At 43.1% G+C, this 119,014-nt stretch overlaps 1 protein-coding gene across 1 annotated transcript; it reads left to right on the top strand.

Annotated features, from left to right (window-relative positions):
• Positions 1-52,163: 52,163 nt before the first annotated feature.
• LOC106612463 (dopamine receptor D2a) lies at positions 52,164-113,185 on the top strand. The gene is made up of 8 exons (XM_014213610.3): positions 52,164-52,586; positions 84,199-84,509; positions 101,532-101,641; positions 104,469-104,605; positions 108,320-108,522; positions 111,013-111,099; positions 111,322-111,703; positions 112,114-113,185. The coding sequence occupies exons 2-8, from the start codon at positions 84,231-84,233 to the stop codon at positions 112,308-112,310; spliced, it is 1,395 nt and encodes a 464-aa protein (XP_014069085.1). The 5' UTR covers positions 52,164-52,586; positions 84,199-84,230; the 3' UTR covers positions 112,311-113,185.
• Positions 113,186-119,014: the final 5,829 nt, after the last annotated feature.

Below are 119,014 nucleotides of genomic sequence, written 5' to 3'. Positions count from 1 at the left end.
CTACGTCAGAAGCTTCTCTTTAAGTTCAATTCTCTTCCACCGAATGAACCTGGCATGAGAAGATGTTGTGCATTTCGATCTTAGAGAGTGACTAGGCTATTTTACAAAAGAAGAAGAAGAAGAAAAAAATGGTACAAAGTCACAGCAATTGGTACCAGAGATTCCTATATCTTTTACTCACATCAACAATATGGCTTTTTAACTCAGTGTTTTGTGAGATATAAAGTTTATTCAGTGGCATCTTAAGACATTCAAAACAATGATGCTGCATAATACAACTACTGTACGCACCAATAGCCAAATACTTGATCATTCTAAACCATGCTAAACCACCACAGAGCGTTGGACTAGTAATCGAAAGGTTGCAAGTTCAAATCCCCGAGCTGACAAGGTACAAATCTGTCGTTCTGCCCCTGAACAAGACAGTTAACCCACTTCCTAGGCTGTCATTGAAAATAAGAATTTGTTCTTAACTGACCTGCCTAATTAAATAAAGATAAAATAAATATACTGGCTGGTGAGATTGTTGTTTTTTAATATACAGTAGAATTGCTTTTGAGACTCAAATATGTGCCTACTTCTATAGTGTATGAATTGTGTACAATCATACTATATACAGTGCATTCGGAAAGTATTCAGAATCCTTCACTTTTTCCACATTTTGTTACTTTACAGCCTTATTCTAAAATTGATTAAATAGTTTTTTTCCCTCATCAATCTACACGCAATACCCCATAATGACAAAGCAAAAACAGGTTTTTAGAAATTTTTGCAAATGTATTACAAATCACATTTACATAAGTTTTCAAACCCTTTACTCAGTACTTTGTTGAAGCACCTTTGGCAGCGATTACATTCTTGAGTCTTCTTGGGTATGATGCTACAAGCTTGGCACACCTGTATTTGGGGAGTTTCTCACATTCTTCTCTGCAGATCCTCTCAAGCTCTGTCAGGTTGGATGGGGAGCGAAGCTGAACAGCTATTTTCAGGTCTCTCCAGAGATGTTCGATCGGGTTCAAGTCCAGGCTCTGGCTGGGCCACTCAAGGACATTCAGAGACTTGTCCCGAAGCCACACCTGCGTTGTCTAGGCTGTTTGCTTAGGGTCGTTGTCCTGTTGTATGGTGAACCTTCCCCCAGTCTGAGGTCTGGAGCAGGTTTTCATCAAGGATCTCTCTGTACTTTGCTCCATTCATCTTTCCCTCAAAACATCACCACAGCATGATGTTGCCACCACCATGCTTCACTCTAGGAATGGTATTGGCCAGGTGGTAAGCAGTGCCTGGTTTCCTCCAGATGTGACACTTGGCATTCAGGCCAAAGAGTTCAGTCTTGGTTTCATCAGACCAGAGAATCTTGTTTCGCATGGTCTGAGAGTCCTTTAGGTGCCTTTTGGCCAACTCCAAGCGGGCTTCCATATACCTTTTACTGAGGAGTGGCTTCAGTCTGGCCAGGTGGACTCCAATCAAGTTGTAGAAACATTTCAAGGACGATCAATGGAAACAGGATGCACCTGAGCTCAATTTGAAGTCTCATAGTAAAGTGTCTGAATACTTATGTAAATATTTCAGATTTTTTATTTATACATTTGCAATAATTACTAAATACCTGTTTTCGCTTTGTCATTATGGGGCACTGTGTGTAGATTGATGAGGGAGAAAATAAATTTAATGAATTTTAGAATAAGGCTGTGAAGTAACAAAATGTGGAAAAGGTGAAGGGGTCTGAATACTTTCCGAATGCTCTGTATGTCATTGTATCTCCATATTGAGCTATTAAAGGACTATGCATTACAAATGCATCTGAACCCTTCTCCATACTTATCTAATTTGTAAAGTCCTTCTACATTGATCTTGAAAATCTATTTGATTACAGAGTTGGCACAGAGACGAGACAAGCAGGTCGCGTTTCATTGAAATGCTAAAACACTCAATAAGTGTTTGTGCAAATCTGTCTGTCAATCTCCTCACTGATTGTGTGACTAATAACAGAGGAAGGTATTGTAAAGTTTTTTTTAGATACAGATAAAATATAACTATTTAGTTATTGCCTGATTAGCGAATACCACAGGGAAAAGGAGCATCAATCCCATTTACATTTACATTACATTTACATTTAAGTCATTTAGCAGACGCTCTTATCCAGAGCGACTTACAAAATGGTGCATTCACCTTATGATATCCAGTGGAACAACCACTTTACAATAGTGCATCTAAATCTTTTAAGGGGGGGGGGGGGGGTTAGAAGGATTACTTTATCCTATCCTAGGTATTCCTTAAAGAGGTGGGGTTTCAGGTGTCTCCGGAAGGTGGTGATTGACTCCGCTGTCCTGGCGTCGTGAGGGAGCTTGTTCCACCATTGGGGTGCCAGAGCAGCGAACAGTTTTGACTGGGCTGAGCGGGAACTGTGCTTCCTCAGAGGTAGGGGGGCCAGCAGGCCAGTGGTGGATGAACGCAGTGCCCTTGTTTGGGTGTAGGGCCTGATCAGAGCCTGAAGGTATGGAGGTGCCGTTCCCTTCACAGCTCCGTAGGCAATCACCATGGTCTTGTAGCGGATGCGAGCTTCAACTGGAAGCCAGTGGAGAGAGCGGAGGAGCGGGGTGACGTGAGAGAACTTGGGAAGGTTGAACACCAGACGGGCTGCGGCGTTCTGGATGAGTTGTAGGGGTTTAATGGCACAGGCAGGGAGCCCAGCCAACAGCGAGTTGCAGTAATCCAGACGGGAGATGACAAGTGCCTGGATTAGGACCTGCGCCGCTTCCTGTGTGAGGCAGGGTCGTACTCTGCGAATGTTGTAGAGCATGAACCTACAGGATCGGGTCACCGCCTTGATGTTAGTGGAGAACGACAGGGTGTTGTCCAGGATCACGCCAAGGTTCTTAGCACTCTGGGAGGAAGACACAAGGGAGTTGTCAACCGTGATGGCGAGATCATGGAAGGGGCAGTCCTTCCCCGGGAGGAAGAGCAGCTCCGTCTTGCCGAGGTTCAGCTTGAGCTGGTGATCCGTCATCCACACTGATATGTCTGACAGACATGCAGAGATGCGATTCGCCGCCTGGTTATCAGAAGGGGGAAAGGAGAAGATTAATTGTGTGTCGTCTGCATAGCAATGATAGGAGAGACCATGTGAGGATATGACAGAGCCAAGTGACTTGGTGTATAGCGAGAATAGGAGAGGGCCTAGAACAGAGCCCTGGGGGACACCAGTGGTGAGAGCGCATGGTGCGGAGACAGATTCTCGCCACGCCACCTGGTAGGAGCGACCTGTCAGGTAGGATGCAATCCAAGCGTGGGCCGCGCCGGAGATGCCCAACTCGGAGAGGGTGGAGAGGAGGATCTGATGGTTCACAGTATCAAAGGCAGCAGATAGGTCTAGAAGGATGAGAGCAGAGGAGAGAGAGTTAGCTTTAGCAGTGCGGAGAGCCTCCGTGACACAGAGAAGAGCAGTCTCAGTTGAATGCCCAGTCTTGAAACCTGACTGATTAGGATCAAGAAGGTCATTCTGAGAGAGATAGCAGGAGAGCTGGCCAAGGACGGCACGTTCAAGAGTTTTGGAGAGAAAAGAAAGAAGGGATACTGGTCTGTAGTTGTTGACATCGGAGGGATCGAGTGTAGGTTTTTTCAGAAGGGGTGCAACTCTCGCTCTCTTGAAGACGGAAGGGACGTAGCCAGCGGTCAAGGATGAGTTGATGAGCGAGGTGAGGAAGGGGAGAAGGTCTCCGGAAATGGTCTGGAGAAGAGAGGAGGGGATAGGGTCAAGTGGGCAGGTTGTTGGGCGGCCGGCCGTCACAAGACGCGAGATTTCATCTGGAGAGAGAGGGGAGAAAGAGGTCAAAGCACAGGGTAGGGCAGTGTGAGCAGGACCAGCGGTGTCGTTTGACTTAGCAAACGAGGATCGGATATCGTCAACCTTCTTTTCAAAATGGTTGACGAAGTCATCCGCAGAGAGGGAGGAGGGGGGGGGGGAGGGGGAGGAGGATTCAGGAGGGAGGAGAAGGTAGCAAAGAGCTTCCTAGGGTTAGAGGCAGATGCTTGGAATTTAGAGTGGTAGAAAGTGGCTTTAGCAGCAGAGACAGAAGAGGAGAATGTAGAGAGGAGTGAGTGAAAGGATGCCAGGTCCGCAGGGAGGCGAGTTTTCCTCCATTTCCGCTCGGCTGCCCGGAGCCTTGTTCTGTGAGCTCGTAGTGAGTCGTCGAGCCACGGAGCAGGAGGGGAGGACCGAGCCGGCCTGGAGGATAGGGGACAGAGAAAATCAAAGGATGCAGAAAGGGAGGAGAGGAGGGTTGAGGAGGCAGAATCAGGAGATAGGTTGGAGAAGGTTTGAGCAGAGGGAAGAGATGATAGGATGGAAGAGGAGAGAGTAGCGGGAGAGAGAGAGCGAAGGTTGGGACGGCGCAATACCATCCGAGTAGGGGCAGAGTGAGAAGTGTTGGATGAGAGCAAGAGGGAAAAGGATACAAGGTAGTGGTCGGAGATTTGGAGGGGAGTTGCAATGAGATTAGTGGAAGAACAGCATCTAGTAAAGATGAGGTCAAGCGTATTGCCTGCCTTGTGAGTAGGGGGGGAAGGTGAGAGGGTGAGGTCAAAAGAGGAGAGGAGTGGAAAGAAGGAGGCAGAGAGGAATGAGTCAAAGGTAGACGTGGGGAGGTTAAAGTCACCCAGAACTGTGAGAGGTGAGCCATCCTCAGGAAAGGAACTTATCAAGGCGTCAAGCTCATTGATGAACTCTCCAAGGGAACCTGGAGGGCGATAAATGATAAGGATGTTAAGCTTGAAAGGGCTGGTAACTGTGACAGCATGGAATTCAAATGAGGAGATAGACAGATGGGTCAGGGGAGAAAGCGAGAATGTCCACTTGGGAGAGATGAGGATTCCAGTGCCACCACCCCGCTGGCTCGATGCTCTAGGGGTATGCGAGAACACGTGGGCAGACGAAGAGAGAGCAGTAGGAGTAGCAGTGTTATCTGTGGTAATCCATGTTTCCGTCAGCGCCAGGAAGTCTAGGGACTGGAGGGTAGCATAGGCTGAGATGAACTCAGCCTTGTTGGCTGCAGACCGGCAGTTCCAGAGGCTGCCGGAGACCTGGAACTCCACGTGGGTCGTGCGCGCTGGGACCACCAGGTTAGAGTGGCAACGGCCACGCGGTGTGAAGCGTTTGTATGGCCTGTGCAGAGAGGAGAGAACAGGGATAGACAGACACATAGTTGACAAGCTACAGAAGTGTTGTTTCTTGTATTATTGTCTCCTGTGTCTTTAGAGAACTGTTTCACTTTGATATCCTTTTTCTTCTGTCCTGATTTTCTCTTTCTTTTCTTCTGTTAACTAGATATTCTTTGTTGTTCTTCGTTAGCTAGCTAGCTTCTTCCAAAAGAGTCCCTAGCAACTGCTTAGCAACTGGTAAACAATTCAGCTTGCTAAGATAACTACAATTTTATGAAAAATAGTTATTTTCAAAAGCCTATCTTCTTTGTTTGTTGCTTGTTTTTTCTCCTATTCAGTCTTGCAGTTTTCTTTTGCTTTTTTCCGATGTACTTCACTCTAAAAACCATGTAAATTTCAATATTTGTAGGAGCTCATTTTTCAGCTGCTGCTGCTCAAATTGCATTCCATTTCATTTCAATTCCATTTGCTATAGATACAATGTGACTAGTCTACCCACAAGGTTTTGATGACATATCTTGACTGGGGACTAGGGGTTGTGACAGACTGTGGGTGGTGGCACCAAGCCATTGAGACTGAGAAGGTAGGGTGTGAATGAATTAGGCCAAATCTAGGTGGGTTTAGCCATCCATCTGTACCATCCATCCTCCTCCAACGTGCACAGCTGGTGTTAAGCACCTTAGGATGGGGGGCAGTCCTCGGAGAGCAATCTCACCACCACCATGTTCTTGTTCTGGGGCAACCGGTGACAGATATAGCATCTGTCGGTATAACAACCCAGGCAAGCCCCGAGCAGAGAGCAGATTGGTTGTCTTCAACTTAACCATGCTATGATGACAGAGTTGTGTGGGTCATGCACTAACCAGACATGAAGATAATGACTACACAGTACAGGGCATAAGGGTTATCACAACCCTTGCTAGTAATGCACCCTAAAGCATAGGCCTACATCATTGATATGAAAGTTCAACATTTCATTATCTGTGTGCTGCACCTCATTCAGCCAGTAATGCTTTTCCCTCCTCTTCTGTTTAACAAGCGTATCATTGGAGTACAGTATAATTTCCTATCTCCCAAAGGGTACAACCCACTATTGTGACCCACATACAATACTTTATAATTATACCAGGCTGTTACTGCTCTGAAATAAATTCATATTTCTCAGAAATGTATTCAACAATGCTAGATGTTCTATTGGACCTGGAATATTGCCAATATTGCCAACAATTCATTTACATTTTACACAACAACAACGACTGTCACACCCTGATCTGTTTCACCTGTCTTTGTGCTTGTCTCCACTCCCTTCCAGGTGTTGCCCATCTTCAACCATTATCCCCAGTGTATTTATACCTGTGTTCTCTGTTTGTCTGTTGCTAGTTCATTTTGTCCGTCAAGCCTACCAGCGTTATTCCCCTTGCTCCTGTGTTTTTCTATAGTTCCCGTTTTCTAGTTTTCCCGGTTTTGACCATTCTACCTGCCCTGAGACTGCCTGCCGTTCTGTACCTTTTGACTCTGATCTGGATTACTGACCTCTGCCTGCCCTTGACCTGTTGTTTTGCCTGCCCCTGTTCTAGTAATAAACTTTTGTTACTTCGACACTGTCTGCATCTGGGTCTTCCCTAAAATGTGATAACGACATATTCAATCTCTCTCTATACCAGTCTGTTGTCCCCACTTGCTTCAAGATGTCCACCATTGTTCCTGTACCCAAGAAAGCGAAGATATCTGAACTAAATGACTATCGCTCCATAGCACTCACTTCTGTCATCATGAAGTGCTTTGAGAGGCTAGTTAAGGATCAAATCACCTTCACCTTACCCGTCACCCTAAGCCCACTACAATTTGCATACCGCCCCAACAGATCCACGGATGATGCAATCTCCATCGCACTCCACACTGCCCTTTCCCACCAGGATAAAAGGAACACCCACGTGAGAATGCTGTTCATTGACTACAATTCAGCAATCAACACAATAGTGCCATCCAAGCTCATCACTAAGCTAAGGACCCTGGGACTGAACACCTTCCTCTGCAACTGGATCCTGGACTTCCTGACGGGCTGCCCCAGGGGTGCGTGCTCAGGGGCCCCTCAGGGGTGCGTGCTCAGTCCCCTCCTGTACTCCCTGTTCACTCATGACTGCATGGCCAAGCACGACTCCAACACCATCATTAAGTTTGCCGATGACACAACAGTGGTAGGCCTGATCACCGACAACGATGAGACAGCCTATAGGGAGGAGGTCAGAGACCTGGCCGTGTGGTGCCAGGACAACAACCTTTCAACGTGATCAAAACAAAGGAGATGATTGTGGACTACAGGAAAAGGAGGACTGAGCACGCCCCCATTCTCATCGACAGGGCTGTAGTGGAGCAGGTTGAGAGCTTCAAGTTCCTTGGTGTCCACATCACCAACAAACTATCATGGTCCAAACACACAAAGACAGTTGTGAAGAGGGCACGACAATGCCTATTCCCTCTCAAGAGACTGAAAATAATTGGCATGGGTCCTCAGATCCTCAAAAAGTTCTACAGCTGCACCATCGACAGCATCCTAACTGGTTGCATCATTGCCTGGTATGGCAACTGCTCGGCCTCCGACCGCAAGGCACTACAGAAGGTAGTGCGTACTGCCCAGTACATCACTGGGGCCAAGCTTCCTGCCATCTTGGACCTCTATACCAGGCGGTGTATACATACTGGGGGTACCTCAATTACCTCAACTTACCGGTGCCCCCGCACATTGACTCTGTACCCGTACCCCCTGTATATAGCCTCACTAATGTTATTTTACTGCTGCTCTTTAATTATTTGTTACTTTTATTTTACATTTTTTAATTATCTATTTTTTACTTAACACATATTTTTCTTAATTGCATTGTTGGTTAAGGGCTTGTAAGTAAGCATTTCACTGTAAGGTCTACACCTGTTGTATTCGCCAACATGTGACAAATAAAATTAGATTTGATTTGATCTTGACTGACTGCATCCCTGCTTGGTATTGCAACTGCTCTGCGTCCGACCGCAAGTACACCCTCTGGACAGGACGTTAGTACAGTAAGTGCAGTACTGGTGCATCAAAGCTGGGACAGAGAGACTGAAAAACAGCTTCTATCTCCAGGCCATCAGACTGTTAAATAGTTACTTCTAGCCGGCATCGCCCAGTACCCTGCCCTGAACTTTATAGACTGCTGCCATATGTACTATATAACTACTGCTGTACACACCATTTCCATTCATATACTGTCTATAATGTCTATACACACCGTCATGTACATATATATTTATATTCCAGACTCTGACATTGCTCCTTTATTTCAATGTTTTGGGATTTGCATGTATTGTTTTGTATTGTTAGGTATTATTGTACTGTTGGAGCTAGGAACATAAGAATTTCGCTATACCCACAGTAACATTAGCCAAATATGTGTAAGCGGCCAATAGAATTTGATTTGATTTGATAACAGCAACAACAGAACTTAGCAATAACATAGCAAATGTGTCATTGTGTGCTCTGCCAATGTTACTTCCTATCACTTTTACTCTCAATTTAGTTACAGAAGAACAAGATAACATGTCAATTATAACATCTACGAATGGTCTTTGTCTCCCTCTAGTGTAATACAAAAAAAAGGCTTAAGGCCCACCCTAACTGCATTATATTAGGTTTCATAACTTATTATAATATACTATTGTCATTGAATCACTTTATGGACAATGAAGTAATTAACAATGGTAAGTAGAGCTATTGTTATAGTTCGTCTTATCACTGTTGCAAAGTAGCCTACTTGAATAAAACAGTTTATTTAGTCAAATTTTACGAGAATATAAAGCAGACTATTTCATGCTGCGTTAAGTTGTTAAGTCCCATAATGAGCCAAACTTGACTCCTCACATCTGACTCAGCTCAGAGACTGCAGTGACAATCCCTTAATCCCTCTCCCCAAAAAATGCATTTATTTATCTCTATTCAATAAGTATCTCTAGGGCTCTGAAAGATCCCATTTTGGAGAAAAATAATCCTGATACATCACTGACAAAAACTGGGAAGACAAAATAATATATTTTGCTATGGTCTCCATTTATGCCTAGAATATTTGAGCGCGTTAGTTCTGTCTGAGTTGATGTTAGTTATGGGATGAGATAGTGCAATATGGTTCTAGGGCCATAGGAGGGCAGTGTACCTGTTTACTGAAGGAATTGTGATTTTGTATGGATGGGACGTTGAGAGAAAACAATTGGTTTAAACCTTTACTCTACCGTATGATCTCATCGTGTTTGCTGATTTTCTGTTATTGTTTGGAGTATACACCCCAGCCTGTGTGTGTGTATGTACCCCTAAACAACTGGCTAAACAATGATACTCTTCTTAAAGTTTTGATAAAATGTACCTTTTGGAAATATACTATATGCGAAGGGAATTTTAAGCCTACTAAGAATTAGGATTACATCTGAGTGTAAGAGATCCACAAGCAGTGATCCATTCACATTTTACCATTGCACATCTGAATGCTGAAATGTTAATTGAAGATAAATAATGTATGCAACTGCAACAAAAAACATATAATCTAAAGTTAATTAACTGCCTGAAGTTGGGAGGGAACTTTTGTCAAATATGAAAGCAGAAGGACTTTTTTTGCCTAGAGAGAATTTGCAGCCTCTCATGTATTGGTGACATTCGTTTTTAAGTCTCTCTTTTACATGTTTCTTCAGTAACTAAGAAATCACTTTCCTCCCTCAAATTATCTCAGCAGATGTGGGCTTTCAACTTGGAATGTTTTCAACTCCATTTTGATACTTGAAAATGTTTTCATGAATCTCCTTGACTCTCCCAGACTGCCAGCACTCCATAAAATAGACAACAGAAGCGTTGATGTTCTGCCTCGTCACATCTCCCCTGGCCTGGACATCTTCAAAGTGTCAGGATATGCAAGATGGCGCCGACAGATAGGGCAGCTCTGCTTCTTGCTCCTACAAGCATTTTGCTACACCTGCAATAACATCTGCTTAACATTTTTTTACATTTTTTTTATTTCACCTTTATTTAACCAGGTAGGCAAGTTGAGAGCAAGCTCTCATTTACAATTGCGACCTGGCCAAGATAAAGCAAAGCAGTTCGACACATACAACAACACAGAGTTACACATGGAGTAAAACAAACATACAGTCAATAATACAGTAGAAGAATAAGTCTATATACAATGTGAACAAATGAGGTGAGATAAGGGAGGTAAAGGCAAAAAAAAGGGCCATGGTGGCAAAGTAAATACAATATAGCAAGTAAAACACCGGAATGGTAGATTTGTAGTGGAAGAAAATGCAAAGTAGAAATATAAATAATGGGGTGCAAAGGAGCAAAATAAATAAATACAGTAGGGGAAGAGGTAGTTGTTTGGGCTAAATTATAGATGGGCTATGTACAGGTGCAGTGATCTGTGAGCTGCTCTGACAGCTGGTGCTTAAAGCTAGTGAGGGAGATATGTGTTTCCAGTTTCAGAGATTTTTGTAGTTCGTTCCAGTCATTGGCAGCAGAGAACTGGAAGAAGAGATGGCCAAAGGAGGAATTGGCTTTGGGGGTGACCAGAGAGATATACCTGCTGGAGCGCGTGCTACAGGTGGGTGATGCTATGGAGACCAGTGAGCGGAGATAAGGGGGGACTTTACCTAGCAGGGTCTTGTAGATGACCTGGAGCCAGTGGGTTTGGCGACGAGTATGAAGCGAGGGTCAGCCAACGAGAGCGTACAGGTCGCAGTGGTGGGTAGTATATGGGGCTTTGGTGACAAAACGGATGGCACTGTGATAGACTTCATCCAGTTTATTGAGTAGGGTATTGGAGGCTATTTTGTAAATGACATCGCTGAGGTCGAGGATCGGTAGGATGGTCAGTTTTACGAGGGTATGTTTGGCAGCATGAGTGAAGGATGCTTTGTTGCGAAATAGGAAACCAATTCTAGATTTAACTTTGGAATGGAGATGTTTGATGTGAGTCTGGAAGGAGAGCTTACAGTCTAACCAGACACCTAGGTATTTGTAGTTGTCCACATATTCTAAGTCAGAACCATCCAGAGTATTGATGCTGGACGGGCGGGCAGGTGCAGGCAGCGATCGGTTGAAGAGCATGCATTTAGTTTTACTTGTATTTAAGAGCAGTTGGAGGCCACGGAAGGAGAGTTGTATGGCACTGAAGCTCGTCTGGAGGGTTGTTAACACAGTGTCCAAAGAAGGGCCAGAAGTGTACAGAATGGTGTCGTCTGCATAGAGGTGGATCAGAGACTCACCAGAAGCAAGAGCGACATCATTGATGTATACAGAGAAAAGAGTTGGCCCAAGAATTGAACCCTGTGGCACCCCCATAGAGACTGCCAGAGGCCCGGACAACAGGCCATCCGATTTGACACATTGAACTCTATCAGAGATGTAGTTGGTGAACCAGGCGAGGCAATCATTTGGGAAACCAAGGCTATTGAGTTTTCCAATGAGGATGTGGTGATTGACAGAGTCGAAAGCCTTGGCCAGGTCAATGAATACGGCAGCACAGTATTGTTTCTTATCGATGGCAGTTACGATATCGTTTAGGACCTTGAGCGTGGCTGAGGTGCACCCATGACCAGCTCTAAAACCAGATTGCATAGCGGAGAAGGTGCGGTGGGATTCGAAATGGTCGGTAATCTGTTTGTTGACTTGGCTTTCGAAGTCCTTAGAAAGGCAGGGTAGGATAGATATAGGTCTGTAGCAGTTTGGGTCAAGAGTGTCCCCTCCTTTGAAGAGGGGGGTGACAGCAGCTGCTTTCCAATCTTTGGGAATCTCAGATGACACGAAAGAGAGGTTGAACAGGCTAGTAATAGGGGTTGCAACAATTTCGGCAGATCATTTTTAGAAAGAAAGGGTCCAGATTGTCTAGCCCGGCTGATTTGTAGGGGTCCAGATTTTCCAGCTCTTTCAGAACATCAGCTGACTGGATTTGGGAGAAGGAGAAATGGGGAAGGCTTGGGCGAGTAGCTGTGGGGGGTGCAGTGCTGTTGTCCACGGTAGGGGTAGCCAGGTGGAAAGCATGGCCAACTGTAGAAAAATGCTTATTGAAATTCTCAATTATAGTGGATTTATCGGAGGTGACAGAGTTTCCTATCCTCAGTGCAGTGGGCAGCTGGGAGGAGGTGTTCTTATTCTCCCTGGACTTTACAGTGTCCCAGAACTTTTTTGAGTTTGTGTTGCAGGAAGCAAATTTCTGCTTGAAAAAGGTAGCCTTGGCTTTTCTAATTGACTGTGTATATTGGTTTCTAACTTCCCTGAAAAGTTGCATATCACGGAGGCTGTTCGATGCTAATGCAGAACGCCACAGGATGTTTTTGTGTTGGTTAAGGGCAGTCAGGTCTGTGTCTGTGACAAATACAACTTGAATTGATTTGAGAAACTCACAGGCATAAATGCCAGCATGTTTAAGTAAGCACTGCCTGTCTGCAGCACAACACTGATGCTTAAGTAGTCAACAGAGCCCCCACAGAAGCTCTTCTCAAATCCACACAAAGTCAATCTGATTTGAAAGAATGCAAATTACTGCATATTCAGAGGTGAGTCAGGTGAGGGCTTAAGTTAATTTGATCAAACTTGTTATTGCTGTAATTTGATCAAACTTAGAATTGCCGTGTATTGGCTAATAAGTCACAAGGGCATCTTAAACAGTTCTGAGTGTGATGGGGTCCATGGTTTTGACAGGTATGAAGTAAATTAATTAAGTCTGGGACACCTTTGGAATATCCAGTACTTATTATGAGTTCATATGAGTCAAAGACACTGTGTACTACACTCTACAAGTACTGTATAAGCAAAAGTGAGTGAAAATGAGCAAAACCCCAAATGAAGACTAAGGGCTAAAATCAATGTTTTACTTTTATAGGCCCAGTGCAGTCAACTTGATTTTCCTGTGTTTTATATATATATATTTCCACAGTATGAGTTTGGAATAATACTGTGAAATTGTGAACATTATGATAATGCCCTTTTAGTGTAAGAGCTGGTTAAAAAGACATTTGAAATTTCAGCCTGTTTTGGTGGAATGTAGTTTTGGCCTGCCTGGTGACATCACCAGGTGGCAAATTATTTAATAGACAGCTAGTTTTCAGTTTTTCCTCCCCACTCAGACAACTCAGTCCTAGCAAAATTCTATCTTGAGAATTGCTCCTTGCAAAGAAGCATTATTTTAATATTTTTTTACCATTTTAATTGAAAAAAAATAGCAGTAAGGTACTTAATTGTTACCCAGAAATGATTTGATATTGAGATAAAAATGGCTGCATTGGACCTTAATTAACAAAAATGAAGCTGTTTTAGCAACTTCCATTGTCCTCCAAGAGTTGCTGAATTTTCTCTTCACTTCAGCTTGTTCCTCAATTCATGCAACTTGGTTGGAAAGCACTGAAAATGAGCAAAAGTAATTACCTTAGTTTTTCACCACCTGGCTGTTTGACACTTCCACAGCTTCCACAACATTCTTACAAACATGCTGAGGCCATAACATTTCATTTTGTAAGACTGCCACAAGCCCACAACCCATTTGGAAGGAATTTGCCATTTGTCATGGTCCTATCATGGTCCCGAGGTTGCATTGCATCATGTTTCTCAAATACAGACATCTTGACACTATTGTACTTCCCTATAAGTCTTGTAAATACACAATATTGTGGCAGGTTTTTCTCTACACCTACACAGAATTCTGTTATATGGTGAAAAACACAGAAATACTGTAGGTGTTCCCTTATCCTTTGTGTTCCCTTATCCTTTGTGAAATACCACAGACACATGTCCTTGTGTTCTTTCTGTTTCCTACAAAGACAGGAGATATAGAGATTCCTGTTCAAAGAACAAGAATGAGCATGAAATGAAAGTTGAAACATTTTATTTGGTCTATTCTGATATTTTGACAGATTCATTCCAACAAGATATAATCAAAAGAGGGATATCTGTCTATCATTTCAAAATCTGGTTTGCCCCTTAGGGCCACCATACTATGTTGACTCTCTATCATCTCTCCCCATAAAAAAAATTGGTGATATGAATTAACCAAAAGGCTGTCCACACATATTTACTTTCTACTAGCCCCCTCTCCCTCACCACCATTTTACTCACCTGCACTTCAAACACAAGACATCTTTGATTATTTGCACAAAGGGATGCCTTAAATAAAAAGAGCATTAACAAGTCAAGATCCACAGTGAATCAATGGCTGGGGCTGCTTTATCATGCGTGATTAGAGAACCAAGCTGGCGTCGGCTCTGATTGACATCGTAGCTCCATTGTTAGTGAAATGAACACCTGGCTGTTAGTGACGTGCTAAATCACTGGGATATGTTTAGCCCCACCTGAGACCTGGGATGGACCACATTCTTAACTTACACTAACTGTAATTGTGCTCAATCTGCTGGTGCTTTCCTGTTGGGCCTTCTGATGATTTATTTATTGATACAGTACCAGTCAAAACTTTGGACACACCTACTCATTCAAGGGTTTTTCTTTATTTTTTACTATTTTCTACATTGTAGAACAATAGTGAAGACATAAAAACTATCAAATAACACATGGAATCATGTAGTAACCAAAAAAGTGTTAAACAAATCAAAATATATTTTAGAGTTGACATTCTTCAAAGTAGCCACCCTTTGCCTTGATGACAGCTTTGCACACTCTTGGCATTCTCTCAACCAGCTCCGTGAGGTAGAAACCTGGAATGCATTTTAATTACCAGGTGTGCCTTGTTAAAAGTTCATTTGTGGAATTTCTTACATTCTTAATGCATTTGAGCCAATCCGTTGTGTTGTGACAAGGTAGTTGTGGTATACAGAAGATAGCCCTATTTGTTAAAAGACCAAGTCCATATTATGTCAAGAACAGCTCAAATAAGCAAAGAGAAACGACAGCCCAAACGACTTGAAGACATGAAGGCAAGTCAATACATAACATTTCAAGAACTTTGAAAGTTTCTTCAAGTGCAGTCACAAAAACCATCAAGCGCTATGATGAAACTGCCTCTCATGAGGACCGCCACAGGAAAGGAAGACCCAGAGTTACCTCTGCTGCAGAGGATAAATTAATTAGACTTACCAGCCTCAGAGTTCAAGTAACAGACACATCTCAACATCAACTGCTCAGAGGAGACTGCGTGAAAACACCAGTCTCAACGTCAACAGTGAATAGGCGACTTTGGGATGATGGCCTTCTAGGCAGAGTTCCTCTGTCCAGTGTCTGTGTTCTTTTGCCCATCTTAATCTTTTATTTTTATTGGCCAGTCTGAGATATGGCTTTTTCTTTGCAACTCTGCCTAGAAGGCCAGCATCCTGGAGTTGCCTCTTCACTGTTGACGTTGAGACTGGTGTTTTGCAGGTACTATTTAATGAAGCTGCCAGTTGAGGACTTGTGAGGCTTCTGTTTCACAAACTAGACACACTAATGTACTTGTCCTCTTGCTCAGTTGTGCACCAGGGCCTCCCACTCCTCTTTCTGTTCTGGTTAGAGCCAGTTTGCACTATTCTGTGAAGGGAGTAGTATACACCGTTGTACGAGATCTTCAGTTTCTTGGCAATTTCTCGCATGGAATAGCCTTAATTTCTCAGAACAAGAATAGACTGACAAGTTTCAGAAGAAAGGTCTTTGTTTCTGGATATTTTGAGCCTGTAATCAAACCCACAAATGCTGATGCTCCAGAAACTCAACTCGTCTAAAGAAGGACAGTTTTATTGCTTCTTTAATCATCACAACAGTTTTCAGCTGTGCTAACATAATTGCAAAAGGGTTTTCTAATGATCAATTAGCCTTCTAAAATGATCAACTTGAATTAGCTAACACAACGTGCCATTGGAACACAGGAGTGATGGTTGCTGATAATGGGCCTCTGTACGCCTATGTAGATATCCATTAAAAATCAGCCATTTCCAGCTACAATAGTCATTTACAACATTAACAATGTCTACACTGTATTTCTGATCAATTGGATTTTATTTTAATGGACCAAAAAAAATGCTTTTCTTTCAAAAACAAGGACATTTCTAAGTGACCCCAAACTTTTGAACGGTAGTGTACATTCATGTATAGGCTATGACCATATTAACATACAACATATTAATACAAAGTTTGGAAACTTTCTTTGAGTACGAATTCATTCTTTTATTTTGTATAAAGCAGACATGAGGACAGTTGCCCAAGGTGAGGCTAGATGCAATCAATGATATATGATTTTACCTTTGGGTAACCACATTTAAAAAGGTTGCCTATCTCTGATTCTTCTTGAATATAACTTCAATAATTCCTAAATCCAGAATTTAATTAGGGCCCACGACGAGAAATAAAAAGTCATGCTTCAACATTAAAGACACGCTGCCTGTAGGCCTATCCCCAGTTCTCATCACTGAAGATCAAAGTTCAATTAATTAAAACCCAAGGACCATATGCGTGTTCAACGTGATGAGAATAATGTTAATAATAATTACAATAAGATAATGACCACACAATTATTGTCTTCTACTTGACCTCAACCTTGTTTGTTAAATGTACATTGTTAGGCGATTGCTTAAACAGTGTTAAAACAAATTTCTTCAACTCTTAAGGGACTAATTAGTTTGGGAAATGCATAAAGCTAAATAACTACAGCCTTCCCCATGTCTAGCGTTGCATGGCCAATTCTTCTACATGTTTGCATTACTAAAATATTTTCATAGCTGTATTTTTCAGTTTTGTTCTACTCCTCAAGCTTATCCCGCAAAGATAAATGCAAACATTTTCCTTTGTTTTAACTGATCATTTGGAAAAGCCTGCTAATGAACACATTGGATCATTTACTTGGCCTCTATTGCTTTCAGATTCCAGAAGCAATACCAGCGGAAAAAGATGATCTTATCTGTCTTGGCTTAGGGCAAGTGACAGGAGAAGCTAAGAGAACATTTTGGTGCAAAGAAGTTGCATCTACCACTATACGAACAACCTGCCTTTGCTCTTGAATTAGAAGATTAAGTTAAATATGGAGCAATAAATAGTTAAAGTTAAATATTGATTTAAATATGGAGCAAAGCAGCCAACCCAAGAGTGCAGAAGTTTGTTTGTTTGACATTCTTCTTGCTTTGATATTGTTTACTTCGATAGCCTGCCTAAATGATAGATGGATAGACTAATTGGATTATGGCCTCTATTGACCTGAAATAATTCAAGTTTAATCTGAAAATATCTTGGCTTTGGATGCAAAGCCCAAATGTCTGTTATTTAGTCATTGAATTAAATAGTCACAGTTTTTTAATCCCTCAAACAAATGAAAGCTTATGAGAACCCAACTGATTATGTCTCTCTGTGTGTGTTTGTGTGTCTGTGCCTGCGTGCGTGCCTATGTGTGTGTGTGTGTGTGTGTGTGTGTGTGTGTGTGTGTGTGTGTGTGTGTGTGTGTGTGTGTGTGTGTGTGTGTGTGTGTGTGTGTGTGTGTGTGTGTGTGTCCAGTCCATGGAGACAGATAATGTGATTCTATAGACCTTTACCGTTCTGAAATGATGGGAGGAAAAAACTAATTCCGTCGCAAATTGTTCTTGAATACTGGCTTGATGAAAGACAAAGTGTTTCCTTGTTTGGAATTAATTTTGTATTGAGGGTAGAAGTCAAGAGTCATAGAGCATTTGTTATTTTCTATCTCCGCTTGGCAGGCACTAAACACATTACTCTTTCCAGTCACATAATGAATTATACTGTCCTTTTACTTCTGCACAGAAAGCCCAAGGATAAACTAACATGTTCAAAGCTATAATGGAGTACCAGAAGGATGTGTCTCACTTGAGCTGAATACCGAATGTATACTTCTCGGCACCATCCTGTTATGACCTAAAGGTACACAGCCAAACTCCACTTAACGCGAGTACTGCAAATAAGGATAAGAATTAAGTAAGAATTTGAACTAAATCAAAATAATGGAATATGTAAATATATGGGAGTCGGTTTTTCATTAAATATTCCCAAATGCCCTTGATAGCAATTGTGTAGTAGAGAATGCTTTGTGGTTAACAGTGAATTTAAGTTGTGTCTAAGAGAATGCTGCTTATCTCCCTCAAATGGATATCAAAGGTCCTGCTCTGGGTGTAAATTACCCAAGAGTCTCTTTGCATTTTTCTGCTTTGTATTCATACAGCCGTAAATACTTTCACAATAGATAGCTCTTCTTCACATTATACTTTGGGTTGATATCCATGCTCTGCAAGCCTGTTCTGACTTCAGTTTTTTGTAGGACAAATTTTAATGCATACATGTATGGTTTGAATATGTGAGGTATGCTTACAGTTCATGCTATTTCACCTGTGTGATACTTCCTGAATCCCCTTCCCTCACCTCAATGTATTATTAATGAGCCCTCCTTAACTGGTCCTAAAGTGCAAACTGTGTTGCACCAGGTGAGGTAAAATGAATGCACCCCTTGTTTTCAGGTGTATGTAGGGTTGCCATCCTAAGACTGATGTTGAAGAGATGGAGAGCAAGTGGCAAGTGCAGTATAGTAAGTAAATAGCCTTGTCAATGCCAGAATGGCCCATAAGCCTATTTCCTGTTTTCTTAGCGTGAGGCAGCTTGATGTACAAGTACACCCTCTGGACAGGGCGTTAGCGCAGTAAGTGCAGTATGGTGCAACAAAATGGTGTTGATTTCTTTACCCTGTGTAGCATGGTCGGTTGGTCTCTGATAACATATTCCATGTGGTCTGAACTAGAACGATAACAATTATTAATATGAAGGAAGGAATCAATATTTAACATAAATTCATGCTTCAAGTTGCAGGTAGCTCCTTATAGATGTGTCATTAGCCTGCCTCTCAGAGTCTATACAAATGTTTGAGGAAGAATAAGGTTAAAAATAGAGAGAATAGGATAGTTGATATGTGAATCTGAGAGCCAGGCTACTCTCATCCAATAGCCTTAAAATAATCTCTTCGATAGCGTTTCCTCTTTATGAAAAGCATACTGATGTTTGAATCCAGGCTAACTCTTAGGATAGAGGATAGAAAACCTGTTTGTCAAGATGGCGCCGATAGACATGGTCACCCTGTTCATGGCTTTTTAGCAACTTTGCAATATTTTTTTTGTTGTGTGTTATTTCTCACATTATTAGCTCAGAACATCCTTTGCGCTATTACATACACCCACAATAACATCTGCTAAAAATGTGAATGTGACCAATAACATTTGATTTGAATAAAATTTGACATCTTGACATCTATGCTGCCTACATCTTAGTGTCTAGGTTGGTCGGTCAATCTACAAAACCCTACATCAGAGACTCTGCCCTTGAAACAAACTGTCCTGTAGTAGCAGCATGTTGAAAGAGACAGTAATGAATTGGGAAGACTGTGAGGAATCAGCTAAGTGACAGTCCATCATATCAGCTAAGTAATAATGATTTATGTCAATTCTGTTCCTTAGCACCTTTAAATAAAGTAGGATTACAGTATAATACAGACCTGTCAATAAATTATATTTGACAGGGAGAACATACACTGAGTGTACAAAACATTAAGGACACCTTCCTAATATTGAGTTGCACCCCCCCTTTTGCCCTCAGAACAACCTCAATTTGTCGGGGCATGGACTCTATAAGGTGTCGAAATCGTTCCACAGGGATGTTGGCCTATATTGACTCCAATGTTTCCCAAAGTTGTGTCAAGATGGCTGGATGACCATTGGACTGTGGACCATTATTGATACACATGGGAAACTGTTGAGCTTGAAAAACCCAGTATCATTGCAGTTCCTGACACACTCAAAACAGTGTGCCTGCCACCTACTATCATACCCCGTTCAAAGGCACTTAAATATTTTGTCTTGCCCATTCACCCTCTGAATGGCACACTTACACAATCCATGTCTCAATTCTCTCAAGACTTAAAAAGCCTTATTTAACCTGTCTCCTCCCCCTTCATCTACACTGATTGAAGTGAATTTAACAGGTGATATCAATAAGGGATCATAGCTTTCATCTGGGTTCACCTGGTCAGTCTATGCCATGGAAAGAGGAGGTGTCCTTAATTTTTTGTACACTCAGTGTATATGAAGCTTACTGTTGCAGTCAGATACAATGCCACGGGCAATGCTGCAGAGCATTGTACATTAAAGGGGAATTTCACCCTGGGGGAATCTGGACTGGTTTTCATCATGTCGGAGCCATTTCTAGAAAAGTAAGATGTGTTTCACACATAATTGCCCAGGAGGAAGGCAGGTTAGGGCTTTTCGCGCTGAATGATACACCCTACGATGGCTTCCGGTGTATTGATTGGGAGGCGAGACCTAAAAGTACATGTAGTTCTGCTTTGTGGCATTTCGCGAAGGCTCTATGCTGTACTAATCACACTACATTTTTGTGGGTGTAGATATGGTTGTCCTTGTTCGCTAAAGCTATTGGACGTCTTTCAGCGATGTTCCTATTGATTCATTGCTAAATATACAAGCAGACACTGTTTTCCCAGTCTCTGAAAGACTACAATTTGTGTTGGGCGGTACATCGTGCTCTGGCCCCCGCTTTTCAAAAAAAGAGGCGGACTCTAACAACAATCCTTTGGGCAAAACTGAAAGAACTGACTCGTGATTCTTCTCATCTACACGAATTTGACGATAGAGCATCTATTAGCTAAATGGTGTCATTCAACCATACACGTTTCAACCAGAATACCGTGAAGAGGATTCGAAACAAAGAGTTGGATCTAGCTAAAATTCGAAGCTCAGCTATAGCCGATGCCAGCACCAACAGGGCAGGTGACAGATACGGTGCCTAGCTAAGCAAGTTATTTTTCCTGCAAGCCACCTAGCTAGCTAGCTAACTTTAGTTTATCTACTGGCTAACATACTACTGTGGTACACTGGGGGAAATCAAATACTTTTTCTGTTTATTTACTTAGCTAGCTATGTAGATAGCTAACTAGCTAAGTTAGCTAGCGAAACAACTACCAGTAGCCATATTTATGATTAAAAATAAAAGAGGTTTTACAATCAGAGCTCTTTTGTATCTCGATTGTAAAACCTCTTCTCTTTTTAGTCATAAATATGGCTAGCTACTAAACAGCAAGCTGCAACATTACAACCAGCCACCAAAAGCTAGGTTTACCAGCAAATGTTAGCACATGACTGGAGATGGCCAGCTAGTTAGCCTGGTGCCTGCTAACTGCCTCGCATTTGTAACTTGTGAGGAATGATGTGTAACATCAGCAACTGTAAATATTTGTAATAACTAGCTATGTAACATAATTGATGAGGTTTGACATTGGTTATGAGTATGACCTTGGATTAATTTCAATCTAACAAAATTATAAGCACGACGCAAGATAGGATTCTAAACAGAGGTAAATAACAAGTATTGAATGTCCAGCAAGCTAGCTAGCTAAGTTTACTAGCATACAGTGACAAGAAACAATAATACAATTGAATGTTGTAAATCTAAAATTGAAAGGTTGAGGGTTCTGCCATATTTCTTTCTATTAGGCTAGACATTGTTGTAAATGTAATCTCTGTGCCTGTGCATATGTATGCATGTTCAACTAGTCTACCCTAATTTTGATGTTATGCTGGCATGGTTCAATGGTTGCTCAAACTGTACAATAAAGTATAATTTTTTGTATTTTGTCTTACAGATAATACCATGGGCTTCTTCTTGGAGTGGATTCTAGATATGGAAACAGAATTATTTTGCCTGCGCGTGTCATTGCAGCAGAAGTGTATCCCTTGAACTGTATTGCTCTCAAAGGAATTCGAAATTATGCTGGATTTCAAGCAGCGAACTCATGAGGACCTGAATGGTAGTTTGATCATGACACCCCTCCCACAGCTTTACAAGTATTCCCTGAACTTACTGTATGTTTCTTTAGAATGGAAATCTCATCACGATCGCCTCTCCCATCAACTGCTGATCATCAATTCTCTTAGCTACAGATTATTACACCATATAATGTGATCTAACCAAAGATGTTTGGTATCCATTACCGGGAGTTACAGGATAGGTACTGTTTGTTGCTCCACAAAGAATTTCCGACAAACCTTAGCGATGCTGTCTCCTCGATTTGGGGAAACAGGAATCTCATAAAATGTCAGTGTCCAGTTGCAGTGTCAGTTTGAATTTAGAAAATGCACCGTTATAATTTTTTTGCTCCATAAAGTAATCCAACAATATGTGTGCCACCATCATGTCTATTTCAAGTCTTCTCACTCATTGATTGAGACAGGTCTCTCATCATGACATGCAGCACTTTAGGGTGGACACCCACCTGTCTCGATCAATGAGAGAAGACTTGAAATAGACAAGATGTGGGCAAAAATCTTTGGGTAAATCACATTATCTTTTGTAACAATCTGTAACTACTGTTCTCTACACTTGTACAATGTATAATGGTGCCGGAGGGGATGGCTAACGCTTTATGTGCACCTAACCAACTGCTCTATTTTGTTCATTTTTTGCGTTGTTTGTAACTTATTTGTTAACTTATTTTGTACATAATGTTGCTGCCACCGTCTTTTATGACCGAAAAAAACTTCTGGACATCAGAACAGCGATTACTCACCTCGAACTGGAAGAATCATTTTTGTTTAATGAGTTTGACGGGAAGGATATACAGCTTTCCCGGGAAGAGGCCCAAATCCCCATCATTTGTGTGAAGAAAAGATGGAAAAAAAGGGGGGCGGAGTTCGGGCTGCCTTCAGAGAATTCGTAGGCATGCGAGTAAACTCCTACTGTCATCCGTGCAATCATTAGGAAATAAAATTGATAATATAAAGCTGGCGGGATTTTCCATGCACCGGCAGAACAGAGAAGCTACGTCTGGTAAGACAAAGGGTGGGGGTGTGTGTCTATTTGTCAATAACAGCTGGTGCGCGATGTCTAATATTAAAGAAGTTTTGAGGTATTGCTCGCCTGAAGTAGAGTACCTTATGATAAGCTGTACACTATCTACCAAGAGAGTTCTCATCTATAATATTCGTAGTTGTCTATTTACCATCACAGACCAATGTTGGCACTAAGACCGCACTCAACCAACTCTATAAGGCCATAAGCAAACAAGAAAATGCTCATCCAGAAGCGACGCTCCTAGTGGCCGGGGACTTTAATGTAGGCAAACTTAAATCTGTTTTACCTCATTTCTACCAGCATGTCACATGTGCAACCAGAGGGAAAAAAACCTCTATACCACCTTTATTCTAACACGGAGACGCATACAAAGCTCTCCCCCGCCATCCATTTGGCAAATCTCACCATAATTCTATCCTCCTGATTCAAAGCAGAAAGTACAAGTGACTCGTTCAATACGGAAGTGGTCAGATGACGCAAATGCTATGATACAGGACTGTTTTGCTGGCACAGACTGGAATATGTTCCGGGATTCATCCAATGGCATTGAGGAGTATACCACTTCAGTCATTGGCTTCATCGATAAGTGCATCGACGACGTCATCCCCACAGTGACCGTATGTACATATCCCAACCAGAAGCCATGGATTACAGGCAACATCCGCATCGAGCTAAAGGCTACAGCTGTCGCTTTCAAGGAGCAGGACACTAATCCGTACGCTTATAAGAAATCCAGCTATGCCCTCAGATGAATCATCAAACAAGCAAAGCGTCAATACAGGATTAAGATTTAATCATACTACACCAGCTCTAATGCTTGTCGGATGTGGCAGGGCTTGAAAACTATTACTGACTACAAAGGGAAACCCAGATGCGAGCTGCCCAGTGATGTGAGCCTACCAGACGAGCTACAGTGGTTCTTCCTGTAAAAGTTGCGTCATACTGGAGCACACCTAGCGGGGTGCCACAGAATTCTATGGCATGTTGTTTAATTGTCAGCCATTGTTACCATTAATGCTATTTAGTGATAGTTTGACCACCAGAGGGCATCTTTGAGAAGCATTTGATAGCCTTCAAAATTTGGTAAGAACATAGTATATGGGATTGATTTTAAGAAATTAATTTGATTAATATTATAGTGTTTCTATTCCAAGAAAAACTAAACCCTCAGGGTTTCTGTTAGGAAAATATGGCGCTGTACAACGTGACGGCCGGGAGTAGACTACAGTACTAAGAGCATAACATTTCCACACCCTAATTGTATATCTAAGGGGCTTTTATATAATTCTAAATGAATTAATAATAATAATAATTGCTTTGTTTAAAAAAATAACAATATTTTGTAGATATTTTGTTTTCAAATAACCTAAAGTGAGCGAGAAAAAGGCCATTCTTGACCATGGGGTGAGATATTCTTACTAATTTGTAAATAAAGCCAGTTTGTTATTTAGAATGATTTATTTCTGTTTTTAGAGGGAGAGAAACCAAAAGCCCACTGGGTCGCCCGGCCTCATGGGTCTCCCGGTCACGGCTGGCACAGGTATCGAACCAGCATCTTTAGCAACGCAGTTTGCACTGCGATGCAGTGTCTTAGACCGCTGCGCCATTCGGGCAGGCCCCATCCACAAAGTTTTTAATGCTGATCAATTGCATTGCACAAAGTATCTATTGTCCTGCTAATAGCCCATATTGACACTGTATAACGTGACCGGACGGGAGTAGGCTACAGTACGACAGTAAGCGCAAAATAATCCTAACATTTCCACACCCTAATTTTAGTCTAACCATTACCCAAACGGAGATTCAGGGAAAATAAATGTATCAAGACCAGTCCCCATGCTTGTCTCAGAGCAGCGCGAAACGGTGCTGAAATAGTTGACCACATGCGGGTAGGCTATTGCTTCAAATCCTAGGACTTCTAACTTCAATATGCGTTTTATATAAATAAGACCTACACCACTTTTAACAGCACAATACTCAACACTAGTGAGACTCATGTCGCCTACCGTAGGCCTACAGTATATCTAAAAATATTTTTTTCAATGATGTGACTCTCCGCCAATAATTACATTTAGAGGATTGGGGATTTTAAATTAATATCTAAGGGGCATTTTTCGTTAGGGCAAATCTGATATGTGAGAATATCTAAGGGGCTTTTATATAATTCTAAATGAATTAATATTAATAATAATCGCTTTGTTTAAAAATAATTATATTTTGGAGATTATTTTGTTTTGAAATAACCTAAAGTGAGCGTTTGTAATCTAAATAAAGGCCAAAATAATATTTATAAAGGCCAAAATATTTATTTCTGTTTTTAGAAGGAGGGAAAGCATAAGCCCACCGTGCCTATTTTTTGGACAAGGACATCTTGGCCGGCCAAAACCTCCTCTAACCTGGATGACGCTAGGCTAATTGTGCACCGCCCTATGGGACTCCCAATCACGGCCAACCTAACTAAGAAATACATTTCACGAATTTGTTAACCTTCATTAGCCTACTTTGTTCCAATATTTCTGCCATTCAGTGATATTTATTGCCATAGTAATTCGTTATGGATCCATAACGAAATACACATCTGCATTTTGAAAGAGTATTTTCATCAATATTTTATTAACTAAAGCATAAAGATGCCGATGAAGAAATAAGTACTGTACAGTATTTAAGCTTTATCCGACATGTTGCGGTTGCATGAGGTCGCCAACACGCACTTTAAACATTTGGATAATAAAGCATTTAAAGCATTTTGAAGATAGAAGCCACCTGCATTTATTTATTAGGCTACTGTGCAGTCTGACAAGTAAACATAGTCTACAGTACATACTGTAGTAAACATGGTAAAGTGCCTAATTCCTTACATAAGGGAGAGCAAACCATGTCCTGACTTTCTCATCATTAATACTCTGTCTTTAATGCTTATTCGGGTTGCATCAGTCATGGACAGAAAATTCTGAGACACAGTATTAATGATGAACACCCAGAGGTTCACTGGTAAGCCACATTTGCCTCGGTATCCATCCCAGTTGGTATTCTGTGTCCACTTGTGGTATCTTTCTTCGGTTACACATCCTTGGAATAGCAGAACAGCATAACGGTCCGGACGGCCCTTGCTGTGCCTGGTGAGCAGTTGGTCAAGTACTGTTGTCAGAAGAGGAATGGAAATGCCAGGGTGAACCGACGACCTGATGAATCCGCCACGTATGTTGACTCTTCCTGTTGGAGGTGGAGTTCCAGAGCTCACAGGTGTGCCTGGCATGGATTGTGACTCCATCTCGTTCCTTGCCCTCTTCAACGCGTCATTCTCCGCCTGACTCTCCGCCAATGCCACCTGACTCTCTGCCAATGACAAGTGACTCTCTGCCAATACCACCTGGCTATGGACCAATGCATAAGCTGTCGTCCGTATCGCTGCCCTCAGATAATGTTTCTCTTTCTGCTGTTCTGCCTTCAATGACTCGATCTCGGTCTTCAAAGTTTGAATGTGATCCATGTGCATCTTCATCAGATGAGCAGAATGGTACCGCCCTGAGCCCCCATCTATTACAGTGGCCTATGATAGAAACAGTAGATCAATTAAAATTTAAAGTGACTCTAACACACAGATGCCGCCTACACATTTTAAGGCCAGGCACCACAGGCTAATAGGGATTTTTTTCTCTTTACTCTGTTCAGACTGAAACTTTACCAGTTGAAAGTATACATAAATACAATATATTATTGTATTACAAGTTTTAGCTATTTTTTTAATAAAATGACAATTTTATAAATATGCACTAATTTGCATATTACGAGAATCTGTTTTTCAACACATTGCTTCAAGGCAGAATGTTTTTTGTTGTTGTTGTTTTAATGTGATAAGACACTCAATGGTCAGACTTTTACAGATCAGTTAATCAAAATATTGTCATTTCATGGAATTATTTAAAAAACACTACTCACATGTATGACGGATGCATATTTTGCATATATTTACACATAAAATGACACTTAAAATCAAAACGACACAAGATATTTAAAAAAAAGCATCTGTAAAAGTCTGACTATAAGACTTAAGAACCTGTGTGTGGAATAATGGGAATGTACATCCTTTGAAGACTGAGAAAAATGAATTGGCGCACTGGTTCCCAGTTTTCTCAAAATTGTCATTTTGAGAAAATGGCCGATAAAGATAGGCTAATGCAATTAAAATGTACTTTCCATAAATATGACCATTTATGTCACATTAATTAAACTCTTATTCATATATCACTTCTAAACCGACAAATAAACATAAAATATACATTTTACAAATACATTAGCACGTTTAATACATTTGTTTCAAGCAATAGAGCATATGCTTTGAATACTGGAACTGTTGGGCAAATATGCAGATTTGGGCAAATTTTCATATCACTTTGCTCAATTTGTCACATACAAGGATTTTGTATGGCTGTTGAAATGTGCAGAACATTAATCAGCTATGCCTGACCCATATGTAAGGCCCTCTTTGAGTTGTTGCTAGTAACGCTTTACTTTCTTGACTGTGCCTACGCTTGGCACACTCCATTGAAGCAGCTTCAGCTCTCACAACTCCTCTCTGATTGCTCCAGTGTCACAAAGTGCTGTCAAGCCACAATTTGTTCATCACATTTGATATAGCAGTGGCTCCCTCATTGAACGTGGCTACTGCCATACTGGCTGCTCCGTCAATGCGGCTTTTGCCCACGAAGACAGTGTCAGGGCATCGCAACCATATTACAGAGTTCAGATATTCATTTGCATTCTGGGTCCCTCCGTGCTTCATGCTTTTGAGGACGTTATCATTTGACATCCTATGGTATACAGGTACCATTTTCTGTGTAAGCTCTCTATATTTTTTGGGGGGGGGGTTGTGATAGGGTGGATCTTTACCATTTTCTATGGCTCAGCACCAATGCACAGACCTATCCCGTAGTTGGAAGTGAATACTCTCTTGTGCCACGTGCCATCCAAAGATACATTAATGTCTATGATGGCATCCTCATCTTCCTTCAGCAACTCTGCTATGTCTGTGTCTATATCTGTGTATGCTCTTCTAATTATCTTTGCAGCACTCTCCAATGACTGTAGCCCTCTCTGAATCTCTGCAACTAAAGTGGGGGGGAGTACTTATTATGTCTGTCGACATTAGACATAACTGCAGGACTAAATATCAGCATGTTACCCTATGTAAATATTAGCATACCAGCATGTATTTACTTTATGTAAAGCTAATTTCTCACTAATCACATTAGGCTACAGCCCTGTGACACTGTAGGCCTATGTGACAGTCTCATTGTATAGTTATGTTTTCCTATCACTCTGTTTTGTTAACTTTGAATACATTTGCTGGCGCAAGGAAATACATATTATTTATACACAGCAAGTCACCTGACAATAATGGGCTACTCTCCCTTTTAATTTACCTTTCATTCTCCTGTCATGTCTCTGATATGAGCTGAGACGCAACGAATGAATCCCTTGGACTTTGCTTATTTTCTTTAGAGCTGCATAACCAAGTCCAAGTTTGTGGGCAAGAAGAACCATCCTCACATTTATATCAAATGCTACATCTCTCTGGAGCAGTCCTGCAGACTGGAGGAAGTGTAAACACTCCCCCCTCAATGCATCACGATCTCCTTCACAGTCTGCACATTCTATCATGACAGAATTACAGAATCACTGGTTGGTGAAGTCTATGGTGATTTTCAGGCCAGACACTTAGGGCAAATCAAATCATGTACAAGTTGGTTTATTTGAGACATGTGGAATAAAAGCCACTGTTGGCTGGCTGATGTCTGGTTGATCGCTGCTACAGAAGTTGTCATCTTCATCTTAACTAATTTGCGTCTCAACGCGCTGCTGCAGGCTACCTCCTTTTCCTCCTCTACCTGTACTGCCACTGCCTCGATCGGCGGATCAGGCACGTTTTTTGTTCCTTTAACTGCTTTTCTCGCATTGGCTAACTGAGATCATCTATTTTTATTCACATACTGTAGGTATATTCTTTGAGATTTTCTCATTTTGTCTCTCTTTACATTCATTCTTCGCGGGAGATATTTTCAAACAAGGAAGTAATGTGCGGCACGTGAGGCCTTTTAACCAATCAGGTTGCCGGAAAGGGCCTTTAAATGCCAGTAACCAATCGGATGTCAGGAAATTACTAATTTTTCAGCACAAAACGCTCCGTCTACAAAGGATATAGCCATGTATGGACAAGCTAAGGATATGCTCCGGAAAACAAGCTTTTGAATGATATATGATTCAACATGGAAAGTTTTAAAAATAGCTGTTGAATGACATTTATGGTAGGTGTTGTTGACGGATTTGGGATAAAATGATACAAATAAAGTATTTCTATACTGTAATGACGCGGCTGGGTCATAAAGGAAAAAGAGACGGACTCTAGGTGTGCAGGTCAGAACACAGGTTTATTCCTAAACTGGGCTATTGTTCAGGCCACAGCCCACGCCGCTAAATGCCGAACGTACACAATTATACCAAGTCTAATTAATGTTTACTCCCATAGGAACAGATCAAGGCCCCGAACAGAAAAGAGAGAGAAGATGAGACAGTAATCCCTATTTATGCTTCCTGCTCCGTGGGGGGACCTCCACCCGGTACGTCACCTCCCCCACTCTCTCTATCACCAGACACGGCCCCACCCATGCACTGTCCAGCTTTGGGCACCGCCCCTTCTTGCGCGTGGGGTTGTGAAGCCACACACATTCTCCCGCTCCAAAGTGCCTCCCCCTAGCGCGCGAGTCGTAGTGGCGCTTTTGGCGCACCCCTGCGTTCTCGAGTTGCTCTCTTGCGAAGGTGTGAGCCGCATAGTTCGGGCCAGGCAAAACCCCGTCGTCATTATCAGGAGGGTGGCCAAATATCAGTTCGGCTGGGGTGCGCAACTCACGACCTAACATTAGTAGCGCTGGGGAGCACGCAGTGGATTCTTGAACAGCCGACCTACATGCCATAAGAATAAACGGTAAGTGGGTGTCCCAATCTCTCTGGTGTTTTGAGGTAACGATGGCCAGCTGCTGTGCTAACGTTCTGTTAAATCTTTCCACCAGCCCATCACTCTGGGGGTGAAGCGGAGTAGTGCGCATCTTCTCCGCGCCTAACCGTCTACACAACTCTGAGAACATCCGTGACTCGAAGTTTCTCCCCTGGTCGCTGTGAATAGACTGTGGCACCCCAAACCGACTGATTATTCCCCCCACCAACGCATCAGCTACTGTCTCTGCCTCCTGGTCTGGGAGAGCGTAAGCCTCCGGCCACTTGGTGAAGTAGTCCATAGCGGTTAGAATCCACCTGTTACCTCTGTCTGTGGTTGGAAACGGCCCCACTATGTCTACCCCCAGTCTCTCCATGGGCTCCCCTACTGGGAATTGTTGTAGGAGGGCGTGTGACTGACCTGGAGGTCCTTTTTTAGCAGCACACTCGTCGCACTGCCTACAAAAGTCCTCAACATCCCTCCTGTGCCTGGCCCAATAGAAGCCTTTACGCATGCGCTTTAACGTTTTGGAGACCCCAAAATGCCCTGCGCCAACTCCCCCATGATGGCTGCTGTAACACGCTCCCCTGCAGCCTTTTGGGCACCACTACCTGCCACGTAATTTCTCCAGTCGCTGGCTTTTTCCACCCCCTCTGGAGCACTCCCTCAGCCACTCTAAGGACTGTGAATTTAGCCCACGGTCCCTTGGTGACTGGTGATAGAGGGGCTACTTCCCCCCACGGCGGTCGTCTTCTCTCTTCCACCCACCGCAGCACAGGACGCAGCTCTGCGTCCTCCTCCTGGCGAAGCCTCCACTCCCCAACGTCCACAGCCTCAAGCTCCCGGCACTCTGTCACACTCAGCTGACTCACCGTGGCGGTGACTCCCTCCTCCCTGCACAGTTCTCTCTCTCGCTCCACCCGTTTGGCGCAGTACCCACAGCCATCCTCAGCACACGGGCGGCGGGACAAGGCATCTGCATTGCTGTGGCGAAGGCCGGCTCTGTGTTCCACCTGGAAGTCGTAGGGTTGCAGCTCCTCCAGCCAGCGGGCAATCTGACCCTCTGGCTCCTTGAAGGAGAGAAGCCGCTGCAGGGCGGAGTGATCCGTCCGGACCACAAACGGCAGGCCCCCCAGGTAGTACTTGAAATGGCGTACTGCTGCCACGACAGCCAAAAGCTCTCTCCTTGTCACGCAGTAGCGTTTTTCAGCCTTATCAAAAGTCCTGCTGTAATAAGCTACTACGTGTTCCCCATCAGGACCACGCTGAGCCAGCACAGCCCCCAAACCCTCATTGCTTGCGTCGGTGTCCAGGATGAACGGACGGTTCGGGTCTGGTGAGGCCAGGACAGGGGCCTCCATCAGGGCACGTTTGAGAGCCTCAAACGCCCGCTGGTGCTCTTCGGTCCACTGAAAAACAGTGTCCTCCTTGAGAAGGTGGTTCAAAGGAGCCGCTACCCCCGCAAACCCCTTCACAAACCTACGATAGTAGGATGCCAGCCCCAGGAAGCTCTTAACCTCTTTTTTTCCCCCTGGAACTGGCCACCCCCTCACAGCCTCTACTTTGTCTGGCATCGTGCTGATGCCCTCACCACCCAGCTGATGCCCCAGGAACGCCACCTCCCTTTGCATGAAATGGCACTTTCCCGGATGTAATTTTAGCCCCGCCCCCGAGATCCTCTCCAACACTCGCCTAAGTGCCCCCAGTGCCCCCTCAAACGATGTGCTGTGCACCAATATGTCGTCTAGGTACACAACACACTCGTCTCTCGGAACCCCCGCCAGCACTCTGTCCATGAGCCTCTCAAAGGTGGCAGGAGCATTACAGAGCCCGAAGCACAGCACCTAGAACTGCCAATGGCCCCTATCTGTGGAGAAGGCCGTTTTTTCACGTGCCCCTGGCGAGAGGGGCACCTGCCAGTAGCCACTGCGCAGATCAAGGGAGGAGAACCACGAGGACCCTCTCACGTGGTCTAGCGACTCATCAATCCTCGGTAGGGGATAAGAGTCTTTAGTGGTGACAGAATTTAGGCCCCTGTAGTCAACACAAAACCTAAGTTTACCCCCTTTCTTAGGCACCATGACGACCGGCGCGGACCATGGGCTATCTGATGGATCAATGAAATCAGCCCGCAACATGTCAACAATAGCTGTGTCTGCTGCTTCCCTCCTGGCAAGGGGAATACGACGGGGCCGAATTTTAATGGGTCGGGCGTCCCCAGTGTCTATTTCGTGCTGAACTAGGTGCGTTTGTCCTACCTCATCTTCCCCCCAAGCGAAGCTATCTTTAAAGTCCAACAGCAGCTGCTTTAACTGTCTCTGTTGTCTCTCATCCAGACCCTGACAGTTCTTCAGCCACACAGCCTCGACGGCGTCGATAGCTTCCTCCTTCCCCCCGTCGGGCTGATGGGGTGAAGGAGCCAGTGTGTTTTGGGCTACTGAGCTGCCTGTGCTTGCACCATGATGGGGAGTGAAGGCCGTCGCCGCCGGAGAATGGCACAACGACCAAGGGAGCAGCCGGGATGACCGGTGGAGTTTCTGCAAGCTTGGAGGAAGACGGAGGGACAGCCCTGCCCCCAGCTGGCTCTCCCGAAGGCGACATTCCCACTGTGGGCCCCCCCGACAGCCTCAAAGTGCCCGACGCTAAGTCCAACTGAGCCCCACAGTTTTTCAAAAAGTCCATTCCCAGTATACAGGGGTCCTGCACCGCTGCTACCCACGTCAGACACCCCACAGTTCTCCCCCCCACAGTCACAGATAGCTGACACTTCCCTAACATGGGGGCTAGCTCCCCCGTGACAGTCCGTAGCTGGACAAGGGTCGGCTCCACCCACACCCCAACAGGTAGTATGTCTAGTCTCACCAGGGTTACTGTAGAGCCCGTGTCGACCAGGGCCATACATTCCACCCCCTCTACCTTGACGATGACATTGCAGAAGTCCCCAACGGTGGTACGTCCCACCACAACTACCGGACTAGGAAACACGGCGGCAGCTACACCCTGGGGGAGCAGGTCCCCACCCTCTTGTCTGCGCTGCTGGGTACCTCTTTTGCTTACAGTGGGTTCGGGGGCGGGGGGGTGGGTCCGCGCTGCCCCCTGCGCGAGAACCCGCCGTCGTTTCCCTGGTGACGGGGGAATCTGCCACACTCCTGCTGAATGTGGCCAGGCTGGCCACAACCCCAGCAGACAATAGGAGTTGAGCTGACACTGCGACGCTGCCTGGAGCCCCTCTCCATGACAAGCGAAGCAGTCTTGACTAGCCCGCCCAACTCGTTGACCCACTCTGGTTTCGTGACCCCTGGCACCCCAGCCACCACTGCTCTCACCTCTGGTTGACTGGCGACTTCCACTCTCACTCCCTCACCCCAGATCAGCTCCCTCTTCCTGGCTATCTCCACTGCAGCCCGCAGAGATGGTTGGTCCGCCATCTGAACATGCTTACCCAGTTCGGTGGAAGAGAGCGCTCTAATAAAACTGTCCCGTGCCAGCTCGTCTTGCACCCCAATCGGCATAGTTGCATAAGCCTGCCTGGTCAGGCTCAGAATACCACTTGCCAAGGCCTTTAATGATTCCCCCTGAAGTCTCTTTTTGTTACTCAGTTCAATCCGCAGCATGTTGGCATTCCGACGCCTCCTCTGTCAGGCTCAGGGCAAGCTGCAACGCTTTCGTCTCGTCAGACCACCTCCCGGCTCTAGCCAACAACTCGAATTGAGTGAAAAAAACTTCCCATTTACCTTGTCCATTGAACTTTGGTAGTTTAGCCGCTACCGTGGCTAATGGCAATAGGCCGCTGCCATCTCTGTTTACATAAGCAGGCCCCGCCATTTCCGCACCCGGTGACGTCGATATCCCCGTCGCCGTGACGTCTGCTCTCGAGCGGTGTGAAGGAAAACCCGCCAGTTCTGCCATCTTGCTGACTGACAATTTAACTCCTGCCATGTGGCCCTCCAGCTCTTCTACGGCAGTCGCCGCCCGACCCTCCCGACCGGGTACCCCCGAGCCCACAACGGACACATTGTCCGACTCTTCCTTAATTTTCCGCCTCATGACCGTAGATGCGAGTCACGCTAAAGCTAACCCGGCCTATACTGAACAGCTAACTCGCCTAGTCTTGATCCCGTAGTTCGAAAGCACTTCTGACGCCAATGTAATGACCCGGCTGGGTCATAAAGGAAAAAGAGACGGACTCTAGGTGTGCAGGTCAGAACACAGGTTTATTCCTAAACTGGGCTATTGTTCAGGCCACAGCCCACGCCGCTAAATGCCGAACGTACACAATTATACCAAGTCTAATTAAGGGTTACTCCCATAGGAACAGATCAAGGCCCCGAAGAGAGAAGATGAGACAGTAATCCCTATTTATGCATTTCCAAATCCCGTGGGATTACCCATCATACCCCCCCAACCTTTCCCTCTGTCCTGACATATTTAACCCCTGCTAGTAGCCATGAGAACCATAACACACCCACAAACACAGAACACAATACCGGGTCGTTACAATACCTTATTGTCAATTTATTTGTACATTTTATGAAAGTATGGAAGTTATAGTTGCAAAATATTCCAAAATCTGAAAATTGACAGATGGAAGCAAATTCACAATTTTTGCCTGTTGTGCCTGGCCTTAAGAATCTAGCAAAACTAACCTTGGCAACCATGCGGTTTTTTCGGGTGGAGTTTGGGGCGGGTTGAGGAGAACTGGAAAGGTGTGACTTTCAGCTTACAATAGGCCATAAGTATACAGCAGATCGCCAATTGTCCTCACTTTGATTATGCTGTAACAACATACTGTAGCACCATGACCAGGATCTCTATTCATTTAAGTGAGCAGATTAGGGCTTACAGGAGGAATGGAAAATCTAGTACAGCCAATAAAGTTTTTTTGATCAATTAGTATACTTGAGTTTAACCACAATATTTCTTGTATTATTTGTTTTGTCTTTTCTGGTGGATTAAACTGAAATTGCAAACAACTTTCTATGGCTTGTTTAAAAAATAACAATATTTTGGACATGATTTTGTTTTCAAATAACCTAAAGTGAGCTAGAAAAAGGCAATTTTTGAACATGGGATGAGACATTCTTACTAATTTGTAAATAGACAGTTTGTTATTTAGAATGATTTATTTCAGTTTTTAGAGGGAGAGAAACCAAAAGCCCACTGTCGCTTCATGGGTCTCCCGGTCGAAGCAAGCATGGGTATCGAACCGGCATCTGTAGCAATGCAGTTTGCACTGCGATGCAGTGTATTAGACCACTGTGCCGCTCGGGAGGACCCATCCACAAAGTTTTTTTATGCTGATCAATTGCCTTGCACAAAGTATCAAAATACAGAGAGGTGTTGGCAAGAGTCTACTAATTTTCACACTTGTTTGTAATTAGCACAGGCCGGCACAGAACACCCCAAAAATTGGGCTTAGAGAAATTCTGAGATTACTGTGTGTTGGTTATTCGAAGTTAACAATGCCATTATTCATGTTTGTGGGAGCCCCCCCTCTACCTATCAGGTAGTATCAGCATTCGCTATGAATGCCAGACTTTGTGGTTCACTATGAGCAGATTAATACACAGAGAGTCAAAACTTTCCAATTCTACCAGTGAAATGAAAATGTGCTAGTTGTAGCTTGTGGCTTGGAAATTGTGATGTTTATGATAAAAATGTAATGTTGTTAATATAGTAATGACTATATGCCATAGCAGAGCCAAGGTGAAATTCCCCTTTAATTTAAAGATTTCACTTTAAAGAACACATCACTGAGAAGTTCAAAAGAGCACAGAATCTACGGTATGTATTGATCCTGCCTCGCCGACATGCACTCTAATACACACAGTTTCAGGGAAGCAAAGCTAATTCATTTCCAATTTCCAACCACCAACTCCATTCATGTTTACTTGGTTGATTTGAAATCCCAAAGAGCCCCACTATTTGATTAATGTTGAGTAAACGCTATGAATAAATGAATTATGTTAGATAGTGTTTTTTCCCTCCTGGCCCATGGTGAGTGGTGGTAGCAGGGTACTTCAGATCTTTTGTCAGTGGTGTCGATTCACAGTATTCATGGTCTCTCCCCCCCGCCCTCCGACTGAGTTTGCCCCCCAGCTCTGTAGGCAGCTGTGTGGTATGCCAGCCTGAGCAAAGCCTGGGCCCTTTAAGGCTTGAGAGAGCTATAGGGTCTGAGATAGCCCTCAGCGCTACAGTACAGTAGGGTCAACTAGATCCTACAGTGGCTTCCTGGCTTTTCATCTATTGGCACTTGAAGATGACAGCTTGACAACAACCTGCCAACTTCGCCCTAATGGGAGGTGATAGTGAAAGTTCCCCTCCGCTGTCAGCGCCGGTGACATCCGGTGACATCTCTTCACACTGAGCTACCGATGTGTGAAGAGACATGGGACACAATACTCAACACAAAGAGTAACATACAAACAGTACTGAGTCAAGGAGAAAGTGGTGGTTCGTCATGCCATGCTTTGATCTAAACCATAAGGTGACAGGTTACACAAGCACTGTGCACTACATTAGCTGCCTGCCAGCATGTATTCTACAGATCTGTGGAGTTATAAGGAAAAATTGTGTGAAGATACCAACCGCCAGGCCTTGGGCAAGGAGAGCCCGTGCCTGAACCAGACGTATTATGCAAATGTTCATCACAACTCCCTCCCTGCGTTTTGGGGTCAAGCGAATGACCTCAAAAATATATTTTTGGTCTGAAGTCTGACAAAACACCATCCATGAGTCATTGAGGAATGGAATACAAGAGAAATAAAATGGAAAGGATCAAAGTTGTGCTCTAAGCGTGAGAAACTGAGAGTCAATACAGGAGAGTGCTGCTGCTATACTGTCAGGAAAAATCTATGCATACCCCCTTGACTTGAGAGGTGCATGTTTCAGTATCTTTTCACTCCCAGGGACAGAGATAAAGTGTATGTGGTGTATGTATATGAAAGGGTCTCTGTGGGATCAGGCTGTTTAGACATGGATCTTTTTGGAGTCACTGTGTTTTCTACGTTTAATGTCGAGGCTAGCTCCTGCTATGTCAGCAAAGGAATCCGTTACATTGGGAGAGTCTCAATTGCATACTCCTCATGTCCTCTGTCCTCGTATGTCAGCTGAGGAATCCATTACATTAGGAGAGTCTCAATTGCATACTCCTCATGTCCTCTGTCCTCGCCTCCTTCTCAAAACCCATTGGAGGAGAAGGTCAGAGGGGAGGGACCTCTGGCTTTCTCATCTAATAGGTTTTCAGAAGGAGACAAGGACAGAGGATGCGAGGTGTTTACAATTCAGACCTTCCCAGTGGCTGCGTTCCACTCTGCTGTTTTCACCAATGTGTTTTTGTTCCCCTTGCACATTTAAATTCCTGATGGGATCTGGATCCCATTGCAAAGAATGGAGACAACAACAACAAACAATCTAATTTCTCAGAAAATACCTATCACAATAACCTGGTTATTTGCAGTAATGGAATATGGAGTGCAGTCTATTATCAGTGATATTCACGCCCTGTTAGACAGCATCCATTGCCCCTGAAAGGCACTTCTGAATTCTGAGACTTACGGCCTACAGTAGTTCTGATTCATGCAATGATGAATGTGTCACAGGGTCCATTCTTCACATAAGCTTGGTTCCGTGGCTCGTTTAGGACATCAAATGTTGTCCGCCTACTCTTTCTGTGGAAAAGTCTGTTTTTGTCACAGTCCCAGACTCCAGTACTTGCAGGAGCAAAGCATTACGCATCACCATCCTGAGAGAAGCTGTGACTTTCACTTCCCAATGAAATATTTAGAGGTAGGCAGAGTTCATATGTAACTAGTTAGCGTGAAGCATGCACACTTATCCTCATATGGGGTGCAGGTCTGTCAGGGTCTGTGGCCCCGCTCATCTGTTATGATAGTCATGATAGCTTGCTCATTAAAGTAGCACCACTTTCTCCCGGAACCAAGAGATAGAAGTCAAATAAGAGCATTTTAAGGCTACAAATACAGTAAGTTATTTCTTGATTATGTCTTAAAGTGTTTCATGCAATGTCCTGTTTTCTGAGGAAAACCGAAGAGTGCATATGATACAGAACAGATAAAACACTGTCAGTAATAAAGCTACTAAAATGTAACCAAGAAAAGGATAGCACATGTTGGCGAGACAGTAGTAGCCAATCGTTATCTCCACACCGTGCTAGATTAGTAGCTTTTCACCCAATCCCTTCACCTGGCCATTACTAGATTCTCTGAATGCCACGCTTTGTCTGGATCTCAGGGAACCAATCCCTTGGGTACTAATATCCATCTTTAAGTTTAACCCTCACAAACCTACAGAGAACAGATGCCCTCTGTACCCTCTTTGGATCTCTGACACCAATGAATTATTACAGGACTTTACCCCATCGCTCTCCGTTGACTGGAGTGTCAGCAGGAGTCGTGAATAAATCACACTTTTCCCTCTGTGAAGTGAATTCCAACTCCTCGCCAGCTTAATGAACACATCCTCCACTCACTGTACTGGTCCTCACTAGCTCCCAATTAGGCCAGGAGTTGGCTTGTTGAGAATAAAGAACCCTGGCCCTGCTAATTCTCAGGGCACACTCCAACCTCATCCCCTTCATTAATTCAGAAGTGCTCAGTCAGGTCCTCTCCTTAGTCTCTGCACTCTCCGCACTCCAAGTGCACACATCTTCCGGTGCAGACACGAGGTTAAACTTTTAGAAAAAAAGGTGCTATCTAAAACCTGAAAGGGTTCTTCGGCTGTCCCCTTAGGAGAACCCTTTGGAGAACCCTTTTTGATTCCAGGTAGAACCCTTTTTGTTCAGGTAGAACCCTTTTGAGTTCCATGTAGAACCCTTTCCACAGAAGGTTCTACATGGAACTCAAAAGAGTTATCCAATGGGGATAACCGAAGAGAGTACAGCATGAAGTCTTCTGCCAACTTGAGAGAGAAAATCGTGATGAAAATGTTGTCGAAGAGATCGATTCAAAGAGACCGATTCATGTTTTTGTGTCAGAATAGTGCCAGTTCATATCAGCAACTTGCACATGCACAAGCTGGCAAATCCCCACTGCTGTCTGAGACTGTCCATGTACCAAGACTCAGGCAGACAGGGTAGTCACTATTTTCAATCACAGCACCAGTTCTTTCAATCATCTCAAAAGTTACAGTTAAGTTGTCACTGCTGTGACTGCTTCATTAGTTGTTTGTTTAATGGGGACCACAACCCTGATATATATGTTTTTTTTTGTGTTTGTCAGTGGGGGACCAACTATGTGTCCCAACTGGAACGCCAGGGGCCACAGTAGTTAGAATTCTGGCAGCAGAACTGTCATTATATATTAAGGACAACAAAGTCAAGGTATTGGAGTGGCCATCACAAAGCCCTGACCTCAAACCTGTAGTGAATTTGTGGGCAGAACTGAAAAAGTGTGTGCGAGCAAGGGGTCCTACAAACCTGATTCAGTTACACCAGCTCTGTCAGGAGGAGTGGCCCAAAATTCACCCAACTTATCGGTCTGTCCTATATTGGAGAGATATTCAGGATTATTCTTAATTTGAACATTTATTTAACCCCTTATTTTTGGCACCATATATACTTCCATTCATTTTTTCAACTGGCACTGGGGTTCCTTCAGGCGAGTCTTGTGAGGCCTGTGGGCGTCCTATAGCAAAACAACTGACATGTACATGATCGTGAGACTCTCACCTTTCCAGATGGGTCATTTTAGTATGTAGCTCAAACTGTTTGGATGCTACAGACAGAAGTTGGCAGATTGGCTGTACCGACTTCAGACGAGTCCCAAGACGCTTGTGGGGTCTTAGAGCAAAACGGAGAACTCCATCATGTTCGTGAGAGTCTCATCTATCCGTAGATGCTTCATAATAGTTTGCAGGCCATTCAGATGCTACGGACGATTTTGTCAGAATACCGATTATTGGGATGTCCCATTGTCTAACAAACATCGCTCTAGCTCTGTCACCTGTCTGTCACCTGTCACCACAGATGCGGAAGTGAGACATACTGTATGCAGATGCAGTGGATTGAGAACAGAGTACGTGAGCAGGTTGGAAATCCCACTCATTGCTCATGGAGCGGTGCCGCTTCATGTCTTTTCCTACCACCACTAGAAACCAATCCACGCTCACAGGAAAAAAAACTTCAGGTCCAAATTAGTTCCATTCATTAAAATCATAATTCATAACACCCATCATAAAATCATAACACCCATCAGTATTTTTTCTACCTTGACCTACCAATTGGTTTTTAAGTATTGAAACCAAACCATATGGATTTGAATGAAAAGTATTTGAATAAACATGAAAAGGTGAACATAATTTCAAATAGACTACATGACATATTGAACAGCATATAAACACTCAGACAGGGGAGCCTTATTTAGGCTATATTATTTACATTATTTCAAGGCTATAGCCTACAAAGAAATACATTGTGAAGCATTTGCGAGTGGGACACGATAGGCGGGTAGGGACATAAAGCTCGCAACATTTCATTGTATTAAATCATTATAGTCTATACATTTTCCATATAGGCTGTGACTTACTCAGAATGAAATACAAATTAAACGAAAAATGACTTATTAGTGCCTTTGAATTCATTTTTAGATTATTTTTTTAGAAACACGAGTTTGGCTAGTCTGTGGCTTCAGGCTCATGGGATGGTGCCTGGAGAGCAGACCAGCAGTAGAGAATATCTTTTCCACACTTGCACAGCCACTGGGGATGCTAAACACCCCTTTGGCCACTCTTGCCAGGCTGGGCAGAGATGCAGAGTTGCTTTATATATATATATATAGGTAGGCCTAAAGGTTTTTAGGCAAAATAACCCAATCAAAATGGAAATCTCCTTGAATGTGGGAATATGCCAGGCCTATTGGACCAAAATCAATTATGGCCCATTGTATACATAATAGAACAAAAATGTATGAAACGTTTAAGAGATTTGATATTTAGTTTATAAATAGTTTGCTAAAATGGCACACTTAGTTATCTACCCATTTCATTCCTTTCTTTTAGCATTTGTACGTAGTAAGTACACCATCATACTTTTGGGATAAGTGTCTTTTCAGATTCCACAATGATTCTTTAGTTGTGGACATTACATCACTGCACTCCCTCTCTTGCTCTTGGTCCTCATCTTTGTATGTCACCTTGATTTAGCACCTGTGTGTTTTTATCAGTTTCTATATAAAAATATTTAGCAAATTCTATGACAGTAGTTAAAGCAAGGGGCTATGAAGAATGGCGCCAGAGGGGAAGGCTCCCGTTTTACGGGCTCCTAACCAATTGTGCTATTTCGTATGTTTTTTTCACATTGTTTCTTACTTATTTTGTACATAATGTTGATGCTACAGTCTCTTATGACCGTAAAGAGCTTCTGGATTTCAAAACAGCGATTACTCATCTCGAACTGGACCAAGATTATTTCTTTAATGAGTCGGACACGAAGGATATAAACTTGCTCCCATACATGCCCAAATCCCGTCATTCGCATGAAGAAAAGAAGGAAATACAGGGGATGGAGATCAGGGTGCCTTGTGAGAATTCGTCGGCGATTGGGTAACCCGCCTATACCATCCGTTCTATTAGCCAACGTGCAATCACTGGAGAATAAAATGGATGAGCTCCATTTGAGACTATCCTACCAACGAGACATTAAAAACTATAATATCTTATGTTTCACGAATCACGGCTGAACGACGACACAGATAATATACAGTTGGCTGGGTTTTCCTGTCTCTCTGTGCCAGTTCATAAAAAAAATACAACTTTTACATTACCGTGTTAAATGGTCTGACGGGGATGTGGACATACTTGGTATACATATCCCAAAAGAAAGAAATTATCATGACACAAGGCTGCAGACACAGGAGGCAGATGGTTGGAATTTAAGATGTTTAATAATCCAAAAAGGAGTATGGAAGAGAATGGTCGTGGACAGGCAAAAGGTCAAAACCAGTTCAGAGTCCTGGAGGTACAGAGTGGCAGACAGGCTCGAGGTCAAGGCAGGCAGAATGGTCAAGGAGGTGTGTACAGAGTCCAGAACAGGCAAGGGTCAAAACCGGGAGGACTAGAAAAAGGAGTATAGCAAAGGCAGGAGTAAGGGAAAAACCGCTGGTTGACTTGGAACATACAAGATGAACTGGCACAGAGAGACAGGAAACACAGGGATAAATACACTGGGGAAAGCAAGCAACACTGGAGCGGGTGGAGACAATAACAAGGACAGGTGAAACAGATATGATCTCAATCCAATACATTTGAATAGAAAGTTAGAAAAAATAGATAAGATCTCGCTACCATGGAAAGGAAAATAGCTGTCTATTTGTGGAAAAAATCAACCTGGTTAACTCTTTAGTCATATCACAGTTTACCTATTTGCTTATGGTTTTGCCTACACCTAGCGACCAGTTTTTAAAAATTATATGAGCAAAACATATTCTATTTTATTTGGAATGGCAAGCCAGACAAAATTAAAAGGACCTATTTATATAATGAATATGAATTCGGAGGGCAGAAATGATTAAATACTAAAGCAATAGACCTCTCACTAAAGGTATCAGTCATACAAAAGTTATACTTAAATCCGAACTGGTTCTCCAGCAAATTAGTAAGAATGTCTCACCCCATGTTCAAGAATGGCCTTTTCCCCTTTATTCAGATTACAACCGCTCACCTTTGGTGATTAGAAAACGAAATAATCTCCAAAATATCATTATTTTTTAAACAAGCCATAGACAGTTGGTTGCAATTTCAGTTTAATCGAGCCGAAAATACAGAACAAATAATACAACAAATATTGTGGTTAAACTCAAATATACTAATTGATTCAAACAATGTTTTTATAAAATGTTTAAAAAAGGTATAATCTTTGATATCATAAATAGGACTGGTGAATTGACACGCAACACGACGCCAGATTCAAAGCTTGAAATGTTTCCATTTAAATTATTATACAAAATTCTTGCAACCAATAGAATGTTATATACAGTTGAAGTCGGAAGTTTACATACACCTTAGCCAAATACATTTAAACTCAGTTTTTCACAATTCCTGACATTTAATCCTAGTAAATATTCCTTGTCTTAGGTCAGTTAGGATCACCACTTTATTTTAAGAATGTGAAATGTCAGAATAATAATAGAGAGAATTATTTACTTCAGCTTTTATTTCTTTCATCACATTCCCAGTGGGTCAGAAGCGTACATACACTCAATTAGTATTTGGTAGCATTGCCTTTAAATTGTTTGACTTGGGTCAAACGTTTTGGGTACCCTTCCACAAGCTTCCCACGATAAGTTGGGTGAATTTTGGGCCACTCCTCCTGACAGAGCTGGTGTAACTGAATCAGGTTTGTAGGACCCCTTGCTCGCACACACTTTTTCAGTTCTGCCCACAAATTCACTACAGGTTTGAGGTCAGGGCTTTGTGATGGCCACTCCAATACCTTGACTTTGTTGTCCTTAAGCCATTTTGCCACAATTTTGGAAGTATGCTTGGGGTCATTGTCCATTTGGAAGACCCATTTGCGACCAAGCTTTAACTTCCTGACTGATGTCTTGAGATATTGCTTCAATATATCCACATCATTTTCCTGCCTCATGATGCCATCTATTTTGTAAAGTGCACCAGTCCCTCCTGCAGCAAAGCACCCCCACAACATGATGTTGCCACCCCCATGCTTCACGGTTGGGATGGTGTCTTCGGCTTGCAAGCCTCCCCCTTTTCCTCCAAACATAATGATGGTCATTATGTCCAAACAGTTCTATTTTTGTTTCTTCAGACCAGAGGACATTTCTCCAAAAAGTATGATCTTTGTCCCCATGTGCAGTTGCAAACCGTAGTCAGGCTTTTTATGGTGGTTTTGTTGCAGTGGCTTCTTCCTTGCTGATCAGTCTTTCAGGTTATGTCGATATAGGACTCGTTTTAGTGTGGATACAGATACTTTTGTACCTGTTTCCTCCAGCATCTTCACAAGGTCCTTTGCTGTTGTTCTGGGATTGTTTTCCACTTTTCGCACCAAAGTACGTTTAGCTCTAGGAGACAGAAAGCCTCTTCTTCCTGAGCGTTATGACGGCTGCATGTTCCCATGGTGTTTATTCTTGCATACTATTGTTTGTACAGATGACCGTGGTACCTTCAGGCATTTGGAAATTGCTCCCAAGGATGATCCAGACTTGTGGAGGTCTACCATTTTCTTCTGAGGTCTTGGCTGATATCTTTTGATTTTCCCATGATGTCAAGCAAAGAGGCACTGAGTTTGAAGGTAGGCCTTGAAATACATCCACAGGTACACCTCCAATTGACTCAAATTATGTCAATTAGCCTATCAGAAGCTTCTAAAGCCATGACATTATTTTCTGGAATTTTCCAAGCTGTTTAAAGGCACAGTCAACTTAGTGTATGTAAACCTCTGACCCTCTGGAATTGTGATACAGTGAATTATAAATGAAATAATCTGTCTGTAAACAATTGTTGGAAAAATGACTTGTGTCATGCACAAAGTAGATGTCCTAACCGACTTGCCAAAACTGTAGTTTGTTAACAAGACATTTTTGGAGTGGTTGAAAAACGAGTTTTAATGACTCGAAGTGTATGTAAACTTTTTAACAAAGTATATGTAAACTTCCTACTTCAACTGTATATTTACCCCAAAAATATATGGGGGATTGGAAATGATGCAGAAAATTACATTGATGGAAGCTACAATCTATTTGCGATATTAAAGCTGATCTACCCAAATAATATTTTAAAAAACAAACAAAAAAATGTAAAGGATTCTGAAAAAAAGCACTAGGCAATTTTATTCAGAATAAATCGTAAAAAGGTGGTTCTATTTTACCAAAATGGCCTACGTTTTATAATTGTGTGAGATTATTCATAACCCAAGGAAATGTAAAACAATGATGAGCATAATGGTCTGAAAATGCTGAGCTCACATAAAGTTCTATACCCCAAGTCAATTCTGCCTTCTTTTACTCTCTCTGGGCGTTATATAAGAAGATGCTGACGACTCATAGAATGTTTAATTTACCAAAGAGAATATGAGAGGAAAAATTCAATAGATCTGCCTGAGATTTAAAAAAATGACTCCAACTTTGACATTAGCTTGGAAATGGAGTGTCACTTTGGTCGAGAGGGGCTGTTCAAATTACTGTTAGGATTAAGAACTTACTTTATGAAGTTATTTCAGTGCAGTGTGACTCAGTTGGTAGAGCATGGTGCTTTCAACAACAGGGTTAAGGGTTCAATTCCCATGGGGGACCAGTACAAATATGTATGCAATCACTACTGTTAGTTACTCTGGATAAGTGTGTCTGCTAAAATGTAAATATTAAAGAGAAATAGCTTGTAGATGAGCACAATTCATGCATTTGCAAAATGTTGAAACTTATTAAAACCAAAAAGTAGGTTAGTGATGATGTTACACAAGCCACAATTTACATAAACACTAACCTTCGACCTTCGTAGTCATGAGTGAGATGCCCTTGTGAGTTATAGAGGCCTAGTCGGAACAAGCACGTTAAAGCTTTAAAAAATGATGTGTTGCAGCCTTTGTATGTCTCTCTGGAATACTAAACTAGCCTTCACTTGACATTTTTAGCTGAGTGCAGTTGCCATGCTCTGGAACACAGTGCAATGGTCTTGAACAAAGAAAAGCTGGAATGTTGCCAGCTTACAGAGATTCTAGGTTAAAGAGCAATGTGTGGGCCTCCCGGGTGGCGCAGTGGTCTAAGGCTGTGCCACCAGAGACTCTGGGTTCGAGCCCAGGCTCTGTCAAAGCCGGCCGCGACCGGAAGGCCTATGGGGCTGCGCACAATTGGCCTAGCGTCGTGGGGAGGGTTTGGCCGGCAGGGATATCCTTGTCTCATTGCGCGACTCCTGTGGTGGGCCGGGCGCAGTGCACGCTGACCAGGTCGTTAGGTGTACAGTGTTTCCTCCGATACATTGGTGTGGCTGGCTTCCGGGTTGGATGCACGCTGTGTTAGGAAGCAGTGCGGCTTGGCTTGGTTGGGTTGTGTTTCGGAGGACGCATGGCTCTCGACCTTCGCTTCTCCCGAGTTCATGCGGGAGTTGTAGTGATGAGACAAGACAGTAACTACAAAAAATTGGATACCACGAAATTGGGGAGAAAAAGGGGGTAAAAATAAAAAAGAGAGATGTGTGTCTGCATGACACTCAGTACCTGGGGAAACTAGTGCTGGTAGATGTACACATGAAGAACAGCAGAGTTAACCCTAGACATTCTGTCCTGTTGATGTGTTTCATGTGACTGTAGCAGTTAAAGGATTTCCAAGGATCTCTAAAAGGCCTTGTGAGAAAAGGGAAAGACAACAGAAAACAAGAGAACTTTCACTATGATTGAATCAAAGCTGCATTTATGATTCATGTAGCTCAACTCGGCAGTACCAAAGGAGGCATAACTGAAGTCTTCAAAGATAACATGACCTGTGTCTCCCTAAAAAGTTTTAAATTCAAATGAAGCTGTTACACTTGTGCATCTACAGTTGAATAAAAATGTCTCCATCAGTTTCAGGCTTCACCTCTATTACAGAACAATAAGTTACAGAAGAGTATTATAGCCTCCTCTCGATCACCCCCCACAAACCGCTCAAATTATGCAATGACTTATAGGACCTTGAAGGGTTAACCTGCTGTTCACCATTAGCCAATTCAATAGCAAAGACTTTGAGCATTATGATTAGTAATCCTTACTTCCTCGATCTTTCCTGTGTGTTGACATCCATATATCACAACTCCTTCCCTATTAATGGACTGTATTTCTGCATTCCTTCACCACACATTGAGAGATACAGCTGAAAATATACGATTTTAAGATATGCTCTATCAATTATTTAGTGTTTTTCCCCTCCTTCTACAGTTTGCAGCATTATATTTCATTTAGCCCTCCCCTTCAAAACCACCCATACTTCCGTATGACTTTTAACATAGAGCAATGGTGCAGAAAATGGTGTCATAAACACAATCTGCAGAGGTGACAGACGGACTAAATAGAACAACCATCGTTAAATTACCATGCTTGGCATTTGCTTTCACCTGCTGCTTGTTTCTCTTTTGATATATGGCAGGCAAATAAATTGTTTTGTCAGAGTGAGCAAGTACTTTGAAATTGTGAAGGGCTCAAGGGCTAACATGTTTGTAGTACGCCTCTTTCCTTTACGTGGTTCATTTCCCCTCTAACTAATTGGAGTATTTTCTAATCTGAATTCCCTTAGCCAGCACCAGTTTTAATGCCTTCCTCTGCCTTATTAAGAAAGTCCTTATCTCTGCCTCTTTATTAATGTGGACTAAACTTCTCTATATGAAGACAGATAGAGGCAGTGTATCAGCCTACAACGACGCATCTAATGACTATGCAGAAGGGGACTTCATATGGCTGTAAACCACAGTGGTTGGTTGCCCCCCTCTTACAGTACATAGCAGCTCATGTTATTATTGATCATGTTCTAGTCCCAAGAGGAAGCAGCCACTCAAATATTTCCCTTGTTGTCTTCGGGGCCCAGATCTCTCTCTCTCTTTCTCTTTCTGTCTCTCTTTCTCTGTAGTCTGTTTCTCTCTATCACTCTCTCCCTCTCTTTCTCTCTTTCTCTCGCTCTCTTTCTTTCTCTCTCTCTTTCTCTGTAGTCTGTTTCCTCCCTCTTTCTTTCTCTCACTGCATCTCTCTGTATTTTTCTATATCTCTCTCTGTCTCTCTTTTTCTCTACCTATGTGTAGCACAACACAAATGGCTGTTTGCTAAAAACATATGCCAAACAATACATGAAGCTTAAATATTGTGGTATCTACCAGTTGTGACACGTTTATTTAGCACTGATTAATCTATTATACTTGCTTTATGAGAGAGTTCAAGCAAAGTGTACATCCATGAAATATGGGCAGGCCAATAACATTTCCTGACAGTGTAGCTATTTGCAGCAGATGGACAGAGTACTGGACTAATGATGTAGAGATGAGTCCTTTCATGGGACTGCATTCTTTTTTGTCACATCGTAGCAACTGCCTACAGTCTCTACGGCCCCTTGTGTCTAGACAGGCAGGCTTTGAGCCAAAAGATATAATGAGAATCAGTGCATCAAAATTGCCTGGAGTTAGACTTTGTAGCTGTGTCCGTTATTAAATAAGGAGATGCATGTCAGTCGGACTGGCAGATTGATCTGTTCAATAGAAAAATAGAATGATCAATAATGATGATCCTTACATTCTATATCAGGCATGATTTTGCTGGTTCGTACTAAAGAATATACCCAAGTAGAGGCTTGAGGTGGTGTAGTGGTCTAAGCCTCTGGAGCACATGTACAAAGTACAGCTGCCAGCATGGCATCAAATCCATCCACTACTCTCTCAGCACTGTTTCATCTACCTTTCAGCTCTTGTATTGCTCTATCCAATAAGCGTACAACATCCTTAAATATATATATAAAAACCAAAATTATATAAATAAATAAGGAGCTGATGCTTGAAATTAGAAGTTACCGTGAATTATTTTTTGCAATCTACAGTTGTCATCTCATCAGCCCAAGTTAATAGAGGTTGTTGGTGGCAGTGCCTAGCTTTAATGGTAGCCCCGTGGCACTATGGCGGGTGTGAGCTGTTAGTGCCCATGGCCAGGGATGTGACTGGAGAAGACAGGCGGATTGATAGGAACACTGTTCTTGTCATGACAAGGACATTCAAACCCATGAGGTGTTTCTGATCATGTGTGCATCCCAAATGGCACCCTATTCCCTATATAGTACACTACTTAAGTTCTGACCAGAGCCCTATGGAACCTGGTCAAAAGTAGAACATTACATAATGAACAGGGTGCAATTAGGGGCGCAGCCCACCTCTGTTCTCTCTGTCCTTTACACCCCATGGGAGATGGATGGATGTCGTATATAGGCAATGGTTTCTTTCTCTCTTTTCTTCTTTATATTGTATTGGGTGATTGTGATTGATTTGACACACTCTGTTTGATAATGTGCTTGTTCTGTCATGAACATTTTAATATGTGATTGTTCTATAGTGCAGTGCTGCATACATAATGGTCCTAAAAAATGGCACAAATTATCTCAACTGCCTCCTTGGTAATATGTTTGCCTATTTGATTTCAGTTCAGTGGCTGTAAGTATTTGGGCCTTTTGATTTACTGTCATCAGTATAGTATCTGATGTGATGTCTGCAAAGCACACTTACTGCAACTGTGGAGGAGCACATTTCTGCCACTGGGAGGAAAACATTGCAAATTCATCAAACTTACTATACTGTTTAATGAAGTGAAGACTCACACCTCATTCAAGTCTACGTGTTCTAATATTATATGCCAGTCATTGTATTTGTAAGCAAAGGCAATGCTGTATGTGTTGTCTTCACATAAAATCCCATGTTCAAGAAACATTGGGAAACTGCGGCAGCTCCAAAACGTTTCTTTAAAAAAATGGACAAAAAGACATCACTTCAATTCACCTTTCTATTGTTTGTCCGGGCAGGCTAACGCGTTTCGTCAGTTATCCCTTCATCAGAGATGTGCGGAAGCCATTGTTTTTTTTTTATATGCGGGTGAATATCGATCCCTCCGATGTCAACAACTACAGACCAGTATCCCTTCTTTCTTTTCTCTCCAAAACTCTTGAACGTGCCGTCCTTGGCCAGCTCTCCTGCTATCTCTCTCAGAATGACCTTCTTGATCCTAATCAGTCAGGTTTCAAGACTGGGCATTCAACTGAGACTGCTCTTCTCTGTGTCACGGAGGCTCTCCGCACTGCTAAAGCTAACTCTCTCTCCTCTGCTCTCATCCTTCTAGACCTATCTGCTGCCTTTGATACTGTGAACCATCAGATCCTCCTCTCCACCCTCTCCGAGTTGGGCATCTCCGGCGCGGCCCACGCTTGGATTGCGTCCTACCTGACAGGTCGCTCCTACCAGGTGACGTGGCGAGAATCTGTCTCCGCACCATGCGCTCTCACCACTGGTGTCCCCCAGGGCTCTGTTCTAGGCCCTCTCCTATTCTCGCTATACACCAAGTCACTTGGCTCTGTCATATCCTCACATGGTCTCTCCTATCATTGCTATGCAGACGACACACAATTAATCTTCTCCTTTCCCCCTTCTGATAACCAGGCGGCGAATCGCATCTCTGCATGTCTGTCAGACATATCAGTGTGGATGACGGATCACCAGCTCAAGCTGAACCTCGGCAAGACGGAGCTGCTCTTCCTCCCGGGGAAGGACTGCCCGTTCCATGATCTCGCCATCACGGTTGACAACTCCCTTGTGTCCTCCTCCCAGAGTGCTAAGAACCTTGGCGTGATCCTGGACAACACCCTGTCCTTCTCCACTAACATCAAGGCGGTGACCCGATCCTGTAGGTTCATGCTCTACAACATTCGCAGAGTACGACCCTGCCTCACACAGGAAGCGGCGCAGGTCCTAATCCAGGCACTTGTCATCTCCCGTCTGGATTACTGCAACTCGCTGTTGGCTGGGCTCCCTGCCTGTGCCATTAAACCCCTACAACTCATCCAGAACGCCGCAGCCCGTCTGGTGTTCAACCTTCCCAAGTTCTCTCACGTCACCCCGCTCCTCCGCTCTCTCCACTGGCTTCCAGTTGAAGCTCGCATCCGCTACAAGACCATGGTGATTGCCTACGGAGCTGTGAAGGGAACGGCACCTCCATACCTTCAGGCTCTGATCAGGCCCTACACCCAAACAAGGGCACTGCGTTCATCCACCACTGGCCTGCTGGCCCCCCTACCTCTGAGGAAGCACAGTTCCCGCTCAGCCCAGTCAAAACTGTTCGCTGCTCTGGCACCCCAATGGTGGAACAAGCTCCCTCACGACGCCAGGACAGCGGAGTCAATCACCACCTTCCGGAGACACCTGAAACCCCACCTCTTTAAGGAATACCTAGGATAGGATAAAGTAATCCTTCTAACCCCCCCCCCCCCCCCCCCCTTAAAATATTTAGATGCACTATTGTAAAGTGGTTGTTCCACTGGATATCATAAGGTGAATGCACCATTTTGTAAGTCGCTCTGGATAAGAGCGTCTGCTAAATGACTTAAATGTAAATGTAAATGTAAATGAATAGGTGATAATTACAAATGCCCACACCTGTGGAAGGGCGGTACATAGTGGTAATAAAAACATTAGTGAACCAACAATTATTACAATATACATATAAATACATATACAAACACAGATCAGCAGAATAAACTTGATAAATAGCATTTAGGTATCATGATGACGTATTGGAAATTTGAGACATTTTTGGTGGATTTAGTTACTTCATACCGCACAGTAAAGGCTACAAAAATAGATGCTTGGGGGTATCTGGATAGAAAAACTGTAATTGAATGTATGTAGGAAAATATACATAAGCATTCAAATACAGCGCATCCATGTCATCTACATGTTAGCATCTCTGTAATCCTATGGGTTGGTAAAACATATTTTACTCTAAGAGTGGCATATTAGAAAGCAATTGAAACCTTTAGAAAAAGTTTTGATTCTATTCTTTAGAGAATACTTCCAGTTGCCTTACTAGTGTGTGTGTGTGTGTGTGTGTGTGTGTGTGTGTGTGGCGTGTGTGCGTGCATGCGAAAGTACAGTATGTGACTGGAGCATGGTTCTCTAAAGGGGTTTTAGGAATGCACTGAACTTTGTGGAAACACTCACCTGTTCCCTTTTATGAATGTAATGTTTAAATACCTGGCATAGTTTGGTAAACGTGCACTTTTATTTTCACATGAAATATGAATGCTAACCTTGTGATCCAAGACACCCACTACCTGTAAATGTTTGGCATTGTCTCTCAATTCAGGTGTGAACAGATCATTGGTCATGTTAAACTTGTTTCACAGCTTTACATGAACATCTTCAATTGCTTAACTTATGAATAACGATAAAGAACTTGCAGGAATCTCTATCATTGTCTAACATAATGCCTTTTGGGACTCCTTAACATATATTTAATGAGGCATCTCCTTAAAATATTTTATATCGAATTTTCCCCACCAGTAGGCGGGCCAACAATTCCACTGTCATTCATATTGAAATAATACAGACATGTCCGGCAGACTACATCAACTCAAGATAACTGTCTTTTAAAGAGAAAAATGCGGTTATGCTTTTTTTCCAAAGGTTTAAGAACTAGCCCCGCCTTAATTTTACACAGTCTGTTCTTCTCGTTATAGTTGGAGCGACTGTTCCACCGTCAGCGTTGAAGGTTACCTCGTGCGTAAACGGTGCAGGGAGGAGACGGATATTCCGCTGCTCTCACACACTCTATCAACGGCGCCGTATGATGCTAGCCTGAATCTTACCTAAGGTTTTCAACAAACCAAAAATAATATGAACTTGAGTAGGATATTGTAAAACAATGTTTTTGTGAAGAGCGTCCATCGGACCATATGGCAGTGCCTTTGGTGGAGCAACTTATCCTTTGCTTCTGAACAACCAGACTCGATGAACAATTTGAGAACTTTGAGCAAAATGTTCAAGACAAACAGAGGACTTCAAACGCGGTGAATTTGGATATCTTTGGATTTAAAAGACGGATCCCTGTAAGAGCAGTGATTCAATCAAACTTATGGCGTGAAGGTAAGAGCATATCTTGCTCTGACATCTTAACACAGGTCTAACGCTCTAGAGGTGAAATTGAGTGTCCACGTTTATGATAGACTACCCGATACCTGCACTATAAAGGAAAGTGTATACTAGATCCAGTTGCTTAAAGTGATATTTCAAGATCATAATATCGTTTTTTTTTTCGTGTAATTAATGCTTCTCCCTTTTAAGTTTTCATTTGGTAACAATTTGCGCACGGCTGAATTTGAGAAATTGATGAGGTACTGAGTAATTTTATTAAATTAGAGCATATGCTGTAGGGCAATGATCATTTCATGATAAACTAAACGATCTGCTCTAGGCTATGACATTTGCGTGCGTGAGTGCCTGCGTGCGTTAATATGTGTGTTTATGCGTGCGTGTCTGTGTGCGCATAAATATGTATTTACCTGCTTGCTTAAGTTTGTGTGTGTGTTTGTTTGCAAGCATGCTCTCGGCATCAAAGTGAATTTTTGTGGATTTAAGGATCATTTCTGTGTAATATGTCAATGATGGAACATGAAAAGGCTGCATATTGGTCTTCTTCAAAGGCCTTGATGATGGGGCAAAGCAAACGTGATTATGTACACACTCACCACTAGTAAGTAATTTAAAGACTTATTGAATGTTTATGGTCTGCTGTGTCCCATTGATGGTGTGTTCTGTGTTTTTGTGAACTGCCTGTTTTTCTCATGCAGCTTCTGGTTCCTATCAACAAACTCGGAGAATAGCAACACCGTCTTTAATGTCTTAAATGTGTTGCCTTAGAATATAAACTACTGGTACATACAGTAGGCTATACCTAAATCAACGAGGGTTATACATGTAAGGGGTTGTGTTTTGACTATACTCCACTTTATTGTTGTATTTATTATGGATCCCCATTAGTTGCTATCAAGGCAGCAGATACTCTTTATGGGGTCAGGCAAAAATTAAGGCAATTATACAACAACATACACTTCACAACAGATTTCACAACACATTAAGTGTATGCCCTCAGGCCACTACTCTACTACCACCACATATCTACAACAGAAAATCCATCCGTGTGTGTGTATTTTATTGTGTGTGTGTGCATGTCTGTGCCTGTGTGTGTTTGTCTCTTCACAGTCCCTGCTGTTTAAGGTGTATTTTTTTTTAATCTTAAAAAAAAAATCTGATTTAGCTAAAACAACATTTGATCCCGCACAAGTAAATTATTATATGAGCAATGATAAGTTGGAATCCGCAGCCGACAGTCTGTGTACTCATGACAAAAGATGATGATAATTGCTATTTTCATCATTGCTCATATAATAATTTACTTGTGAGGGGCCAAACACTGTTTTAGCAAAAAAATGCAGCAGGCTTTTGGAACATATTTAAAACAATTACACAATTACTGAGAAATACCAATTAGCCAGAATGATGACAAATTAAAATGACTCAATACTCTCCAACTGCAGAGAAATATCTTTAAATGCAAACTGCGGAGAGACAGGAATAAATGTACAAATGGACACACTTGTGCTATAATTATTTAAGCCACAGAAAAGAACTGTTATTATAACTGAATTGCAGGGATTTTGGGTCTGATCAAGCTGTGTTATGCTACTTTAATGATTATTTCTGTTTGTGCTGTCCATTGTCTTGCTTACTGGCAGGTCGGAACCCGATAGCTCCATACCATCTCAATGCGATCCCCTCAGCTCTCTGGTTACTCTGTACTGTATCTCAGTCTTAAGCTGCTGCAATTACCCTATAGATCAGGGTTTCCCAAACTCAGTCCTCGGGCCCCCACCCTGGGTGCACATTTTGGTTTTTGCCCTAAACAGCTGATTCACATAATCAAATCTTGACGATGAGTTGGTTATTTGAATCCACTGTGTAGTACTAGGGCAAAACCCAGGAGGGTGCACGTTGCCTACCCTAGTTTCTAAACGAGAAGGATTCGAACAAGTAGAACAATCTAGCTTTGTTTACATGCTTGAGTCATGTTTGGTTTGTTTGGAGGTAGACTGTAGGCTTCAGCAGATTTCCCCCTTGCAGATAGCTAGCTGTCTCCCATGATTTATGAAGACCTCCGTTTGAATAGTTCAGACACCACCACACTAGTACTGTAGTCTGCCAATACATCATGGCTTATGTTTCTGTACCTTCAGTTTCAATAACAACAACCTTAAAATAATAACACATTAAAGACAGTTTTCTGGTGTGGGTAGGCGTTATCTGACATTGGGGTTTTTCACATATCAATCATTTAATTGTATTGGTCTATTGGAATTTGTCAACAACTGAACTGATATTCCTACTTCGAGTACCTTTTTCTGAGTGTGTCAACTGCCGGACATCTCTTGTGAGCAATGCTCACTGAATAGAGAGGAGATGGAGGAGGCAGTTAAGTCCAAAAACAAATAAAAGATATGGTCTGCTTATGATGGTGCAGGTTACAGTCACACACTGACACAGTGCATCTGTCTGGTCATTAAGGGGCTATAGGGGTCAACATAATGAAGAGGGTGTAAAGTGTCTGACCAGGAATGAGAATGTTATGCATTTTAAATGGTATTTTACGGCATGTGTGATATGTTCAGGCAAACCTGGGTTCAAATAGCATTTGTTTTCTTACAAATTCAAATACCGAGTGTTTGATTGTCTGCCAGTTGGGCGGGTATACACTTCTAAGACTTATTCCATTGGTTGCATTGTGCCGTGCAAGCTCAATCAAGCACAGCTCAATTATTTTATAGAAAATGAATACTATTTGAACCCAGGTCTGATGTACAGTATCCCTAGTATTTGTTGCATCCAAAATACCATCTACTGTATACTGTCTGGATAACACCTCTTCTTACTGAAACACAGAGGAATACATTTTTACATAACATAGGGAAGATTTCAATTCCATACTCCTCACGTCCTCTCTCATTTCTCCTCAAAACCCATTGGAGGAGAAGGTCAGAGGGGAGGGACTGTATAAACCTTTAGTTGGCACTTAGTCCCTTTGAACTCTTATCCTAAGCTGATCAAAATGTCATACATCTGGCGTCACACTTGATTGAAATGTTTCCTGACAAACCTTATCTAAACAAATGGTCCACTGTGAAATCCTCGCCTTATCATAAGTAAGCAGTCTTGGTTATTTTGGGTGCTTAGAAGCAGAGATCCTTTCTCCCCCTCTATCTCTCTCTCATCCACTGCAGGATTATAAAGAGACAATGCTCCCCTGGGAGACGTTTAACTCCTTTAGTCACAGTCAGGCTAAATTGTCAAAGCTCTCTCCACAGACATAAGAACACATGCACACGCATGCACACAACAATACACACGGGCATACACACACACATTCATATGGGTGTCCTCTATGGTTTCTTCTGCATGGCATGATAAAGTATCACAGGTACAGTAGCGGTGCGTGGGTAAAATCACCGGTGAAGCCAAGCCAGGAAAAAAATCTGTATTACAACCTATATGTTGTGATAATTGCGTTGTTTGCCTGTTTAGTTCATATGCCTTGACACTGTGATATATAGGCCTAAGGCCTCCAGAAAATATATTGCATGTAACAAACAGTTACATGACCTACAGTATGGTCAAGCAAGTTCATGTTTCTGACATTTTGGACAACTAAACAACTATTGATTTAAAACCACAGAGTTAATGCAAATCACAAAGAATACACTATTGCAGCACCATTTCAACATCATCAATTAATCATCAATCAAATGTGTTTAGAAAGCCCTTCTTAAATCAGCCTATGTTACAAAGTGTGCAGGTGTAGAAACACGGTGGCTTGGAAAAACTCCCTAGAAAGGCCGGAACCTAGAGATGAACCAGGCTATGAGGGGTGGCCAGTCCTCTTCTGGCTGTGCCGGGTGGAGATTATAACAGAACATGGCCAAGATGTTCAAATGTTCATAGATGACCAGCAGGATCAAATAATAAATCACAGTGGTTGTAGACTGTGCAACTGGTCAGCACCTTAGGAGTAAATGTCAGTTGGCTTTTCAAAGCCAATCATTCAGAGTATCTCTACTGCTCCTGCTGTCTCTAGAGAGTTGAGAACAGCGGGTCTTGGACAAGGTAGCACGTCCGGTGAACAGGTCAGGGTTCCATAGCCGCAGGCAGAACAATTGAAACTAGAGCAGCAGCACGACCAGGTGGACTGGGGACAGGAAGGAGTCATCAGGCCAGATAGTTCTGAGGCATGGTCCTAGGGCTGAGAGAGAGAGCTACTTAAATTCGCACAGGACACTGGATAAGACAGGAGAAATACTCCAGATATAACAGACTGAAACCTTGAAATCAACCCTTGCCTTAACAGGAAGCCAGTGTAGAGAGACTAGCACTGGAGTAATATGATAAAATCTTTTGGTTCTAGTCAAGATTCTAGCAGCCATGTTTTTAGCACTAACTGAAGTTGATTTAGTGCTTTTTCCAGCTATCCGGAAAGTATAGCATTGCAGTAGTCTAACCTTAGAAGTGACAAAAGCATGGATTCATTTTGCTGTATCATTTTTGGACAAAGTATCTAATTTTGCAATGTTACATAGATTAAAAAAAAAGCTGTCCTTGAAACAGTCTTGATATGTTCGTCAAAAGAGAGATCAGGGTTCAGAGTAACGCTGAGGTCCTTCAGTTTTATTTGAGACGACTGTATAACTAGTACGGGCTATGTGGGACGCTAGCATCCCACCCACGGTACAACCAGTGAAATAGCAGGGCGGCAAATTCAAAACAACAAAAATCTCATAATTCTAATTTCTCAAACATACAACTATTTTACACAATTTTAAAGATACACTTCTCCTTAACCTGTTATGGCTAGGGGGCAGTATTTTCACAGCCGGATAAAAAACGTACCCAATTTAATCTGATTATTACTCCTGCCCAGAAATGAGAATATGCATATAATTATTAGCTTTGGATAGAAAACACTCCAAAGTTTCTAAAACTGTTTGAATGGTGTCTGTGAGTATAACAGAACTCATTTGGCAGGCCAAAACCTGAAGATTCTGTACAGGAAGTACCCTGTCTGACCATTTCTTGGCCTTCTTGATTATCTCTATCCAATACAGGGGATCTCTGCTGTTACGTGACACTTCCTACGGCTCCCATGGGCTCTCAGAAGGCGGCAAAAAGCTGAATGATATCGAGGCAGCCCCTGGCTGAAAAACATTAGCGCGTTTGGATAGTGACCAGTCACAGTACTATGAGACTCAGGCTCGTGCACGAGGGGATCCCATGCTTTTATTTTCTCTCTCTTTTGTACGTAAACACGCTTTCCCGGTCGGAATATTATCGCTTTTTTACGAGAAAAATGGCATAAAAATAGATTGTGAACAGCGGTTGACATGCTTCGAAGTACGGTAATGGAATATTTAGATTTTTATTTGTCACGAAATGCGTCGTGCTCATCACCCTTCTTTACCATTCGGATAGTGTCATGAACGCACGAACAAAACGCCGCTATTTGGATATAACTATGGATTATTTTGAACCAAACCAACATTTGTTATTGAAGTAGCAGTCCTGGGAGTGCATTCTGACGAAGAACACCAAAGGTAATCCAACTTTTCTAATAGTAAATCGGAGTTTGGTCAGGGCTAAACTTGGTGGGTGTCTAAATAGCTAGCCGTGATGGCTGGGCTATCTACTCAGAATATTGCAAAATGTGCTTTCACCGAAAAGCTATTTTAAAATCGGACACCTCGATTGCACAAAGGAGTTCTGTATCTATAATTCTTAAAATAATTGTTATGCTTTTTGTGAACGTTTATCGTGAGTAATTTAGTAAATTCACCGGAGGTTTGCGGGGGGTATGCTAGTTCTGAACGTCACATGCTAATGTAAAAAGCTGTTTTTTGATATAAATATGAACTTGATTGAACAAAACATGCATGTATTGTATAACATAATGTCCTAGGTGTGTCATCTGATGAAGATCATCAAAGGTTAGTGCTGCATTTAGCTGTGGTTTTGTTCTTTGTGACATTATATGCTAGCTTGAAAAATGGGTGTCTGATTATTTCTGGCTGGGTACTCTGCTGACATAATCTGTTTTGCTTTCGCTGTTAAGCCTTTTTGAAATCGGACAGTGTGGTTAGATAAAGGAGAGTCTTGTCTTTAAAATGCTGTAAAATAGTCATATGTTTGAAAAATTGAAGTTTTTGTATTTTTGAGGAATTTGTAATTCGCGCCACGCCTATCATTGGATATTGGAGCAGGTGTTCCGCTAGCGGAACGTCTAGATGTAAGAGGTTTTAACCCAACCACGTTGTCCGATTTCAAAAAGGCTTTACGGCGAAAGAAAAACATTAGATTATATGTTAGGACAGTGCCTAAAAAATAAAAGCCACAGCCATTTTCCAAGCAAGGACAGGCATCACAAAAACCAGAAATACAGCTAAGATGAAGCACTAAACTTTGATGATCTTCATCAGATGACACTCCCAGGACTCAATGTTACAAAATACATGTATGTTTTGTTCGATAAAGTTCATATTTATATCCATAAACCCCATTTTACATTGGCGCATGATGTTCAGAAAATGTTTTCCCACCAAAACCTACGGTGAATGAGCACATCAATTTACAAAAATACTCATCATAAACGTTGATAAACTTTACAACAGTTATTGAAAGAATTATAGATATCCTACACTTTACAACAGTTATTGAAAGAATTATAGATATCCTACTCCTTAATGCAACCGCTGTGTCAGATTTTAAAATAGCTTTTCGGCGATAGCACATTTTTCAATATTCTGAGTACAGAGCTAAACCATCAAAGCAAGCTATACAGTTACCCGCCAAGTTCTGGAGTCAACTAAACTCAGAATTAGTATTATAAATCTTCCCTTACCTTTGCTGATCTTCATCGGAATGCACTCCCAGGACTCCTACTTCCACAAGAAATGTTATTTTTGTTCAAAATACTCCATATTTATGTCCAAATACCTCCGTTTTGTTAGCGCGTTCAGGTCACTAATCCAAAGGCATAATGCGAGAGCGCAGAACCAGAGACGAAAAGTCAAATAGTTCCATTACCGTTCATAGAAATATGTCAAACGATGTTTACAATCAATCCTTAGGGTCTTTTTTAACATAAAACGTTGATAATATTCCAACCGTACAATAGCGTATTCATTACAAGGGAAAAAGGAGAGGCGCGCCAACATGCCCGCGCAGTAAACAACTCACTGGTCCCAGGCAGTCCACTGATTGACTGAGCTCCTATTCTCTGCCCAGTAACAGGAGAAGGATGAAACAAGTTTCTAAAGGCTGTTGACAGCCAATGGAAGCCTTAGGAAGTGCAAAATGACCCCAAAGACACTGTAGTTTGAAAAGGGATTAGATAGAACTACAGCTCACTTCCTGGTTGGATTTCTTCTCAGGTTTTTGCCTGCCATATGAGTTCTGTTATACTCACAGACATCATTCAAACAGTTTTACAAACTTCAGAGTGTTTTCTATCCAAATCGACTACTAATATGCATATCCTACATTCTGAGCCCAAGTGTTACGTTCCCCAGTTTCTGTGTTGTAGTTTGTATATTTGTTAGTGTGTTTCAGGTAATGGCTTAGTATAATGGGGGCTCATCCGGGATTCCATTAAACCCACTGAACCCTGCTGCACTGAGCTCTCTGTGATTTGTGATTGAGGTGTGATGGTGGTTTGTGAGAAAAGGGTGACTAGTTTAGTTTGTGGTTAGTTCAGTGTTGAGCGTCATAGCATTAGCTATTTGTTGGCTCTTGTGTTTGGTGTAGTAGTTTGCAATGGCTACTTTTGATGTACAATCCTTTTTGGATAACCCGTCGTGGGAGGTGTTTAATAAGTGTCGTAAAAGTGATTTAATGACCTTGGCTGACCATTATTCATTGTCTATTTCGCACAATTTAGTTAAGGCGGAGGTTAAGAAACTAGTGTTAAATGTATTGTTAGAAGAGGAGGTGCTTGTGTTACCGCTGCCTGAACCTACTACCCCTGTAGGGGATGTTGCTGCTCCTGTAAGCCCGTCGGTTTCTAAGACCGAAGGCGAGGCTAAAGCTCCAGCCACATTGCCCCGTTTTGATCCGCTCTCCCCACTGTCAACTGGTGATGCCAGAAGGGATGTCCGTTCTATACAGTTTCAACTGGAAGCGGAAGAGAGAGCCCAAATTAGGCGAGAAAATCTCCAGTTAGAAATCTGTAAAATAGAGGCTGAAAAAGAAAGAGAACAGCGGCAGTTGGAAATCTGTAAAATAGAGGCTGAAAAAGAAAGAGAACAGCGGCAGATGGATTTCAAAATGCGCCAAATGGAATTGGAGGCAGAGACAGCGAGGCTAGCCTTTGTTCCTACTGTGCCTGTTAGTGAGTCGTCCTCACCAGCTGGAGCTTCCAACACGTTTGACATTAGTAGGCAGATTGCCTTAGTACCTTTGTTTAGAGAATCAGAGGTTGACTCCTATTTTTGTGTGTTTGAACGTATAGCCGTAGCCTTGAAATGGCCTGAAGAAGTATGGTGCTTATTACTTCAGTGTAAATTAACTGGAAAAGCCCAAGAGGTTTTATCAGCGCTACCTTTGGAAGATAGTTTGAACTATGAAGTGGTCAAAGCTACCGTTCTTCGTGCTTATGAGCTTGTGCCTGAGGCATACCGACAGAGATTTAGGTCTCATAGAAAGTCTCCTAGTAAGACTTATGTGGAATTTGCTAGAGACAAGGGAAATCTGTTTGATAAATGGCATGCTGCTAGTAAGGTAACTGATTTCAACTCTCTCCGGGAGTTAATTTTGTTGGAAGAGTTTAAAAATTGCTTACCCGAACGCATTGTAGTATACCTAAATGAACAGAAAGTATCCTCCCTGTCAGAAGCGTCTGTGTTGGCAGACGAGTTTGTGTTGACGCACAAGAGTGTGTTTTCGGCTCATACTGAGAGTAGAGCTACTGAGTTGCCTACTTTTAGTCCCAGTCGGCCCACAGTATATCAAGCACGCCAGAAAAATGAGCGTCCCTGTTTCTATTGTCATAAAGTGGGACATGTGATTAATGATTGCTTCCTACTAAAACGCAAACAAGGGATGCCTTTTCGTGCTAAGCCGCCAACAGGTGTTGGGCTAATTCGTACTGTTGTGAGGTCTGAAACAAAACAGGTGCCTCAGAGTAAATGTAGTTTGAAAGTCTCAGTACCCGACCGCAGTTACGAACCGTTCATTTTTGAGGGGTTTGTGTCCATAGCGAATGACGAAGCATCTCAGCGTCCTGTTAAAATCCTTAGAGATACAGGGGCGGCGCAGTCATTTATATTGTTTGATGTGTTGCCCTTATCCGACAATACATACTGTGGTTCCAGTGTGTTAGTTCAGGGTATTGAAATGGGTTTTGTCCCAGTGCCGTTGCACTTTGTGAATGTACACTCTGAGTTAATCAGTGGAATATTCAGAGTAGGGGTACGTCCTAAGTTGCCAGTAAAAGGTGTGACCTTTATAATGGGTAACGATATTGCTGGAGGAAAGGTAGTACCCATATTGGAAGTGTTGGATAAAAGTGACCACTCTCTCTCCAATGAGTTGGCACAGAGTTATCCCCATGTGTTCCCCGCTTGTGCTGTCACTCGTGCTCAGGCAAGACAAATGGGTGACGTGATAGATTTGTCAAAAACTGTTTTGTTTAAAGAAGTTGATCAAGAGGATGGGTTGTGTACTACCTCTAAGAAGCTGATCACCTCTGACAAACAGCCCGGGGGAAGTGAAATCGCGCCCCAATTACATGACATTCGTTTGACTGTCACCCCCGAGAAGGTGATTGAATGTCAAAAGGGAGACATCAGTCTTCGCAAGTGTTTTGCTTCGGTAACTTCCATTGAGGAAGCTAAAACTAAAGAGACTGCCTACTTTATGGAAGCAGGAGTTTTGATGCGTAAATGGGCAGCTCATGACACCGTTAGTGACTGGAGTGAAGTGTGTCAAGTGGTTGTTCCTACACCATTCCGACAGCAGGTGCTGTCACTCGCCCATGACCAGGCGTGGTCCGGACACTTAGGGATCACGAAGACTTATAACCGAGTCCTTCGACATTTTTTTTGGCCAGGTTTGAAGTCTGACGTTGTCCAATTCTGTAAGACATGCCACGTATGTCAACTCACTGGGAAAGCGAATCAAACAGTTCCACGTGCGCCGCTCTGCCCGATTCCTGTGGTGGGGGAACCGTTTGAAAAAGTGATAATTGATTGTGTAGGTCCATTGCCGAAAACCAGGTCAGGTAACCAGTTCTTACTAACAATAATGTGCAGTGCTACTCGATACCCAGAGGCTATTCCTCTACGGACAATAACGGCTAAGACTGTGGTGAAGGCATTAGTCAAGTTCTTCTCTACGTTTGGACTCCCTAAAGTAATCCAAACTGACCAGGGATCCAACTTTATGTCAAAGCTGTTCTCTAGTGTGTTAAAGACGCTGTGTATTTCCCATCAGGTCTCCAGTCCGTATCATCCAGAGAGTCAAGGGGCTCTCGAACGCTGGCATCAGACGCTGAAGGCAATGCTATGCAAGTATTGCATGGATACCAGTACTGATTGGGATGAGGGGGTGCCCTTTGTCTTATTTGCTATTAGGGAAACAATACAAGAGTCCTTAGGGTTCAGCCCTGCTGACCTTGTGTTTGGACACACCCCACGGGGTCCGCTAAAGGTTTTGAAGGAGCATATCTTATCTCCTACACCCAGTAGCGCCCCTAAAAATGTGTTGGATTATGTCAGTAAGATGCGGGAGAGACTGCACGCTGCAGGTGCATTAGCCCAAAAGTCTCTCTCCTCTACTCAAAAACGCATGAAGTTGCATTATGACAAAAAGGCTGTTGGCCGTTCTTTTGCACCAGGTGATCAAGTTTTAGTTTTGTTGCCAATCCCTGGCTCATCTCTGTCAGCACGTTTTTCTGGACCATATCTTGTGGAAAAGAAACTAAGTGACACCAATTATGTGATAAAGACCCCAGATCGGAGGCGTTCTTCCCGAATGTGTCATGTTAACATGCTGAAAGCATATTATATGCGTGATTCTCCCAACAGCTCCTCAAGAAAGCCTGTCCAGCCCGCCGTTTCCAGTGTGGCTGCGGTGGTGCTGAAGCCTGGCTGGTATCTAGAGGAGGATAAGGAGGATGGGTTGGAGTTACGCCATACGTTACAGCAGTGTGAACGCTTATGTAATTCAGAGATGCTGAAAAAGTTACCGTCTCAAATGGAACATTTGGATAAAGACCAAACTAAGGATCTTATCTTATTGATAAACAGTTTTCTCACTGTGTTTCAGGATGTTCCAAGTCGCACGTCCATCTTGGAACATGACGTGGATGTGGGGGACGCTGTTCCTATAAGTCAGCATCCGTACCGGGTTAATGCAAAGAAAAGGGAGGTAATGAAAAGTGAGGTAGCTTATTTATTACAGAATGACATGGCAAAACCCAGTAACAGCTCCTGGAGTTCCCCGTGTATTCTTGTTCCTAAGCCTGACGGTACGTCTCGCTTATGTACGGACTATCGTCGAGTAAATGCCGTTACAAAGTCTGATTCTTTTCCTCTACCTCGCTTAGATGACTGCATTGATAGAATTGGCTCTGCTGCTTACGTTAGTAAATTAGATTTGCTAAAAGGTTATTGGCAGGTGCCTTTGACCTCTCGAGCTTCTGACATCTCGGCTTTCGTTACGCCAGATAACTTCGTACAATATTCTGTGATGCCCTTTGGAATGTGTAATGCACCTGCTACTTTTCAGCGGTTAGTTAACATTGTTTTTGCCGATGTACCAAATTGTACTGCTTATCTTGACGATGTGGTAATACATTCGTCTACTTGGTCTGATCATTTCGCCACCTTGAAAAGTGTGTTTCAGCGGTTGGCGAATGCTTCTTTAACCCTCAATTTGGCCAAGTGTGAGTTTGGGAAGGCTACAGTGACTTACTTGGGGAAACAAGTGGGACGAGGTCAAGTGCGCCCAGTAACTGGCAAAGTGGAAGCAATTGTTGCTTTTCCTGCTCCCACGACTCGCCGCCAGTTGCGCAGATTCCTGGGGATGGTAGGTTACTATCGTACTTTCTGTAAGAATTTCTCGACGGTAGTAGCTCCCCTTTCATCTCTGCTTAGTCCGAAGGTACCATTTAAGTGGTCCCAGGACTGTAACTATGCTTTTGAGTCCGCTAAAGCGCTACTTTGTAGTGCCCCAGTGCTTGCCGCCCCCAACTTTGACAAACCTTTTAAGTTGGAGGTAGACGCTAGTATAGTGGGGGTGGGTGCGGTTCTCTTGCAGGAAGATGAAGATGGAGTGGATCGACCCGTCAGTTTCTTCTCCCGTAAGTTCAACTCGTGTCAGTCAAGGTACTCCACAATTGAACAGGAAACGCTGGCTTTATTGCTAGCATTACAGTTCTTTGAGGTATATGTGGGTTCCAGTGCCTTGCCTGTAATGGTCTTCACGGACCATAATCCTTTGGTGTTCTTAAAGCAAATGTACAATCAGAACCGCCGCCTTATGCGGTGGGCTCTGATTGTACAAGGATATAATGTACAGATAGCCTATGTGAAGGGCTCGGCAAATGTGGTTGCCGACGCTCTATCACGGGTTTAGTAACTGGGGAAGCGTTGATTTTTGTTATTGCAAACTGTATGTTTGCATTTTTTGTGGTGGGCGTGTTACGTTCCCCAGTTTCTGTGTTGTAGTTTGTATATTTGTTAGTGTGTTTCAGGTAATGGCTTCCTGAAGTTCTCCAAGCAGCTGATTGGTCGGCCCCATTGCTGATTGGAGAGCTGACCCCGCCCCCTCGTCAGGACGCAGCTGTCTCAATTAACAACCCCAATATAAGCCAGTGTGCTGTTGCTCAGGGAGAGGGGAGACAGAGATGATTGCTGAGAGACAAGGCTAATGGCTGAGGGTTATAGCATGTTGGTTGTTTCCAAGAATTTTGGTATGTACTGTGTCCGTTGTTGCTGAGGGAGCTGATTGGTTGTGTGTGTCAATAGGATGCAGTGTTTTGATTATTGACTTACATTTGTGTAATTCTGTTTCATTTGTTCCCAGGGGGGAAGGGGAAGGCACCTAGGGAGTGTTTAGGCAAGAGGCCCGCGGGCATACATATACCCGTAGTAGTTTGCTGTCTATGCACACTAGGAAAGACCTGGGCGGACCATCCCCTGTATTTTGGTTAGTGCACCAGGTGGTGCTAGATAGGTGAGTAGTGGGTAGTCAGGTAAGGTAGGAGAGGGGGCTTTGATATTTACTTTCTTTGCTTTGGTTCCGTCCAGCCCCTTTTTCCCAAACCTTACCACGTGAAGGAATAAATTCCCTGTTAACGGTATTCTCTGCCTATTCGTCATACTTGTTCACACCTACACTTCCCTACCTTATTCACAACAAGGAGAGTTGAGTTGTAGCAGGGTGTTGCGTTCCCTCTTTCTAGAGGCGTGCGTAACACCAAGTAGTAGGCAGTTTAATTTGGGCACGTCATTCATCCGAATTTCCGAATACTGCCCCCTGTCACTGAAAAGATAACCATCAAGATTAATTGTCAGATTCAAAAGAAGATCTCTTTGTTTCTTAGGACCTAGAACTAGCATCTCTGTTTTGTCCGAGTTTAAAAGTAGAACATTTACCACCATTCTCCTGAAACACAGGCTTCCAGGTAGGGCAATTTTAGGGCTTCACCATGTTTCATCGAAATGTACAGCTGTGTGTCGCCCGAATAGCAGTGAAAGTTAACATTATGTTTCTGAATGACATCTCACCAAGTGGTTTATTTATATATATATATATATATATATATATTACTGCTCAAAAAAATAAAGGGAACACATCCTAGATCTGAATGAAAAAAATAATCTTATTAAATACTTTTTTCTTTACATAGTTGAATGTGCTGACAACAAAATCACACAAAAATAATCAATGGAAATCCAATTTATCAACCCATGAAGGTCTGGATTTGGAGTCACACTCAAAATTAAAGTGGAAAACCACACTACAGGCTGATCCAACTTTGATGTAATGTCCTTAAAACAAGTCAAAATGAGGCTTAGTAGTGTGTGTGGCCTCCATGTGCCTGTATAACCTCCCTACAATACCTGGGCATGCTCCTGATGAGGTGGCGGATGGTCTCCTGAGGGATCTCCTCCCAGACCTGGACTAAAGCATCCGCCAACTCCTGGACAGTCTGTGGTGCAACGTGGCGTTGGTGGATGGAGCGAGACATGATGTCCCAGATGTGCTCAATTGGATTCAGGTCTGGGGAACGGGCGGGCCAGTCCATAGCATCAATGCCGTCCCCTTGCAGGAACTGCTGACACACTCCAGCCACATGAGGTCTAGCATTGACTTGCATTAGGAGAAACCCAGGGCCAACCGCACCAGCATATGGTCTCACAAGGGGTCTGAGGATCTCATCTCGGTACCTAATGGCAGTCAGGCTACCTCTGGCGAGCACATGGAGGGCTGTGCGGCCCCCCAAAGAAATGCCACCCCACACCATGACTGACCCACCGCCAAACCGGTCATGCTGGAGGATGTTGCAGGCAGCAGAACGTTCTCCACAGCGTCTCCAGACTCTGTCACGTCTGTCACGTGCTCAGTGTGAACCTGCTTTCATCTGTGAAGAGCACAGGGCGCCAGTGGCGAATTTGCCAATCTTGGTGTTCTCTGGCAAATGCCAAACGTCCTGCACGGTGTTGGGCTGTAAGCACAACCCCCACCTGTGGACGTCGGGCCCTCATACCACCCTCATGGAGTCTGTTTCTGACCGTTTGTGCAGACACATGCACATTTGTGGCCTGCTGCAGGTCATTTTGCAGGGCTCTGGCAGTGCTCCTCCTGCTCCTCCTTGCACAAAGGCGGAGGTAGCGGTCCTGTTGCTGAGTTGTTGCCCTCCTACGACCTCCTCCACTTCTCCTGATGTACTGGCCTGTCTCCTGGTAGCGCCTCCATGCTCTGGACACTACGCTGACAGACACAGCAAACCTTCTTGCCACAGCTCGCATTGATGTGCCATCCTGGATGAGCTGCACTACCTGAGCCACTTGTGTGGGTTGTAGACTCCGTCTCATGCTACCACTAGAGTGAAAGCACCGCCAGCATTCAAAAGTGACGAAAACATCAGCCAGGAAGCATAGGAACTGAGAAGTTGTCTGGGGTCCCCACCTGCAGAACCACTCCTTTATTGGGGGTGTCTTGCTAATTGCCTATAATTTCCACCTGTTGTCTATTCCATTTGCACAACAGCATGTGAAATGTATTGTCAATCATTGTTGCTTCCTAAGTGGACAGTTTGATTTCACAAAAGTGTGATTGACTTGGAGTTACATTGTGTTGTTTAAGTATTCCCTTTATTTTTTGAGCAGTGTATATAGTGAAAACAGTAGTGGTCCTAAAATGGAGCCTTGAAGAACACCGACATTTACAGTTGATTTCTAAGAGAACAAACCATCCACAGAGACAAACTGATATCTTTCTGACAGATAAGATCTAAACCAGGCCAGAACTTGTCTGTGTAAACCAATTGGTGTTTCCAATCTCTCCAAAAGAATGTGGTGATCGATGGTATCAAAAGCAGCACGAAGGTCTAGGAGCATGATGGCTCCGAAAGCCTTTTGGAGTGGGTCTGTGGACTTTTCCATGTGAATATTAAAGTCACCAAAAATGTGAATATTATCTGCCATGACTACAAGGTCCAATAGGAATTCAGGGAACTCGGTGAGGAACGCTGTATATGGCACAGGAGGCCTGTAAACAGTAGCTATAAAAAGTTATTGTGTAGGCTGCATAGATTTCATGACAAGAAGCTAAAAAGATGAAAACGCAGTGGGGTTTTTTTTGGGGGGGGGGAATTGAAATTAGCATTCGTAAATGTTGGCAACACCTCCGCCTTTGCGAGATGCGTAGGGGATATGGTCACTAGTGTAACCAGGAGGTGAGGCCTCATTTAACACAGTAAATTCATCAGGCTTAAGCCATGTTTCAGTCAGGCCAATCGCATCAAGATTATGATCAGTGATTAGTTCATTGACTATAACTGCCTTGGAAGTGAGGGATCGAACATTAAGTAGCCCTATTTTGAGATGAGATATCACAATCTCTTTCAATAATGACAGGAATGGAGGAGGTCTTTAGTCCAGTGAGATTGCTAAGGCGAACACCGCCATGTTTTGTTTTGCCCAACCTAGATCAAGGCACAGACACAGTCTCAATGGGGATAGCTGAGCTGACTACACTGACTGTGCTAGTGGCAGACTCCACTAAACTGGCAGGCTGGCTATCTCATTTTGGAGCTAGGGTAGTTAGACAGGGCTCTATGTTCGTAGATGAGAGCACCCCTCCAGCTAGGATGGAGTCTGTCACTCCTCAGCAGGCCAGGCTTGGTCCTGTTTGTGGGTGAGCCCAGAAAGAGGGACAATTATCTACAAATTCTATCTTTTGGGAGGGGCAGAAAAGTTTTCAACCAGCGATTTGAGTTGTGAGACTGCTGTAGAGCTCATCACTCCCCCTAACTGGGAGGGGGCCAGAGACAATTACGCAATCTTTCAAGCTGATTTACACGCTGAAGCTACGTTGCACTTGGTGACCTCTGACTGTTTCATCCTAACATCGTTGGTGCCGACGTGGATAACATATCCCTATACTCTCTACACTCACCAGTTTTAGCCTTAGCCAGCACAATCGTCAGATTAGCCTTAACGTCGGTAGCCCTGCCCCCTGGTAAACAGCGTGTGATCGCTGGATGATTCGTTTTAAGTCTAATACTGCGGGTAATGGAGTCGCCAATGACTAGGGTTTTCAATTTGTCAGAGCTAGTGGTGGGAGGCTTCGGCGTCTCAGATCACGTAACGGGAGGAGGAGAGACCAGAAAACGCTCGCCCTCTGACTCCGACTCGCTGCTTAATGGGGAGAACCGGTTGAAGTTTCTGTCGGCTGAATGAGCGACACCAGTTGAGCATTCCTACAGCATTTCCCTCCAGAAGCCATGAGAAAATTGTCCGACTGCGGGGACTGTGCGAGGGGATTTATACTACTATCTGTACTTACTGGTGGCACAGACGCCGTTTCATCCTTTCCTACACTTAAATTACCCTTGCCTAATGATTACGTCTGAAGCTGGGCTTTTTAAGCACTAACTAATTAATTACCCTATAACTAATTACCCTATAGATCAGGGTTTCCCAAACTCAGATCGTTCTCCTGTATATTATGAGTACAGTGACTGCAATTGGAATGCATAATGTTAATGATACTACTTAGCTTCGGCTGGTGGAGGTCCTGACGAACCACATCCAGATAAAGCGTCTGGGGTGAAAAAGTTGAATGAAAACAGTCGAGCGAGGGGGGGTAAAAAATAAAATGTATAAAACGGTAATTAAAAAGCAAAAACCGTAAAGTTGGCAGCTAGCTAAGTAAGGTTAGCAAAAAAACACACAGCAGCACGTAAACAAGTCTAATAGATGCTTAGTCTAGTAGAGTGACAACTAAAACGTACCAAAAACAATTTAGTCCAATCAACGTAAGCTAAATATGATATGGCTGTTCATGGTACTGATTTTCTGTGTGTGTTTGTGCGTGTGTGTTTTGCATGTGCATGCAAGTTGAAAAAAAAACATGTCGACTCACCCTACTTTTAGAGAAACGCCAATGCCATCCTCCTCTTTCATGTTGCCTAAATGGTCTATGACTCTCATACAGTACACACTTTTAGTTTTGTTGTCTTAGGCTACCTGGCTAAAATGCTTGCTCGATCAGCCTAACGTTCATTCCTTGGCAATGATGCGTCAGGCCAGCTAGTTAACATTAGCCTACATCTAGCTACATATTGAACTTCCATCCTCTCAGGCCAGGGGAACAATGTATGAATTAATGGTTGGATCAGAATCTGCGTTATAATCATTGGACAGTATGGAGAATTAAGTAAAACCATAAGTCCAAATCCTTATATCCATCCATCCAAATCCTTATCTCCATAGCAAAGAGACAATCTTAGCTAGCTAGCTAGCCACCGGAGGACTACGACACAACGTGATGCAAGTGTTTTCTGTCAAGGACATTTAGCTTCTGGTGTGATGTGATTGGTACGAAGCCAAATCCAAACTGGCTTCCCTTGACACTTTTGTTTTGGTGCGCCAGGAACATTCAAAGATGAGCTCGCTCAGATTAGCTCAACTCTGATTGGCTATTATTTTATGAATGTTTTATCTAAGGGGGCCAAATGCTCGCTGGCTTGCCGTGCATTCAATGCTATGAATGGCAACAATGTCATATTATTTTTGACCAGACAGCATCAGATGGATGGGCTACACATACTGAGACAGAGGGGTACTATTTTGTTCGCTCGGATGCTTTCTCTGGTGAGATACATTCCGCTTCTTGCGAATTGAAGGAAATTCATGAAACACAGAAACGATTTGTAAATGTTTTGGGGAAGCCTGGCTTCTCTTGGCAGCCATGAATACACACCACTGCACAGGTAAAGGATGTACAAAAATATGCATATTAAGCTCCCTACAAGTTTGAAACAACGATTGTCCAAATGACTGACTATTGTGCAAAAAAAAGAGAGCGAAGAAAAGTGCTTGAGTGACATGAAATCTCTCAACAACTATCTCAATGTGCCAACATGTTCAGTCAAAGGACCATTAACTGTGAATGTGGCACTAGATCTGGACTGGTCCCCTTAGACATTTTGTTCAGAATGACTAGCTTTAGATTAAGCCTTGGTGCTATATTGTAATTACTTCGCCACCATGGCCTATTTATTGGCTTAACTCCCTTATCTTACCTTATTTGCACTCACTGTACAGTGGGGGAAAAAAGTATTTGATCCCCTGCTGATTTTGTACGTTTGCCCACTTACAAAGAAATGATCAGTCTATAAATTTAATAGTAGGTTTATTTGAACAGTGAGAGACAAAATAACAACAAAGATATCCAGAAAAACGCATGTCAAAAATGTTATAAAGTGATTTTGTATTTTAAGGAGGGAAATAAGTATTTGACCCCTCTGCAAAACATGACAGTACTTGGTGGCAAAACTCTTGTTGGCAATCACAGAGGTCAGACGTTTCTTGTAGTTGGCCACCAGGTTTGCACACATCCCAGGAGGGATTTTGTCCCACTCCTCTTTGCAGATCTTCTCCAAGTCATTAAGGTTTCCAGGCTGACGTTTGGCAACTCGAACCTTCAGCTCCCTCCACAGATTTTCTATGGTATTAAGGTCTGGAGACTGGCTAGGCCACTCCAGGACCTTAATGTGCTTCTTCTTGAGCCAATCCTTTGTTGCCTTGGCCGTGTGTTTTGGGTCATTGTCATGCTGGAATACCCATCCACGACCCATTTTCAATGCCCTGGCTGAGGGAAGGAGGTTCTCACCCAAGATTTGACAGTACATGGCCCCGTCCATCGTCCCTTTGATGCTGTGAAGTTGTCATGTCCCCTTAGCAGAAAAACACCCCCAAAGCATAATGTTTCCACCTCCGTGTTTGACGGTGGGGATGGTGTTCTTGGGGTCATAGGCAGCATTCCTCCTCCTCCAAACACGGCGAGTTCCATTTTGGTCTCATCTGACCACAACACTTTCACCAGTTGTCCTCTGAGTCATTCAGATGTTCATTGGCAAACTTCAGACGGGCATGTATATGTATTCTTGAGCAGGGGAACCTTGCAGGCGCTGCAGGATTTCAGTCCTTCACGGCGTAGTGTGTTACCAATTGTTTTCTTGGTGACTATGGTCCCAGCTGCCTTGAGATCATTGACAAGATCCTCCCGTGTAGTTCTGGGCTGATTCCTCACCGTTCTCATGATCATTGCAACTCCACGAGGTGAGATCTTGCATGGAGCCCCAGGCCGAGGGATATTGACAGTTCTTTTGTGTTTCTTCCATTTGCGAATAATCGCACCAAATGTTGTCACCTTCTCACCAAGCTGCTTGGCGATGGTCTTGTAGCCCATTCCAGCTTTGTGTAGGTCTTCAATCTTGTCCCTGACATCCTTGGAGAGCTCTTTGGTCTTGGCCATGGTGGAGAGTTTGGAATCTGATTGCTTCTGTGGACAGGTGTCTTTTTTACAGGTAACAAGCTGCGGTTAGGAGCACTCCCTTTAAGAGTGTGCTCCTAATCTCAGCTCGTTCCCTGTATAAAAGACACCTGGGAGCCAGAAATCTTTCTGATTTGAGAGGGGGTCAAATACTTATTTCCCTCATTAAAATGCAAATCAATTTATAACATTTTTGACATGCGTTTTTCTGGATATTTTTGTTGTTATTCTGTTTCTCACTGTTCAAATAAACCTACCATTAAAATTATAGACTGATCCTTTCTTTGTCAGTGGGCAAACGTACAAAATCAGCAGGGGATCAAATACTTTTCCCCCCCACTGTATATATATTTACTTTTTGTTTTCTTTTGTTCTACGGTATTATTGACTGTATGTTTTGTTTATTCCATATGTAACTCTGTGTTGTTGTATGTGTCGAATTGCTATGCTTTATCTTGGCCAGGTCGCAGTTGCAAATGAGAACTTGTTCTCAACTAGCCTACCTGGTTAAATAAAGGTGAAATACAAAAAACAGATGGTTGGTGACATTGACAGACCCCGAGGTGTGTCGGGAACAACATTTACCCAGCTTTGAAGTGCAGAACCTCTCTTTTGTGATGTTAGTTGAGAAACGTTTCAGGAAGATCTAAATGTTAGACTACACAGTGTGGCTTAGTGTGTGTATAGTTTAAATAGCTTTTTAACTGCAGTTTAGAAATGTTCCCCCAACTGGTACAAAATGGCCGTTCCTGTGGGCTTTCATACATACAGTAATGGTCCAATCAAATATGTTCTTATTAAAGATTTACATCTGGAAATAGCATGTATCCATTTAGACCTTGGCCCTTAACCTCAACATCACAGGCATTCATTAAAAGCTTTTAGTGTTGTTAAATGAATAATATCTCTGTAATTGCTTCTGTGTGGGATTCATACTCTCCATAGGCTCCCCTTTATAATTTAGTCCTTGATCTCTCTGATTGAACTGTCCTACACACAGTTAGATTTTCAAGTTTACATTTTCAAGTTTTAATGTCACATGTACAAGTATAGTGAAATGCCTTTCTTACAAACTCAAAACCCAACAACGCAATAATCAATAACAACGTAATACTAGAAAAAAACCATGAGAAATAATAAGAAATATGAAGAACACAATAAGTAAGTAAGCATACTATATACAGGGTAGGGCTGACTCCATTTAGTTGACTGGTCGATTGTTTGGTCGATAGGCTGTTGGTCGACTGAGATTTCTTTTAGTCGAGCAGTCACAATTATTTTTTTCATGGTGCACAAGACACCCATCTGATTCGCGTCTGTCTCAGTGGACTAATCCATTGTGGAGGCCACGGGGATGGCACAGTCCATCACTCTAAGACCTGATACCGAAACTGTGTATGCTTATATTATGTAAAAATAATGGTGCAACACTAATAAATGTTATTTAAGGACAAAAATGGTTTCTCCCGCGTTGGATATGGTCGCTGTTTCAGAACCGCGGACAATCTTCAGTGTGCAGTAGAATTTGCTTATTTCCCTATGTTGCTATGTGCATAATAGCAAAGTTAACCAACATATTGGGATGAAAACAATGTGGCGGAAGCAGCAGCAGCAGAGACAAGGAAACGGCCCTTGCTTTAGCCTGTCTCAAAATTGAGGCTATTGATTATAGACCTAACTTTTAAATGTGCCTGGCTTTATAAATCAATCATATATATCAACATAAATAAAACAGATCTTGCTTCTGTTGCCTGTTTGAGTGTTTGTTTAATAGCCTACTGATTCCGTGAGCACCAAGCCTTATGCAACTGCAAAATGTTGGATAAAGCAATATCACTGATTTGTCCGTCTTTTTTATCTTTGTTATACTGCAATAAAGGCTTTACATTTTTTTTGTTAGAACAAACTGGTAGTACGTTTTGATTTAGTGTTGTTTACACTGTTCCAAACATGCAGAAAAACTATATTGTAATCTAACAGCACCTGTTTGTCACACATAATATGCACGCAGCTCTCGCCCCTATAGCCCCCTTTTCTTGATCTCCTTCTTATTGTTATTATTATGATCATCATTATTATAACAATAATAATGTCGTAATCATTAGTAAGATTTGTATAGTAGCTTTGTATAACCACCATCGAGCTGTAGGCCTAAGAGCGTGTCCTGTTTAGTCTTAATGCCGTAACTTACTTAGGCCTATATTTCAATATATAGGCTACTGTATCATTTATTCAATCAATCATTAATTTGTTCATGCCATCACACAACATACGAGACATTCATGCTTTGAAATGCAATCAAGCATTTTAGTTTTAAAATTAAATTACAAGGGGAGCTTTGTATAATTAGCCTGAACATGAAATAAACAGCAATTCATGAATGTGTGATGTAATAAAGTGTAAGGGCTGTCGTCGCAAGAAAACCAAGATGCAGCGGAGTTAGTGTTCATCTTCAGGAATTTATTAAACAACGTGAACACTATACAAAAACAAGAAAACCGACAGCCACACAGTACTGTCAGGTGACAACACGAAACAGAAACAATCACCCACAAAACCAAAAGGAAAAATAGGCTGCTTATAAGTGACTCCCAATCAGCAACAACGAACTTCAGCTGTGCCTGATTGGGAGCCACACACGGACCAAAACAAGGAAATACAAAACATAGAAAAATGAACATAGAATGTAACACCCTGGCCTAACCAAAATAAAAAACAAAAACCCTCTCTATGGCCAGGGCGTTACATAAAGGCTTTATATATAATTTATTTCCTGTTAGAACAGACTCTCTGGTACACTTATTTGGTGTTGTTTACACTGTTCCAAACGGTCAGAAAAAGTAATAATATTGTAACCTAACAGCAACTGTTTGGCACACATAATACTCACTCAACTCTTGCTCCCTATACCCTCCTTTCTCTGGATCTCCAATAGTTTCCACAACTAAGTCAAATGTCTTCCACAGATCGGACTTCCCCTTTCCCTCCTGAGCAACCAGTAAACCAGTTTCGAGTTTCTTTTTCATGTCCTCTGCATCCATTTTGCTGTTACGTGTTTCTGTGTTTTATTGATGTGATTATGATAGGCTATAGGTCAGGCCCTATTGGTTACATGCATGCGTACATGTTTCACATAAAGACAGCAAGGGTTGAGAGAATAGGGAATGTTTTTCCTACACAAATTAGGGATTTCGATAACAGAACTTTTCAATCAGAAACAAGTAAGAAACGAAATGGCTGAAATGATGTTGCAGCTTCAGTACAGACCGCGCAATAAACACTTGCTGTGTTCAGTTTTTTTGTCTTTGGTGCAACTTCTGGAGAACAATTGTGCTTGATGCCACAGTGTAAGTGTTTTCATCAAATATTGCAAGACCGTTGAGTGAGATTTGATGTCAAAGTCACAAGATGCAATGAATTTACCATAGAATGTTGAGTATTTATTGAATTTGCATCGGGGACAATAGAAAAAACACATGGCAAAGGGACACAACTGAGATGACACAACATCTCAGAAAAGCAAAAAGGGCAATTTTATTGTAGCAGTGTGACTACATACACAAATTGAATTCTTTAGTAACAAAAAACGACCTACGTTATTCGCAAACATCTCAAACAAGTTCAAGGCAGAATTAAATGGATTTTTCTGTCATTCTCTGTTGCTAGCTGCTTCAGGTAGGGCTTTACCTACAAGCATGAGCTTCACCTGGGCCTCCTATGCAGACAGCTGAGTAGGAAAGTAGGCAGAGAAGCGCACCAGAGACGTGGCTAGGTGTTAGGAAAGAGCTTCCCCACAACCTAATGAGGCTTGTTAACGTCCCCCTTCTCTGATTCCTCCGACAGGCAGATGCTCCACAGCTTCCCAGATTACTTTATTTGAGTAGCTAGTAGCTAAAATCAGTAGAACTAGTACCTGGTTTCTGTTATATTCTGATTGCATGTCTAAAGTTAAGTGTTTATTAAAAGGCTATTGGTTTCTAATGCTTACATTGCAGTTTATGGAATCTATGAGTCAGTTCAGCTGGTGTGAACTTTGATTGTTGTCTTCTTGAACCCATCAGGAGGTTCGTAAATATTTCATTAGTCGGATACTATCAAAAGTGAACGCCTTTTATACCTATGTTGTCCTCTCACGATATGGCCACAATTAAATCTTAGCTCTCAGTGTATTGCAATGAATAAGCCTTCACCGAACACATTTTGTATCAACCGTAAGGAGTGTAAATCGTAAACATCTGAGCATTTTTCTTCATCAGTGTTTGCAGCATTCATCAAAGTGTAAACAAACAATTTCCCGTGTTGTTGTAAAATATGTGACCTGCAAATCTCCTCCGTAAACATTTATAGAGTGATGAAGTGCTACTCGTGTTCAAACATCCCCTCGAAGGCTTAAAGAGTTACTCACCCATTTCTGATCAGCTGTATTTGATTCACTAACCCAACACAGGAATACCTCTTGGATACGAATCAATTTGATACGAATCAGAGCCATATTCTTTTGGACCTTGAAAGAGCCTCGTTGCAGGTTGTACTTTTAGTTGGAGCCTGAGAAATGTTAAATTATTATTACTGTGGAAACACTCCCCTGTCTTTGTTCAGATCGAGGCCCCAATATTTTAGAAGATGATACAGTGAATTCATTTTGTATCTGGAACAGCTTCTGTTATTTTATTAATGCAATCAATTCTCACTTTTTCCAATTTTCTCTTGTTTACAATTTTTTTTATCTGGGAAAAGTTCCAAACCGGAATAGATGCACATTTAGAGGGCAAGGATGGTAATTATTCTTAGTGATGTAACCATTTTGAAGGAAATAATTGCACTAAGAAGATAAAGAAGAAGATAAAGGGAAGAGATGGTAATTGCTACTGTATGCAGGCCAGGGAGGGCTTTTTCTTCTCTGTACAGTAGCGGTACAATGACCCTGCTTCGTAAATGACTAAATGATGACTACCTACCGAAAGCATGTCAGTAGGTAGCCAGACAGAGGTAAAATGGGTATACAGTATAATGACTATCTAGGACAAGGGCGGACTGGGACCAGAAATCTGTCAGGTATGCATAAATGGCTGCAAGGGAGTCAGGTGCAGGAGAGCAGGTATTTGGTAGCACACGGAGCCTTTTATTCAGGCAAACCAAAAGCACACGGCACAATGAAAATGAAATACAAAACGGGTATACATAACCCAGCGCAACCAGACTAACGTGCGCATACATCAGCACAGATAAACAATACCACACAAAGACATGGGGGAAACAGAGGGTTAAATACACAACACATAATGAGGGACAATGAGAACCAGGTGTGTGGAAAAATGAGCCAAAACAAATGGAAAATTAAAAATGGATCGGCGATGGCTAGAAGGCCGGTGACGTCGACCGCCGAACACCTCCCAAACAAGGAGAGGCATCGACTTCGGCAGAAGTCGTAACAGTACCCTCCCGACGCACGGCTCCAGCAGTGCGTCGACACCGGCCTCGGGGACGACCCAGAGGAGGAGGCGCAGGGCGATCCGGATGGAGACGGTGGAACTCTTGCAGCAGAGAAGGATCTAACACGTCCTCCACCAGAACCCAGCATCTCTCCTCCGGACCGTACCCCTCCCAGTCCACAAGGTACTGAAGGCCCCTCGCCCAACGTCTCAAATCCAGTATGGAACGAACGGAGTACGCCGGGGCCCCCTCGATGTCCAGAGGGGGCGGAGGAACCTCCCGCACCTCAGCCTCCTGGAGCAGACCAGCCACCACCGGCCTGAGGAGACACATGGAACGAGGGGTTAATGCGGTAATCGGGGGGAAGCTGTAACTTATAACATACCTCGTTCACTCTCCTCAGGACTTTAAATGGCCCCACAAACCGCGGACCCAGCTTCCGGCAGGGCAGGCAGAGGGGCAGGTTTCGGGTCGAGAGCCAGACCCGGTGCGAACACCGGGGCCTCACTGCGGTGACGGTCTGTGCCCACTTTCTGGCGCAGCACGGCACGCTGAAGGTGGACATGAGCGGCGTCCCATGTCTCCTCCGTGCGCCAGAACCAATCATCCACCACAGGAGCTTCGGTCTGACTCTGATGCCAAGGAGCCAGAACCGGCTGATACCCCAATACATACTGGAGGGGGGTGAGGTTAGTGGATGAGTGGCGGAGCGAGTTCTGGGCCATCTCGGCCCAGGGCACGAACGCTGCCCACTCCCCCGGCCGGTCCTGGTAATAGGACCTCAGAAACCTACTCACACCCTGGTTTACTCTCTCCACCTGCCCATTACTCTCGGGGTGAAAACCTGAGGTAAGGTTGACCGAGACCCCTAGACGTTCCATGAACGCCTTCCAAACCCTTGAGGGGAACTGGGGACCTCGATCAGACACTATATCCTCAGGCACCCCGTAGTGCTGGAAGACGTGTGTAAACAAGGCCTCCGCAGTCTGTAGGGCCGTAGGGAGACCGGGCAGAGGGAGGAGACGGCAGGACTTAGAAAAATGATCCACAACGACCAGGATCGTGGTGTTACCCTGTGAAGGAGGAAGATCAGTTAGGAAATCCACCGACAGGTGTGACCATGGCCGTTGTGGAACGGGTAAGGGTTGTAACTTACCCCTTGACAGGTGTCAAGGAGCCTTACACTGGGCGCACATTGAGCAGGAGGAAACATAATCCCTCACGTCCTTAGCCAAGGTGGGCCACCAGTACTTCCCGCTCAGACAGCGCACTGTCCGACCGATGCCTGGATGACCAGAGGAGGGTGACGTGTGGGCCCAATAGATCAGCCGGTCACAGACAGCAGACGGAACGTACAGACACCCAGCGGGACACTGGAGGGGAGCGGCCTCTGTACTCAACGCCCGCTCAATGTCCGCATTCAGCTCCCACACCACCGGCACCACCAGGCAGGAGGCCGGGAGTATGGGAGTGGGATCCATGGGCCGCTACTCTGTGTCATACAGCCGGGACAGTGCGTCTGCCTTCACGTTCTGTGAACCTGGTCTGTAAGAAAGGGTGAAAACAAAACGAGTGAAAAACATGGCCCACCTTGCCTGGCGCGGGTTCAGTCTCCTCGCCGCCCGGATGTACTCCAGATTACGGTGGTCAGTGCAGATGAGAAAAGGGTGTTTAGCCTCCTCAAGCCAATGTCTCCACGCTTTCAAAGCCTTGACAACGGCCAATAACTCCCAGTCCCCCACATCATAGTTTCGCTGGGCTGAGCTTCTTTGAGAAGAAGGCACAGGGGCGGAGCTTCGGTGGCGAACCCGAGCGCTGAGAAAGCACAGCTCCTATCCCAGCCTTGGACGCGTCCACCTCAACTATGAACGCCAAAGAGGGATCCAGATGAGCCAGCACGGGAGCCGAAGTAAACAGAGCTCTTAGCTTCCCAAAAGCCCTGTCCGCCTCAGCTGACCACTGCAACCGTACAGGACCCCCCCTTCAGCAGTGAGGTAATGGGAGCAGCTACCTGGCCAAAACCCTGGATAAATCTCCGGTAGTAATTGGCAAACCTTAAAAATCGCTGCACCTCCTTTACCGTGGTGGGAGTCGGCCAATTACGCACTGCTGCAATGCGGTCACTCTCCATCTCCACCCCTGATGTGGAAATGTGATACCCTAGGAAGGAGACTGCCTGCTGAAAGAACAGGCATTTCTCAGCCTTGACGTACAGGTCATGCTCCAACAGTCGTCCAAGTACCCTGCGCACCAAGGACACATGCTTGGCGCGTGTAGCGGAGTATATCAGAATGTCATTGATATACACCACTACTCCCTGCCCGTGCAGGTCCCTGAAAATCTCGGCTACAAAGGATTGGAAGACTGATGGAGCATTCATCAACCCGTACGGCATGACGAGTTACTCATAATGCCCTGTGATGGTACTAAACTCTGTCTTCCACTCATCTCCCTCCCGAATACGCACCAGGTTATACGCACTCCTGAGATCCAGTTTCGTGAAGAAGCGCGCCCCATGCATTGACTCAATCGCCATGGCAATAAGAGGTAGATGGTAACTGTACCTCACTGTGATTTGATTGAGACCTTTATAGTCAATGCATGGGCATAAACCTCCATCCTTCTTCACAAAAAAGAAACTCGAGGAGGGGTTGGGTGAAGTGGAGGACCGAATGTACCCCTGACGCAGGGATTCAGAGACATATGTTTCCATAGCCTCCGTCTCCGCCTGTGAGAGGGGATACACGTGACTCCTGGGAAGTGCAATGCCTACCAGGAGATCTATCGCACAATCGCCATGTCGATGAGGTAGTAATTGAGTCGCCTTCTTTTTACAGAAGGCGAAAGCCAAATCGGCATATTCAGGGGGAATGCGCACGGTGGAAACCTGGTCTGGACTCTCCACCGTAGTAGCCCCAATGGAAACCCCTAAACGCTTACCTGAGCACTCTTGCGACCACCCTGTGAGAGCCCTCTGTGGCCAAGAAACAGTGGGGTTGTGACAGACTAACCAGGGTAGGCCCAGCCCCACTGGAAACGCAGGAGAGTCAATATTGAAGAGATGAATTCTCTCCATATGACCCCCCTGCATCACCATGCCCAAAGGAGTGGTGACCTCCCTAATCAACCCTGACCCTAATGGTCGACTATCTAAGGCGTGAACGGGGAAAGGTACATCCACGGGAACGATGGGGATCCCTAAACTATGTGCAAATGATCTGTCAATAAAATTCCCAGCCGCGCCTGAATCGACGAGCACCTTATGCTGGGAATGCGGGGAAAACTCAGGAAAAGTGACAAACAAAAACATGTGTGCAACAGAGGGCTCTGGGTGAGAATGGTGCCTTCTTACCTGGGGTGACGCCAAAGTGCCCTGCCTGCTGCCTCGAACCCTAGAGGAACCAAAACCGCACCGACCAGCAGTGTGACCTCTGCGACCACAAATGGTACATGTGAGAGCCCCTCCGGTCTCACTGTGCTCAGTACCTCCTAAATCCATAGGCACCGGAGCGGTGGTGCTGGGAAAAGGAATCGACAGATCCCTCTCTGGATGTCTGCCGGTGACCAGCGGGTCATCCAGCCGAATGGACATGTCCACCAGCTGGTCGAAGGTAAGCGTGGTATCCCTGCAGGCCAACTCCCGACGGACATCCTTGCGCAGGCTGCAATGGTAGTGGTCGATGAGAGCCCTGTCGTTCCATCCCGCTCCAGCGGCCAATGTCCGAAATTCCAGTGAGAACTCCTGGGCACTCCTCGTCGCCTGCCTTAGGTGGAACAAACGTTCACCCGTCCGTGAAGTCATCCAACGCCGCATCTCCCCATACGGTGTGGGCCCACTCGAGCTTTCCCTGAGAGGCACGAGAGGAGGGCGGCCACTCTCTCCCTTCCCGAGGGAGCTGGATAGACGGTGCTCAGGTAGAGGTCCAGCTGTAGCAGGAAGCCCTGGCACCGTGCCGCCGTTCCATCATACTCTCCGGGAAGGGCGAGACGCATCCCACTGGAACCGGATACAGGAGGGATGGTTAGTGAGGACTCCTGTTGTACTGGAGGACCTCCTTGTCTCTCCCAGTGATCCATCATCTGAACTATGCTGTCCATAGCGATGCCGAGATGGTGAATCAAAGCCGTGTGCTCCTGGACACGCTCCTCAACTCCGCTACTATAGGTACCTGCCCCTGCTGACTCCATAACGGGTGTGATATTCTGTCAGGTATGCGTAAGTGGCTGCAAGGGAGTCAGGCGCAGGAGAGCAGGTATTTGGTAGCACACGGAGCCTTTTATTCAGGCGAACCAAAAGCACACGGCACAATGAAAATGAAATACAAAACGGGTATACATAACCCAGCGCAACCAGACTAACGTGCGCATACATCAACACAGATAAACAATACCACACAAAGACATGGGGGAAACAGAGGGTTAAATACACAACACATAATGAGGGACAATGAGAACCAGGTGTGTGGAAAAACGAGACAAAACAAATGAAAAATGGATCGGCGATGGCTAGAAGGCCGGTGACGTCGACCGCCGAACACCGCCCGAACAAGGAGAGGCATCGACTTCGGTAGAAGTCGTGACAAAATCAGCCTAAGCATTTCTAACACACCAGACCATTTTATTACTTGAGGCCCCCACACTGTCAATTTTTTTTTCCCTCAAGGCCCCCATTATTGGCCAAATAATGATAATTCGGCAAAAACAAAAAAAATATACATTTTGCCTCGCCACATTAACTACAGTACTTATGTGTCAGTAGGTAGTTAGACAGTAACAACAGATGCCAACCGAGGATTCACAGCCTGCAATTGGCTAGTTGCCATCAGTGATTTCAACCTGACATCTAAGAGGCTTATGGCAGATAGCAGCTATTTAAATGAGTTTTTTCTATCACCGAATAAGATCAAACACTTTTACTCCTTATTGACAGAGGTGGTATCTACTGGAGGTTTTTCCCACTCTGACAATTGTATTCCATATAGACACACACACACACACACACACACACACACACACACACACACACATTCCAATCATCATCTTCTATCTAGGCTCCAGTCATCTGTGCTGCTATGGGAGTATGACATAGCAGGCTATGCAGGGCGTATGGATGCTTGTGGCTAGACGGGGGTCGTTGAGTGTTCATCCAGGTCAGCACTTCATGGCAGGTCACCTGCTCATGTATGATGTAGGTCAAGGTTATGCGGTCAGCTTATGATTGGATATGGAGTCATTTGATGTCGGAGAGAAGACACTAAAAGCCCCTCCGTGAACTGGCAGACAGGGAGATAATAGGATATTGTGTAATGTGTGTTTCTTATAAAGCTTATCAGCAATAGAATTCATCTATGGTTTTCAGACAGTTTTTAAAAAAAATAATTCTGTAAATCCATGGATTGTCAATCAATGGTCATATCTGGATTGGCTTGTTCATTTTAACTCCTAGTGGACCATAGGGCCTGAATATCTGGTCATATCTTGACACAATCCACTAGTTTTATCGGTACGACCTTCAGGAGTAGCCCCCTGACTTCAACTTCATAGCACACCCTGAGCTCCACGTGTATCTGAAACTGTGTATGCGATTGGGAGATAGTAGCAACGGCTAGCTATCGCTCATCTTGGAATAAGCGTACATGATGCGCTGCAGGGATAAGGCTGGATGCTGTTACAGCCCCAGTGAGCACTGCAAGGACAACCAGTTCAAACACAAGCTTTCAGGACAGCAGTGAGAACAATCTCTCATAAATAAAGAATTGGAGCGGGCAAATAAATGAAATCAGACAGCACAGGGCATCTGCAGGGTAAAGGCACAGGCCTGGGTCCCCGGTGCAATGCTTTCAGGTAGGCAGGAGCACGTAAGGAAGTGGGAGAGAGCGAGAGGGGGATAGAATCCCAGAGCCAAACTCTCGGCTGCTGAGTCGAAAGAAAGTTCCTCATGTACGGCGCACACCATCGTACACACAGATGCGTGCATTCACACAGACACGAATGCACGCACACGTACTCACAAAAAATGCACACGCGTAGAGAGGGAGATGAAGACAATCAAGTAAATGCACAATCACCAATTATGTATTTTAGCACACACGCACACAGAGCTCTTGTAATTAAAGCTAAATATGCAAATTATCTCTCTTTTTCTTTGTGTCCATTTCAGGGCCCGTTCTCGGCCTTCGTCACTCACAGCTAATGGATGTCCTCACACAGTATGCCTACAATGAGAGTTTCTGGGACAATGGGAATGGGAGCTTCAATGACACGGAGAGTGGGCAGAAGCACCCGTACAATTACTATGCCATGCTCCTGACGCTGCTCATCCTCGTCATCGTCTTTGGCAATGTGTTGGTGTGCATGGCCGTGTCCAGGGAGAAGGCCCTCCAGTCCACCACCAATTACCTAATAGTCAGCCTGGCCGTGGCTGACCTGCTGGTGGCCACCCTGGTTATGCCCTGGGTGGTCTACCTGGAGGTAGGTTACCTAAACACCCATGCATGCTCTTTCATTGGCAGAAAGGCTTGAAGCTAAAGATACAGTTTCGTTTTTTTACCCTGTGGTTGCTGGAGGTAGGCTACCCGTACACTCATGCACATTTGTCATTGGCTAAAAGGCTTAAAGGTGCAGTGTAGTATTCTTTCCAATGAGGTTGCACAGCAAATTGCATACATAGCTGAAGCAAAACAAACACACACAAACAAGAGGTTGTTTGATTACGCTTATGCCAATCAGGGTTCTTTTTACCCTTCCTCTTTGATTTTGCCCTTGCATTGACCCTCCTCCTCAGTCCAAAATGAAAACAAACCATTAGGGCCACATTGTTGATCTGAAAAGAATACATTCACAGTGCTCCTTTATTAAAGGTCTGGTAAAGCAACAGCTTTCCCAAGGTGTCTGTCATTGAAGCAATGAGCATTACACAAACAGAAAGGATAAAGGCAACAACTACCATTGTTGGAACAATGTGAATGCAATGTGTGTCTGTTTTCATTGTATTTTCTCCACATTTACTGGTTAAAGATATTCATTTTAACTAAATGAGTAATAAATACATTTAAATATTACAAATAAAATGTTCTGCGCAGCATAAAAGTGCATGAGAAATAACAGCTCTGCCCTTGTCAAAAAATACATAAATGTTATCGCGTTTTATGATGCCAATTTACCACGCAATAAAATATAAAAGTTTAAATCCATCCAAAAATGTTTCCCTGTCAACAAGAAAATATTTAAGTAATTATGGTTCCATACAATGTAATTATGGAATTTAATAGATAAGAATTAAGATGGCATCAGCATTAAATTGTGGGAAATAGCATTGCATATTATATCTGACAGTTTAATCAGTCACTTAATAAAAAAGTTATCACTGTAGCAAATAGTGATTCAAATGTCTACTGTATACAGGAGGTCAGATGATTAAAGTTTGAGCAAAGTGAGGAAATGAATAAATTCACATCATGAAAATAAATGGCACTGTACCTACAAAGCTATCTAAACTCAGCAAAAAAAGAAACGTCCCTTTTTCAGGACCCTGTCTTTCAAAGATAATTCGTAAATGTGTACTTGTCCTCTTGCTCCGTTGTGCACCGGGGCCTCCCACTCCTCTTTTCTATTCTGGTTAGAACCAGTTTGCGCTGTTCTGTGAAGGGGGTATTAAACAGCGTTGTACGAGTTCCTTGGCAATTTCTTGCATGGAATAGCCTTCATTTCTTAGAACAAGAATAGACTGACGAGTTTCAGAAGAAAGGTCTTTGTTTCTGGACATTTTGAGCCTGTAATCGAACCCACAAATGCTGATGCTCCAGATACTCACCTAGTCTTAAAGAAGCCCAGTTTTGTTGCTTCTTTAATCAGGACAACATTTTTCAGCTCTGCTAACATAATTGAAAAAGGGTTTTCTAATGATCAATTAGCTAATCCAAGTTTATCATTTTAAAATGCTAACACAACGTGCCATTGGAACACAGGAGTGATGGTTGCTGATAATGGGCCTATGTAGATATTCCATTAAAAAATCTGTCGTTTCCAGCTACAATAGTCATTTACAACATTAACAATGTCTACGTTGTATTTCTGATCAATTTGATGTTATTTTAATGGACAAAAAATGTGCTTTTCTTTCAAAACAAGGACATTTCTAAGTGACCCCAAACTTTTGAACGGTAGTGTATGTACTCATTTCCTAGCTATAGCTAGGTTAGACAACATTGGTGAATTATTATGTATTATTTTGTGATGTGACTTTTAAAACTGTCTTGTGTGATCTAGGTGTGTGCTGTGTAAACCACGTAAGGTTGAATCAATGCCCAGTGACATTTGCAACGTAAAACAGCAGAACGGTAGCCTTGGGCAGCAATACAATCAACCTCATTCCAGCAAATCAATTGAGAGCAGGAAGTAGTACAGGTTTCGGAGGAAAAACTCCTTTGCTTACCTCGCTGTGTTTGGATGTTATTTTTTACTGTGGTCTTTGGCCAGTGACATGAGAGGCCATCCAAGACTGCAGCGAAATACTCCTCCTATGTGTGTATCAATGAGCCTTCCTCCTGATTTCCAGGGCTATCAAGTTACATCTAACATCTAAATTATAGTCTGCTCTGGAGAAAAACTGTGACTTGATCTCTTGCTCTAGCATCCAAGAAAACCCCAATAATTCTCCTGTGTTTATATGGTCTACTTACATTTAAAAATCTTGTCATTTTGCAGATGCTCTTATCCAGAGCAATTTACAGGAGCAATCAGGGTTAAGTGCCTTGCTCAAGGGCACATTGACAGATTTTTCACGTAGTTGGCTCGGGGATTCAGGCCAGCGACCTTTTGGTTACTGGCCCAACGCTCTAAACCGCTAGGCGACATCTGACTAAAGGTTGAGAAATGCCACATACAGTAGGCTAACTCGTTACACAACCTTTCCACAGTGACCCTCAGCTCCCTTCAAACGGGCCTCTCAATTGTATTACAAAGGATACCAAGTTTAAGGTCGTGTGGATTAGTACACGCTTAACAAGAAGTTAAGGATATACCGAATGAGATTTGATGGTTTGTTGTGCACAAATCCCTTTATTTGTCTTACCGACTAATAGTAGCATAACCAGCCTTTACAATGCTATGGAAATGGCACAAATTATAATCTGTGCCTCTTATGCAGTAGGCTGCAGCTTGGCAACATTACAAGGGCTTATTGTTAGCAAGAGAAAAAGCACTGCCCTTAAGTGAAACGGGTGGATTTTTTGGGATGATTCACACTCATGAAACGTTCAATGTCTAGCAGAGAAAAGAGATGTCATGTAGGATTATGCTTCGACACAACAAAAATAAACTCGTTGATCTTTTGTTATTACAATGTCGTGTTTTGGATTATCGCCCCTCTCCCAGGAGAACATTGTAATTTGCTGCGTGACCATTGTCTATTTGTTTTCATCTTGCTGAGATCTTGTTCAGGTTAATTTATCTTCCTAGTCTAACAACAAGCTGTGGTAATGTGTTGGTCACAGTCTGCTGCAGGAGCACTGTTGCCCTTTCTTGCTAAATGCTACATTTGCATTAATTATGAATGTGTTACACCTTAGTTCGACCATGCCAAATGTGGTATATTGAGAGCCTCTTCTTGACATATGCTAGATGACCTTAGGTCTTCAGATGTTTATTGGCTTTGATGAGCAGCTGGGAAAGAGCGTAGCCTCTCTCCTCCCAGCCAGTCTCACAGTATGTTAAACAAAGTGTCTGTGCAGATAGCAAACGAAATGTTGACATTTCTGAGAAAGTGCGATATCTAATGTACAATCCACGCAAAGTGAGACAAACAAAACATTAGGACCAAATCAGAAAATATGTATCGGGTCGCAGTCGACATTAACATAGCAATTGGATTTCTGCGTTTTATTTACGATGTCACCAATGTCAGGGCAGTCCTCGACCAAATCAATCCAACATTTTCCAGCATCACTTATATCATAGGGAAGGTAGATATATGTTTCCAATAAGCCCTTACCATGATGTCTATGGGTGTTCATAATGATCTCCATTCCCACCAGTTAGGGAGGTGTGTTAGTAGGCTGATTTGTGGAGCCTGGTATAAAGAGTCTCTCATTAGGTTTGTCAGATCATTCTTTAATCACTGGCAGGGCTGCAGACAGACAACCAGGAGCAAAGACATAACCCTCTTCAAGCCTGAGCTTGGCATAATTAATAACACACTGCCTCAGGACAGAGATTAATCAGACAGGTCTCCGTGAGAGCGGCATCGCAGTTCTGGCTGTTTAAAAAAAGAAAAAGGTGAGATGCAGATATCTCTGAGCTTGACGACTCCAATATGATTGAGTGAGAAACTGAGTGAGAAGCAAAGCACCACTCTCAGTAGTGGTGCAGGGGAAGGCTTTGGATCTGCCACGACGGGCGGGCTTCGAAGCGCACTGTCAGTCATGCAGGGATATTAGCTAGTAGCTAGACCATGGCAGCCCTGTTCATGTAGAGAGTGGAGGTGGTTTGTGAATACGAATGGGTTCATCAGGCTCTTGGGAATGAAGTAGAAGCATCGGCTACTCGATATTAAAATCTCTCTCTCTCTCTCTCTCTCTCTCTCTCTCTCTCTCTCTCTCTCTCTCTCTCTCTCTCTCTGTGTCTCTGTCTGTCTCTGTGTGTGTGTGTGTGTGTCATGACCAAAAGTATGCGGACACCTGCTCGTCGAACATCTCATTCCAAAATCATGGGCATTAATATGGAGTTGGTCCCTGCCTTTGCTGCTATAACAGCCTCCACTTTTAGGGGAAGGCTTTCCACTAGATGTTGGAACATTGCGGTGGGGACTTGCTTCCATTCAGCCACGAGCATTAGTGAGGTTTTGCGATTAGGCCTGGAACTTGACGTTCCAATTCATCCCAAAGGTGTTCGATGTGGTTGATGTCAGGGCTCTGTGCAGGCCAGTCAAGTTCTTCCACACCAACCATTTCTGTATGGACCTCGCTTTGTGCACGGGGGCATTATCATGCTGAAACAAGAATGGGCCTTCCCCAAACTGTTGCCACAAAGTTCAAAGCACCGAATCGTCTAGAACAGTGGTTCCCAAATTTGTTATTGTCCCGTACCCCTTCAAACATTCAACCTCCAGCTGCCTACCCCCTATAGTGCAAGGGTCAGCGCACTCTCAAATGTTGTTTTTTGCCATCATTGTAAGCCTGCCACACATGCACTATACAATACATTTATTAAACATAAGAATGATTGTGAGTTTTTGTCACAACCCGGCTGGTGGGAAGTGACAAAGGGCACAAATAATAATCAGGGCACAAATAATAATGTACAAATAATCAATATTTTTGCTCTTTATTTAACCATCTTACATATAAAACCTTATTTGTTCATCGGAAATTGTGAATAACTCACCACAGGTTAATGAGAAGGGTATGCTTAAAAGGATGCACATAACTCTGCAATGTTGGGTTGTATTGGAGAGAGTCGCAGTCATATCATTTTCCACACACAGTCTGTGCCTGTATTTAGTTTTCATGCTAGTGAGGGCCGAGAATCCACTCTCACATAGGTATGTGGTTGCAAAGGGCATCAGTGTCTTAACAGCGAGATTTGCCAAGACAGGAGACTCTGATTGCAGCCCAATCCAGAAATCTGACAGTGGCTTCTAATTTAAATTCAATTTTCACAGAAACGCTTGTTGCAATTTGGATGAGGCTCTCTTGTTCAGGTATCGGTAAGTGGACTGGAGGCAGGGCATGTCATCCGTTTCGGGAAAGTACCTGCGTAATTGCGCACCCAACTCACTCAGGTGCTTCGCTATATCACATTTGACATTGTTCGTAAGCTTGAGTTCAAACACCAGTCTCAACATCAACAGTGAAGAGGCGACTCCGGGATGCTGGCCTTCTAGGCAGAGTTCCTCTGTCCAGTGTCTGTGTTCTTTTGCCCATCTTAATCTTTTATTTTTATTGGCCAGTCTGAGATATGGCTTTTTCTTTGGAACTCTTCCTAGAAGGCCAGCATCCCGGAGTCGCCTCTTCACTGTTGACGTCGAGACTGGTATTTTGCGGGTGCTATTTAATGAACCAGTTGAGGACTTGTGAGGCTTCTGTTTCTCAAACTAGACACACTAATGTACTTGTCCTCTTGCTCAGTTGTGCACCTGGGACTCCCACTCCGCTTTCTATTCTGGTTAGAGCCAGTTTGCACTGTTATGTGAAGTGAGTAGTACACAGCTTTGTACGAGATCTTCAGTTTCTTCGCAATTTCTCGCATGGAATAGCCTTCATTTCTCAGAATAAGAATAGACTGACGAGTTTCAGAAGGAAGTACTTTGTTTCTGGCCATTTTGAGCCTGTAATCGAACCCACAAATGCTGATGCTCCAGATACTCAACAGTTTTCAGCTGTGCTAACATAATTGCAAAAGGGTTTTCTAATGATCAATTAGCCTTTTAAAATAATAAACTTGGATTATCTAACACAACGTGCCATTGGAGCACAGGAGTGATGTTTGCTGATAATGGGCCTCTATGCCTATGTAGATATTCCATTAAAAAAATCTGCTGTTTCTAGCTACAATAGTCATTTACAACATTAACAATGTCTACACTGTATTTCTGATAAATTTGACATTATTTTAATGGACAAAAAATGTCTGTGACCCCAAACTTTTGAATGTGTGTGTGTAATGTAATGTTATGTATGTATAAAATTAGGGCCCTAAAAAAGGGATGTTGTCTTTCAAAGATAATTCATAAAAATCCAAATAACTTCACAGATCTTCATTGTAAAGGGTTTAAACACTGTTTCCCATGCATGTTCAGTGAACCATAAACAATTAATGAACATGCACCTGTGGAACGGTCGTTAAGACACTAACAGCTTACAGACGGTAGGCAATTAAGGGCACAGTTATGAAAACTTAGGACACTAAAGAGGCCTTTCTGACTCTGAAAAACACCAAAAGAAAGATGTCCAGGGTTCCTGCTCATCTGCGTGAACGTGCCTTAGGCATGCTGCAAGGAGGCATGAGGACTGCAGATGTGGCCAGGGAAATAAATTGTCCGTACTGTGAGACACCAAAGACAGAGCTACAGGAAGACAGGACGGAAAGCTGATCATCCTCACAGTGGCAGACCACGTGTAACAACACCTGCACAGGATCGGTACATCCGAACATCACACCTGCGGGACAGGAACAGGATGGAAACAAAAACTGTCCAAGTTACACCAGGAACACACAATCCCTCCATCAGTGCTCAGACTGTCCACAATAGGCTGAGAGAGGCTGGATTGAGGGCTTGTAGGCCTGTTGTAAGGCAGGTCCTCACCAGACATCACCGGCAACAACGTTGCCTATGGGCACAAACCCACCGTCGCTGGACCAGACAGGACTGGCAAAAAGTGCTCTTCACTAACGAGACGCAGTTTTGTCTCACCAGGGGTGATGGTCGGATTTGCGTTTATCGTCAAAGGAATGAGCGTTACACCGAGGCCTGTACTCTGGAGTGGGATCAATTTGGAGGTGGAGGGTCCATCATGGTCTGGGGTGGTGTGTCACAGCATCATCAGACTGAGTTTGTCATCATTGCAGGTAATCTCAACGCTGTGCATTACAGGGAAGACATCATCCTCCCTCATCTGGTACCCTTCCTGCAGGCTCATCCTGACATGACCCTCCAGCATGACAATGCCACCAGCCATACTGCTCGTTCTGTGCGCGATTTCCTACAAGACAGGAATGTCCGTGTTCTGCCATGGCCAGCGAAGAGCCCGGATCTCAATCCCATTGACACGTCTGGGACCTGTTGGATCGGAGGGTGAGGGCTAGGGCCATTCTCCCCCCCCCCCCAGAAATGTCCGGGAACTTGCAGGTGCCTTGGTGGAAGAGTTTGGTAACATCTAACAGCAAGAACTGGCAAATCTGGTGCAGTCCATGAGGAGGAGATGCACTGCAGTACTTAATGCAGCTGTTGGCCACACCAGATACTGACTGTTACTTTTGATTTTGACCCCCCCCCCCCCTCCCTTTGTTCAGGGACACATTATTCCATTTCTATAAGCCACATGTCTGTGGAACATGTTCAGTTTGTCTCAGTTGTTGAATCTTGTTATGTTCATACAAATATTTAGACGTTAAGTTTGCTGAAAATAAACACTTAACAGTGAGTGGACGTTTCTTTTTTTATTTATATATATATATTATTATTTTATTTTTTTGTGGCTTGAACAGGGGTGAGGGGAGTGGTTATTAAAGGGAAATATGTTGCAGCCTGCTGGCTCCACCCCCAAGCCTTACATGGACTTCCTGCCCCAACGAGGCGATGCCCCATTTTTCTATAAAGGAAAAAGTTGCTATGTCAGGTTGTGAAGAAGAATGACGAATGTATGGAGTTCTTGTTGGTGCCCCGTCCCTTTGTACCATCTGTCCTGCAGTTGGCGCACTCCAACTTTCTTGGGGCTCACCTATGGGTGTAGAAGACCTTAGACAGGATCAGGGCATGCTTTTGGTGGAGCACGTGGAAGACTTGAGAGACCGCATGGCAACCCTGTGGCCCCTGGTACGGGAACACATGCAGGAGGCCCTAGCGCGGGTGAACATCAGAGGGGCACAACGAAGGGACTTTCAGCCAGGAGACAAAGTGTTGTTCCCTACCTCAGAATGTAAGTTTTTTGCCCAATGGAACTGGCCATACGAAGTCATTGAGTAGGTGGGTGAAGTTAACTATAGGGTCAAACAGCTGGGACTTGGGCATTTAACCTCTTAGTGATCACTTCACGCGCCAATCCCTTTAGCAGGATCGATTTGACAACATCCAGTGAAATTGCAGAGCGCCAAATTCAAACTACAGGAATATCAATATTCAACATTCACGAAAATATGTGTGAAACATCAAAATAAAGCTTAACTTCTTGTTAATCCAGCCGCTGTTGCTTACTTTGGGCAGTTTACTTTGGGCACGTCAAAATACTGCCCCCTAGCCTTAAGTTTTAACCCAGATTTACCATGTGAATTTGCTAAAGAAATGGAATGCACATGATGCACACTACTCTATTTCCCCGAAGAAGGTTACCACAGGGACCAAGCCGGCAGAGGTGCCACTAGGGGAGCAGCTGAGCCAAGCACAGAAGCAGGAGCTGAGGGAGTTGGTCGGCCAAAAACAGGATGTGTTCTCCAGTGAATCAAGACACACCGATCTGACACAGCATCATCACCGAACCCGGGAAAAAGGTGACGTTGAGACCTTACCGCATATCGGAAGCAACGAGAGAGGCTGTCAGGACCGAAGTAAAAACAATGTTGAAAGCTGATATAATCGAAGAGTCGCGTAGTGAGTGGTGCAGCCCTATTGTGTTGGTGCCGAAACCAGACGGCACCATTCGCTTCTGTAATGATTTTAGAAAGGTAAATGAAATCTCAATGTTCGACACCTACCCCATGCCCCAAGTTGATGAATTAATCGAACGGCTAGGGTCCGCCTCATTTTTATCAGCACGCTCAACCTGACGAAGGGTTATTGGCAGGTGCCCTTAACTCCCGAGACACGGGAGAAAACTGCTTTCGCCACCCCGGATGGGCTGTTCCATTACAAGAAGCTGCCCTTTGGGCTGCACGGGGCCCCAGTCACCTTCCAGAGGTTGATGGACTGGGTTCTCCGACCCCATCGGGAGTACGCGGCGGCATACATTGACGATATTGTGATCCAAGGGGGCGAGTGGGAGACACATCTAAAACAGGTGAGCGCGGTACTGCAGGCCTTACGGGAGGCGGGGCTATCAGCAAACCCAAAGAAATGTCGGCTCAGCCTGCGGGAAGCTGAGTACCTGGGGTACACGATCGCGAGGGGATGTGTCAAACACCAGGTGAAGAAAGTGGAGGCGATTTGGGACTGGCACCGCCCACTCACCAAGAAGCAGCTACGCACGTTTGTGGGGTTGACTAGTTACTACCGGAGATTTATTCCCCACTTTGCCTCCCTAGCCAGCCCCCTGACAGATCTGTCCAGGAGCCGTCTGCCCGCTCAACTGACGTGGACCGAGGCAACGTCTTCCAGGACCTAAAGGGAGCACTGTGTTCTGGACCCGTGCTGGTGATCCTGGACTTCTCCAAACCACTGGTGGTACAGCCCGATGTGTCCGAAACAGGGGTGGGTGCCATCCTGTCACAGCTACAAGAAGGTGAGGAACACCCAGTCATGTATATTAGTCGAAAGCTGTTGCCGCGGGAACAAAGATATTCCACTGTGGCGAAAGAATATCTAGTGATCAAGTGGGCGCTGGAAACACTGAAGTGTTACTTATTGGGACGGCACTTCACCCTCATAACGGACCACGCACCACTGGTTTGGATGTCACGGAATAAGGACACCCGCTGGTTCCTATCCTTACAGCCCTTTGCTTTCTCTGTTGTCCACAGATCAGGTGCAGGCCATGGAAATGCCGATGCCCTCTTCAGAAGGGATGCTCTTTTTTTGGTTACTACATGATTCCATATGTTTTGATGTCTTTACTATTATTCTACAATGTAGAAAATAGTAAAAATAAAGAAAAACCCTTGAATGAATTGGTGTTCTAAAACTTTTGAACAGTTGTGTGTGTACATACATTCACTCTGGCCAGTTTATTAGGTACACCACCCCGTTCGCAACGGTTTGCTTGCTATATAAAGCAGGCAGACACGCATCAAGGCATTCTGTTACTGTTTGATTGAAGTTTAGAATGGGCAAAACGAGTGACCTAAGAGACATTGAGCGTGGTACTGTATGATCGTCTGTGCCTGCTGCGCCGATTCCAGTATCTCAGAAACGGCCAGACTCTCAGAAACGGCCAGAAACTTGGCTTTTCACACACAACAATGTCTAGGGTTTATCAACAATGGTGCAACAAACAGAAAACATCCAGTCAGCAGCAGTCCTATGGGCCGAAAACAGCTCGTTGAGGTTGAAGGGGAATGTCAAGAATCGTGCAGGCTAACAGGCTGGCCACAGACAGGCAAATAACAGCTCAATACAACAATGGTGTGCAGAACGGCATCTCGAAATGCACAACTCGTCGGTCCTTGTCACGGTCGGGCTATTACAGCAGACGACCACACCGGGTTCCACTCCTACCAGCGGCTCCAGTGGGCACGAGATCACCAACACTGGACAACTGAGGAGTGGAAAAACATTGCCTGATCTGACAAATCCCAGTTCCTGTGCGTCATGCTGATTGCAGAGTCAGGATTTGGCATAAGCAGCATGAGTCCATGGCCCCATACTGCCTGATGCCAATGGTACATGCTGGTTGTGTAATGCTGTGGGGAATGTTTTCCTGGCACACGTTAGGTCCCTTGATACCAATTGAGAAATGTTTGAAAATAGAATCAATCCATGCTCCGAAGAATTAAGGCTGTTCAAATTGTATTTGTCGCGTGCTACGTAAACAACAGTGAAATGCTTACTTACGGGCCCTTCCCAACAATAATAATAAAAAAAAGAGAAATGGTAGAAAAAATATATATATATTAAATAAATAACTTCTCTAGGGCCAGTGGGACGATTTCGTCCCACCTACGTAACAGCCAGTGGAATCCCGTGGCGCGTTATTCAAATACCTTAGAAATGCTATTACTTCAATTTCTCAAACATATGACTATTTTACACCATTTTAAAGACAAGACTTTCGTTAACTTCTTGGGGCTATGTGGGACGCTAGCGTGCCACCCGTGGTGCACCCTATCAACAGCAGGTGCATTTCAAGAGCGGCAAATTTGAAACCAAATAAATGTCAAAATTCAAATTTTTCAAACATACAACTATCTTACACCCTTTGAAAGATAAACATCTCCTTAATCTAACCACGTTGTCCGATTTCAAAAAGGTTTTACGGCGAAAGCATAAAGTTAGATTATGTTAGGAGAGTACATTGACAATAGCTGTGTGTAATGTTTTGTCAATTCAAAGACAGGCGTCACCAAACCATAAAACCAGCTAAAATGATGCACTAACCTTTTACAATCTCCATCAGATGACACTCCTAGGACATTATGTTAGACAATGCATGCATTTTTAGTTCTATCAAGTTCATATTTATATCCAAAAACAGCGTTTTACTATGGCATTGATGTTGAGGAAATCGTTTCCCTCCAATAACCGGCAGTCAAGTCAGCACCACAAATTAAATAATTAAAATTAGAAAACATTGGTAAAATATTATATTGTCATTTAAAGAATTATAGATTTACATCTCTTGAACGCAATCAACTTGCCAGATTTAAAAATAACCTTACTGGGAAATCACACTTTGCAATAATCTGAGCACTGCGCCCAGAAAAATATGCTTTGCTATACAGACAAACGGCCATGTTGGAGAGATCTAAAATCGAAAATACTATGTAAATAATCCGTTACCTTTGATTCTCTTCATCAGATGTCACTTCCAGGAATCCCAGGTCCATAACGAATGTAGTTTTGTTCAAAAAAGCTCATCATTTATATCCAAAAAGCTCCGTGTTGTTAGCACATGATCTAAGCCAGCCGGACTTCTCATCATGAACGAGGGGAAAAAATATATTTACGTTCGTTCAAACATGTCAAACGTTGTATAGCATAAATCATTAGTGCCTTTTTTAACCTCTCTAGGCTAGGCGGGACGAATTCGTCCCACCTACGTAACAGCCACTGCCAGCCTGTGGCGCGATTTTCAAAACCTTAAAAATCCTATTACTTCAATTTCTCAAACATATGACTATTTTACAGCCATTTAAAGACAAGACTCTCGTTAATCTAACCACACTGTCCGATTTCAAAAAGGCTTTACAACGAAAGCAAAACATTAGATTATGTCAGCAGAGTACCAAGCCAGAAATAATCAGACACCCATTTTTCAAGCCAGCATATAATGTCACCAAAACCCAGAAGACAGCTAAATGCAGCACTCACCTTTGATGATCTTCATCAGATGACAACCCTAGGACATTATGTTATACAATACATGCATGTTTTGTTCAATCAAGTTAATATTTATATCAAAAACCAGCTTTTTACATTAGCATGTGACGTTCAGAACTAGCATACCCCCCGCAAACTTCCGGGGAATTCGCTAACATTTTACTAAATTACTCACGATAAACGTTCACAAAAAGCATAACAATTATTTTAAGAATTATAGATACAGACCTCCTCTATGCACTCGATATGTCCGATTTTAAAATAGCTTTTTGGTGAAAGCACATTTTGCAATATTCTAAGTACATAGCCCAGGCATCACGGGCTCGCTATTTAGACACCCGGCAAGTTTAGCACTCACCATAATCATATTTACTATTATAAAAGTTTGATTACCTTTTGTTGTCTTCGTCAGAATGCACACCCAGGACTGCTACTTCAATAACAAATGTTGGTTTGGTCCAAAATAATCCATCGTTATATCCGAATAGCGGCGTTTTGTTCGTGCGTTCCAGACACTATCCGAAATAGTAAAGAAGTGTTGCGCACATGGCGCAATTCGTGACAATAAAATTCTAAATATTCCATTACCGTACTTCGAAGCATGTCAACCGCTGTTTAAAATCAATTTTTACGACATTTTTCTCGTAGAAAAGCGATAATATTCCGACAGGGAATCTCCTTTTCGGCAAACAGAGGAAAAAATCCCAAAGGCGGGGGCGGTCGGGGTCACGCGCATAAGCCCAGTGTCCCTTGATCGGCCACTTGAGAAAGGCGATAATGTGTTTCAGCCTGGGGCTGGAATGACGACATTCTGTTTTTTCCCGGGCTCTGAGCGCCTATGGACGACGTGGGAAGTGTCACGTTAGAGCAGAGATCCTTAGTAAATGATAGAGATGGAAAAGAAGTTCAAGAAATGGTCAGACAGGCCACTTCCTGTAAAGGAATCTCTCAGGTTTTGACCTGCCATTTGAGTTCTGTTATACTCACAGACACCATTCAAACAGTTTTAGAAAATTTAGGGTGTTTTCTATCCATATGTAATAAGTATATGCATATTCTAGTTACTGGGTAGGAGTGGTAACCAGATTAAATCGGGTATGTTTTTTATCCAGCCGTGTCAATACTGCCCCCTATCCTAAACAGGTTAACCAGAACATGAATAATATTCAAGGTGGACGAATGCATTCTCTTTTATAACGTATTGGAACGAGGGTACCCAACATGAACTCGCGCGCCAGAGTCTAATCGGCCATCACCGTTCCATGGCTCTTGTTCGGTCAGATCTCACAGTAAAAGACTCAAAACACTTTGTAAAGGCTGGTGACATCTAGTGGAAGCAATAGGAAGTGCCAAAACATGAATCAACCCCTGTGTGTTTCAATGGCATAGGCTTAAAGGTCATTCAACACATCAGGTATCCACTTCCTGTCAGAAAATGTCTCAGGGTTTTGCCTGCCAAATGAGTTCTGTTATACTCACAGACACCATTCAAACAGTTTTAGAAACGTTAGGGTGTTTTCTATCCATATATAATAAGTATATGCATATTCTGTTACTGGGTAGGATTAGTAACCAGATTAAATCGGGTACGTTTTTTTATCCAGCCGTGAAAATACTGCCCCCTAGCCCCAACAGGTTAGTCTAACCACACTGTCCGATTTCAAAAAGGCTATACAACGAAAGCAAAACATTAGATTATGTCAGCAGAGTACCCCGCCAGAAATAATCAGACACCCATTTTTCAAGCTAGCATATAATGTCACATAAACCCAAACCACAGCTAAATGCAGCACTAACCTTTGATGATCTTCATCAGATGACAATCTTAGGACATTATGTTATACAATACCATGCATGTTTTGTTCAATCAAGTTCATATTTATATCAAAAACCAGCTTTTTACATTAGCATGTGACGTTCAGAACTAGCGTAACCCCGCAAACTTCCGGTGAATTTACTAAATTACTCACGATAAACGTTCACAAAAAACATAACAATTATTTTAAGAATTATAGATACAGAACTCCTCTATGCACTCGCTATGTCCGATTTTAAAATAGCTTTTCGGTGAAAGCACATTTTGCAATATTCTCAGTAGATAGCCCGGCATCACAGGGCTAGCTATTTAGACACCCACCAAGTTTAGCCCTCACCAAAGTCAGATTTACTATAAGAAAAATGTTGTTACCTTTGCTGTTCTTCGTCAGAATGCACTCCCAGGACTTCTACTTCAATAACAAATGTTGGTTTGGTTCAAAATAATCCATAGTTATATCCAAATAGCGGCGTTTTGTTCGTGCATTCAAGACACTATCCGAAAGGGTAAAGAAGGGTGACGTGCCCGACGCGTTTCGTGACAAAAAAATTCTAAATATTCCATTACCGTACTTCGAAGCATGTCAACCGCTGTTTAAAATCAATTTTTATGCCATTTTTCTCGTAAAAAAGCGATAATATTCCGACCGGGAATCTGTGTTTTAGTACAAAGAGAGAGAAAATAAAAACATGGGGTCGCCTCGTGCACGCGCCTCATTCTCATTGTCCTCTGATAGACCACTTACCAAAGGCGCTAATGTTTTTCAGCCAGGGGCTGGAATTACATCATTCAGCTTTTTCCCGGGTTCTGAGAGCCTATGGGAGCCGTAGGAAGTGTCACGTTACAGCAAAGATCCTCAGTTTTCAATAAAGAGAGTCAAGAAGAACAAGAACTTGTCAGACAGGCCACTTCCTGTAAGGAATCTTCTCAGGTTTTTGCCTGCCATATGAGTTCTGTTATACTCACAGACACCATTCAAACAGTTTTAGAAACTTTAGTGTGTTTTCTATCCAAAGCCAATAATTATATGCATATTCTAGTTTCTGGGCAGTAGTAATAACCAGATTAAATCGGGTACTTTTTTTTATCCGGCCGTGTAAATACTGCCCCCTAGCCCTAACAGGATAAATAAATAGAAAAGTGATAACTTCTGGAGGCAAAAGGGGATCTGACCCAGTACTAGTTGGCTGAACCTAATAAACTTGCCACTGAGTTAATATACACTAAGTATACTAAACATTAGGAACACCTTCCTAATATTGAGTTGCAATTCCCCCCTTTTCCCTCAGAACAGACTCTGAGGGAAATTTGTCAGGGCATTGACTCTACAAGGTGTCAAAAGTGTTCCACAGGGATGCCGGACCATGTTGACTCCAATGCTTCCCACAGTTGTGAAGTTGGCTAGTAGTGGATAGCTTGTTCCATCTCATCCCACAGATGCAATTGAATTGAGATCTGGTGACTGGGCAGGCCACTGCAATAAGCTAAATACACTCATGTTTGTGGAACCATTTCTGGACAATCCTAGCTGCCATGAAGGGATGCACCTGATGGCAATGTTGTTCAGATATCCTGTGGCATTCAAACATTGCCCCACTTTTATCAAGGGGCCCAATGTGTGCCATAAAAACACACCTCACACCACCACCACCAGCCTGCGATGTTGACCCCCGGCGTGATGGATACATGGTTTTCTCCATACTCTAGTCCTCCCATCTGCGTGAAACAGCAGGAACTGAGATTCATCAGACCAGGCAATGTTTTTCACATTCTCCAGTGTTTTCGTTCCTAAGCCCACTGCAAACGCAGAGTCTTGTTTTTTGCTGAAAGAAGTGGAAGTCTGTCAGGTCATCGGCTGCCATAACCCATTTGTGTCAATGTACATTGAGTTGTGCTTTCTTGTATGGGTCTTTGGGCACCAATGTTGTTCTTGACTGTTAGTTGACTAACTGTAGCAACCTCTGTTGCTCTGCACAATTTGTGTCTGCCTCCTTTGTCCTTTTTAATCAATGACACATTTTTGACAACTGGCCTGCCGTTGGCTGAATGTCCATTGGGTGGTGGACCATTCTTGATACACACGGGAAACTGTTAAGCGTCAGAAACCCAGTAGCGTTGCAGTTCTTGACATACTCAAACCAGTGCGTCTGGCACCTACTACCATACCCCCGTTCAAAGGCACTTAAATCTTTTATCTTAACCATTCACCATCTGAATGGCACATGTACACAATCCATGTCTCAATTGTCTCAAGGCTTAAAAATCCTTCTTTAACCTGTCTCCTCCCCTTCATCTACACTGATTTGAAGTCAATTTAACAAGGGACATCAATAACAGATCATAATTTTCACCTGGATTCACCTGGTCAGTCTGTCACGGAAAGATCAGCATACACTCAGTGTGTATATACTGTAAATACAGTGCATTCGGAAGGTATTCAGACCCCTTGACTTTTTCCACATTTTGTTACGTTACAGCCTTATTCTAAAATGGATTAAATCGTTTTTTTCCCCTCATCAATCTACACACAATACCCAGTAATGACAAAGCAAAAACAGGTTTTTAGAATTGTTTGATGGTGAATGGAGCAAGCATTGGAAGATTCATGAGAACAGCTGAAAAGATAAGAACGTTTATTTAGGAACATGTAAGGTGTGCTTTTTAATATCTGACTGAACTGCAACTGAAAAACAGTCAGTGTTTGAGTCAGTGCTTGAGGGGGATAAAACAAATAGTTCTGTTGTCTCTAAATGTTGGAACATCTTTCTTTCAGGTGGTGGGAGAGTGGAGGTTTAGTAAAATCCACTGTGACATCTTTGTCACCCTAGATGTCATGATGTGCACTGCAAGCATCCTCAATCTCTGTGCCATCAGCATTGATCGGTAAGTGCTCTTGAAATTGTTGAATCTTGGCTGGAGGCAGGTGCCATTGTGGATTTGCAGTGAAAATCTTTAAGCAAATTCATTGGAGTCTGGACCTAAAAAGCCTACTTGCATAACCCAGCTGGTACTTTCTATTGAATACCAATGCCATTATTTATGGACTATGCAGTATGCCACTTTTTATTTTGAATGATTTTCCACTTCACTGATTTTCGTGTCACTCAAATGCATGTTCAGAACACCACCTTGGTTATGTGAATACATAACTCAGAGGTGATTTAAATATTTATTGAAGTAATTTGTATTTGAATACAAAATGTCTGCACATTCAGTATGTGTGCAGAAAATCTTGGAGTTGTTTATACTGCAGATACTTATTTTAGAGTAAGAGAAATAATTGGTTATATAGTCCTGTGATTAACAATTAGTCCTGTGATAGTCATGTGATCTGTACTATTGAATAAAGAGTACCCATAAAGCAAGAGTCCTTAATTGAAACAATAACCACTCTCAAATTCATAGACAGAGCTATGGATGAAAGGACTGTCCCTCCACGATATCAAATATACAGTTTTACTGTGATTTGAAGCTATATGGTGTTTATAGTTACATTGTTTACACACATAAAACAAGCTAATTTGGGGTTCTGATGGGGTACAACAATGGAACTAAGCTCATAAGGCATTTATAAGTTATATTTTTCAAGAATCAATGGTTATTATGTACAGTACCAGTCAAAGGTTTGGACAGACCTACTTATTCCAAGGTTTTTCTTTACTATTTATATTTTCTACATTGTAGAATAATATCGAAGACATCAGAACTATGAAATAACACACATGGAATCATGTAGTAACCAAAAAAGTGTTAAACAAATGAAAATATATTTTATATTTGAGATTCTTCAAAGTAGCCACCCTTTGCCTTGATGACAGCTTTGCACACTCTTGGCATTCTCTCAACCAGCTTCATGAGGTAGTCACCTGGAATGCATTTCAACTAACAGGTGTGCCTTAAGTTAATTTGTGGAATTGATTTCCTTCTTAATGTGTTTGAGCCAATCAGTTGTGTTGTGACAAGGTAGGGGTGATATACAGAAGATAGCCCTATTTGGTAAAAGACCAAGTCCATATTATGTAAAGAACAGCTCAAATAAGTAAAGAGAAATGACAGTCCATCATTACTTTAAGACATGAAGGTCAGTCAATCCAGAATATTTCAAGAACTTCTAAAGTTTCTTCAAGTGCAGTCGCAAAAACCATCATGATGAAACTGGCTCTTATGAGGACCGCCACGGGAAAGGAGGACCAAGTTACCTCTGCTGCAGAGGAAAAGTTAATTAGAGTTAACTGCACCTCAGATTGCAGTCCAAATAAATGCTTCACAGACTTCATGTAACAGACGCATCTCAACATCAACTGTTCAGAGGAGACTGCATGAATCAGGCCTTGCTGCAATTGCTGCCACTACTAAAGGACACCAATAAGAAGAGACTTGCTTGGGCCAAGAAACACGAGCAATGGCCATTAGACCAGTGGAAATCTGTCCTTTTGGTCTGATGAGTCCAAATTTGAGATTTTTGGTTCCAACAGCTATGTCTTTGTGAGACGCAGAGTAGGTGAATGGATGATCTTCACATGTGTGGTTCCCACCGTGAAGCATGGAGGAGGAGGTGTGAGGGTGTGGGAGGGCTTTGCTGGTGACACTATCTGTGATTTATTTAGAATTCAAGGCAGACTTAACCAGCATGGCTGCAGCATGGCACAGCATTCTGCAGCGATATGGCATCCCTTCTGGTTTGTGCTTAGTGGGACTATCTTTTGTTTTTCAACAGGACAATGAGCCAAAACACACCTCCAAGCTGTGTAAGGGCTATTTCACCAATAAGAAGAGTGATGGAGTGCTGCATTAGATGACCTGGCCTCCACAATCACCCGACCTCAACCCAATTGAGATGGTTTGGGATGAGTTGGACCACAGAGTGAAGGAAAAGCAGCCAACAAGTGCTCAGCATATGTGGGAACTCCTTCAAGACTGTTGGATTCTTTATGAAGCTGGTTGAGAGAATGCCAAGAGTGTGCAAAGCTGTCATCAAGGCAAAGGGTGGCTACTTTGAAGAATCTAAAATCTAAAATATTTGTTTAACAGTTTTTGGGATACTACATGATTCCATATGTGTTATTTCATAGTTTTGATTTCTTTGCTATTATTCTACAATGTCAAAATAAAGAAAAACCCGTAAATGAGTAGGTGTGTCCAAACTTTTGACTGGTGCTTTATATCATTCATTTCTAAGTCCAAAAATGTATGTAGCAACTAAGGATTATAGCTTTAAGTGCTTAAGTCGCCTTCGGCTTCGTACCTTAAGGTTCCAAACCAAATTACAAGGAAATCAGTAAAGTATGTCTGTTAGTTGACATCCTTAGGAAGTAGAAATTCTCTAACTCACTAATAAGGTCACGCAACAGGCTAGAGGTTAATTGATAAGGTTCCCTACCAGGGATGTAGTGGAGGGTTATTTCATATAAACACATTTAATGCACAAGGGTTAATGCACATTAAGCACCGTATTATTTCCTGAATAGCATTTACCTGTTATGCTAAATTACCGTTTTTTTTGCGTTTACTTTACGTTAGTCGTCTTCCATCATCAGAGTTTACCCACCTTTTTTTCTACCCATACATCCCTGATGTCCCTACTAAGAGAAGATAGAGAAAGATGTTGTCTGTCACTCCATGTGTAGTCTGCACAGTAGAAAAGCCAGTTTGTCTATTCCTATTGTGTTTTTCCCTTGTCTTTCCTCCCATCTGCTTCCTTCCACAACAGATACACAGCAGTCGCCATGCCCATGCTGTACAACACGCGCTACAGCTCCAGAAGACGAGTCACTGTTATGATCTCGGTGGTGTGGGTTCTGTCCTTTGCAATATCATGCCCCCTGTTGTTTGGCCTAAATAACACAGGTAATAGCAGGAACTGTGAGGTACCTTGCTCTGCTGCAATGTAATCTTTGCTATTGCACAGTGCTTCCACTGTGTTTTGGCTTTCATGGCACTAAGGAGTAGACTCAATTTGACAATGATAGGTGATACTAAACTGTATGACTGCTGTGAATGGGGGTTAACAGTGCGGTGGTTAGTTTGAATGCTCCTCTTTCAAACACATAGTACAGTCGTGGCCAAAAGTTTTGAGAATGACACAAATATTAATTTTCACAGTCTGCTGCCTCGGTTTGTATGATGGCAATTTGCATATACTCCAGAATGTTATGAAGAGTGATCAGATGAATTGCAATTAATTGCAAAGTCCCTCTTTGCCACGCAAATGAACTGAATCCCCCAAAAACATTTCCACTGCATTTCAGCCTTGCCACAAAAGGACCAGCTGACACCATGTCAGTGATTCTCTCGTTAACACAGGTGTGAGTGTAGACGAGGACAAGGCTGGAAATCACTCTGTCATGCTGGTTGAGTTTGAATAACAGACTGGAAGCTTCAAAAGGAGGGTGGTGCTTAGAATCATTGTTCTTCCTCTGTCAACCATGGTTAATTGCAAGGAAACGCATGCCGTCATCATTGCTTTGCACAAAAAGGGCTTCACAGGCAAGGATATTGCTGCCAGTAAGATTGCACCTAAATCAAAAATATATTGGATCATCAAGAACTTCAAGGAGAGTGGTTCAATTGTTGTAAAGAAGGCTTCAGGGCGCCCAAAAAAGTTCAGCAAGCGCCAGGACCGTCTCCTAAAGTTGATTCAGCTGCAGGATCGGGGCACCACCAGTACAGAGCTTGCTCAGGAATGGCAGCAGGCAGGTGTGCGGGCATCTGCATGCACAGTGAGGCGAAGACTTTTGGAGGATGGCCTGGTGTCAAGAAGGGCAGCAAAGAAGCCACTTCTCTCCAGGGAAAACATCAGGGACAGACTGATATTCTGCAAAAGGTACTGGGATTGGACTGCTGAGGACTGGGGTAAAGTCATTTTCTCTGATGAATCCCCTTTCCGATTGTTTTGGGCATCCGGAAAAAAAGCTTGTCCGGAGAAGACAAGGTGAGCGCTACCATCAGTCCTGTGTCATGCCAACAGTAAAGCATCCTGAGACCATTCATGTGTGGGGTTGCTTCTCAGCCAAGGGAGTGGGCTCACTCACAATTTTGCCTAAGAACACAGCCATGAATAAAGAATGGTACCAACACATCCTCTGAGAGCAACTTCTCCCAGCCATCCAGGAACAGTTTGGTGACAAACAATGCCTTTTCCAGCATGATGGAGCACCTTGCCATAAGGCAAAAGTGATAACTAAGTGGCTCAGGGAACAAAACATCGATATTTTGGGTCCATGGCCAGGAAACTCCCCAGACCTTAATCCCATTGAGAACTTGTGGTCAATCCTCAAGAGGCAGGTGGACAAACAAAATCCCACAAATTCTGACAAACTCCAAGCATTGATTATGCAAGGATTGGCTGCCATTAGTCAGGATGTGGCCCAGAAGTTAATTGACAGCATGCCAGGGCGGATTGTAGAGGTCTTGAAAAAGAAGGGTCAACACTGCAAATATTGACTCTTTGCATCAACTTCATGTAATTGTCAATAAAAGCCTTTGACACTTATGAAATGCTTGTAATTATACTTCAGTATTCCATAGTAACATCTGACAAAAATATCTAAAGACACTGAAGCAGAAAACTTTGTGGAAATTAATATTTGTGTCATTCTCAAAACTTTTGGCCACGACTGTATATTCATCCAAAATGTCCCTTTTATGTATTTTGCACTGTTTTGACCAACTCAGTTGCCTTGTGGTTAGAGTACCCACCCTGAGATTGAAAGGTTGGGAGACAGCTCATCGGCTGAGTCATACCAAAGCCTATATGGTGCCTGATGCGTCTCAGCTTGGCATTCAGAATTAAGTAGGTACATTGGGGATAAGACTGCAATAGAATAGTGTCCTGTCCAGGGGTTGTACTGGTACATCAAGCTGCTTCATCCTACAGAGAATGACTATTGCTCAAATGAGCTGTTCCTGCAAGGCTCCTTACTTACAGTGGCAAGAAAAAGTATGTAAACCCTTTGGAAATACCTGAATTTCTGCATAAATTGGTCAACAAAATGTATCTGATCTTCATCTAGGTCACAACAATAGACAAACACAGTCTGCTTAAACTAATAACACACAAACAATTAAAGGTTTTCATGTCTTTATTGAACACACTGTGTAAACATTCACAGTTTAGGGTGGAAAAAGTATGTGAACCCTTGGATTTAATAACTGGTTGACCCTCTTTTGGCAGCAAAAACCTCAACCAAACATTTTCTATAGTTGCTGATCAGACCTGCACAATGGTCAGCAGGAATTTTGGACAATTCCTCTTACAAAACTGTTTCAGTTCAGCAATATTCTTGGGATGTCTGGTGTGAACTGCTCTCTTGAAATCATGCCACAGCATCTCAATTGTGTTGAGGTCAGGACTCTGACTGGGCTTCTCTTGAAGCCATTCTGTTGTTGATTTACATCTGTGTTTTGGATCGTTGTCCTGTTGCATCACCCAACTTCGGTTGAGATTCAATTGGCGGACAGATAGCCTAACATTCTCCTGCAAAATGTCTTGATAAACTTGAGAATTCATTTTTCCGTCGATGATAGCAAGCTCTCCAGTCCCTGAGGCAGCAAAGCAGCCCCAAACCATGATGCTCCCTCCACCATACTTTACAGTTGGGATGAGATTTTTAGGTTGGTGTGCTGTGCCTTTTTTTCTCCCCACACAGTGTTGTGTGTTCCTTCCAAACAACTCAACTTTAGTTTCATCTGTCCACAGAACATTTTGCCAGTAGAGCTGTGGAACATCCAGGTGCACTTTTGCAAACTTAAAAAAAGAAATAGTTTTTTTGGACAGCAGTGGCTTCTTCTGTGGTGTCCTTCCATGAACACCATTCTTTTTTAGTGTTTTACATATCGTAGACTCGTCAACGGAGATGATAGAATGTTCCAGAGATTTCTTTAAGTCTTCAGCTGACACTCTAGGATTCTTCTTAACCTCATTGAGCATTCTACACTGTGCTCTTGCAGTCATCTTTGCAGGACGGTCACTGCTAGGGAGAGTAGCAACAGTACTGAACTTTCTCCATTTATAGACAATTTGTCTTACCGTGGACTGATGAACATCAAGGCTTTTAGAGATACTTTTGTAACCCTTTCCAGCTTTATGCAAGTCAACTATTCTTAATCTTAGGTCTTCTGAGCTCTCTTTTGTTCGAGGCATGGTTCACATCAGGCAATGCTTCTTGTGAATAGCAAACTCAAATTTTGTGAGTTTTTGTTTTATATGGCAAGGCAGCTCCAACATATCCAATCTCGTCTCATTGATTGGGCTCCAGGTTAGCGGACTCTTGACTCCAATTGGCTTTTGGAGAAGTCATAGGCTAGGGCTTCACATACTTTTTCCAACCTACACTGTGAATGTTTAAAAGATGTATTCAGTGTAGACAAGAAAAATACAATAATTTGTTATTAGTTTAAGCACACTATGTCTGTCTGTTGTGACTTAGATGATGATCAGATCAATTTTGATGACCAATTTATGCAGAAATCCAGGTAATTTCAAAGGGTTCACATACTTTTTCTTGCCACTGTACGTTTGACTAGTATTGTTGTTTTCTGTCATTTTGTTTTCCTCCCTAGCGACTCGCGACGAGTCCCTGTGCATCATCGCCAACCCGGCCTTTGTGGTGTACTCCTCCATTGTGTCCTTCTACATTCCCTTCATCATCACTCTGCTGGTCTACGTGCAAATTTATGTGGTGCTTCGCAAGCGGCGAAAACGGGTGAACACAAAGCGCTCGTGTCAAGGGACAGGCGACCACGACACAGGCGTCACGTTAAAGGTGACTAGGCTGCACATCATGTTTTTCCAAAATGAAGTGCTCGACAAACTTAGGAGAGCCAATTAAATACTTTGTCAACAACACGTCATGTCTTTTTGGAGAACGTAATCTAACCGGAGGAAGCAAAATATTGTCCATAAAGTGTTTGCTCTTCCCAGACATGAGAGGCCAAACGCATATAGTTGAAGTCGGAAGTTTACATACACTTAGGTTGTAGTCATTAAAACTTGTTTTTCAACCACTCCACAAATCTCTTGTTAACAAACTCTAGTTTTGGCAAGTCAGTTAGGACATCTACTTTGTACATAACACAAAGTCATTTTTCCAACAATTGTTTACGGACAGATTATTTCACTTATAATTCACTGTATCACAATTCAAGTGGGTTAGAAGTTTACATACACTAAGTTGACTGTGCATTTAAACAGCTTGGAAAATTCCCGAAAATTATATCATGGCTTTAGAAGCTTCTGATAGGCTAATTGACATCATTTGAGTCAATTGCAGGTGTACCTGTGGATGTATTTCAAGGCCTACCTTCAAACGCAGTGCCTCTTTGCTCGACATCATGGGAAAATCAAAAGAAATCAGCCAAGACCTCAGAAATAAAATTGTAAACCTCCACAAGTCTGGTTCATCCTTGGGAACAATTTACAAATGTCTGAAGGTACCTCGTTCATCTGTACAAACAAGAGTACGCAAGTATAAACACCATGGGACCACACAGCCGTCATACCGCTCAGGAAGGAGATACATTCTGTCTCCTAGAGATGAACGTACTTTGGTGCGAAAAGTGCAAATCAATCCCAGAACAACAGCAAAGGACCTTGTGAAGATGCTGGAGGAAACAGGTACAAAAGTATCTATATCCACAGTAAAACGAGTCCTATATCGACATAACCTGAAAGGCCGCTCAGCAAGGAAGAAGCCACTGCTCCAAAACCGCCAAAAAAAAGCCTGACTACGGTTTGCAACTGCACATGGGGACAAAGATCGTACTTTTTGGAGAAATGTCCCCTGGTCTGATGAAACAAAAATAGAACGGTTTGGCTATAATGCCCATGATTATGTTTGGAGGAAAAAGGGGGACGCTTGCAAGCCAAAGAACACCATCCCATCCATCTGTGAAGCACGGGGGTGGCAGCATCATTTTGTGGGGGTGCTTTGCTGCACGAGGGACTGGTGCGCTTCACAAAATAGATGGCATTATGAGGCAGGAACATTATGTAGATATATTGAAGCAACATCTCAAGACATCAGTCAGGAAGTTTAAAGCTTGGTCGCAAATGGTGTCTTCCAAATGGACAATGACCCCAAGCATACTTCCAAAGTTGTGGCAAAATGGCTTAAGGACAACAAAGTCAAGGTATTGGAGTGGCCATCACAAAGCCCTGACCTCTATCCCATAGAACAATTGTGGGCAGAACTGAAAAAGCGTGTGCGAGCAAGGAGGCCTACAAACCTGACTCAGTTACACCAGCTCTGTCAGGAGGAATGGGCCAAAATTCACCCAACTTATTGTGGGAAGCTTGTGGAAGGCTACCCGAAACGTTTGACCCAAGTTAAACAATTTGAAGGCAATGCTACCAAATACTAATTGAGTGTATGTAAACTTCTGACCCACTGGGAATGTGATGAAAGAAATAAAAGCTGAAATAAATCATTCTGTCTCATTATTCTGACATTTCACATTCTTAAAATAAAGTGGTGATCCTAACTGACCTAAGACAGGGAATATTTACTAGGATTAAATGTCAGGAATTGTGAAAAACTGAGTTTAAATGTATTTGGCTAAGGTCTATGTAAACTTCCGACTTCAACTGTAGATAATGATCTTGTTGGAGGGGGAAAGAAATACACACGAGATGGCTTTCTAGCTGGGATGAAAAGGGCACACGCAATTATCCTAAGGTGTTTTTAAGGGGGTTATCTTTTGTGCATTGAGATTATTAGCAACATATTGTGCTGTAATTGGTCATTTCACACGACAAATCCCACTTGGCCATGTTACATTGGTCTACTAGATTAGAAGGAGAGCTGAAATGTAACAGTAATTATGATGTGGCTTTAAGTCACCTTTTCTGGATATTGATTTTAGTGACATTAAAGCGGATCAATACAGGAAAAGAAGCCGTGTTTCTCTCACCCCTGTACATTACTCATGTACATGCATGCTTTTGTCTTGGTGTGGGGAAGGGAGAGAGAAGAGAAAATACATTCACAAAGTACTAGGCAATTGCAAGGAAAATAGTCCTCATCACTTTTAAACGGAGTCAATAAACCATTTCTGAAACAATATTGTCAGTTTAACTCCGTGGACTTTTTATTTCTGCCCTATTGAGTGTTATGGATGTAATGATTCGAATGGGAATCAAATAACGGTATACGCTCAATAGAATTACCGTTTATTTTGTTAATTGCCCTCTCAAAGACCATTTGGTGCCTTTGCAGTGACTGTGTGCTGGCTTCTCTCCCCTGTTGTTTTTTCAGGAGAAGTGCAGTCACCCAGGAGATGTGAGTCTGTGCACTGTGTTTGTTAAGCCTAATGGGAGCTTTCCTGTCAACAAGAAAAAAGTGGTGCGTCAAGTATTTGTTGTGCTATTTTTACAGAGTAACTCTCATAAGGAAATGTATTTACTTTCAAAAGCAGTTAACGCAGTGTCACCTCTATCGTTCCCATTTCTCCCCATAAGCAAGATATAGAAGTTACTGCTCTATTATTAGTATTACTACTATTACTACTACTACTACTACTACTACTACTACTACTACTACATTGTTGTTGACCTCTGTCAGCAGATCTTCATCAAAGAGGTGGCCCACGAAGGTGACGACATGGAGTTGGACGAGGTGACCAATTGCAACCCTCAGAAACAGAAGAATGTGGACAACGCTACCGCCACGCCTGTCAGCCACCAGCTCCTCCCGCCAACCAAGGGTAACACCTGCCCCACATCCGTGTCCCCCTCCCCGCCTGAGGGCTCCCTCAAAGTGGAGAAGAACAGCGACTCGAAGGATATACTGACGGAAGTGCCCAAAGTGTCTAAAGTGTTTCAGACCGAGGCCTTACCCAACGGCAAAACCCAGACATCTATCAAGCAGCAACCCACTCTCATGAGTAAGAGGAAGATCTCCCAACAGAAGGAAAAGAAAGCCACTCAAATGTTAGCCATAGTCCTTGGTAAGTTGTTAACATGAATACCACTTTGAATGTTTGAAAGTACTGTTGAACTTTTCAGGAGAGAGGAGGGATACAAACATTGGGGTAAAGTCTATTTTACTTTCACACGTCATAAGCAATAAGAGAAGTCGATAAAATGTAGCTGATATATTTATTTTACTAGCTGTAGTTTTCTGATGGCCTGTATAGATATATTGTATTCCCTTAGTAATCCTTAACTTGAAAAGAGCTTGCGAGGCAGACAATGTTGCAACAAAAGGAGACGGTTTTCATTTTCATCAATCAGAAGGGCTTTTTTTTATCAAGTTTAACTTCAGGGCATGATTCAATGTCAACATCAATCCAGTACCACGGTAATAGCTGGTTTCTCCGATCTCTTCACATTTTGTCTTCTCTCTCTCTCTCTTTAGGTGTATTTATCATATGCTGGCTACCTTTTTTCATTACTCATATATTGAACACCCACTGCACCACATGCAAGGTTCCAGCGGAGATGTATAACGCTTTCACGTGGCTGGGGTATGTGAACAGTGCGGTGAACCCCATCATATACACCACTTTCAATATAGAGTTCAGAAAAGCTTTCATCAAGATCCTCCATTGCTAAGTTTGGTATTTGAGCAGGGAGTTGAAATGAAGAAAAGCATAACTTATAGCCTACTAAAATATACCTCATCCATATGAGGACAGTGCACGTGACCATAAGTCTCAGTCATGATCTTTGAGAAATGGAGAGACTGAGTAAATGCCACACATGAAGACTTGGACTTTTGTTTGATTATTTTGTGGACTCATGTTCTCCCACATGAATGTATATCGAGGAATAATGTCTTTATCAATGAGCTGTTTCTTGGAAATGTCATATTGGTCTTAACCATCGTGCTTGTCACTTAAGAGCTTTCCATGTCAGGAAATGTAAAGAAAACACAAGAAGATGTGCTTAAAAACACTAAAGCAAACCACCTATTTAATCTGTGTATATGATGTATTTTGATAATGGCTGAATCCTGCAAAGAACAACTAGATATCAACAAATCAGTGTTCATCTCAGTATTAAACCTGATCATATTAAACTGGTCATCTATGAGCTCTGCAGCTTTAAACCACCCACAGAATAAAATGTGTGTTATATAGAGATTCAACATTTTGACTCATGGTTTTCTCACCGGTCCACTTGGCAAGAGAGGCACATATTTGTGATTAAATTATTATTATTATTATTATTATTATTATTATTATTATACCAAAAGAACTTACAGCCACCAAGTGATAATTGTTCCTATCTGGCTCGGAAGGACCATGAATAAGGTTTTTGTGCAATTATTATTTACATTTGCTGTACATGCTTTTTATAAACCCGTTCTATGTGATTAAATGCCTGCAATGAAAATGTGATGCATGTTGCAATGCTCATTTACATGGATTCTCATGAAATGTAAGTTTGACAAAAAAACTGTATGTCCAATAAATTAAGTAATGAGACGTGCTATGTAAATGTATTATTCTTTGATACTCTATATACTGTTTATATCATGTAATACTGTATAAATAACTAATACAATACGTTATACCACTACTAGGCTGAATACTCTATTATAATTGGTCGAGAGGGTGTTCATTATTTTCCTGTAAATACACAGCAAGAAATAATATGGCAATTATGTAGTTCCAACAAAAAAAAAAGTGACTCACGCTATTCCATATCAATGTTTTCTGCAGAAAACCATAGTGAGACACACAAAACATGTTTGAATATTTCTTTATTTCCATTATAGTGAAAAATCGAATACAATATATCTATCCATTTCAAAAAGACAAATCAACAGCAAGTCTTTAGTGTGAAAACCCCCCAGGCCTAGTCTATGGTTTGTGGCATGACACAGCTTGATCTACAGGCCCCATCTCGTAGGATGTTATAATGTCATTAGTCCCATGGTAACCATTATCAGAGACTGTGGTTAGTCTCTCTACATAAGATCAAAGCCACAGTTTCTGATGACAGCGCAGAAATAGTTATGTCTTCAGTGTAAAAGGGATCCCTCATCCCCTAATTAATATGTAATCTTGAACACTGAAGATTTTCTGCCCCCCTAGCTACCTGTCTTGACATATGAAGTCCCTCATCACTATCCCATGAGATTGCTCCTCACTGCACTGAAAGTATACCCTGGCTGTCTGGCCTGATACCACCAACAATAGTAAAGAATATACACACAGAACCCCATTGTTGTACTGGTTGGATAGTAATGACACTTACCAGATGTTTCCTTAAAATCCAAAATTGACTTGCAGTACAATGAGTGCATACACTTTTAGAATGTCTGTGTCATCCCTGTGGGACTTAAACCCACAACCTTGTCGTTGTTGTTTTTCCCTGACCAAGTGATGTGCCATTGTATACCTTGTCTGAATTTGTTTGGCATTCAGACACATTCTGTCGTCACACTATATGTCTCATCACAGGCTGCTGTGTTATTATGGGTACTTTGATTTACACTGTAGCCATGGTTCATCTGTGCCAGAGCCATTTAAATATTTACCTTTCTCTTTCATCATCCTTGCTCTGTAACAGGCTTCCCTTAGAATTGTTTTGTAAATACTAGACGTTTCCTACAACCAGCATCCTGGCCCTGTGTCACATTTTAACCACAATTCAAACAGCACCATGAGTCTTCAAAATCATGTTATTCAGATGCTATATCACCTTCAATGACCCCAATACCAACCATACATGTACTATCCCCGGTCAATGTCAATTTGAATGTCCTCCCCTCCATCCGTGATGATGACACAGTCAGGCCCCCACTGTGTTGTCTAAGCTTTACGCAACATTGAATGGTCTGTGACATTGATTCTCCTCAAGTTTAATTCATATCAACGGCAACTTTTGACAAGCACTTACCTCGAGGGACAACTGGAAACACTGTGTAATCTCTGCACAGCCCTAATACAAACCATCATGGGAGGACAGGGATAGGCCTCCCTTGGCCTCGCAAGTGCCTGCCTCCTTCCAGTGTATATCCCTCTTCCTCTGATCTCTGAAGCGACTTTTCTCCTTTTCCTCGCCTGCTATCACCCTAAGGCTTGCCTGAGCCCCAGTGATTGGCATGTTCAAATAAAGTAGTAGTGGTGGTGTGTGTTCCAACACTGGGGCCCTTTAATGAACTGAGTAAAGATGGCTTGCCAGACACTGCATTATTGAAAAGTTTCCACACCCGAGCTGTGATCAGGCGGCCTGAAAGGCTCTTAATGGACTATGTGTCAGAGCTTTCCATGTGATTGCTAGATCAGCCATTGCCATTTACCTCCAGCGTGAGCTGTGAAGTCGTGCTGCTCTGACTAGTGATTGCTGTGCTGCAGGGAGTATGCTGGATGGATGATTGCCTCTCAGAGATGGAGCATCCTGTGTACTGCGTTGTGAAAATCTAACAGGATGTTTTGAACTGCAACTGATTTCACCTCTCTGTCTCTTCTCATTAACTGAAGAGAACACATCTACATCTATGCAGTTAGATCCAATTTAGACCAGTTCATCAGTAATGATGGACTAGACATGACTTTGCAACGACAGGGTTAGACAGGGTGAACGGAAATATTACAGTAAATATAGAAATGCAGTGCATTCGGGAAGTATTCAGACCCATTCCCTTTGTTACGTTACAGCCTTATTCTAAAATGGATTAAATAAAAATGTTCCTCAATCTACACACAATACCCCATAATGACAAAGCGAAAACAGGTTTTTAGAAATGTTAGTAAATGTATTAAAAATAAAAAACATACCTTATTTACACAAGTATTCAGACCCTTTGAAATTGAGCTCAGGTGCATCCTGTTTCCATTGACCATCCTTGATGTTTTTTAATTGGAGTCCTCCTGTTGTAAATTCAACTGATTGGACATGATTTGGAAAGGCACACACCTGTCTATATAAGGTCCCACATTTGACAGTGCATGTCAGTGCAAAAACCAAGCCATGAGGTCAAAGGAATTGTCCGTAGAGCTCTGAGACAGGATTGTGTCGAGGCACAGATCTAGGGAAGTGTACCAAAAAATGTTGGCAGCATTGAAGGTCCCCAAGAACACAGTGGCCTCCATCATTCTTAAATTGAAGAAGTTTGTTACCACCAACTCTTCCTAGAGCTGGCCGCCCGGCCAAACTGAGCAATCAGGGGAGAAGAGCCTTGGTCAGGGAGGTGACCAAGAACCCGATGGTCACTCTGACAGAGCTCCAGAGATGCTATGTGGAGATGGGAGAACCTTCCAGAAGGACAACCATCTCTGCAGCACTCCACCAATCAGGCCTTTATGGTAGAGTGGTCAGACTGAAGCCACTCCTCAGTAAAAGGCACATGACACCCTGGAGTTTGCCAAAAGGTACCTAAAGGACTCTCTGAACATGAGAAACAAGATTCTCTGGTCTGATGAAACCAAGATTGAACACTTTGGCCTGAATGCCTAGCGTCATGTCTGGAGGAAACTTGGAACCATCCCCATGGTGAATCATGGTGGTGGCAGCATCATGCTGTGGGGATGTTTTTTGGCGGCAGGGAATGGGAGACTAGTCAGGATCGAGAGAAAGATGAACGGTGCAAAGTACAGAGAGGTCCTTGATGAAAACCTGCTCCAGAGCGCTCAGGACCTCAGACGGGGCCAAAGGTTAACTTTCCAACAGGACAACGACCCTAAGCACACAGCCAAGACAATGCAGGAGTGGCTTCGAGACAAGTCTGCGAATGTCCTTGAGTGGCAGAGCCAGAGGCCGGACTTAAACCTGATCAAACATCTCTGGAGAGACCTCAAAATAGCTGAGCCACCTGACAGAGCTTGAGAGGATCTGCTGAGAAGAATGGGAGAAACTCCCCATATAAAATGTTATTTGTCACATGCGCCGAATACAGGTGTAGACCTTCCAGTGAAATGCTTACTTACAAGCGTTTAACCTGTTGGGGATAGGGGGCAGTATTTGCACAGCCGGATAAAAAACGTACCCGATTTAATCTGGTTACTACTCCTGCCCAGTAACTAGAATATGCATATAATTGTTTGATTTGGATAGAAAACACCCTAAAGTTTCTAAAACTGTTTGAATGGTGTCTGTGAGTATAACAGAACTCATTTGGCAGGCCAAAACCTGAGAAGATTCCAAACAGGAAGCGCTCTCTCTGACTATTTCTTGGCCTTCTTGATCATCTCTATCCAAAACAGGGGATCTCTGGCATAACGTCACATTTTCTAACGCTCCCATAGGCTCTCAGAAGGCGCCAGAACGTTGAATGGTGACTTTGCAGGCCATGGCTGAAAAACAGTAGCGCATTTGGATAGTGGTCGATCTGAGAACAATGAGACTGGGGCGCGTGCACGAGCCGACACCATGTTTTTATTTTTTCGTCTTTGAACGAAAACAGGGTTTCCCGGTCGGAATATTATCGCTTTTTTACGAGAAAAATTGCATAAAAATTGATTTTAAACAGCGTTTGACATGCTTCGAAGTACGGTAATGGAATATTTAGACATTTTTTGTCACGAAACGCGTTGGGCGCGTCACCCTTCTTTACCCTTCGGATAGTGTCTTGAACGCATGAACAAAACGCCGCTATTTGGATATAACTATGGATTATTTGGAACCAAACCAACATTTGTTATTGAAGTAGAAGTCCTGGGAGTGCATTCTGACGAAGAACAGCAAAGGTAATCCAATTTTTCTAATCTGAGTTTGGTGAGTACCACACTTGGTGGGTGTAAAAATAGCCCGGCCATCACGGGCTAGCTATCTACTCAGAATATTGCAAAATGTGCTTTCACCGAAAAGCTATTTTAAAATCGGACACCGCGATTGCATAAAGGAGTTCTGCATCTATAATTCTTAAAATAATTATGTTTTTTGTGAACGTTTATCGTGAGTAATTTAGTAAATTCACCAGAAGTGTTCGTTGGGAATGCTAGTCACATGCTAGTCACATGCTAATGTAAAAAGCTGGTTTTTGATATAAATATGAACTTGATTGAACAAAACATGCATGTATTGTATAACATAATGTCCTAGGAGTGTCATCTGATGAAGATCATCAAAGGTTAGTGCTGCATTTAGCTGTGGTTTGGGTTTATGTGACATTATATGCTAGCTTGAAAAATGGGTGTCTGATTATTTCTGGCTGGGTACTCTGCTGACATAATCTAATGTTTTGCTTTCGTTGTAAAGCCTTTTTGAAATCGGACAGTGTGGTTAGATTAACGAGAGTCTTGTCTTTAAAATGGTGTAAAATAGTCATATGATGATCTTCATCATGATGATCTTGATGATCTTCATCAGATGACAACCCTAGGACATTATGTTATACAATGCATGCATGTTTTGTTCAATCAAGTTCATATTTATATCAAAAACCAGCTTTTTCACATTAGCATGTGACGTTCAGAACTAGCATACCCCCCGCAAACATCCGGTGAATTTACTAAATTACTCAGGATAAACGTTCACAAAAAACATAACAATTATTTTAAGAATTATAGATACAGAACTCCTCTATGCACTCGATATGTCCGATTTTAAAATAGCTTTTCGGTGAAAGCACATTTTGCAATATTCTCAGTAGATAGCCCAGCCATCACGGCTACCCATTTAGACACCGACCAAGTTTAGCCCTGACCAAACTCCGATTTACTATTATAAAAGTTTGATTACCTTTGGTGGTCTTCGTCAGAATGCACTCCCAGGACTGCTACTTCAATAACAAATGTTGGTTTGGTTCAAAATAATCCATCGTTATATCCAAATAGCGGCGTTTTGTTCGTGCGTTCAAGACACTATCCGAAGTGTAAATAAGGGTCACGAGCATGCGCAATTCGTGACAAAAGATTTCTAAATATTCCATTACCGTACTTCGAAGCATGTCAACCGCTGTTTAAAATCAATTTTTATGCCATTTTTCTCGTAAAAAAGCGATAATATTCTGACCGGGAATCTGCGTTTAGGTAAACAGACGAAAGAAAACAAGGCATGGGGTCGACGCGGGCACGCGCCTGAGTCTCACAGTACTGTAACCAGCCACTACCCAAACGCGCTACTTTTTTTCAACCAGAGCCTGCAAAGCCACGATTAAGCTTTTTGCCGCCTTCTGAGAGCCCATGGGAGCCGTAGGAAGTGTCACGTAACAGCAGAGATCCTCTGTAATGGATAGAGATAATCAAGAAGGGCAATAAATTGTCAGACAGGGCACTTCCTGCATGGAATCTTCTCAGGTTTTGGCCTGCCAAATGAGTTCTGTTATACTCACAGACACCATTCAAACAGTTTTAGAAACTTTGGCG

The sequence above is a fragment of the Salmo salar genome, chromosome 09 (assembly GCF_965601325.2).
Source record: "Salmo salar chromosome 09, fSalSal1, whole genome shotgun sequence".
NCBI classification, from domain to species: domain Eukaryota; kingdom Metazoa; phylum Chordata; class Actinopteri; order Salmoniformes; family Salmonidae; genus Salmo; species Salmo salar.
This window is presented reverse-complemented; position numbering and strand designations above follow the sequence as displayed.

Coding starts and splice junctions, on each gene's coding strand:
- LOC106612463 (XM_014213610.3), top strand. CDS start 84,231: ATGGATGTCCTCACACAGTATGCCTACAATGAGAGTTTCTGGGACAAT. Junction 101,642..104,468: donor TGTGCCATCAGCATTGATCG/GTAAGTGCTCTT, acceptor CTTCCACAACAG/ATACACAGCAGTCGCCATGC. Junction 111,704..112,113: donor AATGTTAGCCATAGTCCTTG/GTAAGTTGTTAA, acceptor CTCTCTCTTTAG/GTGTATTTATCATATGCTGG.